The sequence below is a fragment of the Alligator mississippiensis genome, chromosome 9 (genome assembly GCF_030867095.1).
Source record: "Alligator mississippiensis isolate rAllMis1 chromosome 9, rAllMis1, whole genome shotgun sequence".
Taxonomy (NCBI): Eukaryota; Metazoa; Chordata; order Crocodylia; family Alligatoridae; genus Alligator; species Alligator mississippiensis.
In genome coordinates this window covers 44,939,663-45,082,605 of record NC_081832.1, presented here as the reverse complement: position 1 = coordinate 45,082,605, position 142,943 = coordinate 44,939,663, and the positions used below count along the sequence as shown (strand labels likewise).

The window sequence follows — 142,943 nt, the reverse complement described above, 5'->3', positions numbered from 1 at the left end:
TTTTATTTAAAAAAATATTTTTGTCCTGATTTGTGTTTGTGTAGCGTGTATAGAGGTGATTGTATAACAGCTCAAAATACAGTCTTATTTTTGTATATTGTGTGTGGTGGGGTTGTGAAGGAGTGTGGGGCTTATGAGGGGTTTGTGGGTGGGTATAGCTCTACTGCCACATACCCCCCCCCCCATCACCCCTTGGCAGCAGCAGCAAGCCCATGGAGTGCTCATGGCCTGTGGCAGGCAGAACCCCGCAGTGGTGCGTCTCCAGCTGAATCCTGGGAGCTGCACATGGCAGCATGGAGATGGCCTGGCCTTCTGGCATGCACCTCCAGACTGGACCAGGTGGACTCCATGCCTCCACATGGGGCTTCCAGCACTCCAGAGGGGAGCTGCACGTAGAGGCATGGAGCCAGCCCGGTCCGATGGCGCGCTGCTCCCAGCTGCAGTGCTAGGAGCCCCACATGCTGGTACGGAACCAACCTAGCCAGCCCAATGGTGCATGGCTCCTGGCAGAAATGTTGGGAGCTGCACATGGCAGCATGGACCCCACCCAGTCCAATGGCTTGCAACTCCCCCCAGCTTCTGGTTTGCGCACCATCAGGCCAGCTGGGCTGTCTTCATGACAGCATGGGGGCCCCCAGACACTGCAGGCGAGAGTTCCCCTCCCCACTCTCTAGTTCTCAAGTTCAGCCTCCACATGGGGCTCCCCAGCTAGAGTGCTGGGATCCCCATGGAGGTGGAGGCACAGAGCCCACCTGGTCTGATGGTGTGAGACCTGAAAACCCACACCTCCTGCCAGCTTTCAGAGGGGCAACCGTGGGCCAGTAATAACTGTTTTTGGGAGGGGCCTCGCAGGCTGGATAGAATGGCCTGGCAGGCTAGATCTGCCCCAAGGGTTGTATTTTGCCTGCCTGTTAGAATCCAGTCATGCTCTAGGTTGTAAGCAGGTGGTGCCAACCTCCTCATTGCAGTAGCAGTCCCTGCAAGTCTCGGAGTATGAATGCAGTGCTGAGACCCTGATAATTCCAATGGGCCAAGAAGGAAACTAGTCAGCAGATCTGAGATGCCCCAGCCTGCTAGCACTGTAAAGGGCTGTGGTGCAGAGAGGCCACAAAGGGGTCACAAGATGGGAGCTCAGGTCATTGCAAACAAAGTGAAAAACCAATCTTTGTTCTATAAAAGATACTTTATTTGAAGTTACAGTGTATCTATACCCCACTGTCCCCAATGGTTCTGACGGTTTAAAAGCCTTTGAACAATTGTCATTAATGCAATATTTATGGTCATGAGGGGAAACTGTGCAAGATGCTAACAATAACAGCTGGGAAGGACCACAGAAGTCAAGCACTTGGGCACTTGCACAGAAACCCACCAGCTTACCAACTGCACCAGTACTAGCCTCCAACAGGTCTGCAGTCAAAGGTGTGACATGAGCAGAGAAGACCAGCTTTGTACTACCCTGCAAGATGACCAACTGTGCCATGGACCAGGCTAAGGCTGTCTCGCTGACTTCCCTTGTACCAGGTTCCAAACGAACACTCTTAAGATGAAAGTCTGCTTCATTAAACCAGTCTTCAATGGCCCGATCCTCTGTCTGAAGAAAAAGAATTCTGTTCAGCTCAGGATATAAGAACACACCCGACTGGAAGCCAGAGAGAGAGAATATTCACTTCCAGTGAGTGGCAATTGCAGGTCTCTGTCAGTGGGTTACTAGATCACGAGAAACATCACTCCTTACTGTAAGCACCACTGTCCATTAGAGGGACTGTCAGCATTAGAAACTTTAGAGTGGGCATGTTTTATACCTGGATTGTAACAAAGTCTAGGGCGGTCACTTTAACCCCTTCTTCTGTTTCTTGTCAAGCACCCGGACTATGTAACATTCCTGTTGTTTCTGTATGTTTAAGTCCCACACTTGACTCCTGAAAAAAATATATTTTCATCAGAAAGCAACAATGGCAGGTGGCAAACTGTAAATTATTACAGACTCCATGGGTCTTACTGTCATATTGAAATGGCCACACTAAGCAGGATGCTCTGTTAAACCAGTGCTAACAGCTGCCCTGATGGTGACCCTTGGGATTTCTCTATCAGCTAGAATTGGCACAGATTTGTTGGCACATGGTGGGTTCACAGATTTAGCTTCTTGGTCCTGACTTTATAATAATCCTGCCACAGGCAGTCAGTATCTAGCTAGTAAATCAGACTATAGGCCTGGAAGACACTGGGTGTTAGAATCATCCTGCTTCAAGTGAGGAGGCCTTTCTCACACTCCTGTAGCCTGATGGTCCATTCTGCATGGAGTTTCCTTAGCAGAAAGCCACATACCATTGTGACAGAAGGGAACTTTGTGGCCAGATCCCAAAGCAGCCCGCCCACCTGCCTAGGGCAGTCTGCCCTGACTCGCCTGCCATGACTTGATTGTTAACTTGATCTATTAAGTGGGAAGCTGCCCATTTCTTGCCCTGATGCCAGGGGACGCTATCCACGGCTCCAAACCTTCCCAACACCATGGCCCATGCTTCACAGATGGCATCCAGATTATGATTACTTCCCCCAGCCTGAGGCCAGGGCAAACTCAGTCCATAATTGGGAACCATTCACTCTCACACTCACCCCGTCCTGCCTCACAGGGGTTTCTTGCATACCGCCCATCTTGGGCCACACTCCACTGCCCTAGCTCCTCTTGAGCAACTCCTCATGGGCTTTCGGGTTTAGCTACTCTCTCCCTGGTACCACCATACAGCAACTTCAGTTTCCACATGTTCCCCTACTCTATGTGGCATAGCCTTAGACCAACGCTGGGCTGCATTTGCCCCAAGCTCCTCACCAGGCAACCCTCTATGACGCCTCACCCTGGGGTCTCCTCATCATATTTACAACTAGCTACTCATGTGCTAGCCTTAAGGCTTACTCCCAGTTTGGCCCTACTCAGCGCGCCCCTGGGACTATCCTTCAGGTCTACTCCCAGTTCAGCCCTACTTTGTGTAGGGCTTCACATCATGTTCACCAACTACACCCTCTGGGGTCTCTGGGATCTCACATCCCTGATGGGCTCAGGCACCTACAAATAAGCATACCTGGCCCCACTACTCCCACAGCTCTCATGACTACCCACACCAGATGGTAGGGGCCAGGGTTAAGGCACCCCTACCCACCTTTCACCAGGGAGGTTAGCAGTTCTGGCACTGTTGAGATTGCCCTGCCACAGGCAGTCCCACCAGGCCTTCCTACCCCGGGAGGGTGCAGTTTTAGGTCATGCCCAGGACCAGGAGCCTCCAAGCCATCCCCCTAGCTCCTGCCCTTACTTCCAGGATGTTCCTGAGTCAAAGCTCTGCCAGCTGACATTTCTTTCACAGCAGCTGGCAGCAAACTGCTGCCTCCCCCTATATATGCTGGGTCCTGAAATGGCTACCCTAATCAGGCACTTGCCAGCTGCCTGCCTCAGCCCTTAAAGTGGCAAGCACCCAAAGGTGCACTGCCACAACCATTTAATGAGTTTTCAGGGAGCAGAAGCAGTCTGCTCAAAGCTGGTTATTCCTGAAATAGTAGCTCATTTTGTTACTTGCCTAATTACTGACATTTGAACTACTGACCTAACTCTGGACCCGAGTCTTGCCCAGTACTTGCCCTTGATAACAAAAAAACTCACAGGGAGATCGAGAGGAACTGAGCCTCTGCTTGTAATGTAGCTTTTGTGCAGGTGGAAAAGTGCAAGCCTAGGAGCTCTAGGGGGTGTTTAGTCTTCATTTACCCCCAGATGTAGAGGACAACTGCAGCAATGCAAACTTCCCCTTCCACTGTCCTCTATCACTGTGCTCAGGCCCTAAACTAGATGGGAAGGCTCAATGGAGGACTCAGTCATTGACTGCTTTACTGAGACAGCTAGCATGAGAGCGGCCAGTGGCTTTTCAAGTGGGGCATGCCCATGGATGGCTGTGAGAATCCATCTGTGAGAGAGACATTTCCTTCCTTTCATTGCTGCCACACTTCTCCCCCAGTGCATTTTACAGATCCATTCCACCTGGATCAGTCTCAATATATAACGGAGGGGGCAACAAGATGTTTTCTGTAAGGGGCTCTCCACTTTGGAAACTATGCACCTCACCTCTTGCTCTAAAACAGCCATGGTCAGCTGAGTTTGAGGGCCTGCTGCAAGACATGCCTATTTTACTGGGTTTCTTGGGAAGCTGGAAGGGTACAAATCTGGGGCGAGGACAGGAAGCTTTGTCCACAGTGCTGTGGTGTTGTTAGGGACCGCTGGCTGGGTTCACTTCTGAACTCAACAAGATCACTTGGTTTTTTAACTCATGTTAAAGTATGTTAAAATCTCCTATGAAGTCTAACAAGCCCTTTATAATGTATATGGTTAAAACACCAAAATAATAATAATAAAAGCCTGATGATGTCAGGATCAAATGCCCATCGATTGCAATGTGAAGTCAATGCGCTAAAGGGCCGTTACATACTTGAGCACCTGCTTTTGCCTGGTGATGAAGTGCTGCAGTGCCTTGATCTCATTCTCTTTGCCATTCAGGATATCCTCCTGCTTCAGGATGTGGTGCTCAATTTCTATTGAAGAAGAATTGGGAGAGTAAGTGGAACTTGTTTTAGATCCAGCTGACCTTGGCCACATTTTTCTGTGGCACAGACTGAAGCTGGATGCATTTAGTAGTAATTCTTGTCTTATCAGCTTATAAAATTGGTACTGAAAACTGGGCAAGAATATTTTGATGCACCTTAAAATGGAGATTAATTCTGCCACAAGCATCGCGTAAACACTGATGCTTCTTTCACAGGCACTGATGAAACACTGATATTTACTACAGTACCAAAATCTGGGTAAATGCAAATCTGAGGATTTGCATTCAGCACTGGTTTTCATATTACTGTACATCTGCTTTTTAAAACATAGTTGTTTGCAGTACTAGCAAAGAACCTAAAATAAGGGGACAGTAATAACTGGTTTCTATTTCACAAGCCAGTGGCTTCTTAAATAGAAACAGATAATGACAATTAGCAAACCCTTGTCCAACACCTTCCACCCAGAGATCACCAAGACCACAAGGTAAGCAAATATTACTAGCTCTGCAACACAGACAGATGCTAGAGCACAGGGCGATACCCCCTGAATGATCCCAAATCCCAGTAGATGCCCAGCCCCTTCTCCCCCAGTGGTATATCTAGAAACACATCTGAAACATACGTCTGATCCTCTGACACCCAGTGCTGATATCTTACCCTCTAGATGCCCTTTCCCAACATTAAAACGTGAATTGCAACATGGAACAAAGCTTTGTCCTATCTGACGTTTTGCTGTGCCAGTCCCAAAGCTGGCTACGCACGGTTCTGTCTGGCCAAGACCTTTAAGCTGTCCAAGCACCTTAACCTGATTTGGAAAGTATAACTGCCACAGAGCAGGTATTTCAAATGTGCTGCCTTCTTAGCAGAGGAAGCTGTTCTCTGCAGCTGTCACATAGAGCCAGTTGGAACCTTTTCTCGGTGGCTCGGAGAAGCAAAATGTCCCTCCTACTCCCCCTTCTCTGTCTGCAGGAGGGGAAAGAGCATCTGCTTTTTTGAGTTGCTCCTTACATCCCCTCTACACTGCCTCAGCTCCACTATCCAAAGAACTGTTGGGAGAGGACCCAAGGCTGAAAAGACTCCCTGCCCTGGACCAGTAGGTTAGTGAAGACTGGCTGTATGGGGCATTCTTTGCCGAGGCCTGCCCCTGGAAGACCATAGGGGAGGTGTGTGTGTGTACCCCCTTTCACACACCAATGCAGGGCAGGAGTGCAATATTCTATCAAAAGTCAGACTTGCTAATTACTGTAAATACCAATAACTGTCTCTTATCTGTTAAATGCCAGTACAACAGTGCAGAGCAGCCTTCAGCTTCTGGCGCACTCACCATTGCATTTGCTTATTAGCTTGTCTTTTTTAGTCGATTCCTTTAGTGCTTTACTCTTAACACTGGCAAGTCTACAACAGAAGCAACCAAAACAAAAGCAGGCAAGGTTAGTGACAGTGTCATGCTAACTGCTGAAAAGCAAACCTGGCCCATTTCCAAAGGCTAATCTTCCTTTTGTATCCAAAATACGGTACCAGGAAGTACAAACATGGCTTAGCTGAGGCTTTCAAAGCTGCCTGTGGGGCTCAGCTGGGAACTGAGCATCTGAAACCTTGAAGCAGCTTTGAAAGACTCAACTTCTGTGGTGCCTGGATACCCGATTAACCAATGTGCACTCGCATGGCAGGTGCTCATGCATCCAAATTCTAGCCACTGGGCTGCCAAAAACATTGATCCTAATTCTCTTGGGTCAGGCCTTTAAACCCCTGTCAATGCCCAATTACTTCATCCTGCACCTGCCCCTTAGCGGTGTGCAGACAGAACAAAGAAACATTTAAAAACAGTCTAAAATGTTTATCTTCCAAGACTCACTTCTAGGCCCCTCGTTCAGACACTTGAGGGCTGGAGTTGTCAAAATGCTTAAACCCCACTGAAGTCAATAGAACTTAAGTGAATGGTTAAATACAGTCAAAGGTGTCTGCTGTGGTGCTGACTCCTATAACTTTATTGCAGTACTAGCAGAACCCTACTCTGTTGGGCACTGTGACCATGGCACAAAGTCAGAACATTTGACTCTGTTTCAACAAAAGATTTAAATATGTCCTCAACCTCAAGCACTCTTTCTGCTTTCCGATTGTATCAGATCCAGGTGAACACAATTTGCTCCTACGACAAATCTGCATCCCTAATTCAGTAAAACAGGACCATGTCCAGCATGGTTACTATAGAGATGAAGTCTAAGCTGCCTATTCCAAATCCATAGCCACCAAAGCTTACGTTTTTTCAAAGACTCGCCGTTCTCTCTCAAGCTGCTTAGACAGAACCTCAATCTCCCCCAGTGCAAACTGCAGCTTCTCAGATTCCTTGACGAGCAGCATTTTGGTTTTTCCATGCTCCTCCTCTTCTTTCTGTAACATACACAGCTCCTTCAAGTTCCGGGTCAGTCCCATCCCTAATCAGCACCAAATTAAACTGAATCTGTTTAATTTATCTTACAAGATCCCAAAACATCTCACAAGCATTCTTATTATTTTACCAAACACTGAAATGCAGCTGCACCCACTAGTGTGAAAGGTGGTAATTGATTAACTGTGAACAGCAAATATTACATAACAGTTTAAGCCAGGAAGTGTACAAAGTTAGTCAGCGGAGCTGCTAGGAAACTGAAAGAGGCAGACTGTATTTCTTGTAGAGGGTGGGATGCTTATAGCTGAAATCAACACACTTCAGAGATGTACCTTTGGATCTTTAATGATCACAAGCAGACAAGGCCTCAGTTTTGAAGCAGTTTTCTAAAAGTCAATACCTCCTGCCAAACTGCATCATCCACAGTCCCAGAAATGCCTGCTCAGAGATCAACCTGGTGCACAATTCTTTGTGTCAATAATAAACTTAATGGTAAGTAAAGATCACATCCAACAGCTTTCACCTTCAGGCTCACAAGCTTTTGAGTCACTGGACATTTATTAATTGAAGGGCAGAGGATAAAAAATTCATTTTTAGAGCATTATGTGTAGGCTTCCTAACCAGCTAAGCACCCGTTTTCCCCTTCCACCATTTGCCAGACTCAGAGGCCTGTGGCTCACTTCTAACCCATGACACTTGCCAAACAGCAATTTTAAAACCCATCTAACACTGAGCTAACTGGCTCCTATACATTCATGCTGACCCAGCCAGCAGTGAACTCACTGAAGAGGCACAAGTGATAGCAGAATTCTTGATATATTTCATATTTTCAAAAAATGTTTTTAACAAATAGAATTTAAATTATTTTTACAAAGGAGCTTAACAGGTTTTTTCTAGGAATCACAATTCACCTGCAAGTAAGGTACTGAGCTTCATCTTCTACCTGGCAATGCAGAAAACAGCAACCATTCACAGCCCCAACATAGTGGGTTATTTGATATTTTATTCTATTCTGTTCTATAAAGGGTCCTAATACTGCACTTCATTACTTCAGCACCCAAGAGCCTTTGAGACCTGCATTAAGCAAAGTCACAAACAGCTGCTGCCTGTTTTGATCCTTCATCCTCTCACCCAAGGAAAAACAAGGGCTGTATAAGAACTTATTCTGGTAGGATTTTATGGTCACTGAATTTTTAACTATCAGTGTTTCTTTGTACCAGTTTGATCAAAGAAATGCACTGTGCACTTGATTTGGAAGATTGGGAGGTTTGCAACTAATCCTTTCTTCCTGGGGGAGTCCTTTTCACAATGTTGACTAGACCATGAACTTTTATTTTTCCTAATGGGTGTCTGTCCCCCCCTCTTTTTGGGCCTTGCTTTATACCTTCAGCTGCACCCAGTCAACTAAGCTCAATGGGAATGAGCTGGTTCTCTTGACAGCTCACTGTATCAGGTATTCACCTCTGGTCCAGCATCACTGAAGGCAAGACAACTGGACACAGATTCAGAAAGGTGGTAAGGCAGAGGAAGGGTATAACTTGCAGATAGAAATCCTCTAGCTCTAGCTGGTGATATTAGTAGAGTTGTCTTAGTTTATGGTGGTACCACAGCTGCCACAATGGAGTCCTGGCCCACACGGCTAAGTCATTCTTTGCCTTTAGTTTGTCATTTCTCCCTTGATGTCCAGGTGCAGCACCAGCTGAAGCAAGTTTCTGGGGCTGCTACCTTGAAGCAAGACTGCCCTGGGATTCAAGTGCAGGTTTCTTGCCTTTGTGGACACAGCTGGGCTCACTTTAGCCTTGTGGCTCAAGCAGTGAGGTAACTGACGGGGTGCCTGGCTCTGTGGATCTGGTGTATCTTGATTTTAGCAATGCGTTTGATACAGTCTCTCACAATATTCAGTTAGGAAGTAATAGGCAAGTTAGGAAGTACGGGCTGGATGAATGGACTGTAAGGTGCATAGAAAACTGGCTGGAACATTGGGATCAGAGAGTAGTAATCAATGGCTTGATGTCTAGTTGGCAGCTGGTATCAAGCAGAGTGCCCAGGGGTTGGTTCTAAGGCCAGTTTTGTTCAATGTCTTCATTAATGACCTGGAAGACAGCATCGAGTGCACCCTCAGCAAGTTTGCAGATGACACCAAGCTGGGGAATAGTAGATAAGCTGGACGGTTGGGCTAAGATTCAGAGTGACCTAGACACATTGGAGGGTTGGGCCAAAAGAAATCTCATGAGATTCAACAAGGACAAGTACAAAGTCCTGCACTTAGGATGGAACAATCCCATGCACTCCTACAGGCTGGGGGCTGGGCAGCAGCTCTGCAGAAAAGGACCTGGGGGTAAAAGTGGACAGCGAGCTGAAGATGAGCCAGCAGTGCGCCCTTGGTGCCAAGAAGGCTAACAGCATACTAGGATGCATTGGTAGGTGTGTTGCCAGTAGGTTGAGGGAAGTAATTATTTCCATCTATTCAGCACTGGTGAGGCCACATCTGGAGTCCTGTGCCCAGTGTTGAGCTCCCCACTACAGAAAGGATGTGGACAAGTTGGGGAGAGTCCAGCAAAGGACAACAAAAATGGCGAGGGGCACAAATATCATGGGACACAAGACTTATGAAGAAATACTGTGGGAACTGGGCTTATTTAGTTTAGAGAAGACGAGACTGAGAGGGGATTTAATAGTTGAAGGGGGCCCTGAAAGAGGATGGAGCTGGACTGTTCTCAGTGGTGGCAGATGACAGAACAAGGAGCAATGGTCTCCAGCTGCAGCAAAGGAGGTGTAGGTTAGATACAGGAATCATGCTCTCGCTGGGAGGGCAGTGAAGCGCTGGAGCAGGTCACCCAGGGGTGGTGGCAGCTCCATCCTTGGAGGTTTTCAAAACCCCGCTCAACAAAGCCTTGGTCGGGATGGTCTAGGCGGGGCTGGTGCTGCTGTGAGCAGGGTGGACTAGAGGTGACCTCCCGAGGTCCCTTCCAGCCCGAGCTTCCCATGGCTGCTAGGCGACACCTCGCACTGGAGCAGCCGCCCGGTGGGACACGCACAGACCAACCAGGTCCGAGGCAGGCGCTGCTCCGCCGGCCCCTCCCAGTCCCTGCTCGCGCCACTCCCGGCCCCTCCGGCTCCATCACCTCCGCGGCCCCGCGGGCAGGGCGGCTCTGCGGGCCCGGTGCGGCCGCCCGCGCTCACCGCCAGCCGCCGCGCCAACACCTCGTGCTGCTCCGCCCGCCCAGCGCCGCCCCGCTCCCGGCGGAGGAGCCGCTCGATCAGCGCCTCCTGGGCCGCGGCCACGTCTCGCAGCTGTCGGAAAGCCAGCGCCCCCGGCCCCGCCGCCATCTCCCGAGCGCCGCTTCCCGCCGCGCGCTTGGAAATGGCCGCCCGACGACTCCAGCCAACCGCGAGCGGCACAGCCAATACTCGTAGCAACGGCGACGGCCAGGCCCCGCCCCTAGCAACCCGACGGGAGGCCCCGCCCACTCTTAAAGGCGCCCCGTCGGCTGAGCGCAGATGCCGGGTCGGGCTGGGCGCGGGGAGAAGCTGCCCCGGACGGGCGGGAAGTAGGAAGGCGGCCGCAGCCCCACGCCGTTCCCGGCGCACGTGACGTTACGGCTCCTGCCCCTTTTCCCCCCAGCCCTGAGGGTTTCTGGAAGTTACGGGAAAGAGAAGGGAGGGGAGCAAGGGGTGGGGGTAGTACCATGGGGGAGGGGAGGGGAGGTAAGCAGGGAGCAGCCTGACTCCTCAATTAACCAATTAACTGCCGTTCATAGGTACTCCCTCCCGCCCAGCGGGGCTTCAGGTGGCTGTGCTGTCTGGCTGGGCTTGCCTCCCCCTCCCGCCCCAAGTGGCTCCCAGCAGCAGCTGTGTTTTCCATTTCCCATGAAAAAACAGAGAAAACCACAGATTTTCCAAATTTATCAGAGAAAAAACAGATTTTTGTTTTCAGCAGAGATACCCGCAGAGTTCCAGCCTGCAAGAGCTTCTTGCAAAAAGGCCAGGAAACCCCCAGCCCTGTCCCGAGGAGGGGGAGGGGGAGGGTGGAGCCCGAGGCTCACACTTACCTAAGGCTTGGCTCAGCCAGTCCAGGTCCACGCACTGCCGGCCAGGTGGACACTCCATGTTTTCCCCGGTGCGGCAGGGCACAGCGGGGCCACATGCAGAAGTTGCTTGCTGCTGTGAGCTCTACACTGCCCTGGTGACGTGCCTACTGCACACAGGGCTGCAGTGAGGGCAGCGGTGCAGGCTTGTGCCCCAAAAGCAGCGGCACGCACAGGGCAGCATGGAGCTCGCAGTGGCAAGGAGAATCCGCATGGCCCTGCTGTGTCCTGCTGGCTGGGTTGTGCCCACTGGGCTGCAGAGGCCCCAGGGGAGAGAAGCAGGGTGGGAGCCCGAGCCTGCAGCCTGTGCCTGCTCCACGAACAGATCTGGGGGGTAGGGGTCCCCTCTGGCCCCTGGGAGTACACACAATGGTGGGCAGACAGAGGGCCCCCCCACCAGCCCACAGCAGGGTGGAGCAGGGGAAGGGGACTGTGGACCTGGGTCCATAGCCCTGGCAGCTGGGGGCCCCCTCTGGCAGCCCTGGGGGAGCAGCAGCTGTGGGAGAGGTGGGGGAGTGAGAGGCATGAGCAGGGCTGGGGGGTGCTGTGGGGAGCCTTTAATTTTAATAACAGATTTGGGGGTTTTTAGCAGAGAATTTGTGATTTTATATCAGGGAAAACTAGGATCCCTGGTTATCATTTAATCCTTTAACCAATATAATTAGAGGTTAAACATTTTTTAAAGGATAGTTATATCCCTACTTGGAAAATATGCAACAAGTCTAGAGCTGGTTTCTGTCCGGCTCTTATTTGAATGTGTAGCTGGGTCCTGAGCAAGAGGTGCATCTAAGGATAATGACTACACGACTAGTGATGCAATATCTTTTGACTACTTCTAGCCTAGTTATGTTTTCTAAAACTACGTATAATTTAGCCAGAGTGCACGTTCCAATAGTTATGTATTTTTTTTAATCTTAAACCAGATAATGTAGGGCAAGTCCCTAGCATATTAGCAGAGCATCTAGATCATCGGTTTTCAAACTTGTTGAGCTAAGCCCTCCTTTGAGTTATACTGGACTTTTGTTCATGCCCCCCCACCTCCCTCACCCCAGAGTAGCAGTGCAGCCAGGGACAAAGCACGCCTCATCCTAGTAGCCGCAGCCAGCACTGGCCAGGGTGGACTCCACCTGCCATGGCTCCAGCACCTCCTGCCTTGGTCCCACTGTGGCTCTGGGCTGTGTGCCTGCCACAACAGGCTCCAAAAGGCGCAGCAGCCCTCTGGAGCCACCCCTGCATCTCCCCACGAGGCTACAGTGGCACCAGGTCCTTGCAAACTACTTGCCCATGTCCCCCTGTGCTGCACCTTTGTTCACATGCCTTGGGGGGGGGGGGAGAGGGGGGCAGGCACACCCCAGTTTGAAAAGCGGTGATCTAGACTCTAACTGAAGGTTTTGTGTTGTGTGATGATGTGCTGCACCACCTGCACCCCCCTCTTCAAAATTCTCAGTTCAACCATAACTGTGAGCACTTTGTAACAGGGACCATGTTTTCTTCCTTCTACCACCTTCTAGCACAAAGCAGTCCCAGTTGGTGATGGGAGCCCCTACCTGTGGCAATAACAATCACACCAATCCATAGACAGTAGTACCAGGATGGCTTCACACAGTATTACTAGCTTGTAACAAATGCATGCTGGTGTCTTACTTTATGGGCATTCATTTCAAATGCTACCTGCAGGCGCTGAATGAGAGGATGAAACGTGGACCAGAAAGGGAAATTTGGGCTTTGGCAAAAAAATGGGAGAATTGCTAGGTCAGTACAGACAAGGCGGCTGCTTGCAGTTTCTCAGACTTCTATGGCCCTGTTGCTGCTGGAACTGACTGCACTCAGCTACCCAGTGCTGTATAGATGAGGGCTGAAATCATAGCTGCAGGTGACATCTTCTGCAGGGACTCTCACCCTTAGGCTTTAGGAGTTCTCTCATTGCTGGGGGAAGACAAGTGCTGGCAATGATGGAGGCACATATGTTTTTGCTACTGTGCCACCTGGGCTGCTCTGAGTGGGGTTAGAAGACAGCCATTAAAGCAGCTGTCTTTGCTAGTAGCTCCATCACTGAAATCACATGCCTCCCCAATGAGAGAACTGTTACACCTCTCACTAGACAGACTCACAGTAACTACAGGACAGGAACCAGAGGACAGTGTTGTAGCTTGGAAAAGAAAATGTTAAAAAAAATGGAAAAGAAAGGCCAGCTACAGAACACAAATCATGTATATTAACCTAATTCTGCTAGAATAGCATTTTCTTCTCCAGTTCTTCCCATCCCATTCAGCTCCCAGTTTACTGCATGCTTGTTACTCTGATTCTTTTTGGAAATTAAATTGTCTTGCATTGCACCAAATTGTGGTTGCACTAAAATTGACTGGTATTAAAGATGTTTTTTAATCTATGGATGGGCTGTACAATGACTGTTCTGCATTAGCTAGCTGTTGGCTAATAGGACTGTTTTAAAAGTAAATGTTACACTAACTTTGATACCAAAGCAATTTAGTACTTCATAATAAGGACAGCTATGTCTGAGGTGTGGGACAGGAGCCAACCAGCGTACTGCACCAAGGACAGACAGTTTGACCATGCCATGAGAGCAGTTTGCTACTTTGACAATACAAGATAGGGGTGTGTGTGGAGAAAGGAGGACCTCAGTTAAAAAGGTTCTTTCTTGACATTTCCCCCTTACCCTGCCCTTCAATAGTAAACTGAGTAGCAGTCAATGCTGGAAGATTTACTGCTGTCCCGGGTCCTTGGCATTTAAAAGACCTGCACCTAAAAGATTATCTCCCCCTCTCAAAACAGGTCTGGCATTAGCTTTAGGCCTTGTACAGTGTGGCAGCGAGGATGACACATGGTCTCCCAAGCCCTTGAGAACCCTATTGAGACCCAAGGGAAAATGGCAGGGAACCCAAAAACTTACCTGGGGGAGACGATGAGCCCAGACTGGTACACAGCACTGCAACACCACTTTTCAAGCACACTATCCTTCTGACTAGCAGGAGCCTGGCTGATGATGTCAGCCCTGCGTGCCACTGCCACAGGGCATTTAAAAAGGCACAGATGAAGTGGCGGACAGCGGGAGGGGGGGAGGAAGAAGCCAGCACCAGGCAGGGTGAGCCCGGCTATGGAGACATGTCATAGCGGTGCAGCACCCAAGGAGCTGGGTCCCCACTGAGCACGGACAGGGGAAAGCAGGGTCCCCTCTCAGACTTCTCTCTCCTTCCCCTTTCCTCCTCCCAGAGGGGAGAGCAGGAAGGGAGGCAGCCTACTGTTTGGGCATTACATTCATTTGGTTCTAGGATTTTTTTTTGTTCTCTTCTGTTTGTTCGCATATTTTTGTTGTTCATTTAGATCCTCTGGGTCGAATAAGGAGGGCCACTTCCTGGCAGGGGAAAGCCTGAAGAATCTGACCAGGAATAGGGGCTAGAGTGTAGGGCCAGACGGTGGAGCTACAGGCAGCATGAGCCAAGTGAGGGCCAGAGAGCTGAAGCAGCGACTGAGGCCAGTGAAGTGCTGACATCCACGGTTGGTGAGCCCTGAGTCAGCCGTGGCAGTACCATGAGTACTCCTGCAGGGCCCATCATGTACATGACTAAAGCCCTCTCTTTTTAAGTATTATCAAGACGTGGCAGGTAAGTTGGGGAGGTACCAGTCCAGGTACTAGTGTGATTATCCATCAGTTGAGCCAGGGCATGACATCCAGACATTCAGCTTCTCTTGAGAGAGTTGCTGCTCTCCCAGGAGAAACCACAATCATATAGATGTTCAGGCCTTTTCTCTCAGGGTGAAAATGGCCACTCCAGGAGAAAAACAACCTAGGAACCAGAATTAAATCACTCTCAGGAGAGTTTTTCCCAGGAGCTCTCCCTGGGAGAGCAAGAGCCTGTACAGGTACTCCTCATTTAATGTTGTCCCAGTTAATATTGTTTCATTATTATGTTGCTGATCTATTAGAGAACAAACTCGTTTAAAGTTACGTAATGTTTGGTTATAACATTGTTTGACCACTGCCTGCTAGTAGGTAACTACTGTGATGTAATTGGATTCGCTTAAAGTCACTTTTTACAAGAATGTGACTATGACGCTAAGCAAGGAGTAGCTGTACCAGCCATGACTTCTTTTCAGCATCCCCCTGCTCAGAAGAGACAGTGTCACTTGCTGGACTCTGCTGCTGCACGAGGGAGCAGACTATACCCCCTTCACATTCCTCAGATTCTGCTGCAGGGAAACACAGGCTGACTGCAATTTGAGCTAGCCAACCAGGGTTGCCCTATGCACTGTTGCCATCTGCTTCCAGGCAGACTAAGGAAGCCTGCAGAGCAGGGGCAGACAATTGTTTTGGGAGGAAGGCCGCTTACTGAGTTTTGGCAAGCCATCAAGGGCTGCATGACAGGCAGCCAGGGGCAGACAAATATTAATTTTCTAAATTTTTTAGGGGCCCTGCGGGCCGGACAGAATGCCTGGTTTGCCACATCCGGTCCGCAGGCTGCATTTTGCCTACCTGTGCTTTAGAGTATACTAAGATGTGTGCACAGGCTTCCACCCTTCCTCAGCTACACGGTCAGCACTGCAAGTTCTCCACTCTTCAGGGCCTCAGCATTTGAATGTCTATACACACAACTGGGTCAGTTTCTCTACCAGAAAAAACAGACCTGGGAGAATTCTCCCAGATTACTTGAATGTGCTCAGACAACCGAAGATTTTTTAGTTACAAGATTTAGCAAAGCTAAGAGTGCTTTAGATAGCACTGTAATAGTGCTGGTTTAACCTCACAAGATCAACAATGTGGCTCTGTTGTTTTTAATAAAAAAGCCTTTATTTTCTATTTAAAAACACAAAAATGAAACAAATTAAGTCCTCAAGAATGGAATTTAATTCTGACCCACTGATCAAGACAACAGCTTTTTTCCAGAATTCTTATTTTAATAAGGACAGAAGAACTTACTTTTCTAATCTTATGTAACAATACTTAGAGGAAATATAGACAAATATACAATATGTAAATCAGAACTGTACAATTGAGGTTCAACACATTGCTATATCTATAGCCTACTTGGATTCACTAAGGATAGATACAGTCTCAGAAAATAAATACTTTAAATTGTCTCTTGTTGAAACAAGTTAAATAAATAAATATGAATATATTAAAGTTGTACTTTTTGTGAAAGCAACAAAATAAGAGAGATGCATCTTTTGATGCGTCATACATGCAAAAGTAAGAAAGAATGTATATCTGTTTTACACAGAGAAACTCAAGCCTTTAGTTTACACTACCAGCTATATTCATCAACAAATTGTGCATGTTTAGTTTGACAAATATTCAAGAAAACACATAATTAACCTAGGCTATGAGTCTGTATGTTCTACTATTACTTCAACTTGCAACATAGCAAGATGCAAAACTTTCATATTGATGATCTGGTTACCTTGGGCTGCCCCTGCTAAAGTTCAGTGCATCAAAGAGCATTGCGATAAAACCATAGGTCTGAAGTATGGGGTCAGTTTCTCTCTTCAAATATGTGAAAGCAACGCCCCTAGCTTCACAGTCTTTGTGCAAGTACATCCAAGAACAAAATGTGTACCTTAGCTTGTTTGGGAATTGGCAAGAGGAGGAGAGATTAGAAATTTAAAGTGGCTCATTGATAGGAAGACAACCCAGTGGCTTGGTCTGAAATGGTAATCTAGAATCTCCAGGGATAACCTTCAAAAGCTGCTTCCTCTGCTTGAAGATAAGGCTTTTCAAGGAGCACTCCCACTCCTAACACACTACGCTGCTTAAGAAGCCAAGACAGCATTTCACCTTCAGAAGAAACTCGTAAGGTTGCCTCTTGTTCAGTGCCACCGTGGGACCATATTTAATTTTTCATCACAATTTTTTTTGGAGTCAATACATACCAGTTTTACATGATAAATCACATGACTGCACAACCATATCTCTTTTCATATTCAATCTTTCCATCCGTATGGACAGATTAAAACGTCAAATCCTTAATTTCTAAAATATAACCTTATATGTAAATCTGTTGGAGTTCTCAAGGAAACAGTATGAGCACCTTACAAAGCCCACCTAAAAATAATAAATATCTTTGCACATGTAACCTTAAATACTGTAGTTTGAAAAAAATAAAAATAAAAAAATCAGAAACCTAGATCAAACAGAATACCTCCTTGGATAATAGTTCCTGGTTCAAAAGAGCAATTCATTATGACAGTTATCACTGTTAGCATGGAAAGAAGACTAGATATGATCTCCTTTGTCTATTTTTCAGTACATGGGATGTCAATGCTTTACAAGAAAAAAATGGCAAAACATTAGTATTAGCTTTCTTTTTTTGTATAGCCACTTGTCTTTAATTCTCAAACTATATCACTGGTGCTAAAGTATTTTATAAGGATTAATTTTATGATATTATATCATTCATTATTATAATGAATAAGGAAAATCTTACTGCTTTGTAAACCATATTTATTTTTTGGTCTTGTTTTCCACATAATCATGACCTCTCCCTTAGGCCCAGCAAACCTGCCTAATATTACCCTAACATTAATGTGCTTCTTGCAGGTAGTTTCCTACCTCTGTAAATCATTGAGATCTTTGGATGAAAGGTACAATACACTAAGTGCAAAATATTCTATGAGCATCCAAATTATATCTCATTTTATATGTTTAACTTCCCTACTTCCCACACCACTTTAATTTTTTTTAATAGTTACGCTCTTGTGCATGTGTCAGCATACAACCTTTACTCATTCAATAGCTTACAATTTTTCCTTACAGGACCCCTGCATCATTCAGAATACAGGACAGAGGGCATTCAATAGGCAGCAATTCAATATTTTGTTCTCTCTGCACTGTTCAGTGCAACCTTAGGTCTTTTTAATTGCATGTTACCCATACTCTGAATACAGAATAAATTTCTTCATTCACGAGTTTTTCTTTTCTATGGCCCTTTTCAGTGTAGCACCCAAATCCCACAGAGATATTGCTGAATTTATCTTCACATCACTACTGTGAGTGTCATTACTATTATTTCACAGACGGGAAGCTGATCCATAACAAATACTGGATACCCAATCTGAGATGCCTAGGACAAGATTTTTCAGAGTAAATAGTATATTATCACTCTTTGTATGTTCTTAGCTATAACTGCAGGTATACAGCATTTCTGCAGATCAGAGTGTAGGGGTTTCAAATGGACACCTGTAAAATGAGGAACAAACATGAGTAGTCACCTGAGATTCATTTGGTTTAACTGACTATCCCAGCAGCACACAAGGAACTCTGTGACAGAGGTTTCTAATTGTCTGGGGAGCATTCAAATGTCTAAACAAGGGGTGCTTAACCTCTGGCCCAGAGCTAGTACATCTGGCCTGTAGGGCTCCCATGGGTTGGGAAATCTGACAGCAGAGGAGCAGTGGTCATTAATATGGTCCCCTCCCCAATTCCCAAACACCAAGCCCTGCATTGATGGGCCACGCCCCCTCCCCCTTCTGTGGCTGGATCAGGGCCAGGCCAGGGTGGGACTGGGCCATCCCCCACATAGGGCCAGGTTGGGGCCAAGCCATGTCCCCTTCCCCCTGTGAAGCCAGGCTGCCTGTCCACCTATGTGTAGCTGGATGGTGCCTGTTATACCCTCCCTGAGAGTCAGACTGGGACATCTAGCAGGGTCTGGCCCAGAGATGGACTGGGCACTGCCTATCTGGCCCGCTGGGGAAAAAGGCAGAGCACCACTAGTTTAAACCAGTGCTTCTCAAACTATCTGATGTGGCGGACCTGCAATTTTTTTCCAGTGGGCCAGGGACCAGTGCCTGGTTCAGCCAGTGGCAGCAATTGCGTGTAACAGCGCTACGCAAATGCGCGACCAGCTGTTTCTTTCTCTTTCCTCACCTCGCATGACGTGATGTCACCTGGAGTGTTGGAACATACGAACTGTGGCGCTATGACATATCAATGTTATGCTTCTGAAAATATATTTCTTTCTTTCCTGGCAACTTGCTGCGGACCGGCGACTGGTGGCCGGTCCGCGGACCACCACTTTGAGAAGCACTGATCTAAGCCATAAGACAACTGTTTCTCTCTCATTCTGCAATCCCGTGCCTTATAGCAAGCCTTCCAATTTCTCTTAATCAGGGGTATTACAAATAACTGTCTCATCAGATACACAATCCTGATTCACAGTTCCTCAGCACCATTTATCTTGAGCTCTAAAGAGACAGGGATCTTGTGTGGAAAATGGTATATGATTACATACTTAAAGACTGCATTAAAATGTTCATATGTATGTGTACACACACAGAGGGGAGGGCACTAAATTATGGTTGCACAAGCAATCTTAATTCTGCCATTTCCATATTTTTAATGCATCACTTTGCAACCCTAACATTATTTTTATGTAATGCTTTGTACACTATTTCCAGATTTTTAAGGAAAGCAAACTTTAGCTACCTGCATCACCTATGAGTTTTAGGTCTGGACAGAGTATCAGCGTAGCTATTTATGGACAGATATCAATACACCACATGGTACTGCAGCTAAAACAGGGCTCAGCACATTAGCAGAGAGAAGCCTGTACTACCACTGCCTTTGATCCATGCATTCTGTGGAAAGACAAAAGATTTAATTCTCTAGGATAGTCTAGTCAACATATTTTAATGTAACGGTCTATAACAAAAATACCAATAAAAGTGTAATTAATTTTTACTCTCCCTGCTGCCAAGTGAAATGAAAAACTAAATACAACAGGTAGGAACTTGGAGTATAGATGAACTGGTAACAGCTCCACTGATTATGGGTAGGGACCTACTTATTTATTTTGCGGTTCTGCAGAAATTGCAAAATCCGGGATTGTCCACAAAATCCTCAACAACAAAACAAACCCGTAATAAAAATAAAAACCTCAGTGCCAGGAGGAAGGCACCGGCTGGTGGGGCAGCACAACGGGCAGCAGACAAGATGGCGACTGCACCCTCGTCCCTCCTCCCCTTGCTGGGGCCTCTCTGCCAATCAGTGCCGAGGCACAGGGAGGCATGAAAAGCAGCCAGCAATCAAGATGGCAGCTGCCCTCTCATCTCTTGCTGGGCCCTCTCCACCAATCAGCACCAAGGGGCAGGGCTGCTGCAAAATACCCACGAAATAGGCTCTGTGCACTGTGAGCAGGCTGGGAAAAACCCTCTGTCTCACCACAATTTAGGTAGGTTCCTAGTTATGGGTGGCCAAAAGTCAACTGAAAACTGATATTTTGCAGACAAGGATGCTGGCTACGTCCTCCCTCCTCAGCTTACACCACACTGCCAGGCATGTGTAATATTTTGTTCTTTGCTGCTTATGAGAATGTCTCATCCTTTACCCAACAGATAGTAGAGGAGGATGGAGAATTAATGAAGAATAAAAAATTATTGCTACAAAGAAAAAAGTCCTATCATAAATGAAACATTCAGGACCATTCAACAAAGCAAAAATACATGAAATAATTGCACTGAAAAGTAGAATCCATAGTGGTGCAGGGAGAATGAGATAGTTTGCAGATAAAGGTCCAACGTAAAACAAAGAGCCACTGAATAGGACACAGAAGAAAATGATCTGGCTTCCCTTTCTCTCTCTGATGGCTGGGCAGAAATAAGAATACATCTAAGATTTCTTTCTTCCTATAAATCTAACTCTCGAACTCTCACCTTGTAGGTTTTTGAGTAACCTCAAACTCTCAGCTGGTTCTCAGTTAGACACAGGGAAGTTTCTCTTATGTTTTGTACAACAAGTCACAACTTTTCTAAATTAGATCCACTGGCATTCTAAAAGGTATCCTAAAGAATAGGTGAAACACAAAGGACTTTCACAATGCAATCACTACATTCAAATGTTCCAGGTGGAAGGAAAAGAATAAATAGGTCAGTTTAAACAGGATATGTTGGTGAGCAGGGGTTCTAACACATCCCATGCAAACAACTATAATATTCTATAGTAGGGCTGTCCAACTTCTAAGGTGCTGGGGCCACATGCCCTGGGGGCCGCATGATGCAGAGGCCACACCAAGTGCACTGCACAGATGCTCACCTTCACCCATCGCTGCACTGCACACTCATGCAAACATCCCCCCCCCCCCCCCCTTCCTGCTGGCCCACATGCCCATGCACCACTGCATGATGCAGGTGAAATTCCACACTTCAGCACATGGCTCCGATCTCCATTCCCCCCACCACATGGTCCCAGACTCATCCTCAACTTCTCATGCTGTACAGCACTGCTCTAGCTCATGGGGCGAAGGAAGGAAGTGCCAGCCAGGAAGGAATGGGGGAACCTGGAGACTGGTTATTATTTATCAAGAGAGGGCAGAGTGAGAGCCTAGGGGCTGCACATTAATCCCTTGTGGACTGCATGCAGCCTGTAGGCTATCAATTGGAGAGCCCTGTTTTACAGCAAGAAAATTTCCAAGTTCCTACTGCAATGGTTAAATTCCACCAACTTTAGTGAGACCCAAGCACACATTCAAGTGCTTACCTAAAGCAGGCATTCTTACTAGACCAGAACAAACAACAGACCCTTTTTCAAGATATTTTTTGTTGCAAACCATTCTGGAGGCAAGGACACCAAGTTCAGCTCAGCATGGTAACACCAGCATATTACATGTTGAAAACTAAATTGCTTTATGTCCACATGATTTACAGAATTAAATCTATTTTCCTGGGAAGCATCTGCTGCTTGGATGGCAGACAAACTATACCAAATAAAAGCAGGTTCCAAACTAAACTGCGTCTGCTAGGGAGTAAATTTACACTGAATACCATTGGTCCTTGGAACCAAAACAGACTATACAGTACATTAAAACAAATACTTGCTCTGTAGCTCCTGCTGGCTCACCCTTGCACTTTATAAAGTATATCACAATTAAAATTCTCTATAATAGGCTTTTCCCCTTCCTCCCCCCACTTTTTATACAAAGGAAAATACAACATAATTTAAAAACAGCATTAAATAATGCAGGATTGGTATGCTCTGATCAGCCCCCTTTGTGTATTCCAATAAGATTGGAGAGCTTTTCACAGTGCTCGAGTTTTAAAGACTCCGCTTTCTGTTTTAATCGCTCATCTCTGTATAATTTGGCCAAATTTGACAAGTCAGATTCTAAAAAATGAGAGAGAGAGAGAGAAAGTTAGAACAAAATTAGTGGGTTGGCTGTAAAGAACTGTTACTTAATGCTTCAATTTTACTATTCATACATTATTATAAAAGGTGAATAGAAAGCAACTTGAGCTTTTTAGCAGTTACTTTTTTAGAGACACTCTACCAGACCAAATTGGGCTAGATTTTCCTGTACTTTAGGAAATGCTCCTGTAGCATTTGTATCCCAAACTTACCGTATTGTGCTGATGTGTAAAAACTGGAAAATGAAACAGTAAAAAATAACAAAATTGATTTGTCTATTTTCATTCAAAAAACAACATGTAAAACATTCAGCACAGCTACAACAAAGTAGTATTTGAAAAAATCTGTTTTAATAATCAAGGGATTAGTAACATGTTTTAAAATACTGTTAAGTAATTAGACATGACATGTCTATAAGCAGGGGTGTCAAACACACAACCTGCGGGCTGGATTTCGAGCTACTCTGTTGAGCTCATCAGCCTAAAAACCATAGTATACCTGACCTATTCCACAAAGTTGTGCCATGAAGGGAGAAACAGTGACAGCAATCAAATCCTTTAAAAAAACCCAAAACACATGACACTATGAAAGTGACTAATTAAATATAAATTTAATGGGCCAGTAGCCTACTGAACAACTGCTTCGTAGCTTGCAATAACAAGTGAAGTATAGGTCCGATAAAACTTTTCAAATAATCAAATCAAAGATAAGACAGATTTGTTCACATAAACAAACCACGTGCTACCAATCGCTATTCATCTGATAAAAATGCATAAGACAAAGTGAGGTTAATGTCTGAACAATAAGGGATCAATGAAGAAGTTACAAAACATTGACTGATTATGAACTATCTAAAAGGACTCCAGACTCCTTTTCTTCAATCTGTTTTGTGCCAAACAGCTTATTTTACAATCTCGACTATACTAAAGTTAGCAGTCTCAGCTCTATTCGTTACTGGTTTGCTGGACCAGAAAGTACTCATTCTTAAACTGTTTTTATTTACTGTGGCGTTTTTGTAGAATCACAGAGAAGTAGGCCTGGAAGGGAACGCCAGAAGTCATCTAGCCCAACCTCATGCCTAAGGCAGGACCCAAACCATCCTGTACAATCCTTAATCTGTACTCTACATAAGACTGCTGTCAACCCTGCCACAATAAAGACCTAACACCCTAACCTATCACAGGTAAAGCAGGGAAACCATGGTAGCCAATGTCCTGCTTTCATGAAGTGCTGTCAATATTTGTTCAAAAGATCCCAGGCAGAGGGCCATGCCCCCCACTACAGAGAAAGGCAACACTCCCCCTGCCCACAAGTCTGTACCAATCTGACCATGGGGTAAAATTTCTTCCCGACCCCAAATATGGTGATCGGTCTGACCCTGAGCAGAGGGACAAGACCCTCCAGGCAGGAACCTCTGGCTTTGGTCCCAGCAGAAACTCTGGTACACCCCAGTTAAAGATCCCAGCTTTGGCTATGGCCAACACTCAGTGCCTCCTGAGGCATGACATTCCTTGGCTCAAAAGACATTTGTAGGCCTACACTGAAAGGGATCTGCTACGTGCTGAATGTAACTGTCCCTAAGCCAACTGTAAGAACAGACTGAAAAGTATGTGGAACTACAAATTCTTAACGTGTTGTGCTGCCACTAGTGTATCCCCTTTGATGGGTTAGATATTTGAGTCTTCAGGACTGTAACAGAGTTCTCAATCTAGCAGCTTTTTATTAGCATTAATACAACTTAGAAAATCATTCATTTAAAAGGAAAAGACTGAAGCCTATACTAAGCCTAAAACTGAAATCTATATTCAAGTGAAGTTCGTAGACAGGCATACTGTACTTAGAAACTGCTACTATCAGTTCCAAGCCTGATGCATGTAGCAGAAAAGGGAGGGGGGGGGGGCGCAGGGGCAACCAGCAAAGCCTAGAAGCGTGGAAAATACCCATAGTAGAATGTAGGCATAGCTACAGCTAGATCATCCCCAACCAGTAGCTGTCCAAATTCTTCTTGAATACCTCCAGTGATGGAGAGACCACAACTTCCCTATGCAGTCTACTCCACTGCCTCACTATTCTAACAATGAAAAAGTTTTTCCAGATATCCAGTCGAAATGTACACTGCTGCAACTTCAAGCCTTTTAGTCTGTGTCCTCCTCTCTGCAGCAAGCGAGAAAAGGTGCTTTCCCTCTTCTCTATGGCAGCCCTTCAAGTTATTTGAAGACTGCTATCATGTCCCCTCCAAAGTGTCTTTTCCACAAACTGAACATGCCCAGCTCATTCAGCTTCTCCTCATATGACTTGCTTTCCAAACCCTTGATCATCTTTGCTGTCTGCCTCTGGATCTTCTCTAACTTCTCCACGTCCTTTTAAAAATGCGGAGCCAGGACTGCACACAATACTCCAGATGAGGCACTGGCACATCCTGTGTTATGCATCCCAAAACCCCATTCACCTTTTGTGCAGCTTCACACTGTAGACTCATATTGAGTCTGTGACCTTTCCAGTCCTTTTACATAGTGCTGCCATTCTGTCAGGTGTCACCCATTTTATATTTCTGCTTTTAATTATTCTTCCCGAGATGTAGCACCTTCATTTGTCCACACTGAACTTCATCCTTAGAACTTTGTCCTCAGGCAACCACTAATCTCATACATTGTAAATATATCAGAAATGACTACGATGCATCATGGCTAATTAATGGAGCATATATTCGTACTCTCATTTACGAACTGTGAGTAGCAAAACCGTAACATTTCACTTGGCAGGACATAGCAGTCCTAGGCACAACATTTCTTAAAATAACCATGTACAACAATTTTTGACAGGATATACAAATCAATTTTAAATGGAAACCTTGTGCCAGACCCTCAGCTGATGAGGAGTGCACAGGTCCTTTGAAGGGGATGGACACTTATCATTTACATAAGGTAAGGATATGATCCTTATTATAAACTTGTGTGGAGCAACCTTTGCCATTTAATGACACTGCATTACTAGATGTTGGACTGTCATGTTCTATACCCACCAGTGAAACACATTCTTTGGCCAACAGTTCTTCACCCTGTACTATTTGATTAATTCTGTATTGGTTGGTTGCTACTCCAAACTCTAGTTGTGGTACCTTTTCTGTGGCATTTTTCTATATGCACCTAAACAATAAATACAGCTTTAAAAGTGTTTTTGGTTAAACCAACTGCATACAGAAGAACATGCTGCACATTTATAACTTTATGTGCAATGCTGGATCCTTCCATCTAGTTCTCAGACCCTTTTAGATCTGCAAACTCTGCTGTATATCCCAAGGCATGACATTCCTTGGCTCAAAAGACACTTGGTAGGCCTATACTGAAAGAAATCTGCTGTGCGTTGAATGTAACTGTCCCTAAGCCAGCTGTAAGAATAGACCGGAAAGTATCTGGAAGTACAAATTCTTAATGTGCTGTGTTGCCATTAGTGAATCCCTTTTGATGTTTAGGTATTTGAGTCTTCAGAGCTGTAACAGAGTTCAATCTAGCAACTCTTTATTAGCATTAATTCAACTTAGAAAATCTTTTAATTTAAAAAGAAAAGACTAAAACCTGTACACTAAGCCTAAAACTGAAGTCTATATTCAAGTGAAGTTCATAGACAGGCATATTGTACTTAGAAACTACTACCGTCAGCTCCAAGCCTTCAAAAAACACAAGTCTAGCCTACAAAAGACATGAGACTGGCCTTATATAATAAGATTTAAGAATAAAATACCTGTTGTATACTTTCTACTTCATTTATGGTTTTTGAGTCTTTGGTGTTCAAATTTTAAAGACTTTCTATAAAACGATAATAGCTAGAATTTTAGGCGGTGATTTAAGAGATACCACCCACTGAAAGACTTCTGGGTGAAAGTGGTTTATCTATTTTTACAATGTCCAAGCAAATAACAGAAACAGATTGTTCTTGTTTTCAGTTTATACCTTGTGCCCAAGAGCATTTTTTCTATTCATTTTAAGTTGATAGAGACCCTTCCCTGGAACAAGTAAGGAAATTCAAAACTTCTTATACACCTTATAACTTGGTCCCCTTCTGCAAGTACATTTTGTATCATTGTTACAACAACAAACTAGGCACTATACAGTCTGGGTAGCACTGAGCCACACAAGCGATCAACAAATTGGGTTAACATTTAAATTGTTCTACAGCTGCAACAAAGCCCGAATTATGGCTGTTGTGGGAACAAAGAATGCTGAATTTCCACTTTTGTATAGTTTGAAGTCTTAACATTTTACTATTACTAGAAATTAATTTTAAGAAAACAATCTTGCCTGTGATCTACACACGATTCCAGATTCAAATAAAGGCAGCATGTTCAAATAAATGCACAAATAAAGTATGTTTTTCAACTTTGGACCAAGTATTAGGACACAAAGTACATCTTATGAAGTCCCAGAAGCACAGGGAGAGGTTAGAGAAGTTTTAGAATCTTTTATTGTGTGGTTTTAAGAGTAGATCAAATCAGTCTGGGATAGGCCAGGTATCCAGGATTCAGGTGGAGTTCAAAACAACAAACCAGATGATCTACTGATTTTTTTGCAACCCCACATTTCTTTATGAATGGCACACAATGATTAAATAAACATGGTGGATTTCAATATTAAAAATATTGCTACTATGAATTATCAATGTACACGTCAAAGTGTCTGGAAAAAATGGCTCAACTACTTAAAAGCATTTAAAAAGCACTTAACCTCTCAAAAATTAACTGAAATGAACTTTAAATTTTTTTCCATAACAAATTCACCCATTTGGTCAAAAGCAGATGAGAGACATACATGTGTAAAGAGTATTTAAAATGAGTTATACCTACCAAAAAGCTGGGAGTAATAATGGAAGTGTCTTCTCAAGCCTAGCCATGATATTATGATTTATGTGATGTGTATACACATTTATCACAAAAATAACTTACTCTGTTGTTTCTCCTTCCAGCAGCTGGTCTGGATATAATCTATATAATCTTTTTCAATGGTTTTCTCTAGCTCTTGAAGTTCTGTTCCTTGATAGTTCTTTTCAAAGTTTTTATCAACGTAGTAAGGCACTTGCAAGTTCTGTGTTTCTCTACCAACAACATGACCTATGGATCTGTGAAAGCAACATGGATAAATGCATTTATAAAGCAGTACAGAAATGTTAGGAAAAGAAAAATTAAAAATTAAGGAGGGAGACTGTGTTCCTCTGTTTCTACTGGTACAGAGGAGCACATTTCCTGTTGTAACTTTTTCCACAGTTACCAAAGAACTTTCAATCATTCAGTAAAATATTACTTATCTCGCTTTTCCATAGTGAACCTTTCACTTTCATTATAGATAAAGTTTGTTGAAGAAACAGAAGGAAGGCAGCAAACACCTAAAGGTATTTATACTTTTATAAATGTGATCTAAAAGGAGCTGACTCCAAATTGATATTACCCACATTTAAACACCTGTTGAACCACACACTAGAGTAACCCAATGCTGGGTTTTTCTGAATCATTCTTGATAATTTGGCTAAGTAACTTGCAAAATTTTAAAACAAGCAAAAAAATTCTGTTTCTTTTGTGTTTTCTTGGACCTTCTGGCAGCCTCCAGTCAATACCCATGGAAAATACTAGAGGAACTTAACAAGTGCTGTGCTCTAAGTACGCATACATGACACATGGGCCCATTATACATGAAGGTACAAAGTGATGGTTGCCCATTTAACTTAGAATTCTGCTATCTCACATCAGAAAAAGAGGTGGTTAATCAGACAGAAAGACAAGGAAAAGTGGCACCTTAGATACTAATTGGTTCAGAGGCATGCGCTTTTCATAGGCTTTTTTCAGATCATCTGAAAAAGTAGACCATCACCTATGAAAGTACATGCCTCTGAACCAGTAAATCAGTCAGAAGGTAGGGCAGGGTGGCAACTTTAAAATTATCTCACATTCTATTTTTCACCCACATCAAGGAAAGTTATAAGATCTTGTTGAAATAAGACTAATCAGGAGAGAGCTAGGTACAACTTCCCTCTAACAATTTGAACCGTCAGGTAAAGTAACTGGTCTGTGGGATGTCTCAAGATCTCAGAACAACAGCAGTTTCCCTATGCCTGAAGAAGGGAACTTGTGCCTGAAAAGCCTGCAGAGAACTTTGTTCCAACTACTCAGTTGGTCTAATAAAAGATATCACACATCTACCAAAGAACCTTGTCTGCCTATGTCCTTAGACCAACACGGCTACAACCAAAAACCCTTTCAGAGCACCGCGCAGTTAGGGGAGATGTGTACAGCTAGCTAATCTACCACCTCCACTGGCTTCAAACTACTTTCTTCTCTTTCTGGTTTGTTTTTGTTTACTTAGTAAGTCTCTTTGCAGCTTCATAGATTTCATAGATGTTAGGGTCAGAAGGGACCTCAGTAGATCATCGAGTCCAACCCTCTGCCCTGGGCAGGAAAGAGCGGTGGGGTCAGATGACCCCAGCTAGCTGCTTGTCCAGTCTCCTCTTAAAGACCTCCAAGGTAGGGGAGAGCACCACCTCTCTCGGAAGCCCATTCCAGATTCTGGTAAGCCTTGCTGTGAAGAAGTTCTTTCTAATGTCCAGTCCAAATCTGCTCTCTGCCAGTTTGTGGCCATTGTTTCTAGTAACTCCAAGGGGTGCCCTGGTAACTAGAGCATCCTATTCTTTGCTATTCCCCCCTGACGAATTTGTAGACGGCCACTAGATCCCCTCTCAGCCTTCAGATTTACTGCCCTGAATGAAACACCAGGAACGCAAGGAATGACTGTCACACTATATCCTATGAGTCTTTCCCCCTCCATGACTCAGTTTATTTCTTTGTCCCTTCATTTTGTTGACTGAACCTGCTTTTCTTCTTCTTACAAAGTCCTAGGGGACAGATCTTAATGCCCCCATGTCCCCCTTCTCCCCTCACATTTTTCAAAAGGAAGTTTGATGAGGTTTTTTTTTAATACTTATTTTCAAATAATTAAGTGTGCTTACATGCAGGGCTGATGCATGACTATTTTGATAAAATGTGAGGGGTGCAGCAAGAGGAACAGCCTATTTGGGGGCCAACTGAAGAACTTCAACTGAGGCTGAAATCAACAACTGAAAAGAGTAGTGGAGAAGCAGCCTTCTGTCTGCCAGGCAGGCACAGTGACATCTTGTGGTAAAAACAGAACAATTTATTAGACATATTAAAGTAACTACCTTCTGTATAAACACTCAGTATGACAGACCAGCCCCAACAACTTCATAAAATCACAGAATCAGAGAAAATTGTGGTCGGAAGGGACCTCAAGAGCAAAAAGCAGGACCAGCCCCAACTAGATTATCCCAGCCAAGGTTTTGTCTAGCTAGGTCTTAAAAACCTCCAAGGATGGAGACTCCACAATCTCTCTGGATAACCTGTTCCAGTGTTTTACTACCGTCCTTGAGAAAAAAGTTTTTCCTAATATCTAACCTAAAATTCCCTTGCTGCAACTTGAGACTGCTGCTCCTTGTTCAGTCATCTACCATCAGTGAGAACAGTCTAGTCCCATCCTCTTTTGAACCCCACTTTAGGTAGTTGAAGGCTGCTATTAAGTCCCCTCTCAGTCTCCTCTTCTCTAGACTAAATAAGCCCAGTTCCCTCAGCCTCTCCTTGTAAGTCATGTCCCCCAGCCCCTTAAACATTTTTGTTGCCCTTTACTGGACTTTCTCCAACATGTCCGCATCCTTTCTGTAGTGGGGGGCCCAAAACTGGACACAGTACTCCAAATGTGGCCTCATCAGTGCTGAATAGAGGGAAATAATCATTTCCCTTGACTTGCCCGCAACACACGAGAATAGGATGGGGTTCAACATAGACAAACGCAGGGTGCTGCACCTTGGGAGAAGGAATCCACAGCATACATACAGGCTGGGGAGTTCCCTTCTTGAAAGCACAGAGGCGGAAAGGGATCTTGGAGTCATTATTGACTCCAAGATGAACATGAGCCACCAATGCCAGACCACAGCCAGCAAGGCCAGTCATACCTTATCATGCATCCAAAGGTGCATCTCTAGCCGGTCCAGCAAGGTGATACTCCCCCCTCTATGCAACTTTGGTCAGGCTGCAGTTGGAGTACTGCATCCGGTTCTGGGTGCCGTAATTCAAAAGGGATGTGGCCAGCCTGGAGAGGGTTCAGAGGAGGGCCACCCGCTTGGTGAAAGGGCAGCAGGACAGGCCCTACGAGGAGAGACTGAGGGACCTGAACCTGTTCAGCCTCAGCAAGAGGAGGCTGAGGGGGGACCTGGTGGATGCCTGCAAACTCATCAGGGGAGATCAAGAGCAAATAGGTAGAACCCTTTTTCTCCCCAGCACCACCTGGGGTGACAAGGAACAATGGTAATAAGCTGATGGAGAATAGGTTTAGGTTAGAGATTAGAAGGCAATATTTTACAGTTAGGGTGGCAAAAATCTGGAACCAACTTCCCAGGGAAGTGGTTCTCACCCCTACCTTGGGCAAATTCAACAGGAGGTTGGATGATCACCTGTCTGGGGTCTTGTGAACCCAGCATTCATTCCTGCCAGTGGCAGGGGGTCAGGGTAGATGATCTGTTCATGTCCCTACTGACCCTAGCTACTATGATACTATGATGATACACCTACTAATACAACCCAGTACGCCGTTAGCCTTCTTGGCAACAAGGACACACTTCTGGCTCATATTTACCTTGTTGTCCACTGTTACCCCCAGGTCCTTTTCTGCAGAGCTGCCACCTAGTCAGTCAGTCTCCACTCTGTACCAGTGCATGGGGCTCTTCCATCTTAAGTGAAGGACTTTGCACTTATCCTTATTGAACATCATGAGATTTCTTTTGGTCCACTCCTCTCCAGTTTGTCTAGGTTTTCTCTGAATCCTAACCCTAACCTCCAGCAAATTTACTACTCCCCCCAACTTGGTTTCATCTACAAACTTGCTGACAGTGCACTCTATGCCATCTTCCAGGTCACTGATGAAGCTGCCATCCACTACTACGTTACCCACCAATTCTTCCCTGTTTGTGAGCAGCAGGTCAAGAAGAGCATGAACCCTAGTTGGCCTCTCTAGCACTTGCACCAGGAAGTTGTCCACAACACTTTGCAAAAACTTCCTGGATTGCCTGTGTACTGCTGTGAGCTTCAATTTATTCTGTCCTCAAGGGAGGCAAAAAACAGACTTTTCAACCACTCTGTCTTCAAGAAGCATTTACACACTCCCTGTGTCCTTCCCACACACATTTCATTTTGCCATTTAATTGCTCTCTCTCTCACTTGGCAAGGTACAAGCAAAGAAAGGGCTCAGTGTGTGACAAAAGTCCCAAAATGAGAGGAAAAAAACACTGTTCTGATTGCCTTCTTAATATGCTAAATGAAAAGAAGCAATTGTCTTCAAGTTTAGCAAATAAAAGTCTCCCTGAGCTAAAAGGCCCAATACTTGAGTAATTTTTCACTTCCACATATCTCAACACATGAAATAACGTCCCACAATCAGGATAAAAAGTTGCTTTAGCTAGAAGGACTGAGCAAGTTACTGCTGCCCCTGTGTGGGCTTGGGGGAAATCACTTGGGACAGAAATGTTTCCTGATACATATTTGCCAGAATGGAACACATACAGAGCCCCACACAGCCCCACCAATCAACAACCTCTATTTTATGCATGTCTAGCAGATGCTAGCATAGAAATGAAACATATATCTTCTTTCCACCAATCAAATAAAAAATATTCACGCATTACTATTACCACTGTCCTTCTGGAAACTCAGAAGCCCTAGCTTCTCATCTCCACCAAAAGGAACTAAAATGAGACTTGCTTTGCTACTTCTGCAAGAAAAAATCCATGCCAGCCCTCTGCCCTGACTGGACTCCTCTCTTAGGCACCAATGGATGAGCAGGCAAGTGTCCCTTCACTCAAATACTAGGCGGAACTGTGCCAGGCACTCCCTTCTCCTTCGTGCTAACCAAATTACCTCTGCACAGTTCCAGATTCTGCTGGCTTACATGAAACTACATCAAACAAGCATAGGCAGCAGCTAACAGGGCTCAGCTCCCCAGCAGGCATTGCCTTAGGGCAGCCCAGCCACAGGCTGCTGCTCTGGGGGGGGAGGGAGGGCACATTCAGCTACTCTGCACGCTCACGGCCAGGATCACAGCTGGCCCAGCTGCAGGCAGGTACATTTCTTTTAATCTGTTTTTCTTATTTCCATGGGCTGCAGGGGCAGGGGCCCAGAGGGCAGATCAAGACCCCAACAGTGCAGGAGAGAGTGGGGTAGGGGAAGGGTAAATCATTCACCCCTGCCCCTGGCCCGCTCCCTCCTGCACTGTGGGGATTGTTCACTGTGAATGGGGCCTCGGCCAGCCAGGTCATGGGATAATCAAAGCCCGGTGGCTCATCCAGGAGTGCAGGGTGAGGGAGCATGTGCCCCAATCTTGGTTCCCCTGCGGTGTGCGCAGTGGCGGGAGCTGTCTGCCCGCACCCCTGAACAAGCCATTGGACTCCGATTGTCCTATGACCTGGCCCGGCCAGGGCCCCATTCACTTGGAACAATCAGAGCCCAGGGCCTCTTCCAGAGGTGCAGCACTGGGCAGCCAAGGGGGGGAGGCACATGGCCCCCCGATCTTTGCATGGGGTGAGGGCAGATCGCAGCTGCGCTCAGCCTCTGCTCTGTGCCTCCACACCTCGCTATCGCTGCTTTGAAAGCAGTGGGCACTGCCATGTGCCTCACCACCTGGCCTAACTAGCAGCAGGACGCACATGGCAGTGTTTGCCACTTTCAAAGCAGTGGCAACAAGGTGCAGAGGCACGGAGGTGGCCAGGACCAGGAGGCAACCAAGGCTGGCATGGCCAGGGCCAGGGTGGTGCGGTCAGTGCCAGTGCAGCTGGGAGTCTGCTGGGGCTGGGACTGGTGTAGCTGGGGCCGGAAGGTAGCTGGGGGTTGGGCCAGTGCGGCTGGAGCTGGGAGGCAGCCGCAGCCAGTGCTATCAGGGCTGGGAGGCGGCCGAGGCCAGGGCCAGGAAATGCTGCTCCCCTACCCAGTGGCCCTTTCCACCCCCCCTTAGACTTTCCCATGAGGGGGGCAGGCGTACGAGTGTACATGCGCATACTCAGCACCCCCAATTTTTTTCTTCCTCCGCCTATGCAAACAACACTGCTCTATGGGCTTACCTACATTACAGTTACTGCAGCATCAGCAGTGCAGGCATAGATATGTTGACAGAACCCTCTACAGGAGAGGGCATAAAACACCAAAAGGGGATTTTCTGCTGGTTTTGCTAAACTATCTCTATGAATGACAAGCTAGGAAATCAAACCACTCCCAAACCGTTCACAATTGTTGCAGGTCAGAGGTGTCCACACATACAGTGCCCTAGCATTCCAGGTAAAACACTCACCTTTTAGACACTGAGGACGCCTGTAGATGTGCAGGATGCCTGCCCCAACACAGAGGGATCTGGGTTTTCCAACTCCCATGGGAAAACGGAATAAACCTCGGATTTTGCCTTTTACCAGAGGCAAATGTGGATTTCTCATTTTACCAGAGAAACCTGTGTATTTAGCTGTTTTGCAATGAGTTCCCTGCAGGCTGGCAGAGTTCCAGCCTGCAGGGAGCTGGGAGGAAGTGGGAGGAAGGTGGAAAAACCGGGGGCACCACGTGCACAGATATGCATGTGGCCCCAGGCAGCCTGCAAAGAAGCAGCCAGCTCCAGCAGGTTGGGGGGGGGGGAGGGCGAGGGCATTGAGGGCCCTGCAGGGAAGCAGCTCGGCTGGGGCGGGGGGGGAGCAAGGCGGGAGCTCAAGCCTGCACCCTGAGCCTGCCCCGGGTACAGATCGGGGGGGGGGCACAGGTCTCCCCTCCCCCTTGGAGTGTGCGCAGCAGCAAGGAACTGTACCATCCCCCTTCCCCTCCTCCGGACGAGCCACCTGCAGCCCTGCCCTGCTCTTCACTGGGGCCCTGTAGCCACGCATTGTGGCCCCAGGCCCCAAGCTCAACCCAGCTGGGCAGCAGCCTCAGCTTACACCTGCCATGGGTACAGATCTAAGGGTGAGTCCTCCCTGCTCCCTGGGAGTGCATGCAGCAATGGGGATCTGCCCTGCCTGAGCCTGCAGCAGGGGGGAGCGGGGGCAGGGAGCTGCAGACCCAGGTCTGTAGCCCTGGCAGCTGAGGCCCCCCTCCAGCAGGCTTGGGGGAGCAGAGGCACCAGCAAGACTATGGGGGCTGTGGGTGGGGAGTGAAGGGCACCAGCAGGGCCGGAGGGGGGCTTTAATTTTAATCACAAATTTGGGGGTTTTAGCAGAGAATTTGTGATTTTTTTATCAGGGAAACCCAGGATCCCTGGTAATTACAGTGCATCAGAGCAGACGCAATTGAGTGTACTGGAATGTACTCTCTCCCTGGCTCTTGCTCACTCCCTTCTCCCTCTCCTTCCAGACCCCAGACAAATCTGTAGTTCTCGAGGATCCCTGATGCTCGGGTGCAGAACAAGGCAGTAGCTTCTGCTGCGCCGGGCAAGAAGTGGCATCAGAACCTTCCGACAGTGTCACAGCTGATGCCGACACCCATCCAGTGCAGCAGAAACTCCTGCCTGGGTCCACAGCAGAGTGTCAGGACTCCTGGCAAACCGTAACTTTGGCCAGGTTCAGGAGGGAGTGGGAAGAAGGGAGGGAAGGAAGGGAAGAGTGGCAGAAAGAGATGCTGCTGCCTGCCCTGTGAAGCAGCAGCTCCTGCCTGGGTCCACAACTGATGCCGCCTGCAAGTTCCAGGTCAGGGCTCTGGGTGGGGTGGGAGCTTTCACCGTGTTGGGAGAGCAGCGGCATGAGCTGTGGACGCCACCAGCAGGTTCTGCATCCAGGTTCCTGAAACTGCCTGTGGTGTCCACAGGTAATGCTGTCACCTGCCTGCTGTGGTGGAAACCCTGCTTGGGCCCACGGCTGATTGCTGATGCCGCTGGGCAGAAGCAGTCCTGCGCACCTGCCTGGCATCATGCAGTGACTGGAGTCACTGGCTGCCCGCGGGCCAGATCCAGTGAATTGGCAGCCATCTGCCTACAGGTCAGATCGAATCGGTTGGCAGGCTGTATTTTGCCCATTCCTGGACCAGATGCATCACAGAACGCTTGGTGTCCACGTGTAACATTGAATTGGTTCACTGTGGACTGGGTTAAAGTACTCGATTTTCCAGGAACGTTTTTGAACTGTTCTAGGCAGCTTTAAGCTGGTTTGACAGATGTGTATCTGCCCATTTCATGTTTAAAATGTATTTAAACCAGTGTAAGTTTTGTATGTATCCCTAGTCTTTTACAGGGATAGCTCTTTTTTTACCAGGGGTTTTGCTGGCATAGCCACAGCAGCAAAACTGCAGTGCAGACCAAACCAAAAAGTGCTTTATACCAAATGATGAGCCCTTGGTTCAGTTTCTAGCACAGCAGGCTCTACTTTCTGTTTGTTGCTATTATGGTAGGGCTAGGAAAACCTATTACTACAAACAGGACCAATGGTATTTCCTTAATTACAAAGTGATAATGTATATACTTCAGAGCAGAAGTGAACAGTTCATAAATTCTACTGAGTCCAACATCTCCCTACCTCCCCACTTAAAGTTATCTAGGACAGGTAGAAATTTAAAAAAAAATCTGACTTACGATTTGTAGAACAAGCTGAAGGGTGGGTTAGTGGCCATCAGCTGTGTTATAACTGATACAACTATGATTATGAAGACTGGCATCAATTGAATAAATGCTGAGTATGTATTCTGAAAAGGAAAACCACAGAAGATGATAAAAGCCAGATATGGAATGTAGCCTATTTACTCAGAGAAATCAAGATATAATCTCAAGGTAGATGACATACTAGATGTTAAACTGACAAAAAGAGAGAGTATTTGAGTTTAGGGCAAGTGCTGTATTTAAATTTCAAAGTAACTTTTATAAAACACAAAGTTGATAAAACATGTATATTTCTCCTAGCAATGTTTTCATGGGGTTTCTTTAATCCATAGTTCCATTCACAGGTACAGACACCCACCAAATCACAGTGAGTACTATGCTGCCAAACACAACACAAATAAATACATTAATTAAAGAAACAGTGCACAACTAGCAACAGTTTGCACTTGTTAATTCTCTGCAGTTTCTAAAGTTACCATGCTACTTTTAAAAACCATAAAGCATTAAGATGAACTTTCTGCCCAAAGTGAATAAAACTCTTCTGAATGGTTTTGGTTATTTGCAGTATATACTGTGCTCTGGAACTCAATATATTTATGCCTTTAGTTTGTTTAATTTTTTTAACTAAGCAACAGAGGTGCACTGATATATCGGTCACATATTGCAGGGGTTGTCAACCAGAGGTACTTGGACAGGTCCTAGGGGGTACATGCGGGCGGGTGGGGATGGAGTGCCACCGCCTCCCAGGAGCAGGGCTGGGACAGGGCAAGGACAGCAGCGGTACCCTTCTGCTGCCGCCACACCCCAGCCAAGTGAGCTTCCCCGCCCTGGCCCTGTTCCTAGGAGGTGGTGGCACTCTGTCCCCCAACACCTGCTCAGCATCTGGCCCATGGTGAGGGGGGGGGAGTGGGCTAGGGGCAAGCGCTGCCCAACCAGGGCAGTGAATGGGTCCCCAGGGCTAGAAGTGGGACAAAGCTGCAGGCAGCTCATCCAGCGGTGGGGAGTAGCAGGGGCAGCTCCTTACCACTGGGGGTGCGCACCCCTGGGGGAGGCATGGAGGGCATGTGCCCCCCCCCCCGAGTTTGTGTGCATGTTGAGGGCAGGGTGCCCGCTGCAGGCTTGGGGCCAGGGGCTGCGCCAGCCTCTTCCTGGCGGGGGGCTGGGCTGGGGCTGCACTTGGAGGGGATGGGGGCGAGATGGGCTCAGCTGCGCAGGGCAGGTGGTGACGGAGCGGGGAGGGGTGGCTATGGGGGGGCTACAAGGAATTTTGGGGTGGCCATAGCCCCCAAGTGCCTCCCCCACCAGCACCGCCTCTGCTTGGAGCGGTCCACTCTGCTGCCTTTCCCTCAGGAGCCCTGCCCCGAACAGTGGCAGTGTTAGGGGGAACTTGGGGGTCTATAGCAACCCCAAAATTCCCCATAGTACCCCTGTAGCCACCCTCCTAGCACTGCCCGCTGCAGCGGAGCCTGCCCCAACCCCCTTGTGCCCCAAGCACAGCCCCAGCCCAGCACACCCACCAGGAAGAAGCTGGTGCAGCCCCTGGCCCCAAGCACTTGCCCGCCCTTGCCCCATGCACAAATCAGGAGGGGCACATGCCCGCCATGCCTCTCCAGGAAGTGCGAGCAGTGGTGGGGAGCCGCCCACCCCTCTGGATGGATGAGCTGCCCGTGGCTGCCCTGCACCCTGCCTTGGGGTCACATTCACCACCCTGGCTGGGCAGCGCCTATTCCTGTCCCTGCTCCACTCCCTCCCTCACTTTAGGGGCCTCCCTCTGCACCCGATCCCCACCATGCCCCTTTCCACCACAGACTTACCAGCAGGATGCTGCTCTCCAAGCTGCTCAGCTACTTTCCTGTAAATCAGCTACTGGATCAGTACTGGCTGATATGGCTGGTTAATAATTGGCTACTGGTATCAGCCAAGAAAATCTTTACCAGTGCACCCCTACTAAGCAATTTTAGTTCAGGTAAATGAAAAATGGCTATAGAGACAAGAGTCTTCTGATGTCCATAAAACAAATACACCTAGTACACCCCCCCCCCAGCTGGTACTTAAAAGAAAAAATCCACAGTCTTCCCACCATGCCTCAATCATCTTCACTTTTAACGTACTTAATGTAGTTGTAGCTATTTAGGCGTTAACAGATGTAGTAGGATTGCCACCATGGAAAATCATTGTGAAAACATGTGCATGAGAAGAACACTTGTTAGCCAAACCCACAAATTTATTTCATGTTAGGCTATACAGCTGCCATTACAATATAATTATTTACAGCTACTTAAACACCTTTGGACAGGTGACCAACAGGTGAAAGACCCAAATGTTCTTTACTAATTTTGAACCCCAACAGTAGAATTTTATTTAATGGATACTTCCAAAAAAAAAAAGATAAGGAGAATGCATGCATTTAAAATTGTCCATTCTGGCTACAGAAATATTACTGGGTCTAGAGACAGTCTCCATTTTAATTGTAATTCCTGAAAATAAGTATACCAACTGCACCCATGAAAATATATTTATAACAACTCCAATTTCCTGGATACCTGAGGCCTGTTTTCTTCCTCCTCTTGCTCCTGTGTCCATGCCTTCTCAGTCCGATGCCGCCGTGGATAATAGTGGGCATCTGTTGTTACATTTGAAAACATATGAATATTTCCTATTTCAAAAAAAAAAAAAAAAAAAAAGGTGAACTTGTCATTTTCACTCAACTGCAGTCATCAATGAATCATCTGAGATGCTGGTTTTCCTTCAAACATGGTTTAGATAAAAAGATATTCTTGAGATGTCAGACTATAAACTTCAAATAATATATGTCAGATTAACATTCTAACACTGAACAGGGAACTAGCCAGAGAGCAAAGCATCTAGGTACACTGGTGTGAGATGTGAGAAGTGTGTGAAATCTGATATCAAAACAATGTAATTTACCAAGAACAGATGGGAGGCCTGTTAGGGTTTTTATATCGGAAATTCTGCTTTTACGCTAGTTTTAACATGTTCATTTATGAGACTGTGTTTTGTTTTGGAACCTGAGGCTTTATGCTTCATCATTCTCAATCCATAAATTATGCTACCCTTAAGTACTATATTTACTTGACTGTGCTAATCTGTATTTATTCTTCAAGTTATCACTGGTATCACTTCAGAATTTTATAATGGAGGGAAAAGATGAAAGAAAGGTAGCTGCTTGAGGAAGAGTACAATTCAGGATTTTCTTTCCTTGCAAGATGTAGAGATACAGCAGTGTACATAGCAGAATTATTTCTAAAATTTTTAAGTTAGAAGGGAAAAAGTACAATTAAAAAAAACTATTAAGTATTTTAAACTGATGAATTTAGCATCACGTGAGCACTTGAATAGATGCCCTTTCTTTTTCAATAAAGGAACTCTACCACACACATGTGCCAAATCCAAGCATTTCTCCAATCATAGAAATACATTCTCATCTTTACATCAACACATAATTAAAATAGTATTTTACACTTTTTATGGTATCCTTTATCCAAGGTTCTCAATGACTTTGTAAACATGAATAAATTAGGGCTGGAACAGGAAAGGCAAAATCCTTTTGTGACCTTTAAAATGCCCATGCAAGATGAAGACACTTTAGCAATTAGTGTTTTAACAGCTTAATGACTCTCTTGCATTATTAAAAAAATATGCATACATCTGCACAAACTCGGTCTACCAGCAGCATTAATCATTAAGAAAAAAATTAATTCAGCCAGCCAAAGGAAGGAGAAACATTTTTCTCTACCTCTAGTACCTTTGGGAACCTAACCTAATATCTTTGCAAAACCTAAGCGAGTAAGAAACTTTTTCAGTATGCATAACTTTTTCAGTAACTTCAGGCTATTTCAAGACATATAAGAACAGGGCAAGTTGCAGAAAATCAGGGCCCTCCCCTATAGCACCTGTCAGCATTCCTTCCTGTACTGAGGAGTCCAGCCTGAATGCTGACACTGTCTACAACAGTTGCAGTATATCATGTGGAGAGAGGCAGTCTTTTTAACATTTGCATTTGTATTCTTAACTTCAACAACAGCATATATTTTTGCATTTTAATTCCCTTTGTTTATTTATACTGGAAATGTATCTTAAAAATTAGAATAAACTAAGAAAGTTAGATGGTTTTAGGTACTGTGCAAATGAGCTTTGCTCAACACTGAAGGTTTTCAGCTCAGATCCTCAGAAAAACAAACAAACCCGAACTACAGGAATATATACTCACACACCATGCAATAGTATGGTGCTGCAGCCTAAAACAGAAAGGTTGCTTGCTGCACTTGCACAAATTCTATTTTCTTACTATATCTTGACTACAGTTTTTAAGTATCTTTATCCAATTCACATAACTAACCCTGTTTTCTTGACATTTTTCTGGGAAACAAAAATTAGGTATACTTTGCTTGCTCAGAACACAGATAAATGGATCTTCCTCAATTTAAAAAAAACAAAAACGCTTTTTGGGTAGGACAAGATTGGAAAAGCTCAGCTAATAGTAGTTTTTGGCAGGAAGTTATGATTTACTGTTAGCAAGAGACTGCAATAAAAATCTCTACAGCATAACTGTAATTGTTATACACAGAACTATAATTTCTATTAATTTTCCCATTTACTTGACTGCCAAGAGTAGAGTGGAGTGTTTCACTAGTATTGCTAACACCTAAATTCCTCTTCCAGTTTCAAATGTTGCACCGTTTCCTGTCCTAGACAGTTAAAGTGTTGCTGTATGCTGTTGAAAAGCAACCACATACCAAAAGTGGGTAAAGTGATTGGGATAGACAGGTGTGACTTCCAGCAAAGTCAATGGGAGTTATGCCAGTTGATGCCATGCTGAATATGACCCAAAACTGATAAATTTGCTGGTAATGTTTGTAAAGCACTTTAGGATCCTTTCAGAAAGATGCCATAATATATCATGAAATTAAAGTCTATATAAGTAATGAATCTCCCCAAGCTGCTTTAGGTTTTAAGGATTCGGGTGTTAGCAATTGTCTAACACTTCAAAGGTGTGAAGCACCACACAAGTACTAAACAGAGTCAAGAGATCTCTTAGAAGGGAAAACAGCTTTTACTTAAAGCATGTTTAAAAATGTATTTGTTTTTAATCCAACCCAGCATGCATGTTCCACCTATCATTTTTCAACTTAACTTGCAATATTTTTAAATGCAAAAGTTGAAAAAGTATGGATTCAGATATGCACGCTGCACTGCTGCAAGTGTATAATCTTTTCCTGTACATATTCATTAACATTGGAAATACACAGTGACACTTGGCAGGAACTCTAAAGGTATAGGTAAAAGTTTTCATTTTCTATAGTACACTAAATAGTACCTTGCACAGTCACGGAACTATGACATGATTGGAATAACAGAGACTTGGTGGGAGCTTGCATGACTAGAGCACTGTCATGGATGGGCATTAACTGTTAAGGAAGGACAGGAAGGGAGGAGGAAGAGGAGGAGAAGGAGGAGTTGTGCACTTTATGTAAAGGAGCTGTATGACTGCTCAGAGCTCCAGTATGAAACTGGAGATAGGCCTGTTGACCCTAACCCAGAGACTTTCAGAGGAGAGAGAAACAAGGGTGATGTCGTGGTGGAGGTCTGCTATAGACCACCAGACCAGGAGGATGAGGCTTTCTTCAAACAGCTAGCGGAAGTTTCCCAATAACAGGCCCTGGTTCTCATGAGGGACTCCAATCACCCCCAACATCTTCTGGGAGGTCAATACAGCAGTGTGCAGGCAAGCCAGGAAGTTTGTAGAGAGTGTTCAGAAGATTACCAAGTATAGCAGACTAGCTTGGCTTAGCAGGGAACTCTTCAGTAAGCTAAAACATAAAAAGGAAGCTTATAAGAAATGGAAACCTGGACAAAGAACTGACCAAAGCACAGTTGGAGTTGCAACTAACAAGGGATGTGAAGGGTAACAAGAAGGGGTTCTACAAAATGTCAGCAACAAGAGGAGGATCAGGGAAAGTATGGGTCCTTTACTAAATGGGGGTGGCAACCTAGTGACAGAGGATGCAGAACAGGCTAAAGTGCTCAATGGCTTTTTCACCTCAGTCTTCCCAGGCAAGATCAGCTCCCAGACTACTGCACCTGGCAGCAGTTTGGGGAGGAGGTGAGCAGTCAGCAGTGGTAAAAGAACAAGTTAGAGACTATTTAGTAAAGCTGGACATGTAGAAGTCCATGGGGCCAGAGATGATGCACCCAAATGTGTTGAGGGAGTTGGCTGATGTGATTGCAGAGCAGCTAGCCATCACCTTTGAAAACTCATGGTGATTGGGAGAGGTCCCAGCTGATTGGAAAGGACAAACATGGTGCCCATTTTAAGAAAGGGAAAAAGGAGGATCCAGGGAACTACAGACCAGTCAGTCTCACTGCAGTCTGCATAAAATCATGGAGCAGATCCTCAAGGAATCCATTTCTAAGCACTTGGAAGAGAAGAAGGTGATTGGGAACAGTCAGCATGGATTCACCAGGGGCAAGTCATGCCTGAACAAGCTGATTACCTTCCACAATGAGATGACTGGCTCTGTGGATGCAGAGGGACAAAGTGGATATGATGTACTTTAAACTTAGGAAGGCTTTTGATATGGTCTCCCACAACATTCTCACAGGCAAACTAAGGAGGTATGGGTTGGATGAATGGACTATAAAGTAGATAGAAAACTTGCTGGAGCATTGGGTTCAGAGGGTAGTAGTCAATGTTTTGATGTCTAGCTGACAGCCGGTATCAAGTGGAGTGCCCCAGGGGTCAGTCCTGGGGCTGGTTTTGTTCAATATTTTCATCAGTGACCTGGAAGATGGGATGGAGTGCACCCTCAGCAAGTTTGCAGATGACACCAAGCTGGGGTGGGGGGGAGTTGTAGATAAGCTCAAGGGTAGGGCTAGGATTCAGGGAGACCGAGACAAATTGGAGGATGGAACCAAAGAAATCTCATGAGGCTCAATAAAGATAAGTGCAAGGTCCTTCACTTAAGACAGAACAATCCCATGTACCAGTACAGGCTGGGGACTGACTGGCTAGGCAGCAGCTCTGCAGAAAAGGACCTAGGGGTAACAGTGGAAAATAAGCTGAATATGAGCCAGCCGTGTGCCCTTGTTGCCAAGAAGGCTAATGGCATCCTGGGCTGCATTGTCAGGAGTGTTGCCAGTAGATCAAGGGAAGTGATTATTCCCCTCTATTCAGCACTGATGAGGCCACATCTGGAGTACTGTGTCCAGTTTTGGGCCCCCTACTACAGAAAGGATGTGGACAAATTGGAGCAAGTCCAGCAGAGGGCAATACAAATGGTGAGGGGGCTGGGGCACATGACTTATGAGGAGAGGCCGACAGGACTGGTCTTACTTAGTCAACTTAATTAGCCAGTTTTCTATCCATCCTATAGTCCATTCATCCAGCCCATAGTTCCTTAGTTTGCCTGCAAGAATGCTGTGGGAGACCATATCAAAAGCCTTGCTAAAAATCAAGGTAAACCACATCCACTGGTCTCCCTGAATCCACAGAGCCAGTCACCTTGTCATAAAAGGCACTCAGGTTGGTCAGGCATGACTTGTCAGTAGTGAATCCATGCTGACTGTTCCTAATCATCTTTTTCTCTTCCAAGTGCTTAGAAATGGACTCCTTGAGGATCTGCTCCATGATTTTTCTGGAGACTATGGTGAGACTGACTGGTCTGTAGTTCCTTGGCTCCTCCTTTTTCCCTTTCTTAAATACAGGCACTGTGCTTGCCCTTTTCCAATCAGCTGGGACCTCTTCTGATTCCCACGAGTTTTCAAAGGTGATGGCCAGCAGCTCTGCAATCACATCAACCAACTTCTCTCAGCACCATTGGGTGCATCCCATTTGGCCCCATGGACTTGTATATGTCCAGCTTTTCTAAATAGCCTTTTCCGCATCCTGTCACAAGGTTGCCTCCCCCATTCAGTAAGGGACCCACACTTTTCCTGATCCTCCTCTTGTTACTGACATATTTGTAGAAACCCTTTCTGTTACCTTTCACGTCCCTTGCTAGCTGCAACTCCAATTGCACTTTGGCCTTCCTGACTTCCTTCCTGCATGCCCAAGCAATACTCTTATTCTGCTCCTTAGTTGTTTGTCCAAGTTTCCACTTCTAATAAGCTTCATTTTATGATTTAGTTTACTAAAGAGTTCCTTGCTAAGCCAAGCTACTCTTCTGCCATACTTGCTAGTCTTCCTGTACATCAGGATGGTTTATTCCTGCATTCTCAGTAAGGCTTATTTAAAGTACAGACAGCTCTCTGGACTCCTCTCCCCCTCAGACTGGCTTCTCAGAGGATCCTGCCCATGAGTTCCTTGAGCGAGTTAAAGTCTGCTTTTCTAAAGTCCAGGGTCCTTACTCTGCTGCTCTCCCTCCTTTCTTTCCTCAGGATCCTGAACTCAATCATCTCGTGGTTGCTGCTGCCCATGCTGCCATCTACTAGTGCATTCCCCACCAATTCTTCCCTATTTGTGAGCAGTGGGCCAAGAACAGCACAGTCCCTAGTTGGCTGCTCCAGCACTTGCACCAGGAAGTTGTCCCCAACAGTCTCCAAAAATTTCCTGGATTGCCCGCACACTGGTGGATTGCCCTCCCAGATGATGTCAGGGTGACTGAAATCCCTCACGAGAACCAGAGCCTGTGACTGGGAAACTTCAGCTAGCTACTGGAAGAAAGCCTTATCCATCACTTCCTCCTGGTCTGATGGTCAATATCACACCCCCACCACCACATCACCCTGGTTGCTCTCTCCTCTGACCCTAACCCAGAGGCTTTCGACAGTCCTATCTCCAGTTTCATACTGGAGCTCTGAGCAATCATATGGCTTTTTTACATAAAATGCAACTCCTCTTCCCCTTCTCCCCTGCCTGTCCTTCCTCAATAGTTTATACCCATCCATGACAGTGCTCTAGTCATGCGAGCTCCCACCAAGTCTCTGTTATTCCAATCATGTCATAGTTCCATGACTGTGCAAAGACTTCCAATTCTTCCTGACTGCTTTCCAGGCTCTTTGCATTCATGTACAGGAAACTGAGGTAAGTAGTTGATTGCCCTGATTTGTCAGGAAGAATGAGAACACCTCCCCTCTTGCCCCCTCCTGTTTGCTCTTCCTCCTGGTCCCCCTCTTCCCCGCTTACCTCAGGGCTTTGGTCTCCATCCCCCAGAGAACCTAGTTTAAAGCCCTCCCCACTAGGTTAGCAAACCTGCCTGTGAAGATGCTCTTCCCTCTCTTTGTCAGGTGGATCCTGTCTCTTCCTAGCAATCTGTTTTCTTGGAACATCATCCCATGGTCAAAGAAGCCAAAGTCCTGCTGGCAACACCACTTGTGCAGCCAGGTCTTGATCTGCAGGATGCACCTGTTCCTGCCTGGGCCCTTTCCCTTGACCAGAAGGATCAAAGTGAACACCAACTAAGCCCCGGTTCCCTTTACCCTTGCACCCAGAGCTCTGTTGTCACTTTTGATCTGCTCAGGGTCTCCCCTGGCAGTATCATTGGTGCCCACATGGACGAGCAGAATGGGGTAGTAGTCAGAGGGCTGGATGAGTCTCAGTAATCTTCCATGACATCTGGATCCAGGCTCTGGGCAAGTAGCTGACTTTCTGAGACAACAGGTCATGTCAACAGATGGATCCCTCCCGTCCCCCACAGAAGGGAGTCTCCAACCACCTCTGCCCGTTACTTCTTCTTGGTGGTGGTTTTGTTGATCCTTCACACCTTGGCGAGGCCTGGCCTGTCTTCCTTCACCAATGGAACATGCTCCTCCCTCTCTGTTGCTAGGACTGCATATCTGTTCTCCAGACTAACTGCTAGAGGTGGAGATGAAGATTTCTGCTTGCTATCAGAGGTCGCAAGCTTCTAGCTTCCACCTTCCTGGAAGTCCATGTCCTCTCTCCTTCTCTAGCACTGACTCTGGCTGTTCTTCTTCCACAATCCTGGAGGTCTCCTCCAGCATCAAATCAATGAACTCCTCATGGTGGAGGATGCTTTGGAGCCTTACCACCTCCTTCTGTGCTATCTTGCCTGGTCCCTGAGAGACCCCCAGGACGCAGCGCTCACATTGCAAGCACTCTCCCACCTGGATGTCACTGGAAGGAACCTGCAAGCCACAATGCCTACAGTGCCAAATCTGGACTTGGGTGGAAGCCTCCATGGTGAGCAGTCCTGCCTGGACAGAAACCTCACAAGTACAAACAAAGGCAGTGACAGTGGCTCTGGCATTGTGATGTCCTCCAGCCATTTCCCTGGGTCTCATAATCTGCCTCTTTTCTCTTATTTCCCTTCTTCCAAGCACACCTTCCCTACCAAACTCTTCTGAAAGCAGGCCTGTTTACTGTTCCTTGGCCCCAAAGGGTTCCTTTTTCCCTGCTTCCTCACAACAAACTGAAAGGCTCTCCTCTCAAGGTGGGGGGACAAATTGACCAGCGAATTGTCTGCAAACTGCTTGCCCTGTTTGCTTGGGGAGTCTCCTTTTATACCTGCTGGGCCTGCTCCAGCCCCTCCATAGGGCTTCTGTCAGGCACAGGCATCAATCACTCAGCAATCATCAATCACTCAACTAGCAACACTCCCAGCTTCTCAGAGCATATGCCCCAAACTCACACAGCCCACCAAACAAACACTCAGCAAGCCAAAGGCACAAGCAGTTCTGGATCACTTATCTTTCCTGGGCAGGATCTGGTTCCTGGCTTCTCTTCTTGTTCCTCTTCCTCCTCTTGCTACCAGCAAACTGCCTGCAAATTGCTTGCCCTGTCTGCTGTCCCTATTCACTCACTCAAGCAGGGGGTTGGACTAGATGACCTCCTGAGGTCCCTTCCAACCCTAATTTTCTATGATTCTAGACAAGAGAATGTACATAAAGCAAGCCAAATGAGCACCATCTCTCTTTCATCCATGGTCACATAAGTACGCTAATTATTAAAGAGTTTGTACTGCTGCCACAGCATACCTTCTTGTAGTCACCGTCCATATCCAAACACATCTTGCACTTCCAAACTATACCTGAATTCAAGCAGTGGTGAAAGAAAAGCAACGGTATCTCTATATAAGCCAGAATTTAACCTGCCTCAGCTTTTACTGCAGCCCAACGGTGGTCAGAAATCCTCAAAAGCAGAAAGCAGCTGAAGATGGTACCTTGGAATACACTGCATAGCTTGCTGAGCTAAACAGAAATGCCTGTGGTAGCAAGGAGGTAAGATCAGGCTAGTTTTCATGAATTCTGAAAGTCTGAAGATATTATAAACCCAATTTAATATTGTGAACTGCAAGAGCTTGCTAGCTACATCAGGCAAAAGAGTAAAAGCAACAGGTATTTTCGTGATAGTTGTACTGGTATGTAAAGTATCATTAGGCTCTTAAGCAATAGAAAGTAAAGACAACTTTCCTCCACTGTTTAATATCAATTCTTTAGACTTCAAAAGACATTATAAGCTGACACTAACCTGTAGGGAAGTGCCCACCAAAAAACATGTTGAATATTTCTTCAGGTGTGATATCTGCTTCAAATTCCCTGTAATAATTATAGTGCTTGGCATGGGCAGTGCTGAAAGTCTCTTCATCATTTCCAAACTGATCATACCGTAGTCGCTTTTCAGGGTTGCTCAGTACTGCAAAAGCATTACCTATTGCTGAAGAATAAATGAAAAGTGAATGAATAAATGAACATCACACAATATTTTCAAGTCAACAAGGAGAGTAGCGATAAATAGGCACAGGCTTAATTTCTGCTTCTCAAAGTATAATACTAGATCTTTTGGCAAGAGAGAGTAATTGTTCATTTTATGTGCCATGCTAAGAACAAAGTAAGTAACACTATAAATTCTGCTCACTTATCCTGGAGAACAGCAGGAAGGTGAGGCACCCAACAGCATACTGAAGGAGTTAAAATGCTCATGAAACTAAACTAGGGGGCCCTCCATTGTAGAAATCTACCAGAAGACTGTGACAATCCAACTTTTTACCAAGTCTGAAACCAAACAGAAGGTTCTCGACAAAGTACGTATCTACATACCAATTCAAAATTAGTAACTAAGGGGGATAATTCAATGCTATTCTTGCTAGCAGCCTTTCCTGTCTCTTTCCTATTCCTTCCTTTTACATATCCTCCAGAAGCTTGCCACATATCCCTAGGGGTATGCATACCTCAGTCTAAGCAACACGGTTCTAAGATTAACAGCAGCAGGGGCAGAGCAAACTCCTCATATATAAACAGAAAGAAAGGAACCAAGGCCTGATGATATGGATAGTCTTCATCTGATATATGCCATCTGCTGGCAATCCTTTTTAAGGCACAGAGCTAGGCAAGTTCTACTAGCCATCAGGGGACTGTTTTCAAGAGTAAGGCTCTATAGCGGGGGGCCGCATCCGGCTCACCAATTCGTTGGATCTGGCTTGTGGGTGGCCAGTGGGTTTGGCCACTGCATGGTGCTGAGTGAGCGGCACTGCTTCTGCCCAGCAACATCAGCCCGTTATGCGGTGGCATCAGCTGCACACCTGGGCAGGGCTTCTGTCGCTGTGAGCGGGCTGGCTGTGGACAGAGTCAGGAGCCCAGATGCAGAACTTGCCAGTGGTGTCCACAGCTGACGCCCCCACCCTCCCAGCACAGTGGAAGCTCCTGCCTGGAACCTTGACCCAGAACCTGCTGGCAGCAACAGCCATGGGCCCAGGCAAGAGCTTCTGCTGTGCCAGATGGGCAGCAGTGTCTCTCTCTCTGTCTCTCTCCCCCTCCTTTCCTGCCTCCAGAACCCAATCCGAAGTTGTAATTCGTCAGGACCCCCAGTACTCAGCTATGGACCCAGGCAGGAGCTCCTGCCATGTTGGGCAGATGGCAGCCCCAGCAGTGGGTACTGCTGGCAGGTTCTGTATCTGGGCTCTGGAACCTGCTGGCTACACCCACAGTTGACACTACCACCCACCCAGAACACCAGAGGCTTCTGCCTTCATCCACAGCTGAATGTTAGGGCTCCTGGTGAACTATAGCTTTGGACCAGTTCTGGAGGGAGGGGGAAGGAGGGAAGACAGCAAGAGACAGCGCACGCGCAACAGACAGCACGCATGCACAACACAGCATGAGTGTGAGTGAGAAAGACACAGCAAGCGAGAGAGAAGAGAAGAGCAAGATGGATGTGGCCCTTGACAGCTCCCCAAAATGCATTAAATGGCCCTCCAGCCAAAATAATTGCCCACTCTTGCTCTATAGCAACACTATCGCTGGAGAACAAAATTTTAAGTATGAGGGAAATTTCAATAATTGGCATGTTAAAAAGTAAATAATTTAAAAATTCCTAAAATTATCTTGGTAAGGCCAAAGGCCATCAATTTTTGGCCATATTATGTACAGTGCCAATAAAAAGGAGTAGGTGGTTTTCATTCTCCAGAATGTTTAAAACAAGCTCTCTCATCCCCTCTATCTATATGCCTTAACCTTGACCTGAAAGAACGCCCAAGAAGCCCAAGAGGGCACTTAGTGCCCTGTCCAATCTGAGACTGGCACTAAAAGTCAATCTGGATACATGTGGGCATTCACCAGGATCTGAAATTAAAGAATTAGAAGGACCTCAAAATGCTCACTGGTTCTGCGTCTTCCAAATGGTGTACAAAGGATGAAACCACCCAAAAGCAACCACCAATCCACTCCATGACCTACTCTCCAGAAAGACACTGCCATCTTCAGCTACACACTACCTGTCTCTTGGTAAAGTTATGCTCACATAGCTTTTCCAAACATACAACTTTTATATAAGGAACAGCTGAGTTTAAAAGTAGAGTTTTTGTAAGATCTCAATACTATTTGAAATACATCTTTCACAGTCATATTCTTAAGCAAACTTGTGGTGAAGTCCAATCTCTTAACCAAAACAGAAAAAAACCCTTCACAACTTCACATCTTTCCCTATCTTAACACTGGATAATGAAGGACTTGTTTTGCTCAATTCTACCTAATGACAGTTCTATCTATAGCTGTGAGATAGTAAGAAGGTAAAAGTTATAAATCTTTAAACACCGGTGTTGTTAGTACAGCTTATATATTGTAAACTTATTCTAAAATCTATAGCAATAGAATAGTGCACTCAATCTTTCACTGTTTTCATGATTTTAAGTTGTAATCTGTGAAACAACATACTGAAAAATGGTTGACTAGACAACCAGGTAAGATGCTAATCAAGCAGACCAAGGGCTCTTCAAGTTCCTGTAAACGTGCTGGGAGTCTGCTCTGATGCGCTGGAATTACAGCTAGAGTAAGGTAATTACCATGCTCCAGCATTCTCCTGCGTCTTGTGTATCAGCATCTCTGTGCTTCAAAATGCTAAAGCTCGTTCAATAAGATTTAGTGCAAGCGCCCCCGCTGCCATTTTGAAGCATGGGGATGCTGATACATGAGACACTGTGGTGCTTTAATCAGAGCAGCTCTCAGAGCTGCTCTAATTAAAGTGCCTCCCCCCACCACACTCAGAGCACATGTAAAACTGCCCTTCAATACCAACAGTGCTGCTCATAAACATCTCTGAAACTTCAGGAAAATTTGGAAGTAGATACTTCAGTGCCTTTTCCTTTATGACAGAATTCTGGGCTTTGAGAGGTGTGTTTGATGGGGGGAAGTCTACAGTCAGGCAGCTATGGGATTTTCTTTAAAAACAAATGAGTGCATCCTATCATTGCCTGTGTAAATTAAAAACCATATAGAAGTTTGTATGAAGTCTTCAGCTGAAGTATGATGGTACAATGTAAAACAAGTTGTGCTGGGAAATTCTATTTAAAAAAGAAAAAACACTGGTCATCTCACATACCTTTAAAAGCTTCAGTTGCTCCTGGAGCTCGGTTCTTATCAGGGTGAAATTTAAGGGCCAGTTTTCGGTAAGCTTTCTTCAAATCTTCCTCACTTGCATCCCTCTCAACTCCCAAAATTTCATAATAATTCCTACACTTCTTTATTCTGAAAGTGTACACAAATTATTATTTTTTTTACGTACTGCCTTCCCTCCAAGTCCAACTTGGAAAAGATATCTTACAAGATACCAAGTAAAATCACTCAATATGGCAAAAAAAAAAAGTAGTAGACACACTCTGTACATTGTTAAGACACATAAGGAAGTACAGCACCATGTCAGGAACTGCAGGTGAGTTTATCACTGATTGTAAAGGAATTCTGAGGGCTAAAGAACAGGACAGACTGGGCATCCCTGTTAACTCTATCCAGCCATAAAGCAGCTGACACAGAGGCCGAAACAATGCAAACTTTCCCATCAGGGAAACTCAACCATCAATTGGGAAGAGCTCACTTAGAGGACAAGTCTCCAAGATCACCCACCACTTGTTGCTCTACTGATAAAATCATAAATATAATAAAATCAGATAAAATCATTCCACTTTATATCACACTCCACCTGTATCACAACTTTCACCATCAACAGGCGACTTTCATACATAATCGTGCAAAAAAAGCTCCAATCACTGTCACTCTGGGCATTCAGCAGTTTGTGATTCTGTCAACAACCTAAGTCAGAGGCAGTGTTCCCTCTAAGCTGTGTGGCGTACATGGCCGCACATGCACGCTCACGCTGCACTGCCAGGTGTGCCTGCGTGGCCGCACACGCCACACAGCTTAGAGATCAGAGGTATCAAACTCACTTGGCCTCGCAGGTTGGACTGAGCCCACAGACCAGCCCTGTGCACCAGAGCCACTGAGTAGGGCCAGTCTGCTGCAGGTGCCACATTCAGCACATGCAACAAACCAGCTCTGCATGCCGCATATACTATAGTGCATGCGCACCAATTCCAGCCCCATGTACTGCATGCAACATGCCTTGGCCCCAGCCCTGTAATGCATGAAATGTGTAAGGTTGGTTCAGGGTGTGGACTGTATGCTGTACCCATGTCAAATCAGCCACAATAGCTGCAGAACCAGCCTATGGGCCCAATTCAGACCAGCCCCAGATCCAACATGCAAGGCCGGTCCAGTATAGGTGCCATGTGTGGCATGTGCCCTTGCCCAGGCCCAGGCCCGCATGCTGTGTGAAGCATACCCACTGAATCCAGCCCTGCATAAAGTGCATGCCAGACCAGCTCCACCTTCCATGAACAGTGTGCAGAGCTGGGGTGGGGATGCACTGCATGCAGTGTATGGGGCTGGTCTGAGACTCACAAACAACACCATGGACCAGATGATAGGGTTCCACGGGTCAGATCTGGCCCTGATGCATACCATTGACACTCCTGACTTAAGTGATTTCCACTAGGTAAATTTACAGCTTAATGGCAATTACTGAATGATTTTCCAAGATCAAATTGGTTAGCAGACAATTCCTGGGAAAGTAATTTGGCTTGTTGAATAAACAGACGTAAAGATACATCACACCAAAACTTATGGGTTCTTTATCATTGTGAAAGCAGTATGTCAGGCCCTTGCTTAACAGCTGGGTACCACGAGAGCTTGAGGGTGGCCTAAGCTGTATGGGTGCATCAGGTCTTACAGTATACAACAGCAGTTCTCAACCTTTTTGGACTTGAGGCACTGCTCAGAAAATGCTAGCTGTAGTTTTCACTCATTTTTTGACTACAGAAAAATAATAGAGCAGTTTTTTTCTGTTACAAATAACTCAGAGACCACAAAAGGTCAGAATAATTTTAACACTATGGATTCCCATTTGAAATTGGTGGGTTTATCTTGTGCTGTGGCACCTCAGGGCCCCCACGAAAGGATCTTGTGGCACCCTGGTTGAGAATCACTGTTGTAGTGTAACTCTTATGGTGTGCTTGTAATGCCCTTACAGAGAGACAAACAGGGGCAATGTGCCACCAAGGAGGGGAGGACAGGCTAGCAGCACCTAAGCCCTGCCCATTTTTTGGGAAATGATATCGCCTTTCTTCAGTTACCAAGTATATACATTTTTAACAAAGCATAACTTTTATCCTTTTTACTTCATTTCTTACCTCACAAATTAAACTGCATCTCAGTAGAACGTCACATAAGCTTGCAAAAATGTGCCAAAACAGCAGATGTTCTAGCCCTACCCCCACAGATTGAGGGTGGTGGCACCCACTTAGTATCACAGGCTTTTGTAGGTCTCAGTGTCATAACAACCAGCAACATGCAGATCTATAACCTAGGTATCTATTCCCTAGCAACTGGACACCAGAAGTTGGTTTCATATAGGTCAGGTGAACAAGAGCATCTGCCACTTAAAATAGAACAGTTAGGCTTCATTTATTTAAATTACTTTCACTTGAGAAGACTAGATGGCAAAGTCTGACCTCAAAAAAGTGAAAAGGAGCTGGTCTGGTCTTCCAGTGTCATCTCTCTACTCACACCACAATGTTTAATTGCCTTAGGTACTTACATGGGCTCACCCCGGTAGAACCTGGGCACCTCATACTCTGTAACATTTTGCTTGACAACATCCTTGTGAAGTAGGGAAGCAACATATTAGCCTCATTTTCAGATGATCAACTGAGACAGAGTGTCCAGGGTCACACAGGATGTTTGTGGAAGAGCTGAACTTGAACCTCGTCTCCCACAGGCCAAGGTGGTGCTTGAACCACCGATTCAACCTCACTGGTAGGCAACCAGGGGTAGGGATAGGCTGGTTCCTACTGAAGCAGTTCACGGCTGGAAGGGTTGTATATCAGGACCCAACTGCACTGACTAGGCTGTGAGGAAAGTGTGGACAGTATCTGAAGGCACTGCATTACTTTGCCTCTGATAACCCTCATTTCATGACTAAGGCACTGTCCTGAAAAGAAATGCCCATAGTGGATGCCTATCTCCACACACAAACTCTCTGAAGCCAGCTGAATTCAGCACGGGTGCAGGGGCGCCTTCCAGGGGAGGTCTTTGTAGACGAGAGGCACTTGTTTAAAAGTCACGTCCTCTTCATCCCACCCTTCTTTTGCTGGGCGCTGCATGTCTACTACACTAGTAAGCCCGAGCCGACATCCAGGATCCCAAGGCTCTGCTCAGCTTTCCCTTCGCTCCCAAATAATTAAGTGATTCTGCCTTTATAAGCGAAGCGCTGCACATTAAACCTGGTGCGCTCCTGGGGCTTCAAAGCTGCCCTTCGGAAACCTCTGCACCCTGACATGCAGGGAGAAGGTGTCAGGGTGGGAAAACACTGGGGAACAAACTTTTGCTGGCAACAGCAGCTCCCGGCAGCCAGGTGTGGTCAGGGGAGGCCAGGCCTGACACCACAGGGCTCCACGTCTGGGCCCGGATTTGTGACATGTCCAGGGCTGCCCCAGGCTGCCGGCTCTGCCGGGTGGCGGGGCCCCCCGTGCTGCACCCTTGGGATGGGGGGCCACCTCCGGGTGGCCCGCGGGCCGCCGCCTGCCCAGCCCCGTCTTGTCCGCCCGCCCGCCCGCGCGGAGAAGGGGCGCCGCTACCTCTGCACGCCGCACACCTGCTCCTCCGTGTAGGCGGCGCCGGGCTCCGCCGCTCGCGCCGGGCCCCGCTCCTGCCTCGCGGCCGCGCAGCTGCAACCGCACGAGCCGGAGCCGCCGCCGCTCCCGTCCGCGCCGCGCGCTCTCCGCCGGTGCGCATCCAGCAGTGCTGCAAAGAGCCGCCCGTCAGACCAGACCCGGCCCGGCCCGGCCCGGCCCGGCCCGCCCCGCGCGACCCCCCCAGGCCCGCGCTACCTTCGGCCCAGCGCTCGCCGCTGCCCAGCCCCGCCATGTTCCCGGCGGTAGCTCCTGCAGCGGTCCCGAGCTGCGGCCGCCCAACCCGGCCCGGCTCGGACTACGCTACCCAGCGTGCCCCGCGCGCCGTCCTGGCGTCACAATGGTGGCGTCATCGTCACTTAGCGCGGTGACGCCACCGCGCTGCCTAGGGGAAGGAGCAGCGCTGGGAGCGGAGCAGAGCCGCTGCCAGGCAGGGAGGAGCTCTGGTAGGGGCAGGGGGCGGGCCGGTCTCCATAGAAACCCTAGCGCTGTCAGAGCGCCGTGGATGCTGGGGTCTCCATGGAAACCGCCGCAGCCGGGGGCTGCTGGGAAATGGAGTCCGCCCGCGTCTGGGCCCGCCATTTTGCCCACCTGGTGTAGCAGGACCGTGCTGCTGAGGGTCCCTGGTCCCCGGGTTATCCTGGGAGGACTCAAAAAGAGGACATGTTCGGGAAAACCGGACCGATGGTAACCCTATCCTGGGAGTGCAACTGGACCTTGCTGGTAGCATCCAATTGATCCCACAACACCCGGGAGAAGTAGCGGCGCTCTGCAGTGTAGGGGTGCGAAGGTTAAACCAGGGGTTGGCAACCACGGCCCGGGGGCCAAAGCATGGCAGCAGGGAAGGGTCTGCGCCCCAGTCTGTCCAAATCTGCCTGAATTCGCTCCCTGCCCTTCAGTGTGTTTACTATACCCCATAGTTTAGTGTCATCTGCGAATTTGGACAAGGTGCTTTCAACACCTTCATCCAAATCCAAACCTTGAAGATCATCAAGTCCAGCCCCCTGCCCCAGGGGCAGGAAGTCAGCTGGGGTCAAAGGATCCCAGCAACATAAGCATCCAAACATTTCTTGAAAGAGTCCAGAGTAGCTGCCTGCACCACTTCTGGAGGGAGTCAATTCCAGGCCTTGGGGGCTTGGACAGTAAAGAAGTTTTTCCTTATGTCCAGCCCAAAATGGTCATGGAGGAGTTTATGACCGTTGATCTTTGTTATCCCTTGGAATGCTCTGGTGAACAGGTGTTCCCCCAGATCCTGATGCACACCCCTTATATTTATAGGCTGCCACCAGGTCACCCCTGAGCCTGCACATTTTCAAGCTGAAGAGTCCCATGGCTCTCAGCCTCTCATCATAGGGCCTATTCTCTTGCCCCCTGATCATGCACATGGCTCTTCTCTGGACTCTGTCAAGCTTCTCAACATCCTTCTTGAACTGTGGAGCCCAGAATTGGATGCAGTACTCCAGCTGCGGCCTCACCAAGGCCGAGTACAGCGGTAGGATGACATCCTGAGATTTACTTGAGAAGCATCTATGGATGAAAGCCAGAGTTTTGTTTGCTTTACCAGCTGCGACATCACATTGGTGGCTCATGTTCATCTTGTGGTCAAACATGACCACCAAGTCTCTTTCAGCCCTAGTGCTAGCGAGCGTAGCACTGCTGAGCCTATTTTTTTCCCCGAGGTGGAGTACCTTGCATTTTTTGGTATTGAATATCATCAGGTTTGTATCTGCCCACTTACTAAGCTTATCCAAGTCAGCCTGGATCACTGGCCTGTCCTCAGGTGTGGATGCTATGCCACAAAGTTTAGTGTCATCGGCCAACTTGGCCAGCAAGCTTCTGACACCAATGTCCACATTGTTGATAAAGATGTTGAAGAAAACCGGTCCAAGGACAGAGCCTTGGGGAACACCACTGGTCACGGAGATCATGGGACACCAGATCAAAGGCTTTTTAAAAATCCAGATATATGATGTCAATCTCTTCTCCCTTGTCCAGGTGGTATGTCACCTGGTCATAGAAGGAGATGAGATTGGTCAGGCAAGACCTACCCACGACAAACCCATGCTGGCTGTCCCTCAGGATGTTGCCATCAGCCAGCTGATCAAGAAGGGTCTTTTTGATAATTTTCTCCAGAATCTTACCAGGGATTGAGGTCAAGCTGACTGGCCTGTAATTCCTGGGATCTACTTTCTGCCCTTTCTTGAAGATGGGTACCACATTAGCCTTCTTTCAGTCTTCAAGTACTTTGCCTGAGTGCCACGAGTTTTCAAATATTTTTGCCAATGGTTGGGCTATGACACATACCAGCTCTTTGAGTACTCTAGGATGTAATCTGTCAGGACCAGCTGACTTGAAAATATCCAGCCTCCTAAGGTGTTCCTTTACAAGGTCTACACCAGTGCTGGGTGTAAATATGCCCTCACCTTGGTTGTCCCGTGTCATGCTAAGCAGGGTGGTCCCATTGGACCAATGCGAAGTACCCATTAAGTAGATTGGCCTTTTCCTTGGTGTTGGTTATCAGCTGTCCCGTTTGGTTCCGCAGGGGTCCAGTGTTACCCTTGCTTTTTTTCCGACTCCCTAAATATATGAAAAAGGACTATTTATTACCCTTGATATGAGAAGCCAGATGGCGTTCAATTGCAGCCTTGGTTTTCCTGGTCCGCTCCCTGCAGGCACAGACCAGGACTGAGTAGTCCTCTTTGGTGGTTATTCCATCCTTCCATCCTTTGTAAGTCTTTCTTTTTAGGTGTAGGAGATACTCAAGTTCCCTGCTGAGCCAAGGGGGTTGCTGTGCCCTTTTGCTACCCTTCCTCCAAGATTGGATGGACAACCCTTGTGCTGTCAGGATTGCTCCCTTGAGGAGCAACCACTCCTCTTGGACTCTTCTTTCTGTTGAATCATGGTCCCTTAGGGCCTTGACAACGAGCCTCCTGAGCTTGTCAAAGTCAGCTTTCCTAAAGTCGAGGACTTCTGCATTGCTGACTGACTTGCCAGCTTTGCGATGGATAGTAAAAGTGATCAGCTCATGGTCACTATCACGCATTTTTCCATTGATTCTTAGATCACTGACTAGGTCATCTCCTTTGACCAGTACCAGGTCCAGCAGCGCTTTACTTCTTGTTGGCCCATGGACCTCTGTAGTCAGGTAGAGCTCGTCTACACATGTGACGAAGCTTTGCGACCAATCAGATTTGGCCAAGTGCTCTTCCCATGAGATGTCCAGGTAGTTAAAGTCTCCCATGACAGCCATGCACCGAGAACATGTAGCCTCAGCCTGGCAAATTCCTGGTCTAGCTCTTGTTTCTGGTTAGGAAGCCTGTAGTAGATTCCTACCATGATGTCCCCTGTGCCACGTTCCCCACATATTTTAACCCAGAGGGACTCCAGTCATCCTCCCTGGGTGCCAATGTCAATTTTAAGGGACATGTATCTTTCCTTGATGTAGAGAGCTACAACCCCATCCCTTTTATCTGCATGATCTCTCCTGTACAGGGTATAGCCATCTATACCTGTGGCTCTGTCATAGGTGGAGTTCCACCAGGTCTCCATTATCCCTATGAGATCATAGTCTTTCTTGCTTAGCAGAAAAACCAGTTCCTCCTGTTTGTTCCCCAAACTCCTGGCATTGGTGTACAGACACGTAAATGTCCCATTGGAAGCCCTAGGCTTCCTTGCACTCCCAGGTGGACACCGTTCCAGGGCTGGAGTTGGTGTGGATTCCTTTGGGTGCCCTAACCTGCTGGTTATGCAGTAGTTGCCTAGTGGACTTTCACTGGCAGTTATCCACCCATCCCCTGGCGGGCTTAGTTTAAAGCCTGGTTGAGCAGGTCAGCCAGTCTGGCTGAGAAGAACCTCCTCCCCAGCAGAGTGAGGTGGAAGCCATCTCTTCCCAGCAGGCCACTGCCATTCTCACCAAAGAGCGGACTATGATCGTGAAAGCCAAAGCCTTCACGATGACACCAGTGCCGCAGTCTCTGGTTAACTACCTCAATCCTCCTCTCCCTCCTCAGCCCATAGCCCGAAACAGGGAGGATTGAGGAAAATACCACCTATGCCCCCAACCCCTTAAGCCCCACTCCCAAATCCCTGTAGCCTCTCATGACCCAGCTGGGATTGCTCCAAGCCGTGTCATTCATGCCCACATTGGTAAGGAGCATAGGGTAGTGGTCGGTGGGCCGAATAAGTTTTGGGATCCTTTCGGTTATGTCCCAGATACGGGCTCCCGGGAAGCAGCAGACTTCCCGGGCTAAGGGGTCGGGGTGGCAGATTGCGCCCTCAGTCCCCCTCAGGAGGGAGTCTCCCACGATGACCTCTGTATGAGTGGTCTTAGGGAAAGTAGGAGCGGTAGCTGAGGATGAGCCTGTGTTGTCTGCAGGAGCTGGCAACTCGGCAGGCTCTGCTGGGGCTGCAAGAGGTTTGTACCTATTGCAAAGCTCCAGAGGGGCAGTGACCTTGGTGCTGCGGGCCTTGGGGCCACTGACCACCTTGGTCCAACCCCCTGGCTGGACAGGATGGGAGATCCCAGAGTCCTCCCATGTCCTGGAAGGTGACCTTGGTTTAACCTCTGTCCAAAAGCCACCAGCAGCTTGCCCCCTGGCCATGTGAGAGGCAGGCTGGCTGTGCCAGAAAAACAAACAAACATTGGGCCCTTGCAGTTTTTTTTGGTGGAGCCTGCCCATGGTTGCAGGGGGCAGAGTGGTGGGAAGGGTGAGCTGATGGCGGGCTGTCACTGTGATGGAAGCCCCTAAATTGAAATGGTGTGTTTTTAATTGTGACCCGCTGTTTTAGTTTAGAGGAACTAAACCCCCCTCACATATACAAGCGCCCTAAGGGCATGTGTAGATTAAAGAGGGGTCCTGAATTGAAGTGGTGGATTTTTAAACCCACCACTGCAATTAAGGGCCCTTAAAACCCCCATGTTGTGCATGCACCCTGCACTTAGCTGCCTCTCTGGCAGTGGGGAGGGGAGGGTGAGCTGCCAGCAGGTTGAGCGGTCCCTGGGCTGCGGGGGCGGGGAGGAGGGGAGATGGTGCTTTCCCCTGCGGCAGTGATGCCCCGCCACCCCCACCCCCGGCAGCACCCGCCTGCAGGCACCTGGCTCAGGTGGTTCTGGGGGGCACCGTAGCTATGGAAGGAAACACTGGGTCCCCACACAGCTCAGGCTGGCAGGCGGGCTCTGGTGGGGGGGCTGTGGAAATCAGACTTGCTGATTTTCTTCCCGAGCTCGCCTGCCTTCCCAGGCTGCTGCAGAGTTTCCTGTGGAACCCCTGAGTTGCACGGAGCCCGGTGCTTCGCTCCACAGCTGTAGGGGCTGCAAACTAAGGGTGTCTGTAGATGAAACAAAATTTCCCCTTTACATTGACGCAACTGCATTTGTTTTTGCATGACCCAGGATTTTCCGGCACTTTAGAGTCCATTTAGCACCTTAAACTAACTTGTGTCCTTTCTAGTTACCCGGCTCCAACTGTGCATTTTGTTCGTGCAAACAGCCAGAGACTCCAAAGACTTCTAATTAATCCCCTTCATCATGAGGGGGCAATGTATTCCGGCTTCTAGCCAATAGGTGCCGCTGTGTGTTGGTTTCTTTTTACCCTCCTTCACTCCTCCGTCCTTCCTCACAGCACACAATTCAGGCAGGTTGGGATGGGTCTGCTCAAACTTATTATTATTATTATTATTATTAATAATAATAATAATATGGGGGAGAGAAATAATCCTTTAATTTTCTACCCCCTCTTAATTATTTGGGCCCCCCGCCACCTATAGTGTATGTTCTCCCCTCCTGCCAGCCATGTACCCTCCTGCCCTCCCACCCCCCCTGCATGTACCCTCCACCTGTGAACCCTGCACCCCCTGTCATGTGCTGCCACTGCAGTGGACATAGCTCCCTATGGCAACTGTAGCATCACCATAATGGTAAGTTTTTTGCAAGTAGTTTGAAACTTCTGAGTGAGTGATTACATGACTTCCTTCAATATGGCAATATTGCAAACCTTCTGAACTTCATTGCATTCCATATCAGAACCATGACCATATCAGAACCAAGTCCAAGGGCAGCAGGACGCTGCCTGCCAGACACGACACCCAGGATATGCAGCATCCTGGGTGATATTTAGGTAATATGTCCCACCGACCTTGTCTGTGTATGTGTTTACATTTGTATATATGTTTTATATTGTTAAGTTAAGCTTTTGAACTACAGCTTTTTCAGTAAAGTTTTATTTTTGCTTTATATAAGTGTCATGTTTTATTTGGTGTGGGTGGGTGGTTGGGTTGGTTTTCAGAGACTGCACCTGCCTCAGCGTGGTGGGGATGCTGTGCTTGGGGATTTTTTATGGAGTCACGGAATTACTGGAAAGAGTTGCAAAGGGTGCGGGGTGGACTGTTAATGGAGGGAGGGGGGAGGGAGGTGGAATGCTTGATGAGGAGTGCTAGGTAGGGTGTGGTGCAGCCAGCATGTCTTGTAAAGAAAAAAAGGACTATTCTACCCCACCCACCCCTAGCAGCAAGCAGGCAATCTGCAAAACTTCTCCATGCATGGACGTTCCAAGGCCTTTAGCAAGTCTTTAAAGACTTTAGTAAGTTTGCATCATAATGCATTTCATATATGTGGTCGCCAAAGGGGGTTGGGGTTAACGCTTGCTGCTGCAGCTCCCAAACAGCTTCTTTTTTTCTTTGCAGGCTGTACTGTTATGAGAGGTGCAATGCAAATATGGGGGGGGGGGGGGTCAATGCTTTCTTTGCAATGCTTTTTTTCCCCAATGCTTTCTTGCAATGTTTTCTTTACAAAATCCTGCATGCAGCACCTTTCAGAGCCGGGTTTGCAGACCTCCCCGCCCCGGTCCTCCTCTGTGTCGTGGGAGAAAACTCCCTAGTGTCCATTGTCTAGCTGGCTTAGAGACCAGACAACACGTGTGAAGGGTTAACTGCAGTTTATTTACTCGAGTAAAGACCATAAAACAGCAAAGAGGCTAAATGGCCCCGACTTAAGGGTGGGGCTATCTTTTATACATTTTCTAACAAAGAAAACTACAAAGTTATTGAATATGCAATATTTATGGTAATCATCTCTTTACATGGTGCATTACAAATCTCAGTACTTTTCCAAAAAGAAAAAAAGTTAGTGTTATCTTACACATTCAATCTGTTTTCCTGTACTCCGCAGTACCATCTTCTTCCTTCTGGGCCCCGCTTATCTTATCTTACTCCTACCTGCAGCTGGTACTCAGTACACAGACTTAATTTCTGCTTTTTCTAACAAAATGGTTAAGGCACTTGACATAAGAAAATGGCTGCCTTAGCTATCATTCTGTCTTGTGGTCAGCAACATTGCTAGGCCACAGGTCATGCCTTGTGTTTAGCTACAAAGCTAATACTATTTAATAATCTAAATTATTGTTAACCTAACAGTATGCTACAGAAAACTATTTTATTTCAGGGTAAAAACAAACTTGTCCATCACAGCTGCAACCCGATCGCCCCCTGCAGAGAGCTCATCAGATTTTGTTCAGGATTGCTTTGTCCCCCCTTGCCATATTTCTTCTCTCAGCCTTCTCAAAGGACAGGGAGGAGGTAAGTGAGCAACATTCCCAAGGCAGCCCAGGGTAATTGCTTCAGCTACCTCTAGGCTTCTCCAGAATCAAGTGTATTCAAAATAAAGCATCATTGTGGGAGAACTTCTTTTCATCCAAACTTATGAAATTTGTAATACCTCCTTCTCTGATACTAGGTATTGGCATGTCCTCATCAGATGGGTCTCAGGTAAGCAGGGAGCTGCTACTTAGCCAAGGCCATGGTTTCAAAAAGCACCCTGCTCCCTATAGAGAAGCCAGAAGTGTTATGTAACAGATAGCTATCCCCAGAAATATTGAGGTGCCTGGAGGGGAAGTCAACCAATCTGAAATATGGGCCCTGACCAGCTTTGTGTCCAGCCTGTGAAGCTGCTGCACTCACTCCCGCCCCCGGCCGGCTGCAAACCGCTCTCCCACTCTCAGGTCCATGCCCTGAAATCAAACAGGAGCAAATAGAAACCAGAATTTGTATTTTATTTTATTCCTCATCTTTATTTTTTTTTTCACAAATTGAATTGCAATCAATTTGACTGAGAAATAATAAAGCTGAAACAGTACAGACTTTTTTTTTTTTTTTTAACTCAACAATGCTGTTGGTAGTCAACTGCTGAATACATTTTTTTTTAAAACAGTACAGCCATTGCCAGCAAATACAAAACAATAGGATAAAACACCAATTCACAATATGCTCCCATGGTCCCTTGAGTAATCCCTTGATATGATATGGATGGATGGAGGGCTGCATGGTGGGAGGGCCAGGGGGAGGGAGGCAGGCAGCCAGCCAGCCTGGTTACTGGCCCTTCCTGGTTGAGGGAGGGGCCCCCAGGTGAATGAGTGGATGGGTGGGGGAGAGGGATGAAAGGAGGCATCCTGCACCCCCTTCCTGGTTACTGAACATGTCCCAGCAGAAGACGACTGGGTCAAGGGGTGGGGGGGCCCAGACATGGTCCACTAGGGGCACCCTAAGGTGGGGGCCCCCAGGCAGAGTTAGAGCCCCCTCAGGTACAGATGAGTGGCCTGACTCAGCTGTCTGGCTGAGTTGGGCCATGCTACTCTCTGTACTGTGGTGAGCATGTTTGTTATTCCCCTGAAATAAAATAGTTTTCTGATAGCATACTGTTAACAATAATTTAGATTATTAAGAAGTATTAGCTTTACAGCTGAATACAAGGCATGACCTGTGGCCTAGCAATGCCGCTGACCACAAAGCAGAATGATAGCTAAGCCTTTGCTTATGTTAAGTAATCATTTTAACTGTGTTAAGCATTTTCTGAGTAAAATGCAGCAAGTGAATCTGTGTCTGTGTGCTGTAAACCAGATACAGCAAGGAACAAGATAACTCAAAGAAGCCATTGTTCTAAGTACAGTGATCGTGTCCTTAAGAAGTATCTACCACTGTACAAGTTCTTGCTAACGTATCATAATGTTACTGTTACTTAACTTTTAGCTTTTAAAAAGTGCTAGTTCAGCTTAATAGAAATATGCTGTTATGAAGATCTGTGAAGCACCACCCAAGTATTGCTTTTGTTAACCCTGTAGTCTTGCCTTGTTGTAAAAAGTATAAAAGAACGCCACACCCTTTAAGGGGGGCCATTTTGCCTTTTGCTGGCTTTATGGTCTTTGCTCGAGCAAATAAACGGCTGTCATTTTTTTACCCACGTTGTCTGGTCCCTATTGCAGCTAGATAATGAACTCTAGGGAGTTTTCTCCCACCACAGTACCACTGTAACTTTGGAACCTTTCTTGGGCACAAAGGTTTGGTAGGGAGGGAGGGGTGAAGGGAGGCATCTGGCACCCCTTTCCTGGTTACTGAACATGTCCCAGCAGGAAGATGGCTGAGTCAAAGTGGGTGGGGGGGCAGGCACGGTGGAAAAGGGACCCCCTCAGGTGTGGGCCCCCCCCCAGTCACGGTTGGAGCCCCCTCAGGTACAGATGAATGGCCCGACTCAGCTGGCTGGCTGAGTCAGGCCACTTTCTGTACCATTGTAACTTTGGAATCTTTCCTGGGCACAAAGCTTATGTGGGTAGGGAAGAGGGATGGAGGGAGGCATGGGTGGGGTAGAGAAATAATCTGGTAATTTTCTACCCCCTCTTAATTCTTTGGACCGCCACACTACCTATAGTGTATGTCCTCTATCCCCCTGCCCATGTACCCTCCTTTCCTCCCCCGCCTCCCCCCAGTGTACCTTCTTTAGGTGTGGTGGGGAGGGGAGAGACTTTCTACTATTATTTAGTTATTTAAACTCTTCCTTCCTTCCACAAGTCAGAGAAGAAACTCAAGGAGACAGAAACCTCAAGGAGACAGAATGGTGGGTGGGTGGGTGTCAGAAGACATGTACCCGAGTCCAAATTTACTGGTACATGGCCAGTAACCAGGTGGAGGGCAAGAAGACTAAGTGAAGTGGGCCTGCAAAACTTGTGCAAATCAAGCTAATGTTTGGGCCAAAGCCAGTGAAGAAGCCTCAGCTTCTGTCATTGCAGTGGTCAAAGCTAACCAGGAGGAGGGTGAGAGATATAACACAGAGAGCAAGCAAAGCAACCAAGTAGAAGGCCTCCACAATTCAGAGGAGAAACTCAAGCCTCAGCTTCTGCTACTGCACAGCTCAGCTTGCTTTGTGGCCAGCAAAGATTCCAAAGTTGCAAGGGTGCAAGGGAGAGGTGTAAGGCAGAGAGCAAGTGGGGCGAAGAGCATGCTACCCAGACCGTGGAGGTCTTGGCCAGTAACCAAGAAGAAGGCCTCCGCAATTCAGAGGAGAAACTCAAGCTTCCTTAGTGGAAGGCACCACCTGCAACCTGAGCCTTCTGCCACTGCAGTGGTCATAGCTCTTGAGCACAGCTTGCTTTATGGCCAGCAGCAACTCCAAAGTTGCAAGGGTGCAAGGGAGAGGTGTATGGTAGAGAGCAAGTGGGATGAGGAAACTGCTACCTGGACCATGGAGATCTTGGCCAGCAACCTAGAAAAAGGCCTCCACAATTCAGAGGAGAAACCTCAAGCTTCCCGAGTGAAAGGCACTACCTGCGGCCTGAGCTCTCTGCAGCAATGAATGAAATACACTTGCACAACTTGTCCAGCTTGTACTGATGCAGGACATGGCCAGTAACTATGTGGAAGAGGACGAGAAGACTATATACTACAGGCAGGGAGGGTTTTCCCCAGCAAAAAGCTTTCTTCCAGTCAAAAGACATGTACTATATCCCAGTCTGAATTTGCTTGAACAGAGCCAGTAACGAGGAGGAGGGCTAGAATAATATGAAACGGATCTACAGAGTAGAGGGACCTAGAGAACAGCTTGAACAAGGAGGTGGGCTGTAACAGGAGGCCATCTCAAGGTCAGTTTGCCTTTGGCCCATCCACCTGTTTCTGGGCCAACTGCCCTCCCTCTCGCCTGTCACGCATGGTTGTTATCCAATTAATGATCTTAATTAGGCAGGAGGCTGCCCATTTTCTTGCCCCAATGTCAGGGGGCGCTATCTGTGGCTCCGTACCTCCCCTACACTGCAGCCCATGCCTCACAGATGGCATCCACTGTTGTCAACATCACCAGCCCCACTCTGGGCCCCAGAATCCTCCAGTCTGAACCCCACCTGGGTCCTTCCACTCAGGCGGCCTACTCCGCCTTCATTCTAAGCTACCTAGCTCCCTGAGCTGTTCCCTCTTACAGGTGTGCCCCCCCCCAGGACCTTTGGCTTACTGGCCCTGGCCTCACCTCCAGGCCACTCGGAACCCCAGGCCCTCAGCTCTGGGTGTCCCTCGTGGTGGGTCCCTAGCCCTTCAACCCTTCCGGTCCTGGCCCCAACATTGACCAGTCAGGGGATTTCAAGACAGGTTCTGAGTCTAGAGCCCCACTCTCTCTCCAGGGTCCACCTTCCGGACCCTACAAGGGGGTAACCCACCTGGTTGTGGGAGATGGGGTTATTAAGGTGCCCCAACCCGCCTTTCACCAGAGTGGTAAATGACCTGGCATTTCCTGGGGGCTCCCGTGCACCTGAGAGTCACACCAGGTCACCCACTCCTGGAAGGGTGCAGTTTTAGGTTATGCCCAGGACCAGGAGCCTCCTAGCCATCCCCTACAGCTCCTCCCTTACCTCCAAGCATTTTCCATGAAGCCTTGCAGTCAGGCAATGTTACTGCCTGCCCCGCCAGCAGGGAACTGATCTGTTTATATAGGCAGCCAGGGATCTAAAATGACTGCTGCAATCAGGCACTTGCTGTCTGCTTGGCTCAGGTCTTAAAGTGACAGGCACAAACAGTGCCCTGCCATATGGGCATTTCCTTCACTCCCCCTCCCCCAGGGAAAGAGGCAGGGAGGTTGCATAATCACCTGCCTTATGCTCAGTATCTACTTTCTCATCGTAAGGAATCAAACTGTAATAATAGGTCTATATAACATAAGTCTATATCATACATTGTCTATATATATATATATATGGTGGAGGCGCAGGAGGTGTGTGATGTGTACAGGGTAATAAGGCAGATCTACCTGCTTTGAAATGCCGTGATAAGGAATTGAACCATTACAATCATTATTGACCATTAATAAATCATCATTAATTACTATTACCAGTACTATAAATTCTTATTAATATATTACTATTGGCATTAATAGTTGCTTCCTATCATTAGCATTACCTGCTATTATATTATAAATGTACATCAGGCAAGATGAAAGTCACTATAATTATAATGCATAATAGTTCAGTTGTTGAGAGAATCCTGAAAGAAGTGTCATCCTGTTCATTTTCATAGATTCATAGATGTTAGATGTTAGGGTTGGAAGGGACCTCAAAAGATCATCGAGTCCGACCCCCTGCATAGGCAGGAAAGAGTGCTGGGTCTAGATGACCCCAGCTAGATGCCTATCTAACCTCCTCTTGAAGACCCCCAGGGTAGGGGAGAGCACCACCTCCCTTGGGAGCCCATTCCAGACTTTGGCCACTCTAACTATGAAGAAGTTCTTCCTAATGTCTAGCCTAAATCTGCTCTCTGCTAGCTTATGGCCATTATTTCTTGTAACCCCCAGGGGCGCCTTGATGAGTAAAACCTCACCAATTCCCTTCTGTGCCCCCATGATGAACTTACAGGCAGCCACAAGGTCGCCTCTCAACCTTTTCTTGCGGAGGCTGAAGAGGTCCAGGTGCCCTAGTCTCTCCTCATAGGGCTTGGCCTGCAAGCCCTTAACCGTACAAGTGGCCCTTCTCTGGACCCTCTCCAGGTTCTCCACATCCCTCTTGAAGTGCGGCGCCCAAAATTGCACGCAGTACTCCAACTGTGGTCTGACCAGCGCCCAATTTTCTTTGTCTTCCTTTCTGTTTCATCCTCTTGTCACACCAACAGGGATTGATCATCCTGCGGCTAGCAGTGGAAGGAGTCCTAAAAACCAGAAAAGAGGGAGGATAGAGCATCAGAATTCGAATTGGTGCCTTTAGTGCACCTCGCATACCTTCTTTCATGTCCATAAAATGTCATCAGCCCCGTTTCAAATAAATTTCAACTAAACAATGCATCCCCCCACAACTGGAGATGACCCTATCAGGGTGCAGGGCAGTGGCATATCGACGGCGGCGAGCGGTGCAGTTGCCCTGGCACGGACATAAAGAGGGCCCACTGGCAGGTGCGAAGGGGGTGCCACCACTCCATGCTTCTCGCCCTCCCTCACCCCCGCTGTCGAAACCACTGCAGAAGGGGTCTTGTCTGGGGTGGCCGGGCATGGGAGCAAGGGTGGCAGCACCCCAGGCTTGTCCCCCAGGTCCCAGAGACCCACGGTTTGACACTGGCCTTGGGCAAATTAGCTCACCCCCCTGCACAGAGCCAATCCCGTGTGCCGCTGTGGCGGGGGAGGGGAGTTGGCAAGTGTGGCATCCAGATGCGAGGCTAGTAGCGGCACTGAGGAATCGCCTCATCCGCTTTGCACATCTCTGCAGGGCCCCCAAAGTGCTGTGCCTGGGGCAGTCACTTGTATTCACCCCCTACCAGGGATGACCTTGTCATCCTCAGGGCACAGACAAGTGTCAGGTGTCACTTATCAAAGGTGGCTTGTAACACATCACCATGTCCTCTTTTGAGTTGCACGTCACAGAGGTGCAGGCGGGCATCAAATAGCACTCGAAGTTTCACTGCACCCCACTTGATCAGCCTGCAGTCTTCTCAAACCCTGGATTCGCATTGCTGTGCCCCCTGGGAGCAAGTGTCGTGACTGGGATGAGTCCTTCTCTGCCCCCACTATGCTGTCATCCCTCACCTGCCTCAAACCTCCCTTGTTAATACAGCTAACATACACCCTGACCTCTGTTCCTCCAATTTATAGTGCTTGAGTGGGGCAACCTTCCCCCCCACCCCCAGCAGCCTCATTTTGGTATGGAAAAAAACTCAGACACTCTGGCACTGGCTTGGAAAAGAGCACGAAAAGAAGGTGGAAAAGTTTGCAAAGTCCCTGGGTTTGTCTGCAAGCAAAGCAGGTCTTAAACCCCAGGCTGCCCCCCCACCCACGGCCTCACTTTGGTGTTCCAGAATGATGGAGATAGTACCTAGCACCTGGCTGGAAAAGAGTGCGAAAAGAAGATGGAAAAGTCTGCAAAGTCCCTGGGTTTGTGTGAAAGCAAAGCATGTCTTTAAACCCCATGCCACCACCTGACCAACGGCCTCACTTTGCTGTTCCAAAATGAAGGAGACTGTGCCTGGCACCTGACTGGAAAAGAGCATGAAAAAAGCTTGAAAAAGCACATTTTCAAAGTTTCCATTTAGGGAAAATTCAAGAAAGGGTTATAGTTATAGATGTTAGCGTTGGAAGGGTCCTCAATAGATCATCGAGTCTAACCCCCTGCATAGTCAGGAAAGAGTGCTGGGTTTAGATGACCCCAGCTAGATGCCTATCTAACCTCCTCTTGAAGACCCCCAGGGTAGGGGAGAGCACCACCTCCCTTGGGACCCCGTTGTGAAGGGTGAGCCAAAGAGCCTGGGAAGGCATGAGCCCCTATGGGCGACTTTGCAAAGTGGCTGGTGGCTTGAAAAAAAGCAAGCCAGGCTGCTGGGGGTTAACACACCAGCCTTTGCAAAATGTTTGCGTGAAGGCCAGCACTTGTGTGTTGCGACCCACCCAGGCAGCCCCCCTGTTTACATCTGAAGCCCCTCTGTATACCTGTGCAGGAGAGATTGCCAACCTCTCCTCCCCAGCACCCTGCAGAAAGTGGCAGGACAAATGAACAGAAAAATGAACCCAAACAATGAACGAAATTCACCTTCCCAACCAAGCAGTGTAAGAATGGATATGGAGGCAGACACAGGAAATCAGGAAACTATGAGGTTTTAATGTTTGCAACGCTATTATAAGCAGTTACTTGTGTTTCTTTGCCTTCACCCCACCATGACCCTGAACTGCCACTGTCTCCCTGAAATGCAGTGGTGCCCTCCTGGCCCAGCTGGCAGTCATACGGCCATCCTGTAACCCCACTGAGTTAGGGGGAACAGGCTTGGCTGTAATTCTCCACTTGTCTTGCACAGAGGCAAGACAAGTGGACCAATTTTTCCCTTTCGGGCATTGTACCCATTTATTTAGGTACTTCTGCACACTCTGACAGGTATCATTAAAAGTGTCCTGTGACCTCTGTAATTCAACACGGGACTTATCGACCACGTCTTTCAAATTCTACATGGTGTCTTGCATTTGCTCAAGGATGGCATCCTTCTTACACAGTGACTCACGGAGTTCATCCCTCCAGGCATCTGCATGTTCTGCTCTGGCTACTGAGGACTCTGCTAAAACCTCGAGGACCGTCTCTGCTTGCTGTGAAAATCTCTGCAGCACTCTGCTGTAGTGTGAGCAGGGTGCTATTCCCGGCAGCCATGGGTCACGGTGTCTGATAAGCAAAGAAAAAAGCAATGGTTGCGTTCCCCACAGGAGGAAAAAAGTACACCTCCCAACCATGCAGTGCACAAAATGCTGGCAGGCACAGAAATAGATCCTGCAACAGTGGGGCACCACTTGTACTGCCCAAAACTTACAAGTACTCACTTCAGAAACAGATCCGTGGCTTCCACTGCCCATGCTAGCTGTAACAAATTAATTAAAGCAAATAATTAATTTGGCTTCTGTGTTACATTATGAGTTATCGAACCCATCATGCACTGAAAGAACATGGCGACCCACCTACAGCACACATGAATTTCTCCCCCTGCCTCCGGGGGACCCCCCCAAACCCAACCAGCACAAACCTGTGTGTTGCCTGGCAGTGCAAGAGGCACATTACAAGAGACTTACCAGGTCCAGCTTGTTCTTGGGTCTTGGTAGCTGTAGATGATGCATCAACCACATGGGTTTCTTCCTGACCCTCCACCTCCTTTGCTTCATCATACGTGCTAGTCTGTGGAATGGAGAGGGAAGTGGCACTAAGTGTACGGTGACCGACGGTTCTTCCTGCCACTCATGGTCATCAGGGAGCAGGGAGCAGTCTCCATACAGCTGACACATGCTCATGGTTTCACCTCAGGAGAGGCTGCCTCCTCCTCCTCCTCCAGTCCAACTCCAATGCTGAAAGTCTCTATACCCAGAGTGTTGCTCACGTCCTAGGAGAGAATGATGGACAGCTTGTCATAGAAGGGGACAATTGTGAGACCTGCCCCAGAATGGGAGTTCGTATCTTTGGCTCTGTAAAATGCTGATCTCAGGGACTTGATTTTGCACCGGACCTGGGCCCAGTCACGATTGTGCCCTCACTCCTGCATGCCTTTTGTGATCTCGACATAAACAGGCTTATTCCTCCTACTTTCCAGCCTATGATCCTTTGCTCCGACCAAATGTTGATTAAGTCCTCTAGTTCTTCCTGGGTCCAGCTGGATCCATGGCCGTTGGAGGTATCAGCCTCCTGGGCTGCCAGCTCCATACTGCTGGCCTTGGCTTTCTGAGACATAGTGAAGCAGTTCACAGTCAACAGCACAAGGAATTTGTGATAGGGGGCTGGCAACCTTGGCGGGGGCGGGGTGCCTTTATACTCAGGCTGTGCTTGCATGAGGGTCTGAGAAAATTCCAAGGGTTGTTGAAGTCATTACCTGTAAGTGTCAAAACGCCGAAAGGTGATGAAGCACCCACTTAACGACAGAAAAGTCCTGATGATGGGGTAACTAAGGCCATTGTACTTTGGGATGACTGCTTAATGGCCCGGACTGTTGCAAAAATTGATACCTACCTGCCTGCTTGTGCAAAATAATTTTATTACAGAAGCACAGCCTGTTTTCCCTGAAGTGGCAAAAGTTTTGAGTAGCCTACTACGTTACCAGGAGTGGAGTAGGCAAAACAATTTTTGTTTGGAAACTTGATTATGTCAGAACACCAGTGGCTGCTAAGCTCAGGAGGAAAGGATGAAAGGAAGTGTAAAAACCCCAATGCCCTGGGGTGCCGGGGTGAAGTGTTGAAAAAGCAGCTACACTAAGCTCCAGACCACACAACACCCTGCAGTCCCTGCCCCCCACTTGGTGCAGATGGGTGAGAAGCTGCTGCTGACAGAGAGGGGCAAAATGGAGAATGATGATGAATATGTGACATGGAGGACATTGAGCAGGAGGAGGAGGAGGTGGCAGTACTGCTTCTACACATGCTGTTTACCTGGGGATTACTGCTGCAGTTCTTGAGAAGGACAGGAACTGTGCTACAGTGTTCAGTGGCAAGTTGTGTTCCTGGTTTAACAACATTAATGACAATAATAATAATAATAAGATATGGGTACCCAGAGGACTTGGAATACACAGAGGAAAATGAAGAAGTGGAATTTGACCGGGCTCTGTGGAGAAACCGGAGGAGGAGGAGCAGAATCTGCATGGTGTGGGCCCGTGAGAGCAGCTCGAACTGGTGGGAGCGAATCGTGCTGACGACTTGGAACGACCAGCAGTAGCTGGAGATGTGCCAAATGAAAAGGGAGATGTTCTATCATATTGTCTCGATGCTGGGGCCCCACATCGTGAGGCAGGACACTGCCAACATGTGTTGGCCCATCCCACCAGACAAGAGGGTTACAATGGCCATCATGAAACCAGCCAGCCCCTCCAGCCTCCGCTACATTGTGAACCAGCTTGGCGTGGCTGCCTGTACGGTCAGGCTGGCAACTCATGAGGCATGCCAGCTGCTTAAGGAGATCAGTGCAAACAAAATTATCCACCTGGTGAATCTGCAGCAAGTCACAGATGGCTTTAATGAGAAGGGGTTCCCAAACTGCGTGGGGGCTTTAGACAGCACTCACATCCCAGTGCTGTGCCCTCTGGGGATGGGAAGGACATACACAAACAGGAAAGGATATGCCTCCATGATCCTGCAAGCCGTGGTGAACCACCAGGACTGGTTCACGAACATTTCAGGTGGACCGGCAGCGCGCATGATGTGCCCATGTTCAGAAACTCCCCTCTGCCTGCCCTTGTGGAGAAAGGACACTGTGAACCCGGTGTGGAACAGACAGTGATCCGCAGCGTCACCATTCCCCAGGTTATATTAGCAGATGCTGCCTACCCCCTAAAGCCCTGGCTCATGAAGCCTTATAGAGGGAGCGTGACTGACCCACAGAAGCTGGTTTTTAACCACCATCTGAGCAGTTGCAGGATGCCCCCTCCCCCCCCCCCCCCACACACACACACACACACACGTGGGTGAGAAGGAAGGATAACTATATTACAGCTCTTGGCAGGCTAGGCAGGTGGAAGGACCAAGCCGAACAGCAACCCACATTTTGAAAAACATTCCAAAAACATTTATAAAACAATTCACAATGCACCTCCAAAAGCTGTATGTGGCACTACACAAACAGATTGGCAGTGTACCTGGGTAGGGGATGGGAGGGTTCCAGTAGGAGCCCCCATTGGAAACTGTAGGACTATCACTGAGCTCAGGAATGCTGGGAAATGTAGTCCAAAAAAAAAAAAGCCAGAAGCGTTTGCCACCACCAACATCAACAGCAATCGCCAATCAACCAGGCAGCAACAAACACCCACCAACCTATCCATACACCCACTACTCTAAACCATAACAGTTATCATAGCAGCTATGGTAAATGGAAAAAAACACATATATTTGTAAAATGGTGGGATGGGAAGGGAAAAGAACAGGAGGGGAGGATTTAGGCAACTTGTCTTTGGGATTGAGATGGGGTCGGGATGGGGTCTTTGGGATCGTGTACTGATGGAGAGAGACCAGATTGACTGAGCATAGGCGGGTACAAGTGACAAGGATTTCGGGGTGACCATGCCCATGCCCAGGGAAGACTCCCAGTGAGAGTCAGGACTGCCCAGTGAGAGTCTGGGGGCAGGGACTGGGGAGCCCGGGTGGTTTACATGTGCCTCCTGCTGTAATACATTAGGAAAGACATTCTAGGGGGTAAATTGGTATTTGACTCCCCCTACTGAAATCTGTGGGGAATGATGCACAAGGCTTAACTTGCTCAAAAGTGCCGTTTGTGCGAACACGAACACCGTGTTGTGCAAAAAAAATGCACTGCACCAAAAAAAAAAAAAAGAGCGTTAAAATGTTCAGGCGCTCTACATTAACGTCCGTGTCATCTACACATGCCCTAAAACTCTTCGGAGGAGTTTTAGTTTGCTGCACCCCAAGTCATTTAAGGCGCATTACACTGCCGAATTTCCTACAGCGGCTGGAATTAATGTACCATATGCTGCGGAGGCTTGCAAACACTGACACTATTAAAGTGGTGCAAAAGCATTTAGCCTGCTTTAAATTGTCATGCACACATGCCCTAAGCCAGGCTTGTCTAACATACGGCCCGCCAAGGCATTTTCTGTGGCCCGCGGTGCTGCGACAGGAAACAAAAGTAAATACTGCTTACTTTCGTTCCCACCCCTTGTCCCTCCCCCAGCCCCTCAGCAGCTTACTAATGGCTGCTGAAGGGCTCGGGAAGGGACAAGGTTCCCACACATACTGTGTCAGCTTGACATTGCCAATGCGGTGCGTGTGGGAAGAAGAGAGCCGTGTGCCGCTCACCACAGGCTGAGCCCAGCCGGAGCAGCAGGGGCTCAGCTGCACTTTCCCCCTACCTGTGCTGGTCAGTCCTGAGCGGCACACAGCCCTGCTGCCGCCTCTGCTGGTTGGTGCCAACCCAGGCGGGTCTGTCCCGTCCGGAGCAGCACACAGCTGAAGCCGGATTCCCACATGCTGCTGGGGATGGGAGGAGTCCAGCCGGGTCTGCATCGGCCAACAGAAGCCTCAGCGGAGCCGTGTGCTGCTCGGGACTGACTGGTGCAGACAGGGGGAAAATGAAGCTGAGCCCCTGCTGCTCCGGCTGGGCTCGGGTCAGCACCAGCCACCAGAGGCAGCGACGGAACCGTGTGCCGCTTGGGACTGACCGGGGCAGGTAGGGGGAAAGTACAGCTGAGCCCCTGCTGCTCTGGCTGGGCTCATCCTGAGGTTCATTTAATGTTTGTAAAATGCTTGGAGAACCCCACATAGATGCACTGCATAGAAATGCAAAATATATTTTTACTTATTTGGTTGGCACCTTGGGCTGAGATTTTCAAAGCTGAATCAAAAGACCAACTTCCATTCAAATGAATGAGATTTAGAGGGCTCCAAATCCTTTATGACAACTTTGTAACATGCCTATCTACCCCTTTTTGCAAATCTCAGCCATAGTTTGGAAGCTCAGCCAAAGAACATAAGAGCTTCTGAACATAGGAGCATAAAAAGTGCCATGCTTGGTCAACACCATGGTCCATCTAGCTCAGTATCCTGTCCCGAACAGTGGCAGAGGTGGATGCTATAGAGGGAGAGTTTTGAACTGGTTAGATGCATTTCATTGTCACTTCCTGCAACTTTACTGGTGTCAAAGGTCACGTGACATCACTTCCTGATGTGATACCACTTCCTGTGAGGACTTTGAATATGGCTCGCCGGCCCACTGGGTGATAAAAAGTTCATGATCTGGCCCCACATTCAAAAAGGTTGGACACCCCTGCCCTAAGTGAACACCTAGAGCTGTTTACTTTGTTACTCAAAGAACTGGCTGGGATTGCTGTGTGGAATCAGAAAAAATATATGCCTTAAACTTTGATTATTTTAGTTATAAGATGACATAACCGCTTTGTGTAGAATTGCTGGCTCTGTACAGTAGAACAGATAAGGGCAAGTGTTTGTTCTTTGTAACTCCTCTGCAACTGCTTTGCTCACCGTGGCCTTGAAGGTAGCAAAAAAAAAGTATATAAAAAGTTAATTTCCAGGTGCAAGGAGGTTTGTGAACTAATCTCGCCTCCCCCATTATTTCCCATCCTGATGACAGCAAAAAAATAATGAAGTAATATTATAGCCACTTTTCATGCTAATTTCACTATATGATCACGTGAGTTGTAAGCAACTGTTAAAAAGTATATAAGCCTCCTGATTTTGCTCTTGGGGGGGGACTCCTTCCAAGTGCTTGGGAAATCCATGTCACTTTGGAACTCCCCCTACAGCTGTAGTTTCTTTTGAATAAAAGCTTCTGCTGACCTGACCCAAAAGTATGCTGCGTGTGTTTCCACGACAGCTGGGAGAGACAGACTGAGCTATAGCTGTTGTAAAGAGTTGTTTGCAAAACATTTCTAAGGTCCTTCTTAAAAATAATAAACTCTATTTGCTTTTATTAAAAAGGTGTCCTTCTTAACAGCACTCATGACACCCCGCACCCCTCCCCGCTGCTGCAGCTGGCCTCAGGAAGCCGCACACTGTCAGCGGCAGCAGGCTGGTAAAGCCCCTGGCTCACTGCTGCTGCCCATGGCTTCCTGGGTTGTGCTGCCTCTCTGGTGGGGCTTGTCAATGCTTTGGCCCCCGGCTCCACACGCTGCTCTGAGTGGGTGCGTAAAGCCCCTCCTCCACGGCAGGGTAGGGTGGGGCCAGTCTGGGGCTCAGCACTCCTCTCCTGGTCTGACTTTGCAGAGCCATGGGCTGGAGCCCAGCGCCACATCATCCATTCCTATCCTTGCACCCCACTGGATGTGGTATCTTGTGTTGCTGCAGCTGCTGCTGCTGGCAGCACCCTCACACACTCCCCTAGCCTGACCCACAGTGGCTGCAGGGCCTGCCAGGGGCAAGGTGAGGAGGGTAAGGAACGACTTCCCTGGGCCTGTAGCTCAGCCCCATGGCATAGAATCATATCACAGAATCATAGAATCATAGAAGTAGGGTCGGAAGGGACCTTGTAGATCTTCAAGTCCGACCCCCTGCCTGGGCAGGAGGAAAACTGGGCTCAAGTGACCCCAGTCAGGTAGGTGTCAAGCTGCTTCTTAAAGACCCCCAGGGTAGGAGCCAGCACCACTTCCCTTGGAAGTTGGTTCCAGATCCTAGCCGCCCTGACTGTGAAGTAGTTCTTACGGATGTCTAATCTAAACCTACTATCCAACAACTTGTGGCCATTATTTCTTGTTATCCCGGGGGAAGCTAGGGGAAACAAGGTCTCCCCCAAACCCTTCTGGTCCCCCCTAGTGAGTTTATAGACAGTCACAAGGTCCCCCCTCAGCCTTCTCTTGTGAAGGCTGAACAGGTTCAGGTCCCGTAGCCTCTCATTGTAGGGTCTGCCCTGCTGTCCCCGGATCATGCGGGTCGCCCTCCTCTGGACCCTCTCGATGCTGTCCACATCCCTCTTGAAATGGGGTGCCCAGAACTGGACACAGTACTCCAGCTGTGGCCTGACCAGTGTCGCACAGAGGGGGAGGATCACCTCCTTGGCCCTATCTGAGATGCACCTGTGGATGCACGATAGGGTCTGGTTAGCCCTGCTGACCGTGACCTCGCATTGTCGGCCCATGTTCATCTTGGAGTCAGTGATGACTCCAACATCCCTTTCTGTCTCCATGCTTTCAAGAAGGGAGTTTCCCATCTTATAAGCGTGCTGCCGGTTACTACTGCCCAAGTGCAGCACCCTGCACTTGTCCGTATTGAAATGCATCCTGTTTTTGTTAGCCCACCCTTGCAACCTATCCAGGTCTTTCTACAGTCTTTCCCTCCCTACTAGCATGCCCACCTCACCCCAAATTTTGGTATCATCAGCAAATTTGAACAGGTTGCTTTTCACCCCGTCGTCCAAATCACTGATAAAGAAATTGAACAGTGCGGGCCCAAGGACCGAGCCCTGGGGGCATGCCCTGGGGGCATGTCCCACCTGCCCCTGGACCTGGGCTTGGCAAGGACCCACCCGCCCTCCTAGTTTGTCATGAGGTTCAACCATGGGGAGCTGGGGTCCCAGGAAGCTGCTGGAAGCACCCCGCTGGTGCGAGGCTGGGGAGGGGCGTCCCACAGGCTGAGCCAGAGCAGCTCCACGTGGGCCAGGCCAAGGGTTGCCATACTAATTAATTGTTTAACTGTTGTAATTACAACAGGTTAAACAGATATTTTAAAATTGGTATTTACATCCCTAGTGCTGTTGTGTCACACCAGTGACACTAATTATTTCTGAATCATCCTTTAAGCATGAGAGATGCTGTGCTTACTTGTTTATTCCCATGCAACATAAGAAGTAACACACAGAAGCATAGAAGACTTGAAGTGAACTTGTACACAGTGTATTTTCATCTTGCTGTTTATTATTTACATCATGAAAGTGCCCACAAAGTTAGGCACCTGGCAAACACACAAGGCCATTGCCATTTCTTTGAGGTGTTTAAACATCAGAATAATATTTAGGCACCTGCAAAATAAAACATTTAGATGTTCTGAAATTGATTTTTCTTTTTAGAATTTTTCACAGGCAAATTTTTTGTGAACTCAACTTTTTGTCCTGATTTGGGGAAACAAAAAAAATTCAAAATGTCAGAGACAGAAAAAGCCAAATCTGTGTCAAATTGTGTACTGCTTTGTTTGTAACTATTTTTGTAACCTCTTTCACATTTGTGAGCTAACTGCCATTTAGTGTTCTGTGTTGAGCAGCTAGCCTGACCTGGGCAAGGCTGGTGTCTTCAGGACACTGTCCTGCCAGAAAGGACTATTACTGAGAGTCCTAATGGTGTGTTAGGAGTTCTGCAAAATGTGACTCTGGCAATCCTGATCAAACCATGGGCCACACAACAACACTCTGCCCTCTATGCAAATTTGACAGTGACATAGCAGAGATACATTCCCTTTCCTCGAGAGCATTAGGCTGGTTAACTAACTTTAAACTAGACTTATAAGTGTTGCTCCAAGTCAACCATACGAAAGAAGAAGAATGAGAGTGCCATCAAGGGCTTCTAATGATGCTTGATGACTACCATCCTCAAGAGACAAAGATTTACTTCATCTGTGATACTGCATGGCTGAGGACAGGAGTTTTCCAGTGTGACTACATAGGAAAAGAAGTTAGAGATTGTATTTTTAATGGAAGGATGCTCTCCTTGGAGTGCGTACTGCCACAAGAGAAGTGAAAACAGTTGGGATTTGTTTAGCCCTTAACGGTGACCAAGCTCTGGACTCACAGATGATAAAGGTAAGGAGAAGAGGGGGTGGGTCCAGGCTCTGTTATTTTGAAGAGGTCTGTAACTTTCCAGTACTTTTTGAAGAGTAAATATGGCTATAGTTAAGAAACTCCACATTATCTGTGAAGAGGGGAGAAGTTGGGACCAGTCTTTTTCTAACCAGATTTAATCTATACAGCTTCCTCTTCTGGAATTTTACACAAGGATATTACAGTTTATTTAATTACACTCACCTTCAAAATGGATAAATAATAGTTATAACTCAGTATTACTTGCTTGTGAACCATTGTATTTATCATCCCCTCTTTTTTATACTATCTTCTGTAAAACCTGGCTGCAAGTCTAGGGGCCCAGACACCAGGGGCTGAGGGGGCCTAGAGCCTGTGAGGATGACACTGGGGGCCTGAGGTTGCCCAGACACCAGGGGCCAAGATGGACCATTGCCCGCAAGGGTGACACTGAGGCCAAGGAGGCCCAGACACCAGGGGCCAAGGCAGCCCAGAACCTGCAAGGGTGACACCGGGCGCTGAGGAGCCCCAGAGCCTTTGAAGGTAACACTGGCAGCCAAAGAGCCCTAGAGCCTGTAAGCCTGAAACCAGGGGCTGAGGGGCCCCAGAGCCTGCAAAGGCAAGACCAGGAAACAAGTGGGGCCAGAGCCTGTGACGGTGACACTGGGAGCCAAGGTGGCCCAGACACCAGGGGTCAAGGGGGCCCAGATCCCCTGAAGGTGGCACTGGGGGCTGAAGGGGCCAAGTGCCTGCAAGGGTGACACCAAGACCAAGGGGGGTCAGACACCAGGGGCCTGAGGTGGCCCAGAGTCTGCAAGGACAAAACCAAGGCCTGAGAGGGCCCAGAACCCATAAGGGTGAGACCAGGGGCCGAAGGGGCTCAGAGCCCTGGAGGCAAGACTGAGGGTCAAGGGGGCCCAGAGTCTGCAAAAGCTATATTGGGGGCCAGCCTGCACACAGCTTTCAAGGGTGAGACCAGGGGACAAGGGGGTCCAGACACCAGGGGCTGATAGGGTCCAGAGCCTGCAAGGATGACGCCAAGAGCCAAGATGGCCAAGACATTGGGAGCTTAGGGGATCCAGAGGCTGCAAGTACAGGTGCTGATTTTCTTTTGCTGGTGGTGCTTGTGAGCATAACCCTCCCCCCCCCAAACCCCAAACAAAACAAAAACAACAACCTGGCACTGAGTCCTGTGCATGCCCAGAAGAGGCAGCACATTATTTCTACCTGGCTCTGCAGCATCTGTAAAGATTGGATGCTTTAGTGGGGCTTTTTGGCACTTTTATCTAATAGCTGATTGAATCAGCTTTAGTTAAAAGTGTCAAAAGCCCTACTGAAGCTCCCAATTTTTACAGATGCTTCAGAGCCGAATTGAAATCACATGCTGCTTCTTCTGGTAAAGCATGTTTGTTTTTTTTAACATCTGCAAGTGGCTCTATGAGTGCTGAGCACCTGCTAATTGTTTTTGGTGGATGCTTGAGCCCCAGAACACCCACAAAGTCGATGCCTATGCCTATGCCTATGCCTGCAAGGGTGAAACCAGGGGCTGAGGGGGCCTAGAGCCTGTGAGGGCAACCCCAGGGGCCAAGGAACCACAGAGCCCAAAAGGGCAAGACCAGGGGCTGAGGGGTTCAGAGCCCAGCAGGGACTGAGGGGCCCAGAGCCTGGCAGAGGGTGAGACCAGGGGTTGAGGTGCCCAGAGCCCATATGGGGTGAGACTAAGGGCCAAGGGGGCCCAGAGCCTTCAAGGGCAACACTGGAGGCCACCTGGCCCAGAGCTTGTGAGGGTGAGACCAGGGGTCTAGCAGCCTAGACACCAGGGACTGAAGGGATCCAGAAACCGCAAGTGCAAAATCAGGGACTGAGGCAGCCCAGACACCAGGGGCCAAGAGGACCCAGTGCCTGTAAGGATGAAACCAGGGAGTGAGGGGGCAGAGCCCATGAGGGTGAGACCCAGGCGACTGGTGAACTCAGACTGGTGGCGCAGGTGGAGTGGCTCACGGGAGGGGGGCGCAGTTTTGCAGCCAGCCAGAAGCAGGGGGGGGGGGGAAGGGGGCGTGGTTTGCAGCTGGCTGGGCATTCTGGCCAGGAGCAGGGAGGGTGCAAACCCCCCCGCTCCTGGACGGCTGCAAATGTCCCCCCCTTCCCCCGCTCCTGTTTGCTGCTCTGCCTACCCTGCCAGTCTGAGTCCACAGCTGTGCCTGATGAGACCAGGAGCTGAAGGGCTCCGAGTCCAGCAGAGGGTGAGACCTGGGGCCAAGGACCTAGGGTCCCGGTACAGTGGACTTTTGCCAGAGAGACACAGCTAGAGTAAAGTGGGCCAAGGCCAGGGGGCCTCAGTCCAGACAATGGCCTAAGACCAGAATCAAAACCCCTCTGCCCTTTAGGGGCAGCCTCCTTTTTGAACCATAACATCAAGGTGTGGCAGATGAGACAACAGGGTGGGACTGTCAGAGGCCAGAGGGGGCAAGAAAGGTTGGACCCAGGCCATCGCAAGGGGTGACTTGGCCACCCTAGCACCAGACCTGCTACATAGTAACAATAATAGAAACAATACTTGGCACTTCTCCAGCACTTTTCTTTCATGGATCTCCAGGTATTAATTAACATAGACTCACAATATTCCTGTTAGATAGGTGAACATTATCATTTCCACTTCAAATGGGAAAATAGTGGCAGCGAGAAAGTAAAAGTCTTTCCAGAGATGTGTCTGGGTTCAGCAAATCACATACGCATTTCTTGAAGTCCCACTGATTGTATCTACTGAAGTCAATGGGAGCATTGGACTTTTGGATGGTGCCTTTCATTGCAAATGTTAAGCTGACTTGGGGCCTTAAAGGTCAGGTCTCTGGCAAGCTGATAAAGTCTGGCACATACTCTAAAGGGCCATTAATCTAAGGAAGCAGCTCGTGTCATCAGCTGAACTACAGGATCTTGGTTTGGGAGCTGCTGGAATACTCTGGAAAAGTTTGTCCATGTCAAAAAATAGAGCTGGTATATCAAACACAAAGAAAAACTAGCTCCAGCTAGAGAAAAGGCTTCCATCCCAGAAGGGGTGGCTGTGCTTAGTTTTAGAGTAAATGTATTAATCAAAAATGATGTAATAACTTATTAAAGACAAACTTCCCCAAAACAGAAAGTAATTGCTGATTATCTAATGTCTGCTTATCATTCCAATCATGTTGTCACTGTCTTCATAATACCTGCAAAGAAATGAAACATGGTGCATCAGTAAGTGTTCTTCGCTGGCAAAAGAAATCTTAATTAGGATTACGAAGGGACTAAAGGTAGAAGATCTGCCTGGGGATTCTGTCCTTCCCTCAGTCCACTTTAAAACCAAATGCCACTGGTGACGTGTAGGGGGGGCATGTGGGTGCACGTGCACCCCCTGAGATCAGCCGTGCACTCCCTGGAAGCACCAGCTGCGAAACCAGAAGTGCCACCAGAAGTGTACTTCCAGTTTCACTGCTGGCTCGGTGATTGAGGTACGGAGCCCTGTTGGACATGTGTTGGTGGCAGGTGGTACGTGATGGCTGCATTAACTTCCATCGCTCCCTGGTGCTGCTTGCCTTGCCACTGCCTGGCTTAGATCCTTCCCACAAGGGGTCCCTGTGGCAGAAAGTCACCTTTGTCTCTCCCCAAAGTCTCGGCTCTGTGACAATTTGATAAGGATGGGCCCAGCAGAGAGACACATCCTTACCCTATCTCTTTAGGTAACCTGAGCTGGATACATTCCTGAGGGAGGGGGGAAACCTGCTGTCTCTGCCTACGTGACTGGCATCACGTACCTGGGTGAAGGGCTTCCTTCCTGGTGGGCTAGAGTCTGCCCGGCAACTAGTGATGTATTTCAAATTGGTTGGCTCACAGCCAACAGGTGCTGGCTTCCAGTGGACCAGTTAAATGAGGTCACAAGGGCTATATAAGTTAAGGACTGCCCGGGAGGAGGGGGCAGCAGCCATGAGGGATACTCAGGAACAAAGAAGAGCAGTACTATCTGAAACTTGCTCTATCTCTCAAAACTCATGATCAAGGAACTGCTTGCCTCCAGAGGGAATCTCCACCTGCCTCTGGATGATACTTGTGAGTAAGCTAACTGAGATCCAACTAGATATATAGCTTGCAGTAACTCAGATGTGAGAACAAAGGCTACCCCAGCCACAAGAGTTTGCTTTATGGGATTTCTCTGATATTGCTCTACTCTGTACCCTATTCTAACCCTACGCTCTGTAACCAATAAAGTTCTCCTTTGTGACTGGTAGGAGACTTATTGTAGGAGACTTATTGAGGGGTGGGTTTAATTATGCCTAGGAGGCCCCCTGGGTCTGCGGACTAAAGGAGACTATTCTTTTTGGCCCCCAGATTGGGGAAGTGCCCCAAGTTCTTGTATTGGGTTGAGTACGTATAGGACTATTAGGCCTGTGTTTCCCTGAGGACACAGGACCCAGACAGTCCCTTCTCGGGATGGTGGCAGCATGTGTTACCCCCGGCCTCTGCGGTGGGGCTCGAAAGGGGGTCTGCCAGGGCTTAGGTGCCCCTGGAGGGACACGTGGAGTCCGGAAGGTGGACAGGCATAGTGAGGTGGGAGGCTCAATGCAGGAGCTCCCCCTACTGGCCCGCCACAGTTCCATGGTCCATTGCTCCCTGATCAACATTTTGGGACTGGAAGCCCCACCCCGAACACCTTACTTTTGCCACCAGAAGTCCCTCCCCTTGCCCCCCCCAAATATTCTCTTTGGGAGGGGGATTTCCCATCTTGCCCCCCCCCAATCAATTCATATACTAAAAATCAAACATCTACTATAACATATTTTAATTTAATTTCAAAAAATATTTTTCTCCTGGTTTATATGTGTTTGCATAGTGTATACAGAAATGACTGCATAATAACTTAAAATTAAGTCTTATTCTTATTAAAATAAAGTCTTGTTCTTGTATATTGTGTGTGGGAGGTGTGTGTGGGGGATGTGTATGTCAGGAGTTCTTAAACTTTGTGATACCATGACCCCGAGTGCTGGATGGCGTTGGCAGGGGACAGGGAGCTCACACGTGGCATCCACTGCTGCCATACAGCACTCCATGCCACCACCATGTGCCGCTTCCCTGTGCTGCCACACATTCCCCCGGGAAGTTTGTGATCCCCTTTTAAGTTGCTCATAACCCCCTGGGGGTTGCAACCCACAGTTTGAGAATCCCTGGTGTATGGGGCTTGTGAAGGGGTGTGGGTGTGTGGGAGGTTTGTGGGCGGGCGTAGGCCTCCCCTGCCACATGCCCACCCCCCCAATGGTGCACAGCCCTTGCCAGGGGTGGCAGCAGCAGCATCGGCAGCAGGCAGGCCTTCAGGGAGCTCATGACCTGCAGCAGGCAGAGCCCCCCAGTGATCTGTGGCTCCAACTGAGTCCTGGGAGCTGCACATGGTGACATTGAGCTTGCCTGGCTCAATGGTTCATGACTCCTTGTGGCTGCCAGTTCATGCACCATTATGCTGGTTTGGCTCCATGCTGCCATGTGCAGTTCCCAGCTCTCCCTCCAGAAACTGCATCACCAGGCCGGCTGGGCTGGCTTCTTGCCAGCATGTGGGGCTGCTGGCACTGCAGCTAAGAATGTGCACTGCCTGGCTGGGCTGAGCTGGCTCCATGCCTCCATGTGCAGCTCCCTGCTGGATTGCTGAAAGTCCCATGTGGAGACACAGAGCTGGCCCAGTCTGGCCTGATGGCATGTGGCCCCTGCCTGCAGTGCCAGGAGCCCCACATGATGGCACGGAGCCAGCCCAATCTGGCTTGAAGGCGCACACCATTGGGGTGGGCAGGCTCCATATCACGAACTGCAGCTCCCAGGACTCAGCCAGAGTCATGTGCTGCCAGGAGGCTCTGCCTGTTGCAGGCCATGAGCGCTCCGAGGGCTTGCCACCTGCTACTGCTGCTGCTGGCAGCAGGAGCTGTGCGCCATTGTGGTGCGGGGGCCCACACCCACCCACAAACCCCACACCCACCCATATACAACCCCACCAACCCCACACCCACCCACCCACATGTGTGTCATCAGGAGGGGCAGGCTCTGTACCACCACGTGTGGCTCCTGGCTCTCCTTCCAGGAGCTGTGTGCCATCAGGCTGGTTGAGCTGGCTCTGTGCCTCCATGTTGGGTTCCCAGCACTGCAGGCAGGAGCCCCCCTCCCCACTCACCAGCTGTCCAGTCACATGCCATCATGCTTGGTGCTTCCATGTGGGGCTCTCAGCTGGAGTGCTGGGAGCCCCACAGAGGTAGAGGCACAGAGCCTGCCCGGTCTTATGGTGTGTGACCTCTGAAAGCCTGCCTCCCACCGGCTTTCAGAGAGGCAGCCACAGGCTGCTAACAGTATTGCCAACCCCACTGTGTCAAAAATCATGAGATAAACTCTTAAAAATCAAGAGACTTGGAATGTAAATCATGAGATGCTATTTTTGAAGTATGTGTGCGTGATTCCTGGGGCAAAGGCAGCAGGGCACAAAGCCCCAGCCTGCAGAGGGCAGCCCACCTCTGCCCTGCACACAAATCTGGGGGGCATGTGCCTCCCATGCCTCCTCCAGCCCCAGGGCCTCTTTCACCCCAGCTCCTGCCCCACTCTCTCCCTCGCCATGGGGGCCTCAATTCCCCCCCCAAACCCCTTCCCCTCCACAGACTTACCAGCTTGGTGCTCTCTACCAGCACCAGAAGAAAAAATCCTGAGATTTGATCCATCAGGAGATCATGAGTCAGAATTAATTTGACTTGGAAATCAGGAGTCTCGTGATTTTTTCATGAGAGTTGGCATTACTGTGGTAATAATTGTTTTTGGAAGGGACCTGTGGGCTGGGTAGAATGGCCTGGCAGGTCAGATCTGGCCATGAGCTGTATTTTGCCCACCCCTGCTCCAAGGGCATAGCTTTAACATTCAGAGACCTCAGGTAAGGTTTGGATATGCAATCAGTTTCCTCTGTGCTTATCTGAGCCAAGTTGGGCCTCTTGCATTTTGTATAGGTTTATTATTACCTTCCCAATGGAACAAGAAAGCAAAAGGACTATCATGGAGGGATCTTCTCACCAGGTGAGGAAAATAAAATCTTAACCAATTATCTAAAGCATGAGGCTTGAAAGACAAACCTTTTCTGAAGTGGGGTAGCTCAGACTGTTGTTCATGTTTATGTTCTTCATGGAAATCAGAGTGACGCTGCTGTTCTTCCGGTTTGTAGCAGCTGAGCAACTGAAAAATGAGAAAATATGTACCATTTAATTTTTTTGGAAAGATTAGAGTACTGGTTTTAAGAGAAGGGGTTTCTCTTCACACACAGTTACAGTCACATGGAGAGGCTGAGAACTGGGTTACTGATCATCCCAAGACTAGACTGAGGTCCTTTTGTTTCCATTACTAGTTTCATTTCCATGCAACTGACAAGAGATGGGCTAAGCCACAGAATTCACATCCAGATCTAGCACTGCCCACCCTTCTGGTGAGGAGCTTCTGGAGTCACTGATCCGGTTTGCATCTGTAAGAAATAGTCTGTGCTATGGCATTTGGACCCGAATGTGGCTTTATTATTTTGGTCTGGGCCCAGCCCTATTATAACTGAAAATTATTTTTATCTACTGTCTACTCAGTGTTCTTTAGAAAATTAGCTGTGGTTTCAGACTGATTCCTAAGTAGAGAAGAGTTCATGTCACAGAAACTCATCACAGTTAGCACCAGAGGCAGCAAAAGCAATGGAGAAGTTAAGGACAGCATGGGAAGAGGGCCTCAGCTACAATCAACTAGTAGCCTTTCAACTTCAGGGTTGAAACTAACTAAAGGGAATCCAGCACTGACTAATGCTTCTGCTGTGTATGCCTTTTCTACCCTTTGTCTTCCTAATTTCCAGTTATTTACTTTTTCACAGACTGCCTCTTTTCTACCTTGCAGAACTCAACTACAGTAGAGTCTCCCTTAATTATTCTCTTCCCCTAGACAGAGTGAGTAACAGAAAAAAATAAGTCTATGGTAGTAGGTATCTCTGTTCCTTCTTAACAGGCTACAAAGAAAGATGTGGTTACCTTACCTTTCAGATACCACAGGGTCCTCTGGTTTCTGTTTATCTGAGAAAAAAACAGATTGGTCACAAGTGAAAAAAAAATCTATCATAACAAATTAATTGGCAAAGTTAAGTTTATTTAATGACCAGAAAGAGTGTCATAAATACTATATAAAGAGTCTAAAACCACTTGCCAAATATTCCATGGCTGTCTCAAAACTTACTACAAAGTTCAGTTAGCAGACTATTGTACTCATATTTGCATAGCTTGTTTTTCAAAGCTTTTTTACTAATATCAAGTATACCTTCACTACTATGGCTGCTTTGCCCTCAAGTGGAGACTGCCTGAATTGGAAATAGTTTCCACCAGGAAACCTCAATGCAAATTCAATGCAGAAATCCATGTTACTGTGATGTGGGTGAGAAGTTCAAACTGATGAACACTCAATTGAGATAGCTATAGCACTCTAAATTTTGCTCCCTTGTGTGTATCTATCAGGACTATATCAACTTATAATCACATTGATTCATGTTTTATTTTACAAAGGTAAAATATCTGCCCTTGGTTTAAAAAGACAAAATCATTTTTAATATGCATATTAAGCTCATTCTTCCATCTTTTACAGAAAAATAGTATTTGTCAATTTAGAAATTATGGGGCAAGAAATAGTTCCAGGATATGGTCAAGCATGATCTGAATAGGCCCAGTTACAAAGCCCATCTGTGATTGAAACCATCAACCTGGAACAGAAATGTCATTTAGCCCTAAAGACAGCTTGACTCTAATGCACCTGGAAAGACTATAACCAAATAAGAATACATAATTACCTTCTGCATCTTTGGAATGGTTACATCTGAATCTCAGGTAGACCACACCAACCAGGATGAACACAACAACTACCAGAATGCCTATGAAGCCGATGACACCTGACCAATGGAGAAAAATGCCATTAGTCAACAGTATTGTCATATGTGCATCTTTGGGAAAATCCAGAAGGAAGACTCCTAGGGCATTTATACACATACCTTTTCATTCCGCGACATGCTGAAGATCCGGTAGGTTGGAGCAGACTCGATTAATGTGCTCTGCACGCGAGCTGATGCTCAGTTGTAAGCAAAGTAAGTAGCAAAATGCATGTCAGCGTGCAGAAAATGGTGGTGGTTTGCTTTTAAACTAAAGCACCTTCAGGGTGTTTTAGTTCAAAAGCACACCGCCGCCATTTTTTCAGCACTGATGCACATTTTGCCACTTATACAACTGCATGCACTGCAGCACCAGGCGCTTTTAAAAGCTCCCGGGACTGAGGAGTGAGCATGTGTACAAATGCTCCTATTGACTTATATAAATGTTGGATTAGATCTTTAAAAGGAAATAGTAAGCAGATTTTTATTTTTGTTGAAAATTACCAAAAAGGTATTGACCAAAGATATATATATTGACTGAAATAAGCAACTCCCTGTTCTCTGGATGAATTTGGGCTAATAGTCCCATGTCAGGAAGTTATAAAATCTCTTCAATATGGCTATTTTTCATAAAGACTTCTAGACTGATATTGAGAAGAGGAAATAATAGGGGCTTGAATAAACAGTTATCCACCTCGGATAATTCAATCGCTGAATACAAATTTGGATATAAAATTTCACAGATTCAGAGGGAAAAACTGTATGTCATCTATGAGGATTCAGAATGTGCTTATTTGCATACGTGACCTGACTGGTTAATTCTGCTCCAGAACTCCTTATTGCTCACTGCTGAGGTCATAAACAGCAGAAACTCACCAAGTCCCCACTCGCCCACCAGCCATCCCTGAGCAAAGATTTTCCTACAATTCAGTATAAAGAAGCAGATGATTTTTGTCTTTTTCTCGATGTGGGAGAAAATGGAGACTACCAATACATTTTGCTTGTTACTCAATGCTGTTCATGGTAAGAGTTGTGGGAGACCCAATGATTGGCATCTTAAGCTCAATCCTCAACATTAACAGAATTGCAGTGGAGAGTTACAGCTCCCTGTGCCTCATCTCTGCCTGGCAGAAGGTAAGCTGTGAGAGGGTAGAAGGAACCCATCCATTTTCCACCAAACAGGGTGTTAGAACATATGAATGTACAGCATACAGTAACAACGTAGGGCAGGGGCTGAAAGCCCAACCAGGTTCTCAGAAAACATAAAGGATACTCAAAATGCAGCTCCTTGGCAGTGTGGGGGCAGGCAGAACTCCACAGGGCTGGGTTTTTGCCCAAGTTGCCGGTTTTCTGTATATGAAAAGCTAGTTTGTTTGCTTTTCTTGTGCTCTGAAGGAGTCCAAAATCAGGTGTGCTGAGAATGAAAGCTTTGGAGCCACCTGCCCTGATGAACCTAGATCTCCAAAGAGCAGTGGCCTGGGAATAAACCAAATGCATCACCCAGCTCCCTCTCAGAGTCCTCAAAAGGCATCCCCTTACCAAAAGCTACTATCTCCAGTCCTGACTTCTCAGTAGGAGTGATGGCTGAGGGAGATATCATTGTATTCTCTGCAGAGATCGCTTCCTTATGGGCCTCTGAAATGACTGTAAAAAAAAAAATCTGTATCAATTCTTTTTTTTGAGACTCTGAGGAGAAGGTGATTCCTTGGCCACTTGAGCAAGGAATAGCACTTTAGCTTTACTGAAGAGAAATACAGCAAAGTTTGAACCTGTCCCAGTTGAAGTCAAAGGAAGGTACTGCCTTAAGTGACAGCAGGATTAGGACCATATTTTAATATCTGTACCCTTTTCATCAAATGGTCTATATGAGGTGTGATTGTTCACAATCCCACCACAGGATTTGATCTAGTGTACAGAGGGAGAAGCTGGGACAGGAAGACTAAGGTTTGTCAGCAGCTGTGCCAAAAAGGGTCTTCTCAATTCCCATTTATAGATCTCGCTCTTCGAACCAGCTCTTCTGCCAAAATCATCAACCACTCATTCAATTTTGAACAGCTCATCCAAAAGAAATGCACCCCTGTGAGGTTTTCAGGCTTTACAGAGAGCCTATGGGAACTATCAATAACCATAGTTGGCACACTAGTTAACACCTGACACTGCTTCCTGCATCTGTTTCTGGCAATTGCTTTTGAGAAGCGGAAGTTTGATGAGCTTTAGTTCAAGCACTCCCACTGCCATTTTGAATCATGGGGACACTGATACATGAGATGTGGGAGGCTGCAGGAGCGCAGTAATTGCCATGCTCAATAATCAAGTCTGCTCTGAGATGCTCTAATTATAGTGCAATGGAGCAGCCTCTCACCATATCTACAGGCACCTGGAGCTACTAGATAATAACTAAATACTAATAACTAAAGTATATTAATGCACATGTAGACACACCCAGTATGTCACTTCCACTTCCCTTGAACTGTGGACCTAGATGTGGAAAACATGGGTCAGGAGACTTGTCAACAGGATAGCATAAAGCAGTGTAAGGAATTAGAAAACAAGTGGAGAGAACTGTTGGATTTCTCTAATCAGGGAGGCACCAATTGGGAAAGAGCTAGGACTCAGTCTAACTTCTGAAGTTAACTGGAGTCTTTCCACTGACATCAGTGAAAGCTCAAATGGGCTTTTATTCAGGCCAGGCTGTCAGAGCTTGCTACAGGGGTTTTGTCTAGCTGCAAAATTGGGTCTTAGGTCAGAAGGGTGGCAAGAACCTTTCCAAAGCATTACAGAAGCTCAAATCAGATCAGGCAACTCATCAGGCACTCAAGCCCAGCTCAGCCAGTCCAGGTTGGCTGGATTTGGTCATCTGGTCTACTGGTTGCCAGAATGGTACTAAAGGTTATTTCAGGTGATACTGATAGCTTGGGCCACTATTAAGATTACCTGGACCATGGGAATGAAGGACTACAGTATTAATGAATTTTTGTTTAAATTATAAGATCATAATCAATGTAATATATTAAAGGACTCAACACCTGAAATTGGTGAAACTGTGGAGCATCCATCTCCTTTGGATTTTGGACGGATAAGAGACAGGAGAGGAGATGTGTCAATAGGGTAGTTTGTTTGTTTTCCCTAACCATAGAAACACCCAGGAAAGCAGTTTGCTTTTAGATGGTACAACCACCCTGTTAAAAACACACCCCACACTCACAACGCCCGTCATGCCTGAAAAGCAGGCAGATACTTCAAGAAAGCAAGGAATTAAATATTCCCATGTGTTTGCTCAGACAGTTTCCAGCAAGGGAGAAGTAATTTCCTAGAAGTGAGAGTAATTAAACATGTGAACAACTTCTAATTGCCTGGCTGGACTCCCCATCACTCAGGGGCTTTAAATGAGATTAGAGATTTTTCTAAAAGAAAAGTTTTAATCCACCTTCTGGGGGTGCTTGTACACATGACATCACTACCATGTACATGAGATGAAAATGTAATTTTGTGTGACTTAATGGCATCACACTGTACACATGCAAGAGTCTGGGGGGGTTTAAATGAGTTGGCATCATTGCAATCTAAACTACATCCCAATACAGTTTAGTTTCCAACCTTGCAAATTGCAACAATGCAGCTGTCAGCTCACCCCCTGGCCATGGGAGAGGGGGCAGGCTCTGCTGGGGGGGATCAGGCCCCTCACCACTTCTGTCTTCAGCAGGCTCCTGTGGGTGGCAGGATGCCTGAGGCCACCTGGGAATGGGCTGGCTTTCCCCTGGAGCAGCTCAGGAAGGCGATAGGAGGCTGGCTGGGTTTGCTGGTGGCCAAAGAAGGTGGCGGGGGAGGTACATGGGGCACTGGAAGCCCGGGTGGGCTGCTAGCTGGCTGGGTACTGCCCCAGCTCAGAGGCACCTGATCCAAAACTTCCCCAACCTCACCTGGGTTTCCAGAGCCCTGTGCACCGTCCCCACTACCTTCTCCAGCTGCCAGCACACCCAGCTGCCCTCCTGCCACCTCCCAGCCCAAATGTCTATGAATCTATGAATCATGAATCTATGAATTTATGCCACACCTTCCAAAAAGTTAGGTCCTTGCTGTTCTACAGCTTGCCCCCTCTAGTGACTATAGATAAGAGAACACACAGAGGATTTCTGCAGCAGTTAAACAGTTTGATAACCCAAATAAAGGTTGTTCAGAAGTGTCTGTCATCTGTATAATCCTGATACCAGTTACACTGTTTCAAGACTGTTCTACCCTGACTGAAAATATGTTGCCCTGAAATCTTTTTCCTGGAAAATGTGGCTTCATTAAAATGAAATTCCCCAGGGGTTAAGGACAGTTGCAATGCTATTTTTTTTTACTTTCTCAAATTGACAAGTTGACCCTAGCCATTTCTGTTCGAATCTTCCTTTTATTTCAGTTGACAATTCCAGTTGACAATTCCCATGGACAGGAAGTCAGCAGGGATCATAGGATCCCAGCAAGATAAACATCCAAGTGTTTCTTGAAGGCATTCAATGTGGGTGTTTGAACCACCTCCAGCAGCAATCTATTCCAAACCTTGGGGCTCGGACAGTAAAGAAGTTCTTCCTTATGTCCAGCCTGAATCGGTCGCAGAGCAGTTTATGACCGTTCGATCTTGTCATCCCTTGGGGCACTCTGGGAAATAGTAGTTCCCCCAGGTCCTGGTGAACACCCTGATAAACTTATAGGTGGCTACCAGATTGCCCCTGAGCCTGTGCTTTTCCAGGCTGAAGAGTCTCATGGCTCCCAGCCTTTCATCATAAGGTCTGTTTTCCTGACCTCTGATCATGTGTGTGGCTCTCCTCTGGACTCTCGCAAGATTCTCCACATCCTTTTTGAATTGTGGAGCCCAAAACTGGACGCAGTACTCCAGCTGCGGCCTCACCAAGGCCGAGTACAATGGGAGAATGACATCCTGGGATTTGCTTGAGAAGCATCTATGGATGCAAGCTTGGTTGCTTTACTAGCCACAGCATCACATTGAAGGCTTATGTTCATCTTGTGGTCAATCATGACCCCCAAGTCCCTTTCATCTGTAGTGCTAACCAGCATAGCACTGCTGAGCCTGTAAGCATGCCATGGGTTTTTTCTCCCAAGGTGGAGAACCTTACATTTTTTGGTGTTAAACACCGTTAAACAAATTAAGACCTGCACCCACCTCCAATGCCACTCTGATCCCCTTTCCCTTCCTGATCCACAGCTCTGCTTTCTGCTCCCTGTCCTAGCCGCTGCCTGTCTCCTCCCCAATCTGCCATATGCCACACCCAGAGACTGCCTGTGCCACTTGTGGTACATATGCCATGGTTGGCCACCCCTCTTATGTGAAGTCTTCCAGCTGTCTCTTTTCTATATTACTCACTGAGCCTGTCTCAGGCACTTATTCTGTGGAAATGTCAGATCTCAGAGCATCAGGAGCCTGGAAGAATAACAGCATCAGTAGCAACACCATAGCTGCAACTGTATTGATTCTTTTTTAGATAAAGCAGGATTCAGATTAACATCAGACTCTGTGATAATATAAAACAGAAGGCACTCTTTGGAGCCCAGGCATTCTGTCTGGGCAAATACGCAGAGAGAAAAAACTAAAAGTACCAGCCCAACATGTACTGCGATGTGCATAAATGTGGGGATGGATTATCTGGAAAGGAGAAGTAGATTCACTGTTCTGGTTGTTCTGACATCAGCAATTCAAATCCTTACTCAGGACTTCAGTGGAAGCTTGACTGGCCCTTTATTCTGTAAAAACTGTCAAGATCTCTACAGGTCTTTTGTTCAACTGCAGTACTGGGTCCTATGTCAGAGGGATGTCAAGAACCTTTCCAAAGCAGTATAGGGGCCATCTTGCTTTCCAAATTAAATCAGGCCATCAGGCACTCAAGCCAACCTCAGCCAGGTTGGCTTTGCTGGATTTGGTCATCTGGTTTATTGGCTACCAGAATGGTACCCCAGGTTATTTCAGATGTTACTGATAGCTTGATTTGAATTTAGGTTATTATTAAGATCACCTGGACCATGGACATGAAGGACTTCAGTTGCAATGATTTTTGGTTTGTAAATTATAAGCTCCTGGTCAGCACCTGAAGTGGGTGAGCTTGTGATGTTCCCGCTTCCTGTGGCCTTTGGACCTGGATAAAGGAAACACAAGACAGGAGACTTGTTGTCAGTAGGATGGTTTGTAGCAATCTGAAGCAGTAGAGGACAAACTGCAGAGGACTGTTGGCTTTCTGAACAGTGAAGCTTTGCTTCAAAATGATCAACTGATTTGGGGTCAGAAAGTCCGCTTCTTACAAAACTGGTAGTGACCCTGCTTTATATACCTTCCTTTCTCAGCATGGAGGGTGGATTCCCTCCTATTTGGGTGTAGCTCAGGTAATCAATTCCCTCCTGGGGCCTCACTCATTGATGGTGCTTCACTCTCTCCTGGACTCTGCTGGGGCACACATCAGGATTGTTTTGTCAAGAGTGAAATGCTCTAGTCTATTTAAAGTTATTAGAGCTCGGTATAGGGGAAACTTGGAAAAGTGTAATGGCTGTTTGTACAGAGTAGATGATCTCGGGGGTCCTTCTGGCCACAAACAGTAAGGAATATGTGACACTTACTAATGATTCACGGAGCATGTTTGTGTTCCTGACTGGTCAGAACCTGAATGTCATCTTGCAAATAATGATGTTGGGTGGGATTTCCACAAGTGTCAATATGACTTAAAAGCTCTGTGACTTTCCATGAGCCTTGTACCCCTTATTCCTCTGGCGCTCATGAAAGTCCATCCCTTTTGCTTGCTAGATTAGCAGCCATTGCTCCCCTCTACAACAATTGCACAGCTGCAGGATCTGTTGTGCAATATGCAACTGAAGGTAACACGAGTGTAGTCTGAATGTGACAGATATGCTAGGCACAGAACTACAATTGGATTTTTAAAGATCTTTGGGAAAATTATATAAACCTTGTTACACAGAGCCTGCCTTTAGGTTTTACTGAGCTGTTTGCACTTCCTTAAGGCTCTTCAGAGGACTTTGTCTCTATAGCAGTAATTCTCACCCAGGGTGCTGTAATTCACAAGGTGAGCCCAAAGATTTCAAATAGGAATCCAGAGTGTCAAAAACATTCTGACATTTCTGAGTCCTTTGCCATAAACAAATAGCTCTACTATTTTCATGTAGTCAAAAATCAAGTGAAAGCTAAGAGCTGGTATTTTGCGCAGGAGGGCGAACAGGAGGGCCCGAGGCTCTGCCTGTGCGCCCTAGGGAAGGCAGTTCCAGCCACAGCCAGCCTACCACGGATGGGCACACGCTGCACCCTGAGGGTCCCCAAGGGGTCTGCAACCCCACCCTCTGGCGTCTCAGAGGCTTCCACCCAGATGGAGCCCCTGGCTCTCGGCTGCAGGGGCTGCCTGTCACTTTTTCAGGCTCTGGCGCCCGGGAGCATAGTCACCTTCCCTTGTGAGGTCTGCTCTCTTTTGGGGTCTCTAGCGCATCAGCTGGAGGAGCTCCAGGCTGCAGTCCAGAGATTGCGTGCCATCAGGAACTGCAAGCAGGAGATCAACTCCTACTGCCAGCCAAGGGGTTGAACCAAGTTGGTCAAGGGCCCCAAGGCCCGCTGCACCAAGGTCCCCATCCCTCTGTAGCTTTGCAACAGGTACGAAACTCTTGCAGCCACAGTAGAGCCTGCTAAGTTGCCAGCTCCTGCAGGCAATGCCGGCTCTACTGTAGCCACTGCCCCTGCTCTCCCCAAGACCAAACGCAAAGTGTTTGTCGTGGGAGACTCCATCCTGAGGAGGACTGAGGGGGCAATCTGCTGCCCCGACCCCTTAGCCAGGGAAGTTTGCTGCTTCCTGGCAGCCTGCATCTGAGACTTTGCAGAGAAGATCCCTTAGCTTCTCCAGCCCACTGACCACTATCCTATGCTCCTTATCCATGTGGGCACCAATGACACAGCTCGGCGCACTCCCAACCGGGTCATAAAACACTACAGGGATTTGGGAGCAGGGCTAAAGGGTCTGGGGTCACAGGTGGTGTTTTCTTCGATCCTCCCAATCTTGGGCTATGGGCTGAGGAGGGAGAGGAAGATCCAGGTAGAGAACCAAAGAGTGCGGCGCTGGTGTCATCGGGAAGGCTTTGGCTTCCATTACCACAGCCCGCTCTTTGGTGAGAGAGGCAGTGAGCTGCTAGGAAGGGATGGCCTCCACCTCTCTCCACTGGGGAGGAGGCTCTTCTCAGCCAGACTGGCTGACCTGCTCCACCGGGCTTTAAACTAAGCCCGCTGGGGGATGGGGGAACTACCGCCACTGCTGGCCCGCTGAGCAACCCTTGCAAAGCCAGCAGGCCAAGGCACTTAAGGGAGCCCACCCCTGCCCCAGTCCTGGAGTGAGATGTAGGCAAGGCAAGGGCCCTCAAGGGGACACTTGTGCGCCTGTACACGAATGCCAGGAGCTTGGGGAATAAACAGGAGGAAATTGTCCTCCTGCTTAACACAAATAATTACAATGTCATAGGGATAATGGAGACCTGGTAGGACTCCACCCATGACTGGACCACAGGTATAGATGACTATACCCTGTACAGGAGAGATCGAATGGACAAAAGGGGCAGGGGTGTAGCTCTCTATGTCAAGGAGAGCTACACGTCCCTGCAAGCCGCTGTTGGCAACCAGGGTGGACTGGAGACCCTCTGGGTGAAAATCCATGGGGAACACGGCACAGGGGACACAACGGTGGGAGTCTACTACAGACCTCCCACCCAAAGTCAAGACCTTGACCAGGAGTTTGCCAGGGAATTGGCTGAAGCCGCATGCTCCTGGTCCATGGTTGTCACTTCAACTACCCAGACATCTTGTGGGAAGAGTGCTCAGCTAAATCTGAGCGGTCGCAAAACTTTCTCTCATGCATGGATGAGCTCTATCTGACACAAGAAGTCTATGGGCCAATGAGAGGTAAAGCGCTGCTCAACCTGGTACTGGCAACCAGGGACGACCTAATCAGCGACCTAACTATCGATGGGAAGCTGGGTGACAGCGACCGCAAGCTGATCAGGTTCACCATCTGCCATAAAGCTGGCAAGTCAGTCAGCAATACTGAAGTCCTCGACTTCAGGAAAGCTGAGTTTGACAAGCTCAGGAGGCTTGTCGGTGAGGCCCTAAGGGACCATGACCCCAAGGGGAGGGGAGTTTAGGAAGAGTGGTTACTCCTCAAGGGAGCCATCCTCAATTAACAAGCTAATGCTATTCCCTCTTGGAGGAAAGGCAGCAAAAGGGCACAGCAGCCCCCTTGGCTCTCCTGGGAACTAGTGGACCTCCTGTGGCTAAAAAGAAAGACCTACAAAGGATGGAGGACAGGATCCACCTCTAAGGAGGAATATTCCGCACTGGTCCGGACCTGCAGGGAGCGAACCAGGAAAGCCAAAGCTGTGACTGAACTCCAACTAGCTATAAGTATCAAAGACAACAAAAAGTCCTTTTTTAGATATGTGGGGAGCTGGAGAAAAAGCAAGGGCAACATTGGACCCCTGTTAAACCAGATGGGACAACTGACAACTGACGCCCAGGAAAAAGCCAAACTACTAAATAGGTACTTTGTGTCGATCTTTCATCAGTCCCACGGGACACCCCTGCCCATTACGGGATGGGGAGGCTCAGATGAGGGAGATTCCTTGCCTTCCATCAATGCTGACCTCATGAAGGAACGACTTGAGAGGCTGGACACCTTCAAGTGAGCTGGCCGTGACAGCTTACACCCCAGGGTACTCAAGGAGCTGGCTAGCATCATAGCTCAGCCTCTGGTATGGATCTTCAAAAACTCCTGGTGCTCAGGTGAAGTGCCCGAAGATTGGAAGAAGGCCAATGTAGTGCTTATCTTCAAGAAAGGGAGGAAAGTGGATCTGGCAAACTATAGGCCCATCAGCCTGACCTCTATACCATGGAAGGTCTTAGAAAAGATTATCAAAGAGGACATTCTTAATGAACTGGCCGATGGCAACATCCTGAGGGATAGCCAGCATGGGTTTGTTGCGGGTAGGTCTTGCTTGACCAATCTCATTTCCTTTTATGACCAGGTGATCTATCACCTGGACAAGGGAGAGGATATTGATGTTGTATATCTTGACTTCAAAAAAGACTTCAATCTGGTATGCTATGATTACCTCTTGGAAAAACTGGCCAACTGCGGCCTCAGGACCACCACGATCTGCTGGCTGGGGAATTGGCTCTATGGTTGGACCCAGAGGGTGGTGGTTGATGGAAGTCAATCGTTGTGATGCCCTGTGACCAGTGGGGTCCCTCAAGGCTCTTTTCTTGGACCTATATTGTTCAACATCTTCATTAATAATGTGGACATTGGAGTCAGAAGCAGACTGGCCAACTTCGCCAATGATACCAAACTTTGGGTTAAAGTATCCACACCTGAGGACAGGAGGGCGATCCAGGCTGACCTTGACAGGCTCAGGAAATGGGCGGATGAGAACCTGATGGTGTTTAACACCGAAAAAGGCAAGGTTTTCCACCTTGGGAGGAAAAACCTGCAGCATGCTTATAGGCTTGGCAGTGCTACATCGGTTAGTACTACGGATGAAAGGGACTTGGGGGTCACAACTGACCACAAGATGAACGTGAGCCTTCAATGTGATACTGCAGCTTGTACAGCGAGCAAAATGCTGGCTTGCATCCATAGATGCTTCTTAATCAAATCCCAGGATGTCATTCTCCCATTGTACTCGGCCTTGGTGAGAAGTACTCAGCTGGAGTAGTGCATCTAGTTTTGGGCCCCAGAATTCACGAAGGATGTGGAGAAGCTTGAGAGAGTCCAGAGAAGAGCCACGTGCATGATCAGAGGTCAGGAAAACAGACCTAACGATGACAAGCTGAGAGCTATGGGACTCTTTAGCTTGGAAAAGCGCAGGCTCAGGGGTGATCTGATGGCCACCTATAAGGTTAGGAGGGGTGTTCACCAGTATCTGGTGGAACATTTGTTCACCAGAGTGCCCCAAGGGATGACAAGGTCGAATGGTTATAAACTGCTGCAAAACCATTTCAGGCGGGACATAAGGAAGAATTTCTTTAGTGTCTGAGCCCCCAAGGTCTGGAATAGCCTGCCATCAGAGGGGGTTCAAGCACCTACTTTGAATGCCTTCAAGAGAAATGTTGGGTGTTTATCTTGCTGGGATCCTATGACCCCAGCTGACTTCCTGCCCCTGGGGCAGGGGGCTGGACTTGATGATCTTCCGAGGTCCCTTCTAGCCCTAATGGCTATGAAATCTATGACATTTTCTGGGGATGACTTGAACCTATCAAGGGGTGGCTTGAATCTAAAAAGGTTGAGAACCACTGCTCTACAGTAATCTTGGAGTGGACAGGACCTAGTTAGTTTTAGGGTTGCTAAAACAGAGAACTGACAGCAGCTGAAATGGAATACAATAAGAATAGACTACCCACCCCATGTGTGGCAATTTTCTGATTGCCAAATAAATTTGCTGCATGTTGCTTAGACCAGAGGTATTTAGACCCTGGACCACAGGCCAGATCCAGCCTCTTGCACCGTGTCATTTGGCCTGCTGGGCTCCTCATGGGTCTGAAAATTTGGTGGCAGGGGAGTGGTGGTACTGTCCCCCTGCTGCCAAATTTCTGGACCTATGAGGAGCCCTGTGCCCTGAGCACTAGGACTGCAGACCAATGAGGGGCTTAATCCCTGATTGTGGGGGCAAGTGAGGTCAGCGACAGGCCCCAGGGCCTGATCCCAGTGCATGGGGCCCGATCCTGGCACGTGGGGCTGGGCTGGGGTGGTGGAGGCTTGATCTTGGCATGTGGGTCAGATGGGTGGGACTGTGGCACCAGGTCCCAGGACCTGATCCTGGTGTGTGGATCCAGTGTATGGCCTGATCCCAGAGTGCAGGGGCAGCCAAGGCTGTGCAAGGCCAAACAAAAGCAGCATGAGGCCTGATCATTTGGCTTACGGGGCAAAAGCTTGAGCACCACTGGCTTGGACTATAATAGCCTGTTTACCTCTAGCAATCAGCTACTCCAAGATGGAAGCAGACAGAAACCACCTACACTGGTGTAATCTACAGTGAAGGAGTTTTACCTATAATTCCACACTAGATAAGGCAAAGAAGCTTCAATTCATGGGTTTCTTTTGTCTGTCCACTACTTTTTTACACTAGTGTAAATGCGGTATTTGTCAGGGTCCTAGGAAGCTCCTGGACTGTGAGAGCCAGACTGCACAACTCTACTGAGGCCAACCCATTAAATTGTACTACTGAGGAATGAAACCATATTTTGGTATTTGGCTTCTCGGAATTCTAGGATTGTAAGTATATTATGAAAATAATAGTATTGATTCAAATTTAACTTTTAGTTGTAATTGTAGTTGTTTTTGTAATACTAATTCTTATAGCATTGTTTGGGAAGGAAGTGCATTCGGAGCATTGTTTCTGATATATGTAATTATTGTGTTCTTAATGTTTGTGGTGTTTCTTAAAGCTAAGCAGTGTTATATACGTAGCAAAGAATTTTAAAATAAAATTGTGTTGTATAAATTAAGTGTGTAATCATTGTGAAATCGTGCAATCAGCTAACTACTCCCCCAGCCAGTGCATCAAAACGAATCAGTAAATTGTGTGGGATTTTCTCTATTCCATAACCCACTAGAGACACTGCCCTTTCACTGATGTTCTTAGGCCTTTTGAGAATTATGGATAATTTGCTAGAAGGAGCATTTAGTTAAACAGCCAAGAAAGCCACTTCTGGTCCTGCTAGAGGGAACAGAGGCCTATGGGTCTACCTTAGCAGTCACTTCCAGGCAAGGCCAACAATATTATGTGCTGAAGGTAGCATAGTGCTAAGCTGGCTGGCAAGAGTTACGAGGCAAAAGCCCTACGAGGAGAGACTTAAGCCCTACGAGGAGAGACTAGAGAAACTGGATCTTTTCAGCCTCCGCAAGAGAAGGTTGAGAGGCGACCTTGTGGCTGCCTATAAGTTCATCATGGGGGCACAGAAGGGAATTGGTGAGGTTTTATTCACCAAGGTGCCCCCGGGGGTTACAAGAAATAATGGCCACAAGCTAGCAGAGAGCAGATTTAGATTGGACATTAGGAAGAACTTCTTCACAGTTTGAGTGGCCAGGGTCTGGAACGGGCTCCCAAGGGAGGTGGTGCTCTCCCCTACCCTGGGGGTCTTCAAGAAGAGGTTAGATTAGTATCTAGCTGGGGGTCATCTAGACCCAGCACTCTTTCCTGCTTATGCAGGGGGTCGGACTTGATGATCTATTGAGGTCCCTTCCGACCCTAACATCTATGAATCTATGAATCTATGAGTTCAGTGTATTAGTTCAACATGCTCGTTCTTACTTTCTCTCTCAATTTCTTTCTTGGCTAGTGATTCATTGGGGTGCACTGGTGTCCCTAATGGTATTTAGATACCCTGCAGGCACTTGCCTGGTGGGTCTTGCTCGTACACTCAGGTTCAAACCAACTGCAAGTCTTGGGCTCAAGACAGAATTTTTTCCTTGAGTCAGATTGGCAAAGACTGTAGGGTAGGGCATGATTTCTCCCCCCACCTTCTTATGTAGCATGGGAAGGGTCCACTTCTATATTAATCTGGATCTCTTTTACATAACAAATCCCCTGCCCTTGCAGGGGGGGCCAGGGCAGTGATGGCAGTCTTGTCTATCCTGAGCCCTTCCTATGATATGATGCACATGTGGGGGTGGGGGACTGAACTAAATATCCTAAGTTTGTTAGGGCACTTCGTGCTATGGTGTATGGGAGGGGCCAAGAGTGGAGGCTCTTGTGGACACTTGGGGCACTTTTACACATGCTCCAATGCATTCTTATTAGAACACATCAGAGCAGACTTGATTAATTTTGACTAATCAGAATGCTCCAGTGCACTGCAGCATCTTGTGTATTTAGCGTCCTCTCGTTTCAAAATGGTGGTTTTAATGAAAGCCCCCCGTCATTTTGAAGTGCAGGACACTGAATACATAAGATGCTGTGGGCATTTTAATTAAGTGGCTTCTGAGAGCTGCTCTAATTAAAATGCACCCTTTCACCCCAGAGCCCGTGTATTAGGTGTCCTTGGACAACTGCCTTACATGGTTGCGTGCGATGACAAGGGACTGGATTCAGTGACCCAAGTGGGTCTATTCAGTCCCATGTTTCAACACAGCATCACAACAGATTTCCTATGTTCTCTTAACTTGCAAAATAAAGAAGGAAAGCAGCTCTAATGTATTTCCTAATTGAAGCTCTTGTTCAGTAAAGTATTTAAACCAAAGGCTTAAAGTCTATCCTATTCAATAGAGCAGAGATACATAGGCTTAACTTCAGCCATGCAGCTTGAATGTTTTGCTAAACAGAGAAGAACTGCTGCTTCAGGGTTATACTGAAGGGTTCTTTCTCTCTGCATCAGCTACCACAGGATTGGTACCAGATTTTTGCAAACTTGAAGTCTCCCTCTGGAAGTAGGGTTTCTTTGGGGGTTTTGAGGGTTGTATATTGAATGGCTTTTTTCAAACTGAATGTACAGTGTGATTTCAGAGGAATCTACCCCAGTGAAAAGAGAGTGAACAAGCACATAGACCTGGAATAGAAGAATTCAGTTATGTTTACTCAGTGGGTTTGATATATTTGCAAATTGAAACTTGTTGACTTTCCTCTGACAGCCCATGTCTCCTATCTCCAGGTGCAGAGGTTTTCTTTACAGCCAACTCCAGTGGCTTTCTGCAGCAAGTTTCAGTAGAGCAGAAAGGCAGAAAAGAATAAATACAGTAAAGCATGTTTTCTTTTAAACTATTTTGTAATAGTTTTTGTTATTGCAATTTGAATTTTGTTTCCATGAAAACAGGCACATGAATGATCTACCAGCAGTGAATGGGCTAGTGAATTAAACCTAGGAGTGGCTGGCTGGGGACCTGCATTTCATCCTAGCTCTGGCACTAAATGAATACATGGTCTTGGGCAGCTCACTTAACTTCATCATCTCTTAGTTTTCTTCTCAGTTGGTGCTTCTACTCAAGATATTTATTGCACAGCAGTGCAATCTACATGTGTGCATGCTTACTGCTCAGTAAATGACATTATTCGTGGGTAAATTTGCTACCTGCAAATGCAAGTAGCAAATTTACTTGTGAGTAGTTACTGCACACTAATGCACATGTAGATGCCAACCGGGAGCAATTTGCTTCCGGTCAGCCCTGCCACTAGGGGGCCAGCCTGAGCTCAGCCCCAGGGCTCTGGGGCTGGGAGCCACTCCTGCCCCATTGCTGGGCTGCCTCTATGGCAGCCCCAGCCTCAGGCCCTTAAAAACCTGAAGGCACAGCGAGCCCTGGGGCACATGCAGGCAGCCAGAGGCCACTCCAGGCACCTGTGTCCCCTGCACAGGCTGCAAGCCAGCTGTGACAGTCTGCCTGCACCCTGGTGCTGCTGCCTGGCACCACAGTGCCATGTGGCTGCCAGGCCTATGCTGTCCAGGCCTGCAGGGTGCTGCAGGGCTCTGACAGACCTGCCTGCTCCTACCAGGCCTGCCAGCACCTAGGCCCAGCTGCAGGCAGCTCCTGGCCAACAGGACCAGCTCCAGCTGCCTGCATCCCAGCCCCAGCAGCCTGCCTAGAGCCTGCAGGTGCTGTGGAGCATTGACTTGCTGTGCAGCTGCCAGTCCCACGCCATGCCCCTGTGCTGGGTGCTGCAGGTAGCTTCCCAGCCCTGGCAGCACAGGGACAGCTGCATGGAGGCCTGGAGAGCCAACACAGGAGCCCCAATGGCCTTGTCATCACCTATGCCAGTGACCACGAACCAGTGTCCCAGCTGGTCTATGGAGGAGACTGGCGACCTCATGATGCTGTAGGGTGAGGCAAAGGTGAGGCAGTTCATGCAGGGTGGGTGCTCCAATGCCCATGTGTAGGAGGGGCTGTCAGGCTGGATGTGGGAGTGCTGGCACAACTGGTCAGCATGGCAGTGCTGCATAAAGGTCAAGGCCTTTGTGGGCACAATGGTTCACCATCACTGACCACAATCGTCAGTCTGGGAGTACCCACAAGTCCATGCCCTTTATATGGCAACTGACAGAGATCCTCATGGCCCAGAACCCAGGCTGCAGCTGTGCTGCGTACAGCAGTATGGATGATCTGCCCAAGTCCCCACCCCAGCCTGGAACCCACAATGATGTGTCATCAGGGCTTCTCCTGGGAGAGGCCTGCTGCAGGGAGGGTGAAAGCATGGACAGCACCATGTCCCGGTCATCTAGGAGCTCCGCACCCCACCAAGTCTGGGTGCTGTGGGCTTGGCAGCAGCACAGGAAAGCGGCTGGCCTGCAGAAGGAGAAGGGGGGCAGTGAGGTGTGAAGCCATGGCAGCAGGTGCTGTTAGGAGCCAGGCCTGTCCCACTGTGGCAATGGGGCAGGTGAAGCAAGCTGCCTGCAGCCAGCACCCAGTGGCCCACCTGCCCCAGGGGAGCAAATGGGGATGGGGGACTCAGCTGGCAGCCACCTGGGCTGGGGCCTGCCTGGCTGACTTTTACCATGGTCCCTGGGCATCATTGCACACCCACCCCCTGATCTGAGGCCGGGTAGCGTACGGTCCCTGGTACTTATCTCAGCATCTTATCTCAGCAATGTTGCAAACTCTCATAAACAGCTTCTTTCTCATGGCTCTGCAGGTCCTCCAGCTGCATGCAGGGGAGAGGCCACAGTTGGCAGCTGGGATATGGGCTCAGGGTAGCCACCACCCACAACCATCAGCTGTGCCAAAAGTGGACCCAGGACCACACAGTCCTTCTGGATTGGCTGGTGATGGCATCAGAGGACTGTTTGGCAGACACGTAGATCTGGCAGGCAGAGGATGTGGCTCACAAGGATGCATGGGATCAGGCAGACTGTGAGTTCTAGGTGCAGCTCCTGGCCCTGAAGCACAAGTGGGTGGAGGCCCTGCAGGAGCAGACTGAGATCCTGGGCAGGGTAGTGCAGGCCATGGACGACAACTGCTGAGTGCTGGACATCATCCTGACCCTGGTGGTCACCTTTGTGCCACCTGTTGCCCGGTCCCCAACTCTAGCCCTGCCTGCCCCCTGGCAGCTGCCCACCACCCAGCAACAGGCCTCCCTTGGGCCTGGGCAGAGGTCCAGCACCACCTCTACCAGCCAGAAGCCCCTGCTTCAGCCCCTGACCTGGGTTCTCTGCAATTCAAGTGCCCTACCTAGGCCTAGGCCCACTGCTTTCCTCGGCTCCATGCAGGCACAGAGCTGAAGCTGCCTATTGTGGGGCCAGGACCACACACTGGCCCTGCTGCCTTGGACACTGACTGCCCAAGGGGGGCTGCCTGCACCATGGGACCACCAGCTGCTGTAACCCCTGGGTGAGCCCTCCACCTGGCAGACTTGCCACGGTGTGTGCACCCACAGGGTAACAGCCAGAGACCAGGGTACTGGCTTCCTGCCCTTTAGCTTTACCCCCTAGATGCCCCCACCCCACAGCTCCCCACCCTAGGACAGCACACAAACCACATTGTAAATAGTGTGCACCAAGAAAAGGGTATTTTATTATTGGTAGGTGGAGTGGGTGGTGGAGGGGCTCTGTTGTTGGGGAGAGGAGGGAGGGGGAAGGGGAGGGGGAGGAGGGGTCTGTTTGATGTAAGGGGAATAAAAACTATTGTTCTTCTGAGATGTGTCTGGGGTAAGCGTGGTGCTGGGAGTGGATGGGGGGTGTCTGTGGGTGGCTGTCCAGGTGGGCTACAGTGGGGAGTGCAGGAAGAGGTGATTGGCCAGCACCTCTCACACCTGATGCCTTGGCCCCTGGGGGTGGGTGTGTGGCTCACCTGAGGCCTTGGCAGGGGTGGGCCTGCTGCTCTCCCTGTTGCTGCCACCACAAGTGGTGCTCCAACTGCCAGGTATCCTCTGCCCACTGCACCTCCTCATAGTTTCATAGATGTTAGGGACTGGAAGAGACCTCACAGATCATTGGGTCCAGTCCCCTTCCACTTGGGAAGAAAGACTGCTGGGATCAGATGACCCCAGCAAGATGGGCGTCAAAACGCTTTTTGAAGATCGCCAGGGTGGGTGACTGTACCACCTCTGGGGAGAGCCTGTTCCAAAGCCTCGGCACTCAATGTGTAAAAAAGTTTTTCCTTATGTCTAGCCTGAAGCAATCTTCAGTCAGTTTGTGTCCATTATTTCTTGTCCTCCCTTGGGGGTGGGTCTTGGTGAATAGATGCTCCCCCAGGCCCAGATGTACGCCCTTGATGTAGGCTGCCACTGTCATCTCAGTGTTGGCAGATGACAGAACAAGAAGCAATGGTCTCAAGTTGCAGCACGGGAAGTTTAGGTTGGATATTAGGAAGAATTTTCTCACTAGGAGGGTGGTAAAACACTGGAACAGGTTACCCAGAGAGACTGTGGAATCTCCAGGTTTTCAAGACCCGGCTAGACAAAGCTTTGGCTGGAATGATCTAGTTGGGGATGGTCCTACTTTGAGCAGGGGGTTGGACTAGAAGACCTCCTGACGTCCCTTTCAACCTTAACTTTCTATGATTCTATTATTCTAAGCAATGAAACCAAACCTAGCACTCAGTTGAAGCACCTGGGTGGGTCCAGGGGAAGGCAAGAAAAGGGATTACCACCAGCACCAGTCACACCCAGAGCAGCAACTGCAGCTCCATGGCTCACTCATCTACCTCAAGTTCTCACATGGATTGGGACCAGCAGACTCCCACTTCTACCTCTTTGACCCAGTGATTTCTTTTATTCCTGGCTCCTTGGTGATCCACCTGAGGTGGTCTAGCTGGACCACAAGCCCATATATGCTTTGCTCCAAACCTAGGTCATAGCAGACATGCCTTGTCCTATCCTTCTACCACACACATCAAATGGCCTTTTCACCTGCCACTAAATGGCTTCTGTTTATTTGTTGACTGGATGCAAGATCTGTGCCTGAACAGGCTGGGTGCAAAAAGGCTGCAACCCAGGCCATTAGAAAACAAGCCAGCCAGGATGCTTGCAGATTCCCAGACACCTGACTTTACTGCACCCCTGCTCCATAAGTTTTGTTGGCATTCTGCACCATTCTACAGGTCTATAGTGGCCCTCATGGGGTATCATGGCTCTTCTCACTTGACAGATTTTACCTGCTGTGGTAGTCTTGCCTGTAGGGCTGTGTGGTGATTTAGAAGTGAGATCTGTAACATAAGCACAGTGACAATGAGGTTAAATTGAGGCTTTTGACTTGGTGATCCATGAGACTATCAAGGTAAAGCTAGGGGACTATGGGCTCAACAATTCAATGGTCAGATGGGTGGGAAACTGGCTGTGGGGTCGGACCCAGAAAGTACTAATAGACGAATCTATGTTGACCTGGCAGAAGGTAGCCAGTGGGGTCCACCAGGGTTCAGTACTTGGAGCACTGCTTTTCAACATCTTCATCAATGATCGGGAAGTGGGGGTGAAAAGCACACTGGTAAAGTTTGCCAATGACACTAAGCTGTGGGGAAGTGCAGCTACACATCAGGGTAGACTGATGATCTAGGAGGACCTAGACAGCTTACAGGTAGTTAGATGGGCAGACCAGAACCAGATGCTGTTTGACACAGAAGTGTAAGGTGTTCCATCTGGGGAGGAAAAATCCACAACAAACTTACTGGCTCAGTGGTGCTATGCTAGCTAGCACTACATTTGAAAGGGACCTGGGGGTCATAATTGACCATAAAATGAATAGGAGTCACCAGTGTGATGCTACAGTTAGCAGAGGAAACAATACACTGGCACGCATCAACCGATGCATTTCAAGCAAAACCAAGGAAGTTATTCTCCCACTGTACTCTGCATTGGTGAGGCTGCAGCTGAAGTTCTGTATCCAGTTCTGGGTACCGCACTTCAAGAAGGATGTGGAGAATAGATTCATAGATTCATAGATGTTAGGGTCGGAAGGGACCTCGATAGATCATTGAGTCCGACCCCCTGCATAAGCAGGAAAGAGTGCTGGGTCTAGATGACCCCAGCTAGATACTCATCTAACCTCTTCTTGAAGACCCCCAGGGTAGGGTAGAGCACCACCTCCCTTGGGAGCCCGTTCCAGACCTTGGCCACTCAAACTGTGAAGAAGTTCTTCCTAATGTCCAATCTAAATCTGCTCTCTGCTAGCTTGTGGCCATTATTTCTTGTAACCCCCGGGGGCGCCTTGGTGAATAAATACTCACCAATTCCCTTCTGTGCCCCCGTGATGAACTTATAGGCAGCCACAAGGTCGCCTCTCAACCTTCTCTTGCGGAGGCTGAAAAGATCCAGTTTCTCTAGTCTCTCCTTGTAGGGCTTGGTCTGTAGGCCCTTAACCATACAAGTGGCCCTTCTCTGGACCCTCTCCAGGTTATCCTCATCCTTCTTGAAGTGTGGCGCCCAGAATTACACGCAGTACTCCAACTGCGGTCTGACCAGCGCCCGATAGAGGGGAAGTATCACCTCCTTGGACCTATTCGTCATGCATCTGCTGATGCACGATAAAGTGCCATTGGTTTTTTTGATGGCTTTGTCACACTGCCGACTCATGTTCATCTTGGAGTCCACTAGGACTCCAAGATCCCTTTCCACTTCCATGCCACCCAGCAGGTCATTCCCTAGGCTGTAGGTGTGCTGGACATTTTTCCTCCCTAGGTGCAGCACTTTGCATTTCTCCTTGTTGAACTGCATTCTGTTGTTTACTGCCCACTTGTCCAACCTGTCCAGGTCTGCTTGCAACTGTTCCCTGCCCTCCGGCGTGTCCACATCTCCCCATAGCTTTGTGTCATCTGCAAACTTGGACAGAGTACATTTCACTCCCTCGTCCAAGTCACTGATGAAGACATTAAAGAGTATCGGTCCCAGGACCGAACCCTGCGGGACCCCACTGCCCACACCCTTCCAGGTTGAAGCTGAGAGAGCTTGAGAGAGTTCAGAGAAGAGCCACTCATGATTAGAGGCCTGAAGAGAAAGCCATACAAGGAAAGGCTGACAGGGATGGGACTATTCAGCCTAGAAAAGAGAAGACTGTGGGGGGATTTGGTGGCAGCTTACCAATATAACAGGGGAGAGTATCAGGGGCTAGGCAAACAACTATTTACCAAAGCGCCCCAAGGGAAAACCAGGAACAATGGTCAGAAATTCCTAAAAGAAGGTTTCAGGCTGGATATAAGGAAAAAATTTCTTCATGGTTCAGACTCTGGAATAGACTCTTGGGGGGGGGGGGAGGGGGGGGGGATACAGGCACCTACCCTGGAGATCTTTAAAAAGAGACTGGGTGTACATCTTGCTGGGGTTGTCTGACTCCAGCAGTCTTTCCTGCCCAGAGCAGGGGGGCTGGACCCAATGATCTCAAGAGGTCCCTTCCAGCCCTAAACTTCTGTGAATCTCACACACGTAACAGCAGCAGGTGCCAAGGTGGCTGGACTGGAGAGAAACCTTCATGCAGAGCAGGTCTGGTTGTTGTCGGGGCAGAGCCAGACCCTGGACAAGCATAAGCTCATGGACAAAGGGAGTTGGGAACCCAGAGATGCATGAAGGAAAACTCATTATTAGAGAGTGCAGAATCTCTCTTAGAGACTAAAGGGATGAAAGGGGACTGGCAAGGCACCAGAAGTGCCACAAGAGAGCTGCTTTCCTAGTCTTGGACCTCCCTCACAACTTCCATCTGATCCCACAAGACTGCTGTGAGGCTCAGAATGGTGTTTCTTCCCTTACTAGCCAATCCAGCAGTGCCTTTCTTGGGCAGATAGACCGGAAAAAGGGAAGCCAGACTGGCATGATGCCTCCTCTATGAGATGTAAATGCTGTAGTCAAAATCAGATGGGAAATATAGAATCCTATATGGAAGACACAGCAACTGCTGAAGGCTGGAGGCCTTTGGGTGGTATTGTACCCGGGCTCTATCTCCAGTATTTTAAACCACCTGGAAAAAGATTGGCATTGTAACCATAGTAAAGTGCTCACTAGGCTTTGGTGTCAATGTGATAGCTGAAACAACATGACAAAAGTAGTGCACATACCACATCAGTAATGCTCCCACTAGTTTCATGAGTGTTTTCTGCTGATCATTTTGACTGGGTTCCCTTCTGCTCCCAGAGTGCTCCCCATTGCCTGGGTAGGTGTTTGCAGTTCCTGGCCCCTGTTTAAGTGCTGGAGAGACTACTGCAGGGTTGGGGTTGTATTGGGGCTAAGTCAATGGACCCCCAGCTTTCCATCTGACTGTTCTGCTTGCAAAATAGGAGAAGAATCAGCTCCCACATCAAGCCACTGCTATCTTTGATGTTTGGCATTTTTCTTCAAGCTGCAGCTGCTGGTATCCTGTGAATTTTAGCTTTCATTAAAAAAAATCTTCTCATAATAGCAGAAAAAGCTTGAAAAATGTAACCTAAGTGCACTCTAACAGTTCAGCTCTCACACAAAATGCAGCATTCCAAGCAGCTCAGGAATTCTTTGTGCCTGTTTTTTTCTTAATGATCATTAATGGAGTAGGTGATATTGATTTAATATTTGCAACCAGTGCACTTAACGTGCCAGGCCAACAACTCTGGGGCTCTGCTCTTTCAAAAGACAACGCTTTGCTATCTAGATTCATCATTTCTAGTTAGAAATAGCATCAAGGGATGGAAAGGGAATCTGGGCCTAAAGCAAATGGTAGGAGTAGAGAGCTGTTCCCACCCCAGCACAGAGTGGTCAACCCCATTATTACTACTTCTCTGCTGCTCCTGCATCCTACCAAGGTTGTAGACAGAAGTGCAGCTCCCCCACTGTAACTCATGGCAGTTTGCAAGAAGTGGCATGAGTTACACCTATTCCCAGGACTCAAAAGACATTTGCTGTTGGGTTCTGAGAGTTGGGAGTTGAGCTGTAGTTTAGAGCGGCTGTGTCTTTGCAGCTGTTCTCCCTCAGCAATGCCCCTCTCAGTCCCTGCACTGTTTTCTGAATGGGAAGGGAGCAGAGGGAACTCGTTTTGGGGGTTGCCCAGCTGGAGGGTGGGGCGGGTGGACTGGAGCTCCACCGAGGTGAAGGGGCTCCAATCCACCCATCCCACGCTCCACTATTGGCTGGGCAACCCTCAGAATGAGCTCCTTCTGTTCTCTTCCCCCACCCTGGTCCCCTTCCAAAAACAGCACAGGGAACAGGCTCAGCTGTGTCAGCCAAGCCCTGCTCCTAACCATACTGACAGATGTCAGTGAAGGTGCTTTGCTTTGTATCACCTTCATCTGAACCCTCATATAATGATGGCATATAAAGATTGGGCATTTTTAAAGTGCTCTGCAGCCGTGTACTTCTGTTAATGCACAACAGAAGAGTGCTTTCAGTGGCTGACTGCACAACAAACCGTCACATCTGTCAGTGTCCCAAGTTCCTTTCAGTTTTTCCCTCTCCTAGAGGTGCATCACTCTCATTAGTAGTCAGGCTTCCCTGTTATTGCTGGAAGGTTGGGTTTTGTGTGTGGAATTTTTAAAGGGCAGCAATGGAAAGTTGCTTGTTTCAAGGGGATAATCACTAACTTTGTTCTTGTGGCTTTGATAATGGATGGAGGATGCAGCCTTCCCCAGGGTAGGGGCAGAGAAGGTTCCTGAAGAGTCTGCATGGATTAAAGAAGATCTGTCTGGATTATAAAGATTTTTAGGTACCTAGTGGGATTTTCAAAGCATCTCTATACTTAAGGATACAGAGAGGTGATGAATGAGTGTCCAGGCACTGAAAGTTGTCTATACATGACCGATGTGCCCAGGTTCTTGAAAAACCTATTAGGTGCCTATCTACACCTTTAGGTATGTAAATGACTTTAATTTTTGAGCCTGGTCCATAGTTCCTGGTTTCAAATGAGCCTATTGCCTGCAGTCAAGGATAGACATTCAGCAGAGCTCAGCATGCTAGGGGACACAGCAGGACCTGCTGCTTTGGAAGTCAGGCCCCCAAACCTGAAAACTAAGTGTCAGAATCTTTCTGATGATACATCCCATGAGCTGGCACCCAGGTAAGGTGAGTAGACATTATACAGGTACTGAGAGCCAGAGGGAACAGACAAGGGGTAGCTGCTCAACCTACATAGTCCTTTCCCAAATAGGGCTCCGAAGGGCTACACTCCTCCCATCCTTCCCCTTCCCTGTCCTTGTGGGGTTAGTGCAGAGTCAACTCCTCGCTTGTGCAGGGTGGTAATAGGACAAGGGACTCTTCATGGAAACCTTTGGGCAGCCACTTCCCCAGGGGTCCATTTCCCTGCTATTCTCTACAACTGGTGAGAGTGCTTGGGGAAGGCTCCATGCTTCTTACCTGCTGGTGGCTGTGTAGCTGAGGGCTGAGCTGTGTTCACATCTGAAAGACAAAAAGGCAACCATGAATGAAACTAGGCTTGTTTTTGCCCTTAGATGGCAGAGAGAGAGATCTTTTTGGCAGAGCCCATTGAGTGTTTTATCCAGAAGGTCTCTACAAATCCTTCCCCACTTGAGAGATGCGTGCATGTGTATGTGTGTAGTCTCTCCCTGCTTCAGCAAAAGGACTTCTCAGCCTGCAAAGAGTTTTGTGAGTCAGGTTTGGAAGAGCTGGAACAGCAAGATGCAGCTCACCTCTTCCTGTTTCCCACTGTACACAGCCCCTCCTACTGGGTTCCTGCTCCAAGAGCCATGTTAGTTCCTGGCAAAATTCCCAAGGAATTTCTGCTCCTGAAATAGACTTCTTACAGCCAGCCTCTGTTCTGCCACAACGTGGCCCTTTCCCTATAGTTACCTTGCCTTAATTGAAGTTTCAGTGTTGAGCACCACCAACACCCCATCCCTCATGCTCTACTAAAGAGCAGAGCACTCACCAGCTTAAGCATCAGAGGCAGGAGTAGAAAACCCTGCCTTCCATTTTCTTTCTATAGTCGTCCAGAGCTTTACAACAGAGAAGTGTGTGTGTGTGTGTTGTGGGGGTGGAATAGTTAAACCAGTGATGAATCCTGCCAAAGAAGCAGTCAGTAGGTGGCATACAATTCCCAGGCCCAACCAGTCCTACATGCAGCTGTGTCATTTCATGGAACTAGAAACTGGCTCAAGCCAGACAGGCATTCGCACCTGCTATTTACCCCTACTGTCCGTGCTTCAATGGGGAGCTCAGAATTACTTTGTAGGTGCCAACATCAGTCCCATCCCTGTATGCAGTAGGTTAAATTCTGTCTTTGCTAATGGCTGTGCAATCCCATAGGGTTATTATCAAGTGTGTGGACATGCCAATAGACACCCACAGAAAGTAACCTAATGTAAGTATAAAAGTAACTATGATTTGCATGCACACCCCCCCCCCTCCATATATAGATATAGGTAGATATCTATCTATGCCAGTGCTATTTGTCTCTCAGGCACCTTCCGCCCCCCCCCCACACACACACATGTAGAAAGAGAAAGAGAAAGAGAATGGAAACTTGTGTTGTGCGTGTGTCGTTCCCCCCCTCCTCCCCCCCCCCCCCCCACACACACACAGTGGAGAAAGCAAGAAGTTTTCCTGATGGACTAAAGAGAAGGGAAAATAAAAGGACTGCTAACCCCTTAAAATACAGGCATTTTTCAGTCCTCCAGCCAAATGAAGGGACATACACTGCCTGCTGCCTACAAAGGGTTAAGCATCCTTGGGACTCTAAAATAAGTTACAGAATGAGAGCTTTGGGCCTCTCCTCCTCCTCCCCTGATGACGTGGCTGAAAGCCAGAGAGCAGCCTGACAAATGGGCAGCTGACACACAGCTCTTAGGGGTGCCCCTCCACAAACCACATTACTGGCAGTGTTCCAGGTGCTTACTGCCACATGAAGTGTGGCAACTTGAGAGCATAGACAGGGTGCAGGTTTGGTGATGTGGATACCTGTGTGACCTCCCGTGATGCTCCTAAGATGTGAGTTTGTTAATAATAACAATAATAGATAGCCCTAAAGTAGTTCCTTCCTTGGGCTTTTCCTTTTCAGTATCTGTCTTAGGTATTTTTGGTTTCAAGTCTCAGATCCTGGAGATAAGGGATGAGAGGAGAATTCTGTCTTTCAGTTCAGAAAAAGTAAGTTTCTAGTCCTTGTGGAGAAAAGCATGGAAATATACCCTAAGTGTAGTGCAAAGGGTCAGGAAGCGGAAGACCAGTAAAAGACCCCCAAATTATTAACATTTAAATCTCCTGCTTTTTAAGTGAGCTCATGATTTTGGAAGGGCAAGGCTCATGATTTTTGAACGGTTAGGGTTTGTGATATTGGGACAGCTTTACTTCTGTGCTTTGTGCAGTGTTGGACATGCTGGGTAAAGCTTTCAGAAGAACCTAGGAGATGTGGAAGCCTAAGTCCCAAAACTGATGGGACTTAGATTCCTAAGTGCTGAATTTTTTAAAGTATTTGTGTGCCTAACTCCCATTGAAATAAGTGGGGTACCTAAATATCATATCCAACCTCATGTGCTGAAGTCATAAGTTCCTAAATTACTTAGGCACTTTTGAAAATAGGACCTGCCATTTCCCCATAATAAGTAACACTGACAGCATACTTCATACAGGCCACCAAGCAGTCAGCACACAGTAATGACTTGAACTCAAAGCAAAATGTTCTATCTTCCATTACCCGCTCCCACAGCCCAAGGCTTGAACGGCTAAAATCTTGTCACCCATATCAAGGTAATATCACTTCTCTCCAAGCTAAAATGCACACTCGCTGGTATGGCATGTGTAGCCTTTGTGGGAGCTGCATTTTGTTAGTAAACAGGACACAGAAGTGTGTTGTCCTGCCCAATGTGGAGGGGCTTAGGTGCCCATCCCAGAGGCCATAGATTTTTCTGTTATAATCTGTAGGTACTTCACTATTTATTCTTATTCTGCCCCATTCCACTGGTGCAAATGTCACTACTGACAAGTTAGCAAAACTTCTGTTCAGGAATATGGGCTTGACTGTGATCCCACTTTTACTGGTGCCTATCAGGAGCAACTGCTGAAGTGCAGACACACTGGTTTAAAAACTGCTGCAAGGGAGAATAGAACCAGTTCTGTATATTTTGCATGAAATGTATATGGTGGGATTCTCCTTTAGCTTACACTGCCTTTATTAGAGGAAACTCCATTGCCAACAGGGGAGCTAGTATTATAACTGGAAGAGAATCCAGCCCACTGAGCTTTCACTCTGCCATGAATCCCCTTATTCAGTCAGTTAATCAGGTAATATTATGTTGCAGTAACATGTAACTTGGATGCAAAGAGAGAAAACAGTATTAGAACTAAGTTAGCTCTGGTGCTGGATGAGCTTTGTGTTGCTTGTGAAAGGAGGCAAAGGGCCTTGTTACATCTTATGCTGTAAGCTGCACAAATATTAATCAGATTAGTGTTGATTGGTTTAGTGGAGCAGTCACACTTTACGATGAAAAACCATCTGACTGCCCTTCACCTGCACAGCTGTGACTTGCCACTGGAGGCTTGGTGAGCAGGGGTAGGACTGGGAGCTGCACATAGCCCCAGGTGGTGGTGATATGCCATCATGTTCCCATAATGTTCTTTGTGTTTTTTTGTGATTAAAAACTCTTTGAGCCTCCTAAATATAAGCCCCTTTCAATATGAGGGGGTAAAAGGGTTGGGGCACTTGTGGCTGTGGGGGGTGTCGCTGGTCAGGAGGCACTGTGACTGCTGGGCATGCCAGAGCTGCAGTGTTTGCTCTGCCTGGCTGAAGCAACAAGCTGGTTCATGTGGTGGTCTCCTAGGCACATTGGGCAGAGTGAATAACACAGCAGAGTGAATGCTGCCACCCGCACCCAATCTGTTTGCTGCTTCCCCCGGGCAAAGCAAACACTGCAGCCCTGGACCATCCTGGGATACTGGAAGACTTCAGCTTGGGCAGAATGGCTGGGTGAGTGGCCACACCTTAGTGAAACAGAAGCAAGGTTATGCGAATTAGAGATAATCCTGTCCTGAAGTAGCATAATTTTGAACCAAATAATAAGTGCTTTAAAACACATAAAGGTGTAAGCATGCAGCCAATCCAGGGTTAAGAAATCCAGAAGCCACCTAAAATTACTGTGTAACAAGGCCCTAAGAGTTAAACAACTGGATTAGACAAGGCCTTACTTTAAAACATTTTTCTGTTTGCACTTGCTTAGATAAAGAGTTTTAAAAGATAAAGCAGAGACCATATGCCAAGCTGTCTGGTAGGTGGAGATGTTTGTTCTGGGGTCATGTAAAAGGCCATTTTCTTACTAGACGTGTGCAGAGAAGAAAATGCTCTGGTCTGCATGTGAGGGATAACATTGCCTTAGTGCTGGAAAAAGGGGACAGCCCAGAGACTCAAGGATATTGATTCCACTTCCACTTTTTGGTTGTGTATTATCCGCCTAATGCAATCAGTCAGCAGTTGTTGCCCTAACAGTGCAGTTAAATGGGTAGGATGTCAGGTGGAGAGTTAGGAAACCTGGCTTCATTCCTGCCAGCAACTCACTGTGTTAACTTGGCCAAGTCATTTTAACTCTTTCTAACACCATCTGCCCATAGGGATTGTGACACATCCACTCCTGGAAAACACTTTGGGATCTATGAATGGAAACTGCTAGAGAAAAGCTAAGGCTTGGTATGTTGCAACAGATGTTTGCCATAGAATAAAACTGTTAGTACTTTATGTTAAGTAGTGAATTGTTAACTGGGTATCTTTACATGAGTGACTGGTGCCTCCTGAATCCCGGGGGGGGGGGGGGGGGGGGTGGTACTTGCAGAAGCCACCGATGGCGGCGGCTCTGTCGGGGGGGCACCAGCCCTACTGACAGCATCAGTGTTGACCGTCAGAGGGGCACCAACCCCATCGTGGGGACATGTGCACAACCTACCAGTCACCTATGCATCTTTATTAACCCTTTTGGCTTACTGCAAGATTCTTTGTGCAGTTCATGCTACGTGTGTGTGCCTGTGTGGTCATACTTGGTGTATGCATGTGGGGTGGGGAAATGAATCAATGACAACTATTTTAGTTGGTAACAACACAAACAAAACAATAACCACTGAGATTCATGCGAAACACATGAAAGAAGCAGTGTAATGTTATTGTTGTTTTAACTGCCTTGACTTCCTCTGTCCTGCATATACATATTACTTCATGCCAGACTATATCTATATTAGGATGTACAATTATAGAAGTAAGAATGCATTTATTTGTCTCTGAAGCAATGTGCTACATTAAAAATTTGAACAATGAATGGAGGAGGAAGAATGGGTGTTTGAAGCCTGTTTCCTACAAAGGATGAAAAACAAGAGGTATGGGGAGGAAAAGCTGCCTTTAAGCTGCCTTATGTCAGCCAGAATTGGCTGGCGTTATCTTCTGATTTAGCCTGGCAGTTGCTCTAAATTACAGAAATTTCCCTACCACTGTCAGTGAATCCAGAATATGATAGTGTCACATTCCGAACACATTTCCTTGTTCCCACCCTGTCACATGCCTGGTCCACACTTTCCAGCTCTTTGTTGCTACTGTTCAGCTCCACTATAGTAGGATTTACTGAAAAAGATAATTTTCACTTGTAGGATTGTCTTAACAGGCTCTGAACTGGGCTCCTAGGTAAGCAACATGTTCAGTACTTAACTGGGTGTCCTATAGGCAAAATCTTAGGCTCTTGCAGGGACCCCTGTTTTGCAGGAGATGTCTCATTAAAGACCAGCTACAGCCTTTATGTTCATATGACACCAGCCAAAATGTATTGTTGGGGACCGCGCTCTGGCCACTTACCTTCCTTCTAGATTTCAAGGTGGACCCTCTCCCTTTGTTTAAAATGATGGTATACCATTGATGTGAGCAGGTAACAGTTGCTAAGTGCCACTGCAGAGCTGTGTTCAATTGGACATGTTTCTGACCTACTCAGGGGGAGGGTTTTGGGAGATGAAACTCCTGTTGGCAAAGCACTTCAGCTGGATAGTATACTGATATTTATTATATTGCAAATCTTTGACATTACCCTGTAAAATCACAACAGACTCCCACTGGGCCTGTTTCAAGGATATTCTAAAGAAAGAACATGCAAACTACATAGAAAGCCCCCAAACTGTGTGAAGTCCAGCAGCCCACATAATACACAAACTAAACACAGTCTCACTGGAGCCCAAAGGAATTGATTGGCTCTACAGCAGCAGGAAGTAGAGGGAAAATCTTACCCTCCCAGCTCATACCTCTCTGAGAAACTGTCAGTTCCCTGAAAACCAAGGAAGCTAAAGTTCAAACCAACCACATCCTGGTGTAATTGTATTGCAGGAAGTTACACTCCAGTGGGATGCACCAGAAATCAATTCAGGCCAACAGCTCCAGTGGTAAAGATCAAATATTGGGACACTATACTTCTGTTTATTTTTGCTCTATTCAGCACTGAGTAGATCTCACCTGGAATACCATGTACAGTAGGCCCGTGCAAAGTGGCCAGTATTTGCTTCGGATTTGGATTTGGCCAATTTGGGGGGCAGTGACTCGATTCAGTGTGTTGGCTACAAATGTCCAACTCGGGATCCTTAAAATTCTGGTTTATTAGGCGGATTGAAGCACTGTAATGAAGTTAAATCATAAACCTTGGGGCTGTTCCCCCCCCCCCCCCCAACATACACACATGCGCACACACAATAGCAAGCTACAAGAGTCAGGTATACCAATCCCACAGGCGCTGGAGTTTGCTGTCGATGGCCAGTCGAGGCTTCTTTCAGCGTGGTGTTATCCTCCAGAAGGGGGTCGCTGGCTGGTCCTTCTGGCTGGACAGGTCGGGTGCTGGTCAAGTTGGAGATGAAGAGGGTGCTGCTGAGAGTTACTTTTCACTGCTTTTTATCTGTCCTTGGCCGACTTTGGTGACTCCCCAGTTTTCAGGTTTGCCCAATCCAGGGGTCATTGACCCTCGTGGGACTTCCCCCCCTTGGGGGGGGGGATGGCATCTGTCAGCCCCAAGGGGTCGTCCGCATGTACGTGCAGGTTTTGGAGAATTTTGAATAGGGCTCTGGGAGCGGTCGATCTGGAGATATTCAGACCAAAAGTTGGTCCTCAGCATTGATTAACTCAGACCAGGGCTTCTAGCCCTTGAACAGTGAAGTTTAGAGAATTCCTGGTTGCTACATTGTCTCCTATTGATTTCTTCCCTTGGTTGATCTGCGGCTTTCCTAGGTGTTAATTCCCGCCTGCTACTGTGTTATGCATTCAATCACTGATTCACTAGCTCTTTCAGGGGTCCACCTGATACAGGGAAGTGGCAGTTTGATTCCTGCCCTTGTTAACATTGCTACAATGTATAACTTACTTCTCAAACTAAAACATTTAGTTAAAAGGTGAGGAGTATAAAATATAAGCTACAAGAGTAATGCCATGGCACACAAATAGATAAAAATACCGGAATACGAGGGCAGATACAAAATACACATATACAAAGTTTAAAACACAATTCCTTATCTTATACTGAAAGAAAGAGGAAGGAAAAAAAGGTAGAAGAAGAGAAACATATCCAAAGAGGGGAGAACAAATGCAGGCAAGAGGAAAAGGGGGCTTTCTGGGCTATCTGCTACAGGTGATTCGAATCACCGTCCCGAATCGATTTGGCTGAATCTTCGAATCACCTAGGCCCATCTCCTGCCCACTATCCCAGACTGGCACTGGCTGCCTGGGCCGACCCTCCCCAGCTCCCGGCTCTTTGAAAAAAAAAAGCCCCAACTCACTGGGTGCTGCCAGGCAAGGAGGCAATCCCCACTGCCCCACGCTGCATGAGGGGCTCTGTCCCCACCCCCTATCCCAGCCCCCAATGCATGGCTGTTGCACCCGCCCCAGCTCTGGCCCTTTAAGAACCCCCCCACCCGAACTCACCAGTTCCTGCCTAGTAGGGGGCAATCCCCACTCCCTCCTGCTGCCCCGTGCTGTGTGAGGGGCTGTTCCATGAGCCCCCCAAAGCCCCGAGGGCTTTGCAGGAGCTAGTAAATCCGGGGAGGAGGGGTTCTGTGTTTTTTTCTTAAAGGGCCGGAGCTGGGGCAGGCGGGGCAGCCATAAGGGTGCTGGGGGAGCAGGGAGGGTCAAAGGGCTTATAGCAGAGCCCCCATGAGGCATGGGGCAGTGGGGAGCAGCGGGGATCACCCCCCCCCCGCCCAGCAGTACCCAGTGAGTGGGGCTTTTTTTTTAAAGCACCAGGAGCTGGTGCGGCTGGGGCAGTCATGGGGAGGCTGGGGAAGTGGGTGGGGGTCAAGGGGGCTGGGGGAGCAGCCAGAGGATGCTCCCCCCTCCTCCAGCCCCCACTCTCCCTACTTACTGGCATGGAGTCTGGCTTCAGCTGCAGCAGGCAGGGACTGCCTGAATCATCAAAGCTCTCCGAATCTTTTCCAAAGATTTGGAGAGTTTCAAATCAACTTGAACCTTTTTATTGGTCCCATGATTAGATTCAGATTTGGAGATTCGGCCACTGAATTGGGTCGAATCTCCTCCAAATCAAATCAGCACCTTAAGCTTTGCACAGCCCTAATGTCCAGTCTTTTTTTTTTTTTTTTTTTGGCAGAGCCTGCCTGCCTCTCCGGCAGCCATGGGGCCCATTAATCTGTGCCCTTGATCTGTCAGATTGCTCCCTGGTTGCAGGAGAGGCAGGCAGGCTCCACAGAAAAAAAGATTGGGCTCCTCCCTGCTTCTCCCTTCAGCAGGCTACTGTGGCCAGCAAGATGCCTGGGGCCACTTGGGAACGGGCTGGCTTTCCCCTGAGGCAGTGCAGGGAGTTGGCAGAAGGATGGCTGGGTGTGCTGATGGCTGGAGAAGACAGTGGGGATGGTGCACGGGGCACTAGAAGCCCGGGCAGGCTGCAATCTTCCAAATTGCAACATTGCACACTAAACTACATTGCAATGTAGTTTAGTTTGCAATGATGCAAACTCATTTTAAACGCCCAAAACTCACATACATGTAATATGTGATGCCATTAACCCACACAAAGGGAAATTTGCATCATACATACATTGTGACATCGTCACATGTACAAGTTTCCCTGAGGTCCCTTCCAGCCCTGTGATTCTCTGGTAAAGCCAGTTTCTGTTATCTTTTAGATAAGTGTAAATTTGGAATAAGGCCATCTAACAGTATTGCTTTCTCCTTGGAAAAGGCTCAGTGGAGTCACTCCAAATTTGTACCAGTGTGCTTGTCTTGGAGCAGAGCAGAGCCGAGTCCACATTGCCTGGTTCATCCCTTGCTCTGCCAGAGAACTGATCTTTGCCTGCCCTCCACACCTGTTCAGTTTACTAGCTAGCCACTGGAGGAAGTATCCAAGCTCTGGCCATTCAGCTACCTGAGAGGTGTAGTTAGGCATGTTAGTCTGAAGTCAAGTAGAAGGCAGGGTAGATTTGCACCTTGCTAGCCAAAGTAATGTATATACATAACACTTGTAGCTAAAGCTCAAACTTTTGTGAACTGTAATTCACTTGCCCATCCCTGACCATTTCCACCCTAATTGCAAGGGCTCGCCCCCCCCCCCCCCCCCCCCCCCGCCATTCTGGCCCCAGCCTGAGGGCAGCTTATGGCAGGGTGGTGCCGCTGCAGCCAGCTCAGTGCTGCTTTGCTCCCCTTGCCTCCAGGAGCTGCCCAGCTGGAGCTTCCTGCCCATGTGCCCGGAGTGGTGCAGCAGGGGTAGAAGCAGGAGGAAGAGCTGTCACTGGAGTTGAGGGAAGCACAGCAGCACCTAGCCAGCTGCCGCTGCACTGGGAGCAGCCCTGCCGGAAGCTTCATGTGCTGGCCAGGGCCTGGGCCTGGGCCGGTGGGGCTGTTCTGCTCCCCTCACCTCCAGCTGCAGCCCGTCCTCCTGCTCCTGCTGTGCTGCTCCAGGTGGAGGGAGCTTCAACTGGGCAGTTCCTACCTCAGCATGCTGGGCTCCAGCTTCAGCTCCTGGCTGCCATACCTACTCTGCCTGCCTGCAGGTGGCTGCTCGTCATGCCAGGTGGGCAGAACCTGGGGAGCAGAGCAGCATCTGGCTAGCTGCAGTTGCACCAGGAACAGCCCCAGATTGGTCGGGGCCTGGGCTGGCGGGAGCGGGTGGGGGCACAGCATGAGCTTTCCCACAGGGAGCTGGTGGGGCTTGGACCCATATGGAGCACTGCCGTGGCATTCACAGACTGGTTCCAGTCAGTTGGCAGACTGGATCTGGCCTGAGGGCCGTATTTTGCCCACCCCTAAGTTAGAGTCCCTTCTGACTCTGGTGTTGAAATTGCCAAGCAGAATAAGTCTGTCTCCATCTGGAATGTCAGAAAGGACTTGGTCAAGGTTAGTGTAGAATTCCTCCTTGGTTTCATCAGTGCCAAGAGTTGGGGAATATGCACTGATGACAGTGCTCACTGAATTGGTTTGAGTTCATCCTTAACAGCAAAACCAACTCCAGGAAGTCAGGATTCTCCTTCCTGTTTACCCTTCCAGAAGAAAGTATAGCCGTCCCTGGGTTCTTTGAGCAGCCCAGCTCGCTCAGTGAGGTCTCCAGTGAGCTTACCAGGTCTCGCTCAGTGCAGTTACGTTAATGTTGTATCACCTGAGTTCTCAGAGCACAACTGCAACGTGGTGCCCTAGGCATTTACTATTAGAGTTGTCCATGATGTTCCAGGTCCCAAAAATGATGGTGTGCCCTTGCTGGTATTTTTGGACCGCAGTAAAGGTGATCTCACTGGATGTGGTTATCCAGTCAGGAAGAAAGTAGACAGGCTATGTTTAGGGCATCTTGTCTAACCTCTGCTCCATGTGGGGTAAGCAGAGTGGATCCTGAAGAGGGCTGCTCAGTCACAGTTACAGCTGCCAAATCAAATTCCTGCCTCATCCAAGTGCTAGACAACCTTCTTGTAACTGCTGCCTTTATGCAAGTTCATGACTAGGAGCTTCACAGTCCTTCTCCCATCACCATTAGATGGTCATCAGTGGGCTTGAGAAATGTGCTGGAAAAGCTGTTTTCATGGAAGACATCTGTGCACCTGTTCCATGACTTCTTTTATCATGGAGAAGCTGCTGCACTTCACCTTCCACACAGCTCTTGACAGAACGGGACCTTGATCCAATGGCAAGGAGGCCAAGACAACTGGAGATCTCATTCCACTGCAGCCTTCATCCACCTCCGTAGCTATTGAGATTCTAACATCTTCTTCCACCTGCTCTGCTGTTGAGGATTTTTAGACCCACGGCTGGGGGCTAGGCAGAGTATTATAGTGGTGACCTGTACTCGCCATGTCACAGCACTGTCAAAGGATATATGTGGCTTTTCAGGATGGAAAGCATTGCCATCTACTGTCTTCACCACATCCTGGTGGTACTGCCGCTGCTTGGTCCACAACTGCTTATTCACCAGTTACCCCTTCTTATTTCACAGCTACTCTTCCCTGAAGGTCATTCCACTATCCGCCACCTATGGACATACTGGGAAGCATACAGCTGTGCCCCACATATCCAGTCTAAATTTATAGAAAGGGGACATAAGAATAGGTTGCTACTACAGTCCCTGTGGGGAGGGGGTGTGGGGGGTGCTCCTGCTGAGTAAATGCTGGAGGTGGGTTGGGGGCAGGCTTGGGCAGTGTGTCCATGTGTGTCTGTCCACAGTCCTTGCCTCCTGGGTGCTACCCAGGTGAGCCCTCCCTTGCAAACTTTGGCAAGAGCCAGTGAAACTGGCAAAGTGAGACTGGGTGCAGGGGCCAGGCGCTACTGCAGCAGGCGGAGGTCTTATTGCTGGGGAACATGCATCTGTACAAGTGTGTGCGTGCCCCCACACCTCTAATTTCACTCAATCCTGAAAATGTAAATCAATAAAAATTGAAATAAATGCTTAAAAATAAAAATGTATATTATCTGTCAAAATTATTTTTTAAAAATCAAATTCTGCCAAGCCTAAATATCTGTTAACATAGCACAATGCAGTGGTAAGGAAGAGCTCTGAATAATCGCTATGGGTGAAGCACTGTGCTAGTGTGGCTATACTATTTCTGGTACCTGGACTGCCTTGTTTCAGAGGTAGCTCAGGTATCTCTGATTGACACTCCACTGTGCTGTGTAGAGATACCCAAAGTCTGACCTGCTGCAGGACATAAATCATAGACTTTCACATAGCTACTCCAGGTCTGAGCCTGATCATTTGTGTTTGGCTAAAGCATCTTTCCCTCCACTTCCCAGGTGAGCTTGACCTAGTGACGAATCACCTTCACTTTTGAAAAGTAATGTTGCCTAATTTCTAATATTCATATGTCTGCCTTTGCTACAAACTGTCTGTCTTTGGGACAACTGACAACTGACGCCCAGGAAAAAGCAAATTTGCTAAATGGGTACTTTGGGTCAGTTTTTCACCAGTCCCATGAGATGCCCCTGCCCATTATGGGACAGGGAGCCCCGGGTGAGGAAGATTCCTTACAATGATGACCTTGTGAAGGAACACCTTGAGATGCTGGATACCTTCAAGTCAGCCAGCCCTGATGGTTTACACCCCAGGGTATTCAAGGAGCTGGCTAGCATCATAGCTCAGCCCCTGTCATGGATCTTTGAGAATTCCTGGCGCTCTGGTGAAGTGCCCGAAGACTGGAAGAAGGCCAATGTGGTGCCTATCTTCAATAAAAGGAGGAAAGTAGATCCAGCAAACTACAGGCCCATCAGCCTGACCTCTATCTTGGGGAAGGTCTTGGAAAAGATTATCAAAGAGGCCATCCTTAACAGACTGGCTGACGGCAACATCCTGAGGGATAGCCAGCACGGGTTTGTTGCGGGTAGGTCTGGCTTGACCAATCTCATTTCCTTTTACAACCTGATGGCCTATCACCTGGCCAAGGGAGAAGAGATTGATGTCATATATCTTGACTTCAAAAAAGCCTTCGATCTGGTATGCCATGATCACCTCTGGGGAAAACTGGCTAACTGTGGCCTCAGCCTCACCACGAACTGCTGGCTGGGGAATTGGCTCCATAGTAGGACCCAGAGGGTGGTGACTGATGGAAGTCAATCATCGTGGTGCGCTGTGACCAGTGGGGTCCCTCAAGGCTCTGTCCTAGGGCCTATACTATTTAACATCTTCATTAATGATGTAGACATTGGTGTCAGAAGTGGACTGCCCAAGTTTGCCGACAACACCAAACTTTGGGTTAAAGCATCCACACCTGAGGACAGGAGAGTGATCCAGGCAGACCTAGACAGGCTCATAAAATGGGTGGATGAGAACCTGATGGTGTTTAACACTGAAAAAGGCAAGGTTCTCCATCTTGGGAGGAAAAACCTGCAGCATGCTTATAGGCTTGGCAGTGCTACGCTGGCTAGCACTATGGACGAGAGGGACTTGGGGGTCAGGACTGACCACAAGATGAACATGAGCCTTCAATGTGATACTGCAGTTTGTACAGCAAGCAAAATGCTGGCTTGCATGCATCGATGCTTCTCAAGCAAATCGCAGGACATCATTCTCCCATTGTACTTGGCCTTGGTGAGGCTGCAGCTGGAGTACTGCGTCCAGTTTTGGGCTCCTCGATTCAAAAAGGATGTGGAGAAGCTTGAGAGAGTGCAGAGGAGAGCCACGCACATGATCAGAGGTCAGGAAAACAGACTTTATGATGAGAGGCTGAGAGCCATGGGACTCTTCAGCCTGGAAAAGCGCAGGCTCTGGGGTGATCTGGTGGCCACCTATAAGTTTATCAGGGGTGTTCACCAGGATCTGGGGGAACGTTTGATCACCAGAGTGCCCCAAGGGATGACGAGGTCGAATGGTCACAAACTCCGCCATGACCGTTTCCCCAAGGTTTGGAATAGACTGCCGCCGGAGGCAGTTCAAGCACCTACTCTGAATGCCTTCAAGAGGCATTTGGATGTTTATCTTGCTGGGATCCTATGATCCCTGCTGACTTCCTGCCCCTAGGGAAGGGGCCTGGACTCAATGATCTTCTGAGGTCCCTTCCAGCCCTAGTATCTATGAATCTACTGCTGTGCCATTGCTTCTTTTCATGTCTTCTGTGCTACGTTAGAGTCAGATTGTACCCAGGCTTTTCTCCCCATGAAGATACTTATACATCATAATCAAGTCATGATTAAGAAAAGCAACTAAACATAGACCAAAGGCAGAAGTCAAGGATAGTTAAAATAAAGGAGTAGGGCTGGAGAGATAAAAGGGCACATGTAGAGGAAATGCTGAATGCCAAGGCTGGTCAAATAGGATGATCCACGGGTGGAGGGAGAGGAAAAAGGGTAACAAAAAATGTGGGCATGTTTCACAGACATTGGCAAAGTGAGTTGGCTCAGAGAGGAGTTTGCTGTATGTGTTTGTACAGGACTCTATCACAGTGTGGTCCCAATATCTAATCAGGATCTCAGCTGAACTTCAATACAAATAAGTAATGGTAATATTTAGGTCATGGTGAGCACAGCTATAATTGCAATAAACATCAAAGCAATGAAATGACTTGCCACTGAATTCAAGTGCTGCCAAATATCTTTTTTTTGAGGGTTTGGGCCTGAGTGATTTAGTTAGATTGTGTAGCTGGAGGAAGGAGTGGAAGGGAGAGTGTTGAGAGTCTGCTGAGTAATTTTTGATGGGAACTACTGTTTTATAGACTTCCTGTAATGGGAAACTCCTGATAACTCAGATCTGTGTGTTGGGGTTGCAGATGAGCAGATTGGGACAACAGATATGATTCAGAGTGATGACTTTGTGGAGAGTCCTATTCCAAAGAGTGTGCAAGGAGAAGAATTTTGGATCCTACAATTTGTAGTATTTCTTCTTTATCCAAACCCATGCACAGACAAAGAAAAATATTCAACTATGATTTCGTGGGGTTTTAAAATTCCCAGTTTGGTTTTTATTTTTTGGAATACTGGATGTCTCAAGAATTGTTGTTCCTAGGCATGCCTTCCAGTTACAGAATATAGATAGGCACTTGACATTCTTGAAATGGTTATGGTCAGGGGGAAGCTACAGTTCAGTCTTCTTCTATACTAGGCACCTGATATTCCTGCTTACTCTAGTGGGTTTTGGATTAGGCTCTGGAAAGACTGGTTGTCTAAATGACATGTGCTAGCAGATTAGTGGATTCCACCTGGGGGAAATGTGTCATCCATTTAAAGGTGCAGACACTGCACTTTATGGGGTTGGAAAGCTTGGGGTTTGAAGGGAGAGAAACCCACTCCACCAACTCAGGAGAGCTAGGTGTGCATAAACAGCAGTGGTACCAGCCTCTTTCTGGTGGGGGAGCTGAGGTGGGCTAGACAGAAAATTGGGTGAGGGGCTGTGCTATATATCTTCTGGTCAAACATAATTATTCATTTTTTAACAATACCCGCTTAAGGTACCCTGCCACTGTGGGCAGTAGTGGGGCAGGTTCAGCTGTGCAGGGCAGGCAGTGGCAGCCCAGGGTGGAGGCAGGGGCTTGGACAGAGGCGGTGCTGGGAGGGGTGGTTATGTGGAGGGCTAAGGTGAATTTTGGGGTGGCTATAGCCCCCCCAGCCTCTCCCTGGCATAACACCCTCTTCCCTGCACCACACACATATGGTGCTATAGCACTGGAACCATGTCAACATGGACATGGCCCTGTCTTCTTGCTTGACTATGGCTGGCCCCTTTGAGACTCTCTCTCCATATATGCAGCCATTTCCCACACAATTGTGTCTCCTGGACTTGAATTCAGAGGTCACATGGCACTATATAGCCAATTGTACTAAAATTAATGTCACCTGTTATTTAGATGATATATTACATAGACACTTCCAAAAAAGATATGATGATGGTGATAATGACTATTATTAAAATGTTACTTTCACTTCCTAAGGTAATTTTCATCTCAGTATATCAAAACACTTTGGTGAAGATTTTTACAAAACAGAAGCCTAAATTTAAGTTCCTAAATTCATATTCAACCATTTCCTTAAGTGACCCAATTTTCAAAAGTGCTAAGCACCCGAGACCAAAATGCAGTCGTCTGCTGGGTGAAACACAGCAGGTCTTTCACAGCACACAGCAGAAGTTGAAAAAAAATATAAGGTGGGAAATGAAGAATGCCATTTCTCATTGAAAATACAGGGGGAGATTTAAATAAGCAGAATTAAATTTGATATGCAGCATCCTGTGTAAAGTGTTCTTATCTGCTATTTATTTATCCAACTTCTAATAACCTCCTATAGATATTTCCATCATTCACTGTTTATCATTCTTGTCTATCCTATTGTGCATGCAACAGATGTGTTATTATTTATGTTACAGTACAGATATCTGTGAAGATCGGGGCTCCATCTTGTTAGACACAGCATACGTACACAGTAAGAGCTGTCTCTGCCCCCAGGATTTTACGGTGTGACAGATAGAAAATGGTTGTAAGAAAGGAAAGAATATTATTCCCATGTTATAGATGGGGAATTGAGAGCCTAAGAGTCCCATGGAAAGTTTACATCAAATCCAGAAATTAAATCTGCATCTCTCAAGTCCCAGATGAGTAATTTAAACATGGCTGTATCCTTCCACTACTACTCAATGGCTGGGCCCAAGATTGTTTAGTCTTCGGTGGGCTTGCAGTGCGCTGGGTTCCCTTTCTTATGAGCTGTGTTGAAGACAGATCAGTGTTCTAGGGGAAGTTCATTAAAACCATTTGATCTTGAAAACAAGCTGAAAAGCAAACAATATGGGGAAGCATGCGTGGGAGGGGTGAGGCACATCACAGCAGATTTTCATACCAACAACATGGAATCAGCAGCTAGAAAAGAGAAAGCAGGCAGGTATTTCCTCTGGACTCCTGCCCCCACCTTTGAACCTGGACCTTGTAGGCCTGCATCTTGGGCTTGGCAGGGCCCCCTGTCCACTTTTCCAGACACATCAGCTTTCCAAGCATAACATTTGTTTTGTGAAGCTATGTTTATAGAACAGGCTGCCTGCTGCCCTGAGACCTACCCGGCCTGCTAGTGGTTCCAGCTTTCAAAGCAGCATTGCTGTTTATAAAGCAGGGCTGCTGCTTGCGCTGTCCTTGAGGTTATATTGCTTTAGGGGTCTGACTGTCTGTTTGTCTGGGGGCTTGAGTGAAATAGCTTGAGAGAAATATTTGACTTAGTCTAGGTTCAGGGACAAGGAATTTAATGCAGGCTCATTGCCCACATTATTAGTATTATTATTACTATTACTAGTATTATTGTTACCATTATTATTAACTAACAACAACAGCACAAGCCTAACCCATGTATACCACTTTCCAAAGACCTTTACAAAGAGATCAGTATCATTACTCCCATTTTACAGATAAGGAAACCAAGGCACAAAGTGCTGATGGCTGCTTTCTAGCCTGAGAGTGGTTTGATTGCATTAACAATGCTATTGTCCAGTATTCTGACGATCCACCCTCCACACTGAAACCAGCACTTACCATTTTAAGGGAATCCTCGTTTTCTTTGTATCGCATCTTCTCCTGTTTGAAGAGCCTGCTGGGGCTAGGGCCAGCCACCATTTTATTCTCAGAGCTGTTGCAGCATGTTGCAGAGTGTTCGCTCATATATACGCTCTCTCCCCACTCCCCAAGGCAATCCCCGCCGCTTTCAACCCCCACAATCCCTTCCCCCACGCCCATGCAGTCCTTTCCCGTGTCTCTCATGCTCACACAATCAACTCCCTTTACCTTAGCTCCTCCAGGAGTGGAGTGGCCATAGCTCAGCATTAACCCCCCTGCTGTGCGTTGGGGCATGCACCTGGCAGGATGCCCGAGTCAGGGTGGATTCTCATAACTCCAAATCCTTTCAGTTTCTCCTTCCTGCCCTGAAACTGAGGGGAGGAGGGAAGGTGCCTAATGAAACAGGTCTGCTGAAGTCCCTTGGGGGCTGTGTAACAGCTTCCATCCCAGATGGTCTCCCCTCTGAACCTCTGTACAAAGTCCCAGACAGACAGGTCAGAGCAGCTCACTGAATCAGATGCTCCTCTTGGCTCTGATCTGTGAGATACTGCTTCTATCTGACACCAGCCAGTTGCCTGGGGTAGCTCACCAGGGCCACGTTCACACGGGGCCAGACCTGAGGCATTGCACTGAGTTCAGTGGAGCTGCAGGCATCTCTGTCACCTCCGAATTCAGTCTGAGTTTTCCAAGGCCTCCTTATAAACTCTGTGCTCACAGCCCTGTTATAGTAATTTATTACTGGTATTACAGTAAAAATGGTAATAACTAAGGCTAACCGTACTCTTTCTGGCATTAGTAGGTGCATCATGAGCAGGTCTAGGGAGGTGATACTTCCCCTCTATGGGCATTGGTGAGGCTGCAGCTGGAGTACTGTGTCTAGTTTTGGGCACCGCACTTCAAGTGGGAGGTGGATAACCTTGAGAGAGGGTTCAGAGGAGGGCTATTCGTATGGTTGAGGGCCTGCAGGTAAGACCCTATGAAGACAGATAATAGGGTACCTGGAGGGACCTGAATCTCTTCAGCCTCTGCAAGAGAAGGCTGAGAGGTGATCTTGTGGCTGTCTACAAATTCATCGGTGGGGGTCAGCAGGGAATAGAGGGCACTCAGTTTACCAGGGCGCCCCTCAGGGTTACTAGAAACAATGGCCAAAAACTGAAGGAGAGCAGATTTAGACTGGACATCAGGAAGAAATCCTTTATGGTGAGGGTTGCCAAAATATGGAGTGGGCTTCCAAGAGAGGTGGTGCTTTCCCCTACCTTGGAGGTGTTCAAGAGGAGATTAGACAAGCACCTGGCTGAGGTTACTTGACCCCAGCGCTCTTTCCTGCCCAGAGCAGGGGGTCAGACTCGATGATCTAATAGGTCCCTTCTGACCCTAGAAATCTATGAAATCTAACATGTTGGGGTCTTTACACAGCTTACACAGGCCTACTCCAGGAGGCGCCTTGTGTTAGGAGCCTGTTTTTGCTTGTCCTGCTCATCTTGACCACAGGAAGGAAGGTCCTTGTCTCTGCTGAGCAAGAGATGTGATGTGAAGATGGTTCCTAGCTCACATCAACAGTAGAGATGTAACTGTCTGCTGCTGACTGGGAGGGTGTGATGGGATGGCTTGCTCCACATGTGCCCTGTTCTTGTACTGTTCCTCACTACTGCTTGCCAGTGTCACGGGCAGGATACTGGGCCAGGATACTTTGGTCTGACCTCACATGGCAATTTTTGTGTTCTTATATGTTATGTTCTTAACTTTGCCAAAGTCCAGGGAGCTGAAATCCAGGCTCTGGATCCATTAGATGGAAAGAGTAAATTTCTAAGTTACAGGCTAGAGAGCGGGATGTCCTGTTCTGGGTTCACGTTTGCCCCTACTGGTAAGTGTTTCCTCCAGTGAGTGTTCAAGACTTCATACCAGACTCTCCTTGCTGCAGGCCTTGTGGAGTCACTTCCCAGCAGGGACGCTATAAAGCAGGGTGACCTGGCTGCTCCTGGAGAACCCAACCACTGTGCTAGCCTTTAGACGGGAGGATGCAGTGCAAACACCCTTGCTGGGGCCAGGCAGCTCTAGTCAGTGGGCACAGAGCACATCTGGACCAGAGCCACACTTCCCCTCACCATTTTGGGAGCAGCTTGTTAGCAGAGCCAAGGCTGGCCCTCAGGCATTTGTGGGAACCTCAAAGGAGCCTTTCTTAGAGATAACAGTGGTGGGGGAGGGCTTCTTGCCTCTTCCTCCCTTGCTCACTCACACAAGGGCCAACTGCAGCGTGGCTGTGTTACTTTAAGAGCTGCTCAGCTCATCCGAAAAGAAAGCAGGATATATTTAATCATTCTTTATTCACTTCCTGTTTCACATCACTGAGACAAACGCTCGCTTCTGCTATACCTGTTACTGGGTGGGGGCAGGGATTGTATCAATTGTTCCTGCTCTCCGGCCGAGCACAGTTACCTGGCTCCAGTGCTTCCTGGTGCATCTGGTCACCTGGAACAAGCTGCAGGTGAGACTCCAAATGCCAAAGCCCAGGTGACTCATACAAAGTTCAACCTAGGGCACTTGCCAGAGACTTCAATCCAAACTCTGAGGGAAGGCGGATCTAAACTCTTGTTACCTTGAAACTTCCCTGCCCCTTCACTGCTACTGTGGCAGTGAGTCCTGGCCAGTTGCTGGGTGCAATCACAGAATAAATCATTTACTGAATTGGTTGTGTGAAGATGGTTGTGAAGATCACTCCTAAACCCAGGCACTCCAAGAGTACAAATAATCCTGTGACAAACGAGTCACTGTCCCAGACTCCTGGCCACCAGCCAGAGGGTTGAGGTTTAGCCATGACCAGGGTGCTAGATGAGTTATGAGGCTGAAAGCCAGGCCCTGAAAAGTTCAGTCATCTCACACTGATCCAAAGAGACCTTACCAGCCAAACACAAGGGATAAAAAGGCCTAGGGTCCTGGAGAGGACATGGGCTTTCACTTAGTCAAGGTATTGTCTAGACCTGGGGTGTCAAAGATAGGGCCCACAGGCTGGATCCAGCCCAGGTATCCCATCATCCAGCCCCCAGTGCTGCCCATGTTGACCCACAGGCAGCATGTGGGACACAGCAGAAGACCCTGAGTGCTGCACTCAGCACCTGCTCCAGCACAAATTGCAGAGCAGCCTCCATGTATAGCACAGCTCTGGAGCAACTGGACAAGATTGTGCTATGCGCAGCGCCCACTCTGGCTACTCCAAAACACACACTGCATCTGACATGTGGGGCCAGTTTGTGGGTCCAATCCAGCCCATGAACTGGCTCCACACCACTCAACCACGCATCTGACCCAGGGGGCCGAATGAATTTGACACCCCTGGTCTAGACAGAGGGAGTGACCCTTTACTGGATATGGGATGTAAGAACTTTCTCCCAGATTTCATGGCTCCTACCCAGACTGTCACTTTATCTTCCTTGACTTTTTTCCATGTCTGAACAACCCCACCTGTGCAGTGCTCTCGGACACTGGAGAGGATTTGACTCCATCAGCTCCTCCGGCCTGTGTCCAGAATGGCTCAGCCAAGGCCTAAGCAGGACCCATATAAGCAGCTCCGCCTCACAAAAGCAAAAGGGTGGGAAGTTCATTCTGACCAAGACAGAAGGACAATGGGACTCAGATCTCCCAACTGACAGTCACTCACATGACTTTCACCCTTCTGCAAACCTTAGTAGCTGCATTGTCCAATCCTGAGGCTAAGGCTTGGCAATGCATTGTTTTGCTGATGCTGTACAGGGCAGACATACGTCTCATTTCTGGGCTTAGCTTGGGGCTATAGCATTTCCAAGCAGAGATTACTGGAGCTATTTCCTCTAAAAGACACCTGCTGCTGACTCATCAGTTGTGATATAAAATGATTCCTGGAAGCACAGACTCTGGGACATCTGTTACTATTCTCAGAAGCTCTCCAGAGTCCTCTGGGGAATCTGGGAAAGTATTTATCAGGGAACAGGCAGAACCTGCTCTATGAGCAAGTCTTAGAAGGTGTTCTCCTGGGATCCTCCTATTTTATTTCTTCCTCTTCCTTCCCTCACAAGGCTCACATTGGACTGCCCTGTACTTTTTGGTTAAGGGGGTAGGCAAGGGAAAGGGGCACTTCCAGTAATAAAGCCAAAGGAGCATCCTGCTGCACTGCTGGAGAGCAAGAGCTGAAAACCAAACTTGATTCCTTGCTTGGCATGGACTGAAATAAGACACTTCTTATGACAATGCCTAATACTATCTGTAACACTCTCATGGCTGTCCTGAAGTTGGTCTCTATCTTGTGAATAAGGTGGCAAGGAGAAAAGGGTGGGAGAAAGCTTCATATTTGTATGGCCAACTGTGCCATGTTATTTCAGAAGGGAAATTTTCCTGAGCCCACCTGGAAATCAGTCTGGCCCTAAACTTCAAAACCCCAGGAGTGCTTGTACGCTTCATCCCAATCAGTATTAACATATAAAGCCAAGAGGATCTAGACCATATTCTTGAACTAAAATTTCAGGCACAAAGATGTGGCTAACTTGTCATACAAGAGAGGCAATGAATTCTGCCTGTCTCCTCTAACAACCAAGGAAGGGAAAATAATTAGTTCAAGTAGTTGTGCATAAATTTCATCTCTGAAAGAGGCAGTATAGAGCATGGCAGTATAGATTCATAGATGTTAGGGTCAGAAGGGACCTCAGTAGGTCATTGAGTCTGACTCCCTGGCTTGGGCAGGAAAGAGTGCTGGGGTCAGATGACCCCAGCTAGGTGGTTGTCCAAATAGCTTCTTGAAGACTCCCAAGGTAGGGGAGAGCACCACCTCCCTTGGAAGCCCATTCCAAATTCTGGCAACCTTTACTGTGACAAAACTACCACAGTAGTGTAAATTACTGAAGACATATCTACACCAAAGCCAGAGGATGGTTCTGAAGTTAGGTTATCACTAATACTGGCTGGGAATTTTTTGCTAGAACTTTTTTGTTGTAGAATTCTAATTAATTGACAAAGAAATTGGCTGTGGGAGGGGGTCTCTGTGGGATCTCTCTTCCATTTTAGTTGAAAAAATTTGAAACAGAAATTTTGAAATGGTAAAAACATCCTCCTTTGACCTTTTCTACATGAACATGTTCCATTTTTTGGTTTGCAATGACCTTTAAGTTAGAAGTTTAAGGTAATTAATGGTAAAGCATGTTTCAAACTTGTCTTTTTTATTTTGTACAAAATATTTCAAAACAATCACGCTAGATTATTGTATTTTTGGATTGCTGATGCTTCAGAGAATCTAACTGTTCATCCACACTCAGGACCAGAAAACATTTAAAGTAGTTGAAAAAGTCCCACAGGACTAGAAAGCTATTTTCTACCTTGTGCTAGTTGTCACCTTTTCCTGACCTTGGCCAGCTCATAATTATCCCCAGGCTGTCAGGGAATGGTCCATGCGGTGGGGTTGTGAACACTTCTCCTTGGGAATACAAGGCACAGTGTAATATAGTTTACTGCTGGTTTAATGCCTAAATCTTATTCAGTGTCCTCTCAAGATGTTCTAGTTATATCCTCTTGTTCTACCTAAAGCAAATCCTCTCTCTCTCTCTCTCTCTCCCCTCATGCTATTTCCATCCTTACAGTTCTTGGACAAAGCATTCAGTTGTTCTCTTTTATGTTTGTTTCAAATCAGGCTGTAGCTGCTCCCTTCAGTATGATGGATATATGATTGATTATAGTACTGAGACAGCACACTGCTGGCCAGTCCTCTACCCTTTTCACTAAACCTCCTACTTCACCATCATACAGAAAGCCTCTCACCAGCTACCAGGCTGCTGAAATGAGGTTGTGTGTAACACATACATCTGTAGGATTTTGCTTTAAAATTAAAACTGACATACTAGACAAAACTTTGGAGCCATGTCCTGGACTATCATATCCATGGCACCATAATGAGATGAGACTAACTCTGCCAAAATATTAAAAGGGCAACTGCTGCTCAGAAGAACGAATTGAACCAAACAGTAAACCCTGCAAATGTAAAATGACAAGAACCAATAATGCCATTAATATAACAGTAGTACTTACAAGCCACAAATGAGATCAGGGCCTCTTTGTGAGAGGCACTGTACAAACATAGGCAGAAACTCCCAAGACCTTACAATTTAAACTGGCTAAGCATCATAGGAAAAGCAGAGACTGAGATAAGTGCATTGACACACCCTGTTCAGCCTCAGGACAGAACAGTATCAGAATGAAGATTAGGACACAGGTCTCCTAGTTTCCAGTTCAGTATCCTAACCTGTGCATTGCACTGAACAGAATAACATTAGTTTCACAGTGCAACCCAGTGTACCATCTGCTTGGAGTATATAGATAGAGGACAAATTTGGGTTTAATTATTACTCAGAAGTAAGACAGAGATGTGACTGATATACCAGACCCATGCAAGACCATGCAAGGAGGTGTCTCCCTATGGGAAAAGCTATCACCATGGCCAAGACACCAATTGTCTAGGACTGCTAGAAAGCTTAATAGCGTGGGGTGGAGACTACAAAATAATGCATCTAAAAAAAAATCACTCATCTGACTATGGGGCAAAATTCATCCCTCCACTCCAACCTGTGGAGTTACACCAGGGATTAGTGTGGCCAAATAATATCTAGGCTAATAATATTCCAATACTTGCTCCTGAGAATTAGATGATGATCAAGCAGCTTGTAAATGGAGATTCAAGACCATTAGTCTGTTGCATTATTGTTTTTCTTCTCTATTTTCTGATAGGCATTCCTATCAATCCTATTATTACCCTCATAGCAGCTATAATCCACAGACAGCTTTTCATATCTTTCTGTCATAAAAACCTTGCATCCAGAAAAAGCCTAGAGTGCTTTCTCTCAGAAGCCATTTTTAGCATAACAGCAGTAATTTTACAGTACCTTCCACTGCATGCATTTAAATCCAGAAGCACAGCTACTACACTGTCAGTACAATGGATACCTTGCTTTCTCACAACAAAGGGAAAAACAACAGGCCACACTTCAAAATAGTAAACGCATTCTCTGGAGCTATATTAGCCCTGCCTAACATCAAAAGGCACATGTTAAAGAAAAGTTAGAAGCAGAAATATTATGAATCTCTACTGATTGATAGAACCTAGCTTGGCTAAAAAGGCTGCTTCAGATACTCATTTAATCGTTTTTTATATTTCCTTACATTCTTCATGTTTACATTCACAAGAAATTAACAAATCAAGAAGCAGAATCTTGTCCAGAACCATAATATTCTGCACATCTTAAACTGCAATAGTTCTAGCAGCCCTGATTCCATACAAACATCCATGCATTGTTATCAAATAGCTCAGTGCAACATGAATACGCACTTCGTTAAAACAGAAAACAAGATCTTTTATTCCAATGTGATTCTAACTTCAATTTAGCCATGTTTCTATCTTAAGAGCTCAGCACTCATGTTGGGCACCTACACAAAATGCTCAGATTTTCATTGGGGACAGCTGCAGATTGAGAATGTTTTTTGGGGTGGGAGAAGAGGAGCTGCACTCTTTAAAAATCTGACTTCCCTTGCTTTTTCTCTTTGCAATCTGATTTAAACACCTTACCTTGGAAGAGAACACAGCCAGATATCCAGAAAAGAACACAGAAGTTTGGTGCCGGCATTTTCTTTGCAACTTGCGCCTGTGCAGCCCTGCTAAAACTCTGTCCATACCGTGAGTGAAGCAGGGGTCAGGAGAAATTTGCTGGCCTGGGTTGATTCTTTCAGAGTTTCCTGTTAAATAATAGAAGGAAACAGATTGAATCCACAGGGGAACACATGCCATGGAACTATGCTTTTGCCCATTATAGTTTAAAAGGATATGAGACATAGTTTGCTCAATGCAAAGGAAATCTAATGGAGGCAACCAGCAACAAAATGTATACAATGGGCCCAGCTCACCATGGGCTCCAATTTCCATGTGCCATTTATTTGCTTAGAGAGTGTACAGATCCTTTGGGGGCTAGGACTGAATACAAGGTTGGCATCTGGGTTCTAATCCTGACACTGGCCTTGGGCAAGTCTCAGAAGGTAAATCTGTATGAAGTAGTGATACTAAGAGGCCAGATCATTGCTGCCTGACTTACAAGTCATTCCAAGGCTGTTCTGAGGGGCAAGTCTCTGGAGGAATTGCCTTGCTTGGCAAAAGACTCCATCAGCTTGTCTAACAAAGCCAGCATGAGGATTACCCCCAGCAGAAACAGCTGTATCTGCAGAGTCCTGGGATATCATTGCAGAGAAACTGTGCCTCTGCCCTACCTCTGTACCCCGATTCCACACCACAGGATGATTCCAGTGGAGGTAGTAGTGGTGCATTCCTCCGGGATGTAGCAGAGCCTGGGGTGGAGGGCAGCCACCCAGTAAAGAACTTATGGTTTGGGACTGGAGGTTGAGGGATGGGTTTGTCTACTCCTGACCCCAGTCCAGCAACTCCTTTCTGCCTCACCCTGCCTGACAAAGCTCCACAGGCGCAGACAGAAGTGCAGCTCCCCACTGTAACTCAGAACACTTTGCAGGAAGTGTTCTGAATTACAACGATTCCCCAGACCAAACAGAAGTTCACTGTTGGTTCCAGGGGAAGAGAGGAATCAAGCTTCTGGCTGTGAGCCTGCAGCCAGTTTCCTTAGCAATGGTTCCTCCTCCCTGCTAGTCCTGCTGTTTTCAGAATGGGAGGAAAGACAAGGAGCAGAGGGAGCTCATTCTAGGGGCTCCCCAGCCAGTGCTGGAGGGTGGGATGGGTGAACTGGAGCCCCTCCACCCACACACGCACACCTCAGGGGGCTCCAATACAGCCATCCTACCTTTAGTAGGGGCTGAAAAAAACCCAAACTAAACTTCCTCCACTCTCTTTCACCAAGATGAGTGGTCGTTCCTCAAGGAGACGATCCTTCAAGCCCAGGGGGTGACAGTCCCAACGAGAATGCCTGGAAGCCAAAAAGGAGGCATACACCCAGTGGAAGGGAGGGGCTATCACCAAAGAGGAGTATACCTCCATTGCTTGGGTTTGTAGTGGGGCTGTTAGGAAAGCTAAGGCAGATACAGAACTAGGGCTTGCATCAAGGATCAAGGACAACAAAAAGTCCTTCTTTAAATACATAGGGAGTATGAAGAAGGCACCAGGTAACGTGGGGCCCCTGCAGGATACGGTTGGCAAGCTGGTGGTTGCACCAGAGGAAAAAGCTGACCTTTTTAACAAATTCTTTGCCTCCATCTTTTTGTGCAGGGATTGGGACATCTTCTCCACCAGGATTCAGGATGGACTCAGGAGAGACTCCACCAGGCCAAGGGTCAGGGAGAACCAAGTTAGGGAACTTCTGGAGGGGCTGGACCCTCCTACCTTGGGGGTCTTTAAGAGGAGGCTTGATAATTACCTAGCTGGGGTCATATGAGCCCAGTATCCACTCCTGCCCAGGGCAGGGGGTCGGACTTGATGATCTACTCAGGTCCCTTCCGACCCTACATCTATGACTCTTTCCTCCCTTCCATTCTGAAAACAGCCCAAAGGCTGGGAGGCAGTGCAGACACAAGTTATAGAAGACACTATGTTTTGACACATCTTCATCTGAACCCTCATGCAATGGCCCAATCAGCCATTCATTTTAAGTGGTCTGCAGCCATGCACTTGTGTTTGTTCATGGCTATAGACCATTTTCTGTGTCCAGATCGGGCAAAAATTGTCACTTCTGTATGCACCCCATGTGTGGATAGGGTTAAGGACCCCTCTGCATGGAAGGGAAGGAGCTATCCGCCTATTTGTCAAAGCACATTTAAGTCTCATCGACTGCAAAAGCCCATAAGCACAGGCTTAAAGTTGAGCTCTTTGCTGAGTCAGGGCTCTTTTGGGGTATGTCTGTCTCAGTAGATTCCTTGCTAACAGGGCTGTTAATATCTAATTGATATCTGTAAAATACATGGAAGATGGAAGCATGAGATATTAGCAGCAAGATCACTGCCCAGCATTAGGTAAAGTCAGTATGAATGCTGCAATAACGCTGCTGGTCTGCTTTCTGGAAACCCTGCAGCAGCTTCAGGGAAATCTAAACACAAAGGATTAAATCCAACCAGGAATAATATGGTCAGTGCAATAACTCTGGTGCCACTTGTTTGGCTAATACCTGCTGTCTTCAGCCAAGGGAAATTAAGACCTTCCTGGTGGGGGGCAGATTATCCCATGTCTGCCTACGTCTGCGATTGTTGCATGTTTCTCTGAAGAATCTACAGCTCTGACCATTCTTGGAGGCAGGTCTATTTGTTGTGTAGGTGCAGTAGGTCTAGGCCCACCTGGAAGCTACAGACCCCCCTCAGTAGGGGAAGGGAGGCAACTAACTGCATAACAATTACATTCTGGTAATTAGTAGATGGTCGGGTAGGTAGACAGTTTAGCTGTCACCAAGAGGTAGCCCAGAAGGTCCTGGGATTTGCTGGGGTTAAATATTGGGTGTGCATAAAATAAGAAGTGGGGGGGAAACTTCAGCCAGAACTTTAGGAGGTAGGCACATGCTAGTGTCTCCCTCTGACTACAAAAGGGACAGATGTTGGGGAATCTTTAAAGCAAGTGAGGTACACACCCACATGAATAGCTCCAGGCAGGAGCCACCAACCTGGATTCCTGGTAGCTCCTGGAATTAAGGTGGAATACAGGCTGGTCCACTGGAGACCCTTGTCTTCTGCAAGGGCATCCCACCATTTAGTATCTAGGTGGGACACAAGGGCAGGAAGGTGAAAGGTATAGAGCTAGTGGTGATGGATTGTCTGGAAGACAACCTATTTTATAGTTTCATAGATGTTAGGATCGGAAGAGACCTATTAGATTATTGAGTCTGACCCCCTGCCCTGGGCACGAATGAGTGCTGGGGTCAGATGACCCCAGCCAGGTGTCTATCCAATCTCCTTTTAAATACCTCCAAGGAAGAGGACAGCACCACCTCCCTTGGAAGCGTATTTCATGTTTTGGCAACCCACACTATAAATAATTTTTTTCTGATGTCCAATCTAAATTTTCTCTCTTCCAGTTTGTGGCTATTATTTCTAGTTCCCCCAACAGGCAACCTGGTAAACACTGTATCCCCTATTTCTTGCTGGCCCCCCCTGATGAGTTTGACTTCTACCAAAATAATGCAGACGCTCCTGGTGCCAGGGTTATTCAGCTGCCTTTTGCACTGAAGAAGCCATTGAGTCGAAAATCACTGCAAGAACAATGCCCATGGAAGAGCCCAGTTCAATGAGAGATGTAGTACCTAGCTACATTTTAAAGCTGGTCATGCTGAAGTATTCAGTGAGCTAAATGGTAAATGCCAAACCCCCATACACAGCTAAGCAAATAAGATTTGAAACTTAGAAGCACAACTACTGCAACACTTATGGCAGAACATTGATTTAACTTGCCTCAAATCCTATTTGCTATTGAAGTTCATGTGATAAATGCATACAGAATTTACATCATGTTTAGAAACCAAGAGAAAAAAAAATTAATAAGTGCGCTGAGCAGGTAACCCCAGGTTGTGGGAAATGCACCAACTGGAAGCTGGACCAAACTTGGAAGTAGTTTGTTTGCTCAACTGTTTACATTTTGAGTGTATTTGATGTCTTCCAGCCTACTGAAGTGGTGTGATGGACATGGACCTCAGTTTTGATCCACTCAAGCTTCCAATAATTGTTTGTGTCCCTACATTTTCATTGTGCAGTAGATTTTGATAGTAATAACATCTAAGCACAGACTAGAAATTTTCAATGGGGAGCAAGAAGGCTTTAGAAGCTGAGCAGAAAACTGCTGAAGATGTTGGCATTCGGTAAGGCTGACTTTTGGATAAAAATGTTAGCTGGGTATTCCTGCTGCTACAATGAATACTAAAATAGTTAGCAATGGTGACCATGTAATGATGGGATTTCAATCACACAGTTTATGTCTGAGGAGTTTGCACAAATCTGAGCTTTCATTCATCTGTTTTCACACTCAGGCAAGTTGCACTGCGTCATTTTGTATTCCAGACACAACACACGTAGTAGATGTATTTCCCCAACCAAAAGGGGTCAGAGTGGTATGTGTTATAGGGTATACCTCTGGAGGACAGCTGTGGCATGCTGTAGTGGCCAGTCCAACCCTGTCTTGCTCACTCTAATCCCTCAGACCACCACACTATGCTCGCTTGCCATACCTTAATGTATAATTAATATCAACATGGAAGGCTAAGTTCAGAAGACCCAAAAAGAGGACATGTCTGGAAAAACCTGGTTGTATGTTAATCCTACCCAGGCCCCCAAACCAAATACTCCATGCCTTGCAAGCACCAATCACAGCCCTAATCATGGTCTCCAGTCTTCCCCATAGCCACACCCCTGTCTCACAGGTCTTACACTAATTCCATTCACTTGCTTAGGTATCAGCCCACTCAGCCTCAGCCCCTTTAGCCTCAGCCCACCAAGCACTCTTGTTCTAGCTTGGCCTGGCACTCTAGCCTTGGCCCACCAAGCTCTAAGCCCACACTTCCCCCAGCACTGAACCTCCTCAGTCCCCACAGACATTGCTGGACCCTCAGCCCACAGCACTCAATATAAAATGCCTTGCTAGCTCTTCTCTGTGGCCTCCATCCACCCCTGTAGCTACAACCCAAGTCCCTGATATAAGCACGAACTCCAGAGACAAACAGCTATAACAGAAAAACACTTATTTCCAAGATGCTGAGCAGCGCTCCTTTCTCTAGCAGAATCAGGGCCAACCTGAACTCTTAGCCCTGTGCCTGGGCCTCTGTTGCCCTGCATTCTTCCCCTTGCAGTCATCTAACCTGGCTCACTGGAAACCATGGCCCAGAAGCTACCTATTATCCCAGTCAGCAGCAAGGGCTCTCCATCCCCTCATTAGCTGCTCAAAGCCTGCAGGTCATTTTCCTGCAAGCTGTATTCCCTCTTGCCTGCTTTCTGCAATGCTGTTCTCTGTCCCTTCCAGTAGCCAGGAGGGGCCCCTGTTACTTTACTCTTTTGAGAACGAAATAAGTTCTGGAACTGGGGTCTGTGACATGCACAGCTTCAGGATTGGGGAGGTATGCTGGACACTGCTCACTGAGTACAAAGAGAGGGGACCACCCTGCTAGATTCCAGGGCTATTTGAGAGGGCTGTGAGCAGGTTATGATGAAAAACTAAATGGCTCAAAAGGAGCATTTCTGAGGTGGGGGGAAAGGGGCTAACTTGTTTGTTTACTTCATGATCAGTTGGGCTCGCTGCCTTCAGCATCGCTTTGTTTCCAGCTTTGTTTTTCCTAAGATGCCTGGGAGCATCCATGCTGGGGCACCTCCAATTGCACCATCACTCTAATAACAGTGTCAGCCACTCAATCCTGTTGTCACCTGCCAGGTGCCTGGTTTCTGTGGCAGTGACAAGGGCCTCAGCCAATGCGTGGCTCTGTACACGTGGCCTCCACAGGACTCTCAGTGTAGCTATCAGGGCTTTCCAGCTCATTACATTTCAATGGCCTGTTTTAAAGATATCCAGACAAACAAGCAAACACATGCAGCCAGAAGGAAAGTGGAGAAAGAAGCTGGGTCCACAGAATAGCCCTTTACTCACAGATGTGATGCTTGGAGATTAATTTAGATTAAGGCTTTACTTAATTCTGAAATGAGCGCAAATTCCTGGTTACAACAGCCCAAAACGCAGCCAAATCTCTTCAGTAAGCATCTTAGGCTGGAGAGGGAGACAGACATTGCCAGTTCCATCCTCATGCCTACAGTATATGTGGCAGCATCCACCTGAGCTCCCTTCTCGGAAAGCCAGTCTCAAGGTAAGACCTTTTGTGCTGTTATCAGCTAAAGAAGGTGGGGAGGGGATACAAATCTTGGACTGCTCAGGAAAGAGCTTCCAGATGAAGAGGAAGCTGCAGCTGATCCACCCCATCCCTCTTGTAAAGTGCTCCCTCACTTGGTTAAGATCAGTCCAGGGTTTAGTGAAACTACTAACTCAAGGCCAAGTTCAAAAAACAATAGAACAGCACTCCTTTGTGTGGCAAGTGCCTGCACTCCCTGCCTAGTCCCTCTGGCTGAGGCAGGTGTCACTGGGATCATGTCTCATGGTTTCTGTGAAGAGAGAGAGATATGTCAGTAGTTCAGATCCGAGCTGGTGACCTAGGAGACCTGGGTTCAATGTCCTGTTCTGCCACTGATTGCCCACCTGACCTTGGGCAAATCACTTGAAGTCAATGGGAGTAAAGAGTATAAATACCTTTCAGGATCTGGGCTTTATATTCTCCATGCCTTAGTTCCTCAGAGTGGGGATGACAGCACTTCTGTACCTCATGGGCATTACGAGGTGCATAGATACAACAGAAAAAGGCCTGCTGAGTGCCTGAGCTAGCTAGATGGGCAGGCATCCTACTGTTTGGAATAAAAGAACCTGAGGTTTTAATACATACAGTTAAGGATTTTGTGGCTCTATTTAGCTACCAGGCTTTTGTTATTCTAAAACAA

General features: G+C 47.6%; 3 protein-coding genes across 7 annotated transcripts; all 3 read right to left on the bottom strand.

Annotated features, from left to right (window-relative positions):
• Positions 1 to 1,164: 1,164 nt before the first annotated feature.
• On the bottom strand, positions 1,165 to 10,352 carry SPATA24 (spermatogenesis associated 24). Its single transcript, XM_019487122.2, has 6 exons — positions 10,154 to 10,352; positions 6,842 to 6,972; positions 5,906 to 5,976; positions 4,467 to 4,569; positions 1,803 to 1,919; positions 1,165 to 1,591 (listed from the first exon to the last, which is right to left on the bottom strand). The coding sequence occupies exons 1-5, from the start codon at positions 10,298 to 10,300 to the stop codon at positions 1,829 to 1,831; spliced, it is 543 nt and encodes a 180-aa protein (XP_019342667.1). The 5' UTR covers positions 10,301 to 10,352; the 3' UTR covers positions 1,165 to 1,591; positions 1,803 to 1,828.
• Positions 10,353 to 15,843: 5,491 nt separating this feature from the next.
• DNAJC18 (DnaJ heat shock protein family (Hsp40) member C18) lies at positions 15,844 to 54,586 on the bottom strand. The gene is made up of 8 exons (XM_019487166.2): positions 54,480 to 54,586; positions 54,228 to 54,393; positions 50,639 to 50,784; positions 47,294 to 47,479; positions 38,391 to 38,503; positions 35,824 to 35,933; positions 27,129 to 27,301; positions 15,844 to 22,168 (listed from the first exon to the last, which is right to left on the bottom strand). The coding sequence occupies exons 1-8, from the start codon at positions 54,514 to 54,516 to the stop codon at positions 22,044 to 22,046; spliced, it is 1,056 nt and encodes a 351-aa protein (XP_019342711.2). The 5' UTR covers positions 54,517 to 54,586; the 3' UTR covers positions 15,844 to 22,043.
• Positions 54,587 to 77,353: 22,767 nt separating this feature from the next.
• On the bottom strand, positions 77,354 to 136,203 carry ECSCR (endothelial cell surface expressed chemotaxis and apoptosis regulator). Of its 5 annotated transcripts, none has more exons than XM_019487119.2 (9): positions 136,054 to 136,201; positions 111,438 to 111,479; positions 106,292 to 106,342; positions 93,200 to 93,319; positions 88,728 to 88,832; positions 87,114 to 87,212; positions 86,313 to 86,349; positions 85,384 to 85,483; positions 77,354 to 81,468 (listed from the first exon to the last, which is right to left on the bottom strand). In XM_019487119.2, exons 1-9 carry the CDS (start codon positions 136,109 to 136,111, stop codon positions 81,460 to 81,462), a joined length of 621 nt encoding a protein of 206 aa, XP_019342664.1. In that variant the 5' UTR covers positions 136,112 to 136,201; the 3' UTR covers positions 77,354 to 81,459. The 5 variants fall into 5 exon arrangements, with proteins under 5 accessions (XP_019342664.1, XP_019342665.1, XP_014462066.1 ...); XM_019487120.2 differs by having other exon boundaries at positions 93,272 to 93,319; positions 136,054 to 136,198; XM_014606580.3 differs by lacking the exon at positions 106,292 to 106,342 and having other exon boundaries at positions 136,054 to 136,203.
• Positions 136,204 to 142,943: the final 6,740 nt, after the last annotated feature.

What these genes read in the sequence shown, in the direction of transcription:
- ECSCR (XM_019487119.2), bottom strand. Translation starts at nt 136,111, where the DNA reads ATGCCGGCACCAAACTTCTGTGTTCTTTTCTGGATATCTGGCTGTGTT. An exon ending in AGGCAAGACTACCACAGCAG is followed by an intron (nt 93,320 to 106,291) that starts GTAAAATCTGTC and finishes TCCTTTATCCAG; the next exon opens with GTCCAAAGGCCACAGGAAGC. An exon ending in CCTTCATGTCCATGGTCCAG is followed by an intron (nt 88,833 to 93,199) that starts GTGATCTTAATA and finishes TTTTTTTTACAG; the next exon opens with TCATTTCAGAGGCCCATAAG.
- DNAJC18 (XM_019487166.2), bottom strand. Translation starts at nt 54,516, where the DNA reads ATGGCGGGGCTGGGCAGCGGCGAGCGCTGGGCCGAAG. An exon ending in CAGGTGTGCGGCGTGCAGAG is followed by an intron (nt 50,785 to 54,227) that starts GTAGCGGCGCCC and finishes GTACACTTTCAG; the next exon opens with AATAAAGAAGTGTAGGAATT. An exon ending in AGGAAGAAAACAGGCCTCAG is followed by an intron (nt 35,934 to 38,390) that starts GTATCCAGGAAA and finishes TTTCCTTTTCAG; the next exon opens with AATACATACTCAGCATTTAT.
- SPATA24 (XM_019487122.2), bottom strand. Translation starts at nt 10,300, where the DNA reads ATGGCGGCGGGGCCGGGGGCGCTGGCTTTCCGACAGCTGCGAGACGTG. An exon ending in CGGCGAGTCTTTGAAAAAAC is followed by an intron (nt 5,977 to 6,841) that starts GTAAGCTTTGGT and finishes CTTCTGTTGTAG; the next exon opens with ACTTGCCAGTGTTAAGAGTA. An exon ending in GCTAATAAGCAAATGCAATG is followed by an intron (nt 4,570 to 5,905) that starts GTGAGTGCGCCA and finishes CTTCTTCAATAG; the next exon opens with AAATTGAGCACCACATCCTG.